This window comes from Anarhichas minor, unplaced genomic scaffold, assembly GCF_050575085.1.
Source record: "Anarhichas minor isolate MPS153535 unplaced genomic scaffold, ASM5057508v1 ptg000010l, whole genome shotgun sequence".
Taxonomy (NCBI): domain Eukaryota; kingdom Metazoa; phylum Chordata; class Actinopteri; order Perciformes; family Anarhichadidae; genus Anarhichas; species Anarhichas minor.
In genome coordinates this window covers 13170191-13297033 of record NW_027466456.1, presented here as the reverse complement: position 1 = coordinate 13297033, position 126843 = coordinate 13170191, and the positions used below count along the sequence as shown (strand labels likewise).

Here is a 126843-nt window from a genome sequence, read left to right as displayed (position 1 = left end):
GGGCCTGCAAGGTTTCCAATAACAGCCTTCAAATTTAGGAGAAAAAAAAATACCCACAGAGGAGGTATTTATTTCCAAGCATGCCTGGTTAAAAGAACCTCTATGTACCAAAAAGTGTTTGCTCATCGCATGGTTTTACAGGAATTTCCCCAGAATGACAAAATATTTTGACCTTTAATGGAATGTTATGTCTCTCAGAAGATGCATGAATGTCAAAGGAGCAAAGAGGTAAAAGTTGATAACACGGCTGGCAGGAGGGGGAAGGACTTCTCTTGCGCAACTTTGTGTCTGTGACGTTAATTCAACCTTTTTGAATGTGAGGTAACTTTAACCCACATCCGTCACAGCGAGACTCATTGTGCATGGATAGGCCTTTTGTTTGGTTAAGAGGTCAAGCTAAGCTGCTGTAAGTTGAATTACTGTTTTCTTTTAAGCCCCTGTGTATGTGTATTAGCAGAGGTTGGATCATTTTGTATAGATTTCGTTGTTGAACATCTTTAAAGAGTACAATTTAAATATCTTAACTCTAACTGTCCAGCGTCCAGTAACCAAAAGAAACATATTGCATTTATTTTGTAGATATCCTCTATATAAGTTAGATGCCAATGTTACTGTGAATTGCTACAGACTCAAATTATATGGTGTGTGTGTGTGTGCTGCTCCTTTATTGTGAAATGTATTTTTATAAAATATAAATTTGACTTGGTGACATTTTAATGTCAAAGTGTGACAAACTAAGTGCATTCATCTCATATGACCAATGAAAACGTGACCAAATCAAACTAAACAAGACTGGATCAGTTAAATGTTAGAGAGGAAACTCCTTTAGGGTTAAAAGCACACTGACTGATTGATTTTCTTTAAAACAAAAGTAAAACGTTAAAGTGAAGCATAGACAAACGTAACCTGCACTGAACAAGACGTGTTCACAAAAATATCAAGTTAGTTCGTAAGTTGTCTTTTGTGGAAACTGTTTTGTTGTACATTTAGTTAATTTAGTCTTTGAATCTTGTAAACAAAAACTAAGTGAAAGTGAAAACAAGACTTTCTGAAACATTTACAGGATGATTTGGGTCAAAGAAAAGTACAATAAAACAGTTAAAAATACTATTATCAGTAACAATAAAAGTCACAATGAAGCAGACTACAGTGATAAGTGCAGTGTGGATGAAGGATGTTGGATCATTGACCCGTCTGTCTACACATGTTTTTATCTCTGTATTTTCTGCAGCGGGCGGTTAAAACCAAAGTGCCCATGTTTGCAGCTATACTGTGTTTGTTTGTGGGCCAACAGACGCAGTGCTTTAATGTGTGAGTGTGCTCATGTGCACATGTAGCAGTCTTAGCAACATAACTGTGCAATAAAATGTGTGTTTTGTGTGTCTGAGGCAGATTGTGCATGTGCCCTTGTGCATTGTGCCTTATATATCTGTCAGTTAGTGTGTGTGTTGTGTGTTTGTGTGTGTTCTTTGCTCTTTGAACTGCAGGTCAGGAATGCAGTTGCTCTCAGCATGAAGTCGACTGTGGCGGAGTCTGTACATTCTCAACACAGTCAGGAGTCCAGAGCCACCAGAGTGAAGCAAACAAACCGTTAGTACACTCACCTGAACACTGCACACACACACACACACACAATATTCACACTGACATGCAGAGTGACATGACAACACACCTCCGATGTAATCCAAACGCTCCCTTTAAATAGCTCCCTCAGTTTATTTGAAATTAAAAACACATATTTTGTATGTGCTTGCTTCAGTGCTTCAAGAGTATATGACGCTTATATCAAATGAAAATAATCTGGATGTCACTCGAATATTTCCCCAAATATCGGCTTGATGTATTTGCTATCAACTGTTATTGGTCAATCAGTGTTTTGGCATTGTCGGTATCAAGAAGGGACTATGTGGTATTTATTATAATATTTTACATATGAGTGGTTAGATTGCTAAACAGGTGTGTTAACAAAATGTAAACAGTCTCTCATGTCATCTTGCTAAATTAGATGGAGTGGATGCTAACACTGATAGCATAGACATCGTATTACGTGAGCTTGTGTGTGGGTGACTTAGCCTATGTTAACACATTTTTATTATATGTTTTATGATATTATTTTGAAAATGTTTAGTGGTAAAGTCTGTGGGCATTTTGTGTTTCACTTGGCTGCAAGACAAATTTCCCCTTTGGGACAATAAAGCTAAAGTTGAGGCTGAAGTCATGAAAAGGCTTCTGAAGACATTGAAACACACACACGCACACACACACACACACACACACATCTGCCTTACTTACATGGTATGTACATACAGGTTTAACCAGCTGAAGCTCTGCAGGCTGTAGGAGCTGCTTCTTTAATCTCCTCATTTTAACAGAAGAGACTTGTGTCATTGTATCAGATACACATTGATAATTAAACTACACATTATATAATATACTGCTGCAATAGGTCACTTCTTCCTGTATTTGTTTTTAGCGAATGTGTTAATAGATAACAAACACAACCAATATAACTTTCACTGTCATTGACATTTTATTTTAAGTTTTACATTGGTTGGAAACAATTAAGGTGATTCTCTGCAAATGGTGGTGTGATTATTGGTCTGGAAGTGTGTTAACTGCATTAGTTAAAGTGCAGAGGAATTTGAAAACGACAGTTAAACTTTAACTCTAAAGAGTAACTGTGGGTGAACCAGCAAGAGCACATGACTCCCTGCTCCTTCCTCATTAGCCCCTGCTGCCCTTTGGCCCAGAGGCCAGAGGCAAAGAAAAAATCATCTTCTCTCCCCTTCTTTCTCTCTCTCTCTCTCTCTCTCTCTCTCTCTCTCTCTCTCTCTCTCTCTCTCTCTTTACACAACACTCTCTCCATCCTCAGGCCTTTGACCTCAAGCCAATGACGGAGCAATTTAAAATACACAGAGCAGTGGAACCTGCCAAAGAAAAACATCTGCTGCGGTGACTCCAGAGCAACACAGCGTCCAATCAATATTTGCCCTCCTCCCCGCCCAGGACCTGCTGGAGAAACTGGTGGGAAACTTCCCATTTGATGTGTGTTGTCATTCAAATCAGCTATCTTGTGTTCGCTGTGAACAAGGTATCAACCCATTGTTTGTAAAGGAGTCAATAGAACTATGTACTGTAATGGCAGTGGAGCTTTTTTCTCCATGTGTTTGCTGTTAAGATAAGAATGAGTTTAAACTGAGTTGCTCTGGCTCAACCACTTGAATTCTTTCGTTAACAATCTTCTTGTTTTATTGTTGAATAGCTTCACAGTTACGTAAAGCATTTTCCGCACTCCATTACATTCTGTTGGCCTACCTGTGTGCTCCAGATGAAGATATACCTCACTTTAGGAAAAATGGAATTTCAGTTATTCATTTGCAGAGAGTTAGATGAGACGATTAAACCCGCTTTAATGTTTGTGTACTACAGTATGGAGTTAGAGCCAGAAGGCAATTAGCTTAGCTTAGCATTAATACTAGAAGCAGGGGGAAAACACAAAATCATCTCACAGAAATACATGACATGACCACAACCTCTTAATGGCACATTGCATTGTGGTGGCAAGTAATGACCATGGAAACAATTTAATATTTAAGCTACACAAACACTAAGTTAGGTTAAGGAAAAACATCATGGTTGGGCTTAAAATAAATACATAAACAAAAGTAAAATATGTAAACACGTGACATAAGTACGGAAAATACGCAACTTCAAAATAACTCACTTTAGGACACAATCAGCGGTCTCAAAACCCGGCCTCCTGGTAGAAAGTCTTGTGTTTATGTTTATACTACGTCACCAGCTCTGGACGTTGCATATTGACATTGATACCTTTAATTTGTGTGTCCACCCAGCCCAGTATTGTGGCAAGTGGTGACACGAATCGTCTATTTTTACGCGTCACTCAGCACAAAAACAATAAGATAAGATAGACTTTATTGTCCCGAAGGAAATTTGTCTTGTACACATACAGTATCTGCTGTTAAAAAATACAAAAATAACGTAGTGTATACATACACAGGCTGTCGCCAGTCCACATGCATGCACACACTGTACCTACAGTACATGCACAGACTACCACCAGCCAACACATAAATTGCATACTGCCCATCGTACACCTGTAGTCATCGTAATAGTGCACATAATATGTACAGTAGGAGTAGAGCAGCCTCATCAACATAGAATGATCATAGAAAGTACATTGTGTACAGTTAAGATACAAATCAACGTTACAGGGGTTAGGCTCTGGCTAGCTTGCCATTTAGGGCTTTGATGGACAGGGGGACAAAGGAGTTCTTAAAGCGGTTGAGCCTGCACTGGAGGACTCTGAAGCGTCTGCCTGAGGGAAGAAGCTGGTATTTAGGGCGGGGTCAGAAATAATCTTCTGGGCCTGTCTGATGATAGTTTCAGCAAAGACAGCCTGGAGTGTGGGATGCTGTCTGACTCCCATGATTTTCATGGCTCTTTGTGTTAGCTGGGTAATCTGGGTTTGTAGCTGTACCCTGAGGTTACGAAACCAGGCTGAGATGCCAAACCGCAGGATGCTCTCAACTACGGTGTGATAGAAGAGAAGCAACACTTTCTGGTTGACACCAAAGACCCTCAGCCTACGAAGGAAGTGTAGCCGCTGTTGGAGCCTAGTGCAGACATTTTCTACCTGAACTGACACTTCAATGCCAAAGGATAGTCAATTAGGATCCTTTTTCATGGTTGATACACAAATTCACGTGCATACACAGGACTCTACAACAGTCAGAGCTCGAGACGTAGTATGGAATATCGAGAAAGACCACTTATGTTGGGAGGAAGGGAATGAACACAGGACTTTCAACCACAAGACTGGTGTTTGACGCTGCTTGTCCCAAAGTGTGTGAAGTGGCGTATGCTTGTAATGGTTTTCCTAAACCTAACTAAGTGGTTTATTTTGCCTAAATCTAACATTCATTTTGTGTCATCCCTAAAAAGAAGTTGTGCCGAGCGACACAAAAGAAATGGACATTTTGTGTCACTCAGCATGGAACCAATAGATTGCATGACGTTGTTACACACACTAACATTAGCGTTCATTTGGAGTCGTGTTTCAAGTCGTGTAAATGCTCAACCATGTTCACTATTCTCTGTGTCAGTCTGCTGTTTGGTGCTGGGCAGGAAGTGAACAAGGTTATTTTAGAGCTTTTTCGCTGCTTTAGCTGGAAATGAGTGATGATAGGGAACTACACCTCTAACCAAAACAATGATCTTAAAGATAATTCTCTGCAGCAACACCTTTCACATTAGCTCTACTCATTTGACCCATTGTTAAAAAAAGAATTGTGCAGCTATAAATTGTAGTTGTTGTAACTGATTACAATCATATAAAGTTTTAAATATTCAAATGCAGATTCTTTTTTATGGCTGGCTTTGGGGTCACTTATGTATTCACATTTTCATTGATTTGTATGAAACGCCATTATGGTCGTAATTGCTTTTATTCTTTGTCTTCTTGCCATAATGAAATGTCGTGAACAAAGCATCAAAGTAATTACACCCTTGACCAACATAGCTTTCAGTATATTCAATACGACGTATAGTTGACTTGATTTTAAAATATAACTGATGGTTTCAACTCAGACAACAGAAGTTTGTAATGATGGTGTTGAAGAGGCTGATGTGTACCAACTAGCTTTACTCAAACAACTATTTCAATGAGGAGAGACAATTTGATCGTGTTCTCAATCACCAGGTTCAATCTCTTGTATATCTGAGTCCAATCTGTTTCTCCTTGTTTGTGCCCTATAGGTCAAATACGGTGCTTGGGATGGCAGGAAATTTACCTAATCAGCTCAATGAAGATGACTCAAATGCTTTAACGGGATTACGACGAGGCCACTCCCTCGGCCAATGTTTTCCCTGAAAACACCTTATTGCTCTAATCTACTGCCCACAAGCTGGCGAGCTAATTGACCTCTTCTACCATCATCTGCTCTGGTATTGGTCTGGACACTGAACTGTGCTCAACTCGACTGTGCCTGACCTGTAATGACTTACTATGTAAATTAGGCCTACATCACAAAAACATGACAAGCTCTGTTCAGATGAGAATTCATGGATTTCCTATCTCGAGTAAGCGTCAAGTCTATTTTCACAATGCGATCAATGGAAAGGAAAAAGAAAACCAGTGGGAGCATGTAAGACGGAAAAACATATTTCTTTCTGAAACTCTCTCCCCAGTTTGATTCTAAAAAGTACAAAAAGGGTTCGCACAGTTGCACACTTCCCTCGCAGTGAGGGAAGGTTTTCAGTGAGGCAGATCTGCGGATGCCTCTGACTGCAGGTAAGCACTTGGTGCACATGTTGGTAATAAGTTGATAATAGTTAAAGGACTATTTTACACTAGAAGGCAACCGAAAGAAGCTGAAGGGGATACATTTTGACTGACTAACTGAACGCTTTTGTTCTTTAACTTTGGTTACCCACGTCTCATTTGCTTGTTTGTCCTTCTACACAGTTTGAGTCTACAAGCATCTGGATCTTGAGGGATGAAACAACATTCCTCCACAAGGTATTTGTTCATTTGGTGTTTTGTTGATGGTGGTTGAGAACATGTTGGTCCAAAACCTCTGACAGGTGATCAACTGGGTTGAGATCTGGTGACTGTTATTCACATCAGATGTTACATCTGTAAGCAAGCAACTCCATGTGTTATGTTTCTCCAGTGATTTATTGAGAATTTGTATTATTCCATTTGTTGGAATGAAGCAATCTGTTTTATTTGTCATACCATTATCTAAAAATGTCATATGGGATCACATGAACCACAATAACACCACATAAAGTTGGCATTGATGTTCCAAAGGAAAAAAAAAACATTGCCGCAAATCACATACTAAACGGGGTTCCTGAACCGAAGAACATAAAGTAAAACATGTTTTACACAGAAACACCACAGACTAGAAACACAATAAACAACAACAACACACAAACGTTTTTCTTAATGACCAGGTACTGTCCAGAAAGTATCTGGACTAATAAAGTGTTATCAGCGCAACAGGTCCTCTTCCTGGGATTCATAGGAAAAGAATACTGTGACAATAATGAAAATGATTATGTAAAGAAATCTCAAAAAGTAATCTCCTTCAGGAATTTCGTGAGAAATGATTAGTTTAAAAGATAATTTGTTCATTGCCACTTGTATTGTATTGAAATAGTACTTATTTCAAATTAAAATAATCTTTACATTGTTTTACCGTTTTCCAAAAGAAATTACATCGTATTCCACTTTACTAAATAAAGGACCAAATGAAACAAAGCCTTCCTGCAGTAAGTGTGCCAGGTGCTCCAGGATGAATTCCAGGCGCCAAACAACTCTTTTAACCTCTAGACAAGCATGCAATCCTTTGAGCTTGAGCATGTAAGTCCCCATTATTAGTCTCAGCTTCACCGGCAACAAGATTTCACTCTTTATCTGCTGGTTTTGGTGGTTGGTCTGAGCTATTTAATGTCATTATCTGAGTGGGTGAGAGCACAACACGGATGTGATCGGCCATTTGATTGAGGTCAAATCTCTTTCGTGCTTCTCCGTGCCAATTGCACCCCCATCCTCCTGACGTCTCCACGGGCTGACTGGTGTCAGAAAAATCAGGAGAGCGGTGTCAGGTCAGCGTAGCACAGACCAGAGAGATATAGAGACGAGGAGGAGATGAGAGGGGATATGGAGTGGTTGTGACAGGTGAGCTAATGGCTTTGAGAAAGAGAGGGTAAGGGGATGAAGCCGCAGGCTGTGATCTCTTTATACAGCTTACAGAGGGACAACTTATTAAAATGAGGAACGGATGCAAAGAGTAAATGAGTTGACCTAAAACCCCTAGGTCACTGCCCCTCCCTTCTTGTGGTGGTGTGTGTGTGTGTGTGTGTGTGTGTGTGTGTGTGTGTGTGTGTGTGTGTGTGTGTGTGTGTGTGTGTTTGAGATTGCGTCCACCCCCCACGCTGATTGACAGCCTCTGTCGTTGTCTAATAATGGTTTGAGTATTTTTCCCAGGCACTGAAAAACTCCCCTATCTACAGGCTTGAATGGTGGCTGTTACATGTGGGGGTTTTAAAATGTGTCCAGAGATGTAGACGTTAGAGCTTTAAAGTTACCAGATGAGAGTGTCACAGGCTCTATACCGTCCGAAAATAAATTACTATTTAAATACCTAATCAGTCCGTTCTCATGCGCTTTGTTTGCCTTTCTTATCTCACTTGTTCTTTGGTGCACTTTTACAAAACTGTATTTCAATGCATATGTTATCACACACATAAAACTACAATCATTTTATCAAGCAAGATTACAGGAGACCTTTCATGCTTTCATGGTGGGTCAAGGTCAAAACAAGGTTTTAGTCATTCAACATAGAAATGTTAAGGTATGTTTGAATAACATTTATTTAAAACCTCCAGCAGTTCAATGAGTTCCAGTGGGAGAATGTCACATACACTCAAATACTGTATTGAAGTACAATGTTTTATAAAGTTTACCTTCAGTATTTCCTTTTGATTCATATACTCCACTACATGTCTGAGAGAAATACACTAGTAGTCCACTGGCAGCCATGTATATATTTAAATTTAACTGTATTTTTTCTTTTTAAATCAAGAGAATGAGAAGTAATCATACATGACAACAGTCCTGAGGCTGTAATACTGAGATAGATGCTCAAGTACAATTGCTAGTACTTTAAAATTTTGAGGTACTTATTCATTGCTGGACTATTTTCAAGCTATGCTACTTTGTACTTCTACTCTGCTACATTTCAGAGGCAAATATTGTACTTTTCACTCCATTTATTTGACATCGTTACTGGTTACTTTGCATATTGTATACGATGAACTTATAAAACACAATACAGTGGTATAAATTAACTACTATAACAATATATAAAGTGGTCAAGTTGAGCTCCAGCATGATTTACCAAATTTATATTCTAGTATAGCGTAATGAATCAGTAGCCAGGGCCAGTTTATTGCAGAACGAGTACTTTTACTTTGATAATTGAAGTACATTCTCTGGTAATATCTGTTCTTTTACTTAAGTAAGATTCTGAATGCAGGACTTGTAATGCGGTACTTCGACATTGTTCGACAGTTTGGCATAATGTGGCCTCTTTGATATAAGAGTCACCCAAAGGTTACAACAATCATGTCTTCTAAAAAACCTTTGATGAACTCAGAAGCTTAACATAGATCTTAGAGAGACAGAACACAAAATGGAACGATAATTGTATCATCTGCTCTAATGGCAGCTATTACAACAATAAAGATGGTGACCTGGAGGTATGGGGGGAGCAGCGAGGACCGGCCCTCTGTGGTGACCTCTGCTCGGGAAAGGGCAAGCTCAGTCAAGAGTCAGGGCGTCAGGGGCTCGCCACCTCGTCTGGCACTCTGAACCCTCCATTCACGGTCTAACACAACAGCGCTGCATCGCTGTGACCCTGTGGGCGTGACACTCAACCTTTGCCTTAACCTCCTGACCGCCGGTCACAGCTGCAGCTGACCGGCTCGGGTAGCTCCGGGTAGGGGGGTCGCGGCTGGAGGGGGGAGAGGGGATGGAGATGATTGAGAGATGAGTGAGGAAAGAAGATGGAGGGAGAGGAAATGGAGGTATGAGTGAGGTAAAGAGGGAAGGGTTGGTATAAAAAGATGGCTGGGTTTTTGAAGAGGTGGTTCACCCAAAATTCATTTTGTTTCTCAATTATTGTCAGTTGTGTCTGTTTGTTTATTTGTACAGATTTTGAAATATCGGTCTTTTGCATTGGCAACATATAGGCTACAATGAAATAACCAAAACCAAAAATGTGTTAATGGAGTGAACTACTCATTTAGCTCTCAAAAAAACCAACTAATTTCAGCAATTGCCCTATTCCAAGAGGATCAGTATTACACCAATGTCTCGTCATAGCCTCTTTTTTTTTAAAGCTACTAGCAAACCATTGAAGAGAAGGGGTAATAGTGAAAGGCAGAGAGAACTATGAAAGTGCTAAGAAGACAAATGGGCTGGCCATTGTCCTGGCCCCCATCCCCCTTCTCTGGGCTCTGTGACGACAGCATGGCCGGCCGGGGAGGGGCTTTTTTACAGTCAGTCGGCTTGTATGGGAAAAAGAACATGTGCACTCTCGAGGTCAGTCCCGAGCTCCTCAGATGGCTCAGTCCTTGAATCAGCCTAAAACATTCATGAGTGCATGACAGCTGTTTCTCTGAAATAGGGAATGTGTCTTGTGATGTGTGAGTCCCATTAGACAAGTTAAGCTCTGGATTCCTTTTTCTGTTTATTGGTGACTCACACAAGGAGTGAAAAGGTGGAACTTAAACTGCTTTCCATATTCTACTGCCCTACATACGCTATATTTACCTCTCTCAGCCAATGGATGCCTGAACAAACTGCTGTAGATGTCCTTGATGGGTTGACAGATACATAGATAAAAAGGTACATATATCTTATACAAGCAAACTAAGTAACAATATAACATCCTAATAAGAACAATAAGAGTCTACAGCATGCTAGCAGCTCTGTGAGGCTGTAGGCACAGCTTTGAGCGAAATGCTAACATGCTCACAATGTCAATAACTCCACAAATTATAAAAAAAACACATATAAGCGACTTAAATTAATGATGCATTTGACTACTACAGTACAGCTGATTCTCTGACTGGAGAATCGTAGGATCACAGAACCGTCTCTTCCCTCCTCCACTCCAAGGCGTCCGTTGCAGCTTTCGTTGCTCCACTCTGTAGATGGTGACTCTCCATCACGGCCGCCACTTTCTGCTCCAGCCTCCACACCTGCTCCCGATATTTCCGGCGAATCTGCCGGTACGAACTCAAGGCTTTACTGGAACGGAAGAAACCCACCAAGCGAGATACAAGTTAATACACTCACATAAACAATGACACTACAAAACTACTTGTTTTTTTTAGCTTAAGTTGTACAAGCAGAAAGATGATGATGAACAAGGACAAAAACATGCAGTCTAAATACCTGTCTTGAGATGCTTACCTGTGAGCTTGTGTAAGCCGGGCAATCTGCTCTCCATTGTCCCTCCTGTGCGAGGTGGTGTCTGACAGAGCTGTGTTTAGTGAGTCTTGAACTAAAGCCAGTCTCTTCTTCAGGGCTTGTTCCCTGAGAACAGAAATAAGATCAGATGAAACACAAGGGAGAACATCATGTAAGTCTGTTCATTTGACTTAAGGCACTAAAGATCCTCACACAAACCATTTATAAACCCTATGTGAAATATCATAAATGTCTTCATGACGAGTCATAGCGAATGTGATGTACAGTGCTAGCAGCTGAGCTTTGTTCAGAAGTATTCACTACTCGAGCTCAGAAGAAGAATGGGAAGCTCTCTGAAGCATCTGATGCAGAGAACAAGAAGCCCTTTATGTCCAAAGTCTGCATTTCTGCGGGCAGTGTTCCTAAGCAACAGATAAAACCAGGCAACAGATGTCTGAATGATTCATTTTCTACACTGACGACATTCATCAGCTACCGTTTTGCATTTACCAATGAATACCCAGATTTTCCCAGGAGACATTACACTCAATTATTTAGTAGGTTTCCTTGTCAACACACTCTAATAGGGTAATATTTAAATATATTATAATATGTGCCTTTACCAATGGTATGTTGTAGTAAAGTATTTAATTAGAGCTCTAAATATTAGACTGCAGTGCACAGAGAAATGACCACGTCTCACCTTTGCAGGACGGCCTGCAGCTCTCTCAGAATGGGTCTGGTTCGAGGATCAGTGAGGTCCCCATCACTACCCAGTTTAGCTGCATCTTCACAGAGCCTCTGAAACACAACATTCAATTGCGATTACCTTGAAAGCTCAGAAGCCATTCCCCATTCAATTCTGTACTAATGAACACGGCATACAGTTATCTGAAACAGTGTTCGTGTTGTGAGCAGTTTAACCAAAGAAGGATTTCTGTTTTATTTGAATGGGCTTTAGAGGCCTGAAGCAGTAAACGTATTCAGTATGTTTGAATAAAAACGATTAGAGAAAAGTTTGAAAAAATATACTTTATTAGAGCAGAAATATTTGTTTTTTCTTGTTTTTCCTCCTCAGACTTATCTATCTTTAAAGGGACCCGACCCCTAGGCTGGGAACCACTGCTCTAAAGACTGAGAATGAACCGTGCAGGACAGAGTAACATTTATTATCCTGCAATCAGAAGCCATTGGGATTTTGGTCAAAATAGTGAAATAGCTAACTGCATAAAGTCTGTAAGATCAGTTATTGAGGCTGACCATGTGCATCCAGATAAAACCATTGTTCTTCTAAACCACTAAACATATTGAGGAAGAAAAGAAACCAGTTTTAGAGGGAAATTTTAACCCTTGAGGCACAAAGTCTGCGCAGCCTTTGTTTCTGAGGCCCTGTGTCTGCAGTGATAGACCGAATGCTGTGTTAACTTAAAGTAGCTGTTCAGCTCTTTCTCATTTGACAATGACAGAGGTGTGTGATGAATCTGTGCTGCCGCGACAGGACAGCCCAGCAGAAGACCTTGTGGAACTAAAATATCCCTCTCGGCCTGGAGGGATTCTGCTTTGGTAGATGTGTGATTTCCCATGTGGGACACCCAGATTTGAATCGGGTCTGCCACAGTAGACCAACGTCCTGCTCCCTCTTGCTCATTTCACCTTGACTTTGTATTATTTGATTAATTGAAAAAAAGGTCTCTGTTGCTGCTGTAAGCGTCTGACCTACCTGTTGTTCGGTCTTACAATCCTCCCTCTCCTCTCGCAGGCTTTCTGGTTCGAAGGCTCCAGCTGCTTCCTGGGCCTTCTGGGCCATTAAACCCCACTCCAGACACCTCAACTCTTTCTCCTTGAGGCGGATTAGAGCTCGCAGGTCTGACATCTCCTCCTGAAAAAGTTAAACCATAAACCGCAGTAGATACAAAGTAAGGAGAGCTGTGTATGTAGTAGTGGCAGAAGCACAAGATGTAGATATTTTATCACAATCAGCAGGTTTTACCTCCACTTCTGTGGCTGTTGTCGGAGGTTAAAGCCCCAATATGTAGAATTTGTATATGATTTTTGTATTGTCCTTTGTTGGTATGGCCCTATATAGTTTTTAAAATGTATGGTTATTTGTCTTATCCCAGGTCCCCAGCTGAAATACAGCTGTGGAAGGTGGGATTATATGCACCTTAACAATTTGACTACCAAAACTGCCAGCAGTGTCTTGTACTGTGTGTACACTCCAAACACTGTGTTTTGGATTTGTAAGTGTAGTGTTATGTAATACAATATAGACAAAACAACTATGACATTAGGACAAAGGCCACTTTTATGTCATGATCTCTTTGCATGGATGGTTTTGACTGCTTTTTAACAGTTTTAGATCTTGATTTCTAAATCATATAATAGGACACACCGCTCCTACCCTGACAGAGATGAGTTCACAGAAGAGGGAGGCCTTCTCTTTCTTGGAATCAGGAGGTTTGGCGTTATCTTTAGTCACATGTCCCCCTCTTGATCCAGCCGGGTGACCAGTTTCAGGGCTCATTTTGCCCTCAACTCCCGGGCTCAGCTTAGGTCGACAAATGGCTGCCCGGTCTCTCTTCAGGCGCTCAATTTGCTGACGGAGAACCGCCTCTCGCTCCACCAGCTGAGGTGTCCTGTGGGGTTATAGGTAGTGAGTGACCTGGCAAAAACGTGGTCCAAGAAATGGCCATTTTTTTCAATTCAAAAGTTCTTTATTATTGTTACACGTCATTGATTCATGATGCTTTTAAAACATTTAGTTCATAGCATGTAGATCTTTGGTGCTGGGACAGAATGATATATGGATACATGCAATATTTGTAAAAGGTTTATATCCTTCTATTTGCAATTTCAGTCCAGCAATAATGAGAGACAGACATTTTCCTTTCTACTCATTCCTGTGCTTGAATGTACAAGGAGCACTTTAAAACGTCACCTCTGCCTTGTGTGACTCTGTGTTTCCGTCTCCTCTGTGACTCCTGCTGTTGAGAAAGAGGTGGACAGCTCTTCAGGTCCCATGAGCTGAGCTGAGGGACTGTCGGGCTGCAGCCTGTCACCAACTGCCTCTGATGAGAGGAGAAACTGTGAGCGTGTGTGTAGGTGTGTGGGGGGGGAGTTGACATGCATACATAGTCGTTTGTAGTATTCAAACATGGTATTCAAACACCTGCTGAGTCTGTCTGCAGAGGAATGCTTTGCTGCTTCTTGGCATCATAGAGTGACAGCAGCTCGCTGTAGGCCTCTTCACACTCCTCACTGTCAATCACAACCACAAAGACAAAATACGACGTCACTACATGAGAAGAACCTACATTGATACTGTTAGATTGCAGACATGTGCACATTCATTATATTGAACATCCTTGAACGGCCTCTGTATTTGTGTGTCAGATGTTTGTACCAGTATCTGAGAGTCATCTGCAGGGCAGAGCAGTTAGCCTCAAGTCTGTTTAGTGCAAGACTGATCTGTTCTGACTCTCCCTTCCTTCGCTCCAGAGCTGCAGTCAGACGTTCATTTCTGGCCCTCAGTCTCTCAATGCACCTGAAATAATGAGGGAGAGGATGACAGAGTTGAGAGCAAAAACGGGAGGGAACACCTTTGTGTCATAAAGAGTTTTAATTACAGAAATAATGAAGCTTCTATGTAGGAAGAAACCGTTTAACCATATCGGTTGACTCAAACTAAATAATCACTGGTTTCTAGCTGCCTACTTACATTATCTAGCTTGATTACAAGATCTTGAAAGGTCATTCATATAACTTTGAGCCTAAATGTAAACAAAAAATTGAAAAGATAGTAATTTGTTCACATTCATATCTGGGAAGGTTGCTTGGACTAACTATCTAACACAAACAACTCATTCATTAAGGCCTATGCTCAGCCAGAAGACCTGTTGGCAAAAATGCTGTATCTATAGCTATTCATTAAATGTAATGTCGCCAGTGTGCTCAGGCTGATTTTTGTTACTGTGAGACATCCGGAGCAGATCCTCCTAAGGACTCACCTGTTCAGTCGTTCTGTCTCAGACTCCAGGCTGATGGGACTGGGACAGGGACTGCATGAGGTAACAGAGCCCACTGGAGAACCATCGCCACCCACAGACAGAGGTGTTACAGCTCTGGCTGTTCTTCTGTAGAGTAAAGGTGAACCCGGGAAGGGAGGAGAGGCCCAGTCAGGACTGAGAGCCCCTGCAGAGGGCCAGTAGGAAGGAGAGTGACCACCTGACCTCCAGGACTTATGAAGACCAACCAGCTGAAAGACAAAAGAAGGGGTGCTACATTTATTTATTTAACTCACGAATTGTGCTTAATTATCAAATTCTTATAGTATTTATTTATTCACAATTGTTATATTTTGCCTTACCCCTGTTACAAATAAAAGCCTCTCATCTACCTTGTTGTTGTCCTCTTCCATCTGGCTGAAGGCGCTTTGTGCTCTCTCCAGCTCCTCCTGGTGACTTTGCAAGGTGCTTCTGAGAGCAGAGTCTCGCTTCTCCGGATCTAGGATGTCCTCCTGATATTGGTCCTTTGGCAGGCCTGATGGGCATGAAATCCCAAACTCTATTTCCATCTCCTCTAATATCTGAAACCAGTGAGTCAAAATTACTAAAGGGGCTGGTGGGATTCTAAAGATAGCCCGCACAATGACATATTGTATTCCTAAATTGATCCATTAACATTCAATAGCAATGATTGACCTCTTTATGTCACTTTTGGAATTAATCAGGGGTTTTTTCAGAGTAGCTCTCATTGTGTAAATCAAGTCGGTTTAGCAAAATTTGCCAGTAAATTTTATCCAACATAATTTTTTTGTCTGCAGCTTTAATAACAGAAATTCAAAAATGTCAAGGAATCATGAGAGATTTATAGAGTTTTGATACCTGAGTGGCCTTAACCCAGCTCTCCTGGGCTGCCTGCAGATGCTCTCTGTGCTTGTCTTGGTCAGAAGCTGTGATGGGGGCGGCCCAGGACCTTTTACAGCTGATGGAGTCCTCCACTGACGATAAAACCTCCTGTAGTTTAGTCCACACTACACCACCGCCCCCTTGTGGATGTAAAGTAGAGGTGCAGTTAATCATGTTAAAATAAGAGAGTGGCAGTTTTACATCTGAACTAGAAATAATACAATAGTTTCTTTTAAACTTTTTAAGCATACTTTGTTTGTGTTGTTTGCTTTCCTCCAACTTGCTATCTTTTACGGACTACAGAGTACATGTTTAAAACAATACATTAGTTTTCCGGCCTGGTTGGAGGAAAGATCTTATAAAGTGCGGGTGGAAAGCATCCAAAAGATGCATTCTACTGATTAAAAACAGAGTAATGTTGTTTCAGTCCCAACCTCGGTCAGTCAGTGGAGGTTTAGATGTGGCAGCAGAGGCAGCGCTCCTCTCTGGGCTGCTTCTGGCCAGCCTATGGGACAGGAGGTCTGGAACCAGAGGTCCGGATGGTCTTTGTGGTCTCAGGTCCCCTGGTTCACTGCAGAATACCAGCAGGATTAACATTTTTGATTGTAAATACCCACTTTGTTTATTTTGAGACAAGCTAAGCAGACCAATATATCATTTATTGATGGGAAATATGTAACAATAAACCACCAAAATATGTATTTGGAGTAAACCCAAATGCGTTCATTCAGATCAATTGTATGGCTCGTATCAGTGCCACAGTTTCATTAATCCACACCTGATTACTCTCTTCACTAATGTTACCTTGGTGCCTTTAATGACCCCATCTTCTTGTTCAGTTCAGCAATGATGCTGAGCAGCGTCCCCACTTCAGCCTCACACTGAGCCAGTTCTGCTGGTGAAGGCTCCAGGTTTGCTGTGGGGTCAGAGCCCTCAGGGTCAAGGGTCATATGGTCGATTGGGGTCATCACATCCCTGTCACACCCTGAACCAGCATCCAGGCTGTCACATCGGACCAGGCAGGAATCCTGCAGACGCATAAAGTTGTATTTGGATTGTAAGAAAAATGATTTGCCGTATGTAAGTAATTATTTTACTGTATATTAAAGCAAATGTCTTTTTTTACCTTCAGTTGTACTCCTATGTTTGCATATACATAATGTGTATGTTCTTGCTGCCTATTAATAATCTTCCACCATTGAATAGCTACTCATAATCAAACTGAGCCGAATACGTAATGATCCGTGTTAACCAGACATTGTTGCTGCACTATTTAGCAGCTTTTGTTTTGAGCAGCGGAAAAGGAGGAAACGAAAACATCCTGAGATCCAACTTCCTGCTGAGCAAATATTTGTGGACCAAATCATCTTTTGTTGTGCACAAAGAATGTTTAATAAAATAAAATTAGAATAAATTGTTTCTATTTTATTCCATTCTCTATTTAAGGAAATAGATATGATGCCATATGAGCAAAAAATAAGAAACATCGTGGATAGGTCGCAAGCTAAACACTCACATTCCTAATTTTAGGATAACACTTACTGTACATAATGTGTATGTATAAAACATGCCACTCAGTCATCAATTTTACTAAACATTGCACTCCCATCTGGTCTGATCGGGTTTCAGGACAAAGTGCTTCATCTTACAGTAGCAGGCAGATAACAGGTTTGAAGTACTCTGCAGTCTTGTATCAGATTTACCCAGTAAACATGTAATACTCCTAGTCATGCAACACCAGCTATGATAAGTGACATATTTCAAAGACAAACACTGAAACACTACATCATAACTTACCTCCATACTTCTTGATCCTGATGTGTGCGGCAGTGATCTACTTCCTGTTATTCCTGTTCACTGCCAATTAAACATTTTATAAAATGAGAGGATGTTTCCCTCAGTCTTGCTGTTCCTGTGTTATCATATTTTCCAATAGTTAGTCAGTCACTGCTGCAGTCTGCTGTCTGCACGCCTGCCCAACAGTGTTCAGTGTGATGAGTGAAGTAAGTGGAAAACACTCAGTCATCCCCACCCATTCCCTGTGACTTTGTCTCCTTTCCTGTTTTGTCCACATTAGCTCCCATGCCTTTTTCTTGTCCACTAGCCTTAACTCTGGATATACACTGTAGACAGAAATACATACTACGATGTTGTGTAATTCGAAAAATGCATGAAGTACAATCAATTTAGACACTGACTTAAGAGACATGCCATGTGGTGTTTTTTTTATCTCTGTTTACAGTAAAGACACAGTTTCTGCTGTGTCACTATACCTAGACTGAAAGTATGAAGCCAGATTCTGCAGAATTGTGAGAACAAGTGATCCAAACATGAATGATACATGATCATATATTCAACACCAGATTCCTTTCAATGTAGGGATGTGTTTTGAATCTATTGACCACACCATATTTTTTCAGCCGGGTGTCTTTTTGCATCTCGTAATGCAGACTGCATTTTGCAGTGGAAGATGTTACAGAGAGCAAAACATATTTGGGCCACAGCATAACTATGTGTAAATGGGACTGATTCACAAAATAGATATGCATTCATGGAGGACTTTGTTTTTTTTTTTGTTTCCCAATCTCCACAAGGGAAAGAAAAAGAGAAAACGGGTAGAAAATGTAACTTTTCATTGAACTACATTACCCACAATCCTATGACATTTTTGCTCTTCCGGCTTCGATCATTTCCGGTAAGGAAGCAGTCCGATCAAAACAAACGCTAGCTCGTCGTTGAAATATTTGTGCAACTTTCAATGAGGTTACCGTTTGTTGAATCCTAGACGTTTCGCGGTTGCTTATCACGTAAGTCTACCTGCACGTTTTAACATTAAACATTTTAAGACATACATAACGGCTCACATTGCTCGTGCGCGCTCATCAACGTCACCTGTGTTAGCTTCATGGACTCACTGTCGGGCTGTCTGGACGCATTGATTGATGCATTTCTGACTAAACTATCTATTCTGTGAAGCTTAAACATCGCAGTGTTTGTTTTTCCACCGCACATCGCAGCTGTGCTGTGTTATTGTTACTGGCATGACTTTGAAAGTAGAAATACGATTCTAAAGTAAGTAGAGACGGTGGTGGTGATCCTGAGATCCATGCAGCTGTCTTGTGTCCAGTGTACGATCTGTGGTGAAAGTAGCTTTTGTTTTCTTTTGTTTTCTTTTGTACTTGCAATTGTTCCTGGTATTTTTTTGAGTGTCAGGTACATAGCCTTGGTGTATTTATGTTGTACTTGTATTTTAATATCAGTAGATGCAAACCACAGGAATGTGTATTAAGGTAAATTCTGGTTACAAATAATGATTATAGATTCTCTTCATGGCCACAGAGCCAAACTCATCATCTCCACTTCCTCAGCAACTTTGTGAGTCCATGGAGACGCCAGAGCCGGGCCCAGCGGATGGAGAGGAGCATCTGGTGGAGCTGCGACCTCGGACTCGCTCCAACCCTGAAGGTGCTGAGGACCGTCGCAGCAGCACGGGCAGCCTCGGAGGAAACAGCAACCCTAACATAGCGCAGCCCGCTGTGGGGAGTCGTGTTGAGGGTGAGGGTGAGGCTTCTACCAGCGACAGTCCTCCCAGTTCAACTACCACAACCCTTTCAGTAGCTGCAGCTCAGAATGTAGCCCCTGTTGCAGCAGTAGTAGTAGCAGCGATTGCGGCTGCAGCCAGTGCCACGGTGCCACTATCCACTGCTGCCCCTGCGGCCAAAGAGAGGCCGAAGCCCACACCGCAGCAGCAGCAGCCCACATTGACAACCCCCATCCCCCCACCAGCAGAGTACCAGCTCAGAGTTCCCCGTGTCAACTGTCCAGAGAAAGTGGTAGGCCCACATGGCAGTTCTGATTTAGGTTTCACGTGAAAATGAAGCCTTATTCTCACCTTGAGGCTTATTCTATCTGGTTTTCTTCATTTCAGATCATCTGCTTAGACCTTTCCGAAGAGATGTCTTTGCCAAAGTTGGAGTCTTTTAACGGGTAAGCTACAGCGAAGTTAACCTTCATTCCTCAGTGCTCGTATTTCATCCGTCATCACTGCCTAATTTGACCGTCTTTCCAAATAGGTCAAAAACAAATGCCCTGAACATATCCCAGAAGATGATTGAGATGTTTGTCCGAACTAAACACAAGATTGACAAACGGCATGAGTTTGCCCTGGTAGTAGTCAATGATGACGCTCTGTGGGTGAGTAAAGCAATGTCTTAATCTGAACGTTTATGCAATGTAACATGTCTTTCTTGATTATTGCCATCTTCTTCCTCCTCTTGTGTACGCTCCTCAGTTGTCAGGCTTCACGTCTGACCCCAGGGAGCTGTGCAGCTGTCTGTACGACCTTGATACCAATGTGTGCGAGTCCTTCAGTATCCTTGTATTCAAAACTAACTCCTGAACAATGATGAAAACGTATTCCAGACAATGAAGCGGTACATACAGTTGGACATTTTGAAAGAGATTTTAGCCTTAACTGTCCCTGTGTAGACCTTGAAGATCTTCTTAATGTAATGTAAGTACTGTCTGATTATAAACCTTTTTTGGTCTGTTAAATAAAATGCATGAAACTGGAGATAAAGGTGTTTACTGAAGGTCCTCCTTTTCTTTTTTCATCTTCAAAGTCGTCAGAAGATTGAGCTGCCGTCGATGGACAATGTTCAGACCGTCCCTCCTCCATATGTGGTGCGGACTGTGCTCGTCTACAGCCGTCATGCAGGACGGCTTCAGTTCAGCCCTTCAGAGGCTGTTAGTGTAAGGATGACCACTGTCTTCCACTCTTTTTCAGTTCTTTCTTTTTAATGTGAATGTGCTTTTTCTCTCTCTCTTAATATGTTGTTGGCTGCTTTGAACAGTGCATTCACTTTACATTGAAGTCAAAGTCTCGCTTGTTCTTGTGTCTTGCCACAGAAAATGCTGCAGTCTCCGTATTTTTTCTTCGATGTGGTCTACCTGCACAACGGGGTGGAGGAGCAGGGGGATGAGACCAGCTGGAGGGTGAGTGAATCAGCTAATGATCGATTTGATTGTGTGCCGGGATGTCTGCTGTAGTTTGCCTCAAGTTTGTTTGGTGTGGTGTATCATTAGTGTATTTTAGTAGCAAAGAAAACCTTAACGTCACACGATGATGTTATCTATATATTGCCCTGGTGCTGCATTTCATCCATGTTTTCATGTTTTCTTCCTCCAGGAGAACTACACCTCTTTCTGCAACCTGGACTCAAAGGGCATGTGCTATCGCTTCGAGGTTTCCCTGAGTGGACCCGCCATCGAGCTGCACAACTGCATGGCCAAACTTCTGGCTCACCCTTTACAAAGACCTTTCCAGAGCCACGCGTCTTACAGCCTGCTGGAGGGGGAAGACGTCCAGGACATTGAGGCGACAGTGTAGAACATGGCACACTCATGAAGCCCCGTTTCTCTGTGGAATGCACACACTGTAGTTTACTAGAAAAGGAGCTGGGGGTTTTCTAAGTACACCTTATTACTGACGAGGAATCATTTGTAAGAATATTTGTGAAAACAAGCTGTAGTTCTAATGAAACGTTTTAGCAGGTTACTTAACTCTTTTGTTGTGTTGCCATAAAGTCATGATTGTTCTGAGCCACGGAAGTAATAAATGATCTGTTTTTCTTGGCTGTAAAACTGCTGGAGGTTTTCGAGGAATGAGGTGATAAAGTGGATGTCAGAGAGTCCAGGAACCGGACACAAGTAGAAGATGGTGAAAGCATCAGGCTTTGTTAAACTTACTCCCTTACCATTACATCTTTATTTCAAATCATCACCACTGATCTGTCTGAGAGTCTTAAAGGGTGCAAGCATTTGTCTCAAACGGCCAGCTATCAAAAACTCTCAAACTATAATATGTCACTGTGTCACAGAGGTCACAACTTCTGTGATATTGCCTTCCCATTTAGTTCGTCATTTTCACCTTTTGTTGCCTGTTTTAATGTGTTTTCTGTTTTATAATGGGTTGTTTTTTAATTTTAAGTTCATATGTCAGCCTTGTGTGTTACTCAGATAATGAAAGGATGTACAGTAATGTAGAAGCGGCCCCTCTTTTGACAATGATCTCTGTGACATTGTGAAAAAGGCCCCACGTACTGCCAGTCTAGCTGCCCTTGAAACACATTGTACGGATGAGCTTTTTGAAGCCGTTTCTGGATATTAAAAAAAGGCACGTCGAATCAGATTTTTCATTTTAACATGTGCTTTCTGTGTTTTTGTCAGGAGATGGCAGCAGAGTCTCTAGAGGACTGAACTGAATCCAAAGGCCTCAAAGGTTCTGTGGTCCATGAGGATAGAGAGTAGTCTGATTTTCTAAGTGTCAGTTTTTTGTTGCTTTGATCAGTGTTCATCTGTCTTTTAGGTTTTACTAAACCTTTCTGCCTTAAATCTCCAGACATCTTCACTGTCGAGCTTCATCGGTGTCACTTTATATATTACAGCATGATTAAGCAGTCATCGCAGCTTTTGTTTATCTGTTATCCACCAACGGCACGAGTATTACTTCAATGGTCAAGATATATTTTCCTCTGACCCTAAATGTGTCTGCTCGGTTATCTTTAGAGGTGTTTTTATCTCAGCCTTCAACCGTTTGGTTTCCTGTTGATCCGATGTCTGTCCCGACTCCTGTTAGTCACTCATTTTCTGTCACTCTTAACATGCCTTCATAAATTAGTTTTTCTTCCGGTGAGTCAGGTTCTCAGGGAGACAATGGGGAGCAGGAAAAACCCCGGCCTCAGAGGACCTTTCCCCTTTTACACACTTCCCCAGAAGAGCTGGCTGTTCCTCACGTCATCACTGCAGATAACGGCGCGGGGGGGATCCAGTGTGTCTGTCCTGCAGGGAGAATTTGTTATTCCCTCATCCCTGAAGAATGACAGGTCTCTATTGTTACATTCTTTCACTCCTCCACTGCCATGACACCTTTCCGTGCTTGCTGGAACAGGATATGGTGGATTTTTTTTTTTGTTTGTTTGGCGTTTTCTGCTTTGACACCTCACATGGCTTACGTTGTTCCTCCACCAGGGGAATAGGATCAGGAATTCAGTAGTCGCTAAATTTAAATGTGGCACTGATGGGTGATCTTTTCTGGTTTCTTTATATATCACGTGCAGACAGTGGTGGGAAATAACTGTGCGTGTATTCAAGGTACTTGAGTATTTGTATTTGATGCTACTTTATACTTCTATTCCACTATATTTCAGACAGTAATATTGTACATTTTACTCCACTACAATTATCTGTCACTTATACTAGTTATTTTGTAGGTCAATATTTTAAATACAAAACATATAATTATCTAAAAAAATATATATATATATTTTAGGCTAAAATACCCAACAGCTTGCCTGGATTAACCTGTAAAGGTTCCTGCATTGATTTTTTATCGTGTGGAGCACATTAAAAGATTTGTTCACATTTTTTCAAGTTTACCTTAAAACAACAGTCACATGTCCACATTTGGATTGAAAGTTTTTGGTTGCTGTAATCTTTATTCCTGTTTATATTGGTTGTAAAGAGTATTCTTCTGATTTCAATGTAAATTAAGGGACAAAAGCTTCACCCTGTGTAAAAATGACCTCTAAAGTTTAGCTGAAGACAGTAACTATTTTCCTAAGTTACTGTCTTGTTAGTGTGAAATTCACTCCCATTGTTGCTATCTCTCCAAAACAGTTTAGGAGAAACACAAAGAGGAAATTTCAGGCTAAAAGGACAGTAACTTGATTTAAATTTTTGTTTTAAATGAAGGAGAAAGAGTAGATGTAAGATTAAGTTTATCAAACTTATGGTGGAAAGATCATATCTGACCCAAATTAGTAGTTGAAGCAGGATATGTCTACATGTCTGGAGGAGATCCTTAGTTAATCTTCCTGCCCCAATAATTTCCTTTTGACTCACCCACCAGAATAATGTGTAATAATTTGGGAGGTGTTGCAGCTGTAACTGTGACGGAGGTCAATGGGGGAGGAGAGGGGAGGGGAGGTGAGGGCTGGGCCAGGATGGACTCGAAGTGTGGCTCCAGCAGCATGTATAAACATGGCCCCTTTACACACCTACGGGTCACTGTTTACATCCATCATACATGCCATTTCTGCATGTATCACCCTGGCAGCGAGGCCGAGCTGTAGAAGACAGAGACACACTTCTCACCACAGTTTTTTAATTCCATTTCTGCTCGACTGTGTTCACCTTGAAGCACCTGCTCTGCAGAGAAGATCACATCTGAACGGGAAGCCTTGTGGATTTTTCCTGTTTAGTTCTTCCGAAACCAGCTGCCATCATTTCGCCTCCACCAGTCATGTATAGCTCCAGCTACTCCCGGGCCAAGTTTGGCCTGGAGACAAGGGAGCCCCTGCACAAGTCCAAAGGGAAGAGCTGCGGCTACTACATGAGGATCGTCTTCTTTTTTTCCTCTCTGATCCAGTCTCTGATCATCGTCAGCCTGGTGCTCTTCCTCATCTATGGACAGCCAGAGAAGTCTGCAGAGGAGAAGAGGGTCCAGGTCAGTGACTTCTTCTAGTATAATCTTCATTTAATAGTTTGTTTTGTCAGATATTAAAGGTCACTCTCAAAACTTTTTTTAAGACGTTGTACTTGGGTTTAAATGGTAATTTGTGGCTGATATGGTGTATATCAGACACCCATCGGACACTGCCCAAGTGTAACAATAAGCAAAACGTTTTTTTAGTGAAAGCGGGACTAATTCCTGCCACATGCTTTTGATCGAACTTAGTGTTTGTGCAGCATCAATCATCACTCGCCTGTTATGTTTCTGTCACAGTATAATATGAATGTATATAATATGTTCAGTGCTGTAAAATACAGTGATGATGATGCTGAGAGATCTCTGATTCTTATCCTGAAGGATCTCGAGCTGAACTTCAACAGGCTGAGTGAGAACAACATCCAGCTGAGAAAGGAGAAAGGCGAGGTGGGAGCTCAGCTGGCAGCTCGCACAGCTGAGAAAGCTGCTCTGGAGACAGAGCTGGCGAAGCTGAAGACTGATGCTAACAAATCAGACCTTGTGCAAAAGGAGAAGTTAGTAAGTAGATGACTTGATTAATATAATGCTAAGAGAAGCAGGTCGTTTTGTGCAAGTAGTTTTAACACATCTTGATCTTCTTTAAGAAATTCTCTACAACAAGTACAAATTAAGGTTAAAGTAATTATACAACATGACTATTTCTTTAGGCATTGTTCTAGTTTTCCTATTGGTGACCAGTGGTGGAACAAGAATCTAGATCCTTTACTTAAGGTACTAATACCACTCTGTAAAAATATTCCATTACAAGTAAAAGCCATGCATTGAAAATGTCACTTAAATAAAAGCATTTATCTTTAATTAGGAAAATATAGCTAAAGTCTTAAAAGTACTCGATGCAAAAAAATGTCCCATGTGACTATATATTATATCAGTATTTATGGGTTAATGTAAAAGCAGGATTTTTACTTGTAGTTGGTTGAGGTGCAACCAATGATTTTGTATCATTGATTAATCTTCAGAATATTTTCCCAATTAATCGATTGATTGATTGTTTGGTTTGTAAAACTTGAAATGAAAATCAGAATTACCCAGAACCCACAGTGACACCTCCACACTGATCGTTTTGACCAACTATTGAACAAGAAAAACTAGAATTTATTAAAATAATCACAAAGAAAAAGCAGCAAATACTCACATTAGTGATGCTGGAACCATGAAACGTTTTTCATTTTTACAAGAAAAATTACTTAAATGATTATCAGAGTAATTTCTTGATTGATTTTCCGTCAATCAGCTCATCGATTTATCAAATATTTTCAGCTCTTATTGTATAAACTGCTGGATAGTTTAATTTGTAACAAACATACGCTCTTCATATTTTTTGTATGTAATTTTGTTAATTTGTAAATCAACTAAAGCTGTCAGATAATTGTAATAGAGTAAAAATGTTATTATTTTCCCCTAAAATGTATTAAAAAGTATAAAACTCAAGTAAAGTACAAGTACCTCCAATTTGTGCTTAAGTACATTAGTTGAGTAAATGTATTGAGTTAAGTTCCACCACTATTAGTCGCTATCTTAATAAAATAAAACAAAAAATGAATCATCCTGTAAATAAATAAATATATATATAATACATTTTAGTTTTACATTTTTTTAATTTCGATGTACAGGCTAGCTGTGAGAGAATGAATGCACACTTCAGCATGATGGCACGTCGTCCCTCCCCTCCGATCCAGCTTCCTCCTGTGGTCACTACTAGCGGTATGCACTCCAATTCTATACTGTTGGGAGATTTCATCTAACGCTATAATACCGTTTAAATATTTAAAAAAATGACTGTTGATGAACATCAGAAATTTTGGCAATAATGAATGTATGTGTAAAATAATAAATATATAAATGTACAGTAAAATTAAAGTCCATGTGGTTCAGAAAAGACAAGATGTTGGCAAGTAAAGCAAATTGTTTTCGGATGCATTTAAGTAAAAATAATATTGGTACTAATAAGGCACCCTTTATTCAGGGTATCTAAGTTTTAATTAATGGCTTTATTTATGGTTAATAAATAATTTACTTAGGATTTATAGAGCGGTTACAAGACATTTTATTAATGTCTTGTAACTTTTGGGTGATTAATTGATTAATTGACCTCACCTTTGGTGACTAACTGACATCCTGGTAATCCAAAGGTTATCCTAACTAATGTCTAATAACCGATCTATAAAACATGAATTACTAAACATCAATGCCATTAGTTACACTTTGTAAAAGGTGACTTATTAGAAAAAGGAACCAGAATATTATGTCAGAAAAATGTCAGTGTGACTAAAAGTAAAAGTGTCTATTTAAAAGTTCCTGTGATAATACTGCTTTCCACTGAACTCTCCAGGTGAAATGAAGACTTTGCAGACCTTCAACGCTCAGCAGAAAGCGATGATAAACCTCATTGAGGCAAACTTCACCCAGACGGTTCAGTACCTAAGCCAGCAGAGAGACAACGCCCTCAAAGACCGAGACACACACCACCAGGATGCCATCACCCTGCGCAGGGAGAACACCATGCTGAAGGAGCAGCTCACCACCTACACCAGGTACTGTTTCTCCACATGCTCTGTATCTGAAAATATTAAGATTAAACACATTCAAGTTTTTTGTTTTTTGTATTGTTTTTCAACCAGGAAGTGCAAAGAGGACTTTGCTCACTCTTTGGACGGGATCAAGATCGTGACCAGCGATTTCCTGACCAAGATCAACAACCTGTTTCCCCACCAGCTGACCTTTCACCTCACCTGTGACAGCCAGAAGGAGCAGATGGAGAAGATCAGAAACAGCTGCACAAACCTGTCCAGAGAAGTAGAGAACAAGTTCCAGCTGTATTTAGACAACGTGGGCAACACGGTATGTGCAAGATATTAAGTGATTCTACATATGTGTTGATTTGATGTTATATTTAAAATTAGAGGGAGTAGGCAGTGACATCATTTTGTTTTTACATTAATAGGAACTAGAATTTACCCATACATCAACTTATATGCAGTGGTGGACGACATACTCAGATCCTCAAGTTAAAATCCTACATTCAAAATCCTGTTTGGATAAAAGTACAAAACTAGCAGAGAGAGAGATTTAGATATATTATCCCAGTGGGAAAAAATATTTCACAGCTACTACAACACATAAAGATACACATATATATATTATATATATATATATGTATATATATATATATATATATTATATATATATATATATACACCATCGCATTATCAGCAAAAGTTACTTCAATTATCAAAAGTAAAACTGCTTGTTCTGCAGAACAATGGCAACTACGGGTCTGGTCCATCATAAGGATCATGAGATGATTCATGAGGTAGAACAGACAAAAAGAAGTTCTGATAGATAGTTGCTTTTCAAAACAAATATTGGATAATTTTACCTCTTCAGGCCTCTGAAAGTAATTTAAGTGAAAGCATCTGATCAGTATAGTGGGAAAATCTTGTGTAACAAGATTATATAATACAAAATACGTTGTATTTTATTAACCCATCCTTTCTTTCTTATGTAAAGTCTTCATTGGAAAAGTAAATAGTGACTTATGTCAATTAAATGTAGTGCAGTAAAAAGTAAAAACAATTCTCTCCTCAATGTTGTGGAGTAGTATAAAGTAGCATTATCTAAAAATTATATTTTTCCGAATTTGTACTTCTTTTACACTCCGTAACTCTGATGGAATATTCCAAGTAACAAATTGAACGGGAAACCAGTTTCTCAAGGGAGGAAGTGAATCATTCACATTAAAACTACAGCTGAAGAGACAGACGTCCTCTGAGGTGACCTCGGAGTCAAAGTAAAAAAGTAAATGCGTTTGTCGCTGCTGATACAGCAGCACAGTGCAGAAAAACAACTACATACCCTAAGCAAGCTTTTTAATAAATCATCACTTCTTCATGAACTTACTGTTTTAACTTTTGTCTCCTTTGTCAGAAGACCGGTGGTAATTGTTAACTTTTGTTTTACACATTTTTTACCATTTTGTGCCTATGTAGGCACAATTCTAAACCAATTTATTTCTATTCATGATTATCTTTGTAGGGATAAGTTTATAACACGGACCAACATTACACACCAGAGCATCTATAGCCAACACCAGTTTGCAGTACCCGTCCCTACATCGGCCTTTATACACAAAACTCAAGAAGAAACACAAACAATGATACAGTAAAATGACCATACAATTTAATGACAACGGCAACAAACAATTCATAGCTACATGACCAATTTCTCTTTAAAAAATGTGTCAACTCTAAATATTATTTTCATTACCAATGAATCTGCCAAATTAGTTCTTGATTTCTTGATGGTTGGTCTTCAGAAGGTCAGAAGATGACATAAAAGATGCCCATCACATTTACCAAGAGTGCTTGTGACACTCTTTTAATGTCTTGTTTTGTCTGTGACCAACAGACTAAAACCCAACTATACTCAGTATACACGCATTACAGGCATTTGTGGTTGAGTTTAATATTATCAAATTTTATGAAATTATCAAAACTTGCTTCCTAGGGTGGTGGGCAAAACATTCTAAACACCTCTCAGTATAATGTAGTCCAGTTTAACATCACTGGAAAAAAGTTACTAGTATGAAGGAGAAATGTAATACATAAAGCCATATTGAGGAAAATGTACATTAAGAAACACTCACAATGATAGATAGAAATAGACACATTGTTAGACAATTATGTAAAGGCACCATCTGGAAACATGTGGTGCAGTCAAGTATGACACATTTTTCAACCACAGCCCATAATATGAGAGTGACTTTCAGCCTATCAAAGTATTACATTTAAAAGGAAAAACATGGCATCAGATGATTATATCACATTTATTTAGAAAAAAAATGATTTTCTTCTTTCAGGTGTCCGAGATCCAAGTGAAGTCCAGTCGTCTGGAGGTGCAAAACTCACATTTGACTTCTGAACAGCAGCAGTGTGAACGCAAACGCAGCGAGACGGTCGCCGAGGCAGCCAAGCAGCTGCAGCTCACGCAAAAGACTCATGACGACCAGGTAGATATTGTGTGTGTGTGTGTGAAAATAAAAAGTAATTTACACATACTTAAGTCTCTCTTTACAGGAGTGTGTGTGTGTGTTAAAGTGAAATGGAAACCCAGCAGGATCCATGGAACAAGCTGATTCCCTCAGTTATTGGTTATAAAAATGTGACTGCCATTGTAAAATGTATACTCTTCCACTGTTTAACAGGAACTTACAGTAGCATGAAATAAATAAAGGGATATATATATATTTTTTTTTTTACATTGTTTCCATTTAAAATAAAACATGCATATTTTGTGAAGGTGGAGAAATTACTGATTGAGCAGAATCGTCTGAGAGAACAGAAGAAGCTGCAGGAAGACAGTTTGGCCCTGAGAGACAGCGAGCTTCAGACCCTCCAGCGAATGCTCTCTGCTCAGCCCAATGTCAAGGTAAAATAAAAACAGATGACCAGCTGTTTACTCTGTACAGACATATGAAAGGAAAAGAGGGAAGGCAGCGCCCACAAGTGATTTCAAACCTCCATTCATTTATTTACGATAGTCATTTTTCGGTTTATGTAAAGCATAATCTAAGCTGCTCTCAAAAGACAATCTGGCTAAATAACTTGTATTTGGAGTGTATGCACCCCCGTGCATTTGGATAAGATAAATACTTCACTGATCACATGGACAGCAGTGCAGAGGTAAGGTGGTGCATATGTGGACTCAGCAGAAAAGAGGAATCTGAGGGCAGAAGCAGGAAGGATGGACAGGCAAGATAACAACGGAAACATTTTTAAGCAGTCATAAGTTCACAAAATGTCCCATTTCAAACCCCACAGCAACGAGTGTGCAGCGAAGGTGTCCATGCACACTCAGAAAAAGTAAAATATATGTGGTATGTGTGTTTATAATGTTAAATAATACTGAAATAATCATTTATTTTCCAGTCCGGTGTTCCTAAAGCTGCCAGCCTACAGGCCTCTATTGGAGCACCTGGCATCAGTAAAACTCCAACGGTACATCTTATATGTGAATAAAACACAATTAATAGATCATATAATATTCATATGAAGTGTAAACACTGTACAGAGCATGTGATTACATTTAGGCCTAAAAAGAAGATTAATCAAAGTTTGATCTTTCATCATTCTGGTTCTTTGGTGGTCTTCATGTGAAACTGTGCTGAAACAAGACCTCATTGCTGTCATTGATATTTGATTATACTTATCAATGTTTTGTCTTTTCAGGGGAGATGAAATGAACCGGAAGGCACAACAGGCGCCACAGTGATCAACATATTGCCTTTCAACATTTTTAAGAAGGACATGTACTGTATATATTCCTGATTCAACACAACTTGTAAATACTTTAAGTTTATATTAATTACATATTACTGTTGTTGGTCTGTGCATGCTTTTTCTTAGCTCTGTGGAATAGCTGATTCATTTGTATTTTACATTTACTGTTTGATAGTTACAATTGCTGTGAATAGCCTTGGTAGCTTCCAAGATAAATGTACAAATCTCCATGACACTGGTGTAAATATTTTCTATTGTGTCACTCCTTGTGCTTTCTACTGTTAGGAAATTCAAAACCAAATTAAATGAACCAAAGACTGACTCACTCCTGAACTGTCTTGTTCCTCTCATCCTCGTCATTAAAAGTGCAACAACTCAGACAGGACTTTGGGCAGCAGCTGCTCACTTGTCTGCTATAAACAGAATACTCTTAAAATAGCAACATTTATGTTTCCTGGTGGTTCACAAATTGAATTTCTACTGCAGCCGTATTGACAATACATACACGACCAAGTCATTAACACATCTCCAGTCGTTAGAAGTCCAAAAAACGGTTTCAGAAATCAGTAGGAAAACATTTTGGCACGAATTAGACTGGAAGTACTAGATCCTTTACGAGTTCAGTGCAGTAGCTGTTGAATTAACTGTTCTCAGGCTTTACTATTTCCTTTTCATAAGCACAAGTCGATGAGTGTATGCAGGGCTGCAGCAGTAAACTGCTGTTTTCTTTTAACTGTTTTATGATTATATTTTTAAAAACTACACACACACGACTTCTTACAGGCTGTTCTGTTCCCCATCAATTCATTTCAATGTTAACTTAACTAGAGTAGTAAATTAAACTGTTCATTAAACTGCGTAAATCAGCGTAGAAATCTAAATTTTCAAGCTTGCATCGCACATGGAAATATTAGCATTTAGACAGAACAAATAATTAAGAGTCCTGCATGTTGTATAAGACGTCCCATGAGGATAAACTCCCAGGCTGACTGCACTGATGGATGTGAGTGTTACAGGTAAGACAGTCTGCCTCCTGTCCTCAGGAAATCCTTTGTTTAACATGAAGTGTTTTCAACCCCATGTATAGACCGAAACACACCCTGACTTCTAATCAAATGGCTACAGGGTGGTACTGGACCTGGCTACGTCAAACTTGCATCTCAGGACGGCCATGAATCACAACTACAGGAAACTGACGGAGAGAAAGCTAAAAGTATAAATATATAGACTGAGATGTATCCATAGCACCAAGTAACACAAACTGTCACTGGGAAAAGCTTTGCTTCTGGCATAGAATATCCGGTTAAGTTTGTAATCAGCATTCAGTTTCGAACACATTTCACACATCACAGTTGAGATAAACATATCACACACAGACACTACTTCAAAGATGAACCAAGCTCCAGAATTGATTGCCACTAATTTGTACGACAGCAAGTCCCGCTTTCAGCTTAAACTCCGCCTGTGTGGTAATTAATCAGGGTGAACATGAAAGAGGACAAAAAAGGCTGACAGGGCAGTGCGGAAAGAGGAAAGGTCAGGTAGCAGAGACAAAGTGGAGAGAGACAAAAAGGCAGCGAGACGGGGAGTTATGATGGTGTACAGCAGGGCAACTGTCGTCAGAGACTGGGCGAGAAGAAACCAACTGGGGAAGAAGGGTGAGGAGTTCAACAAGGAAACATAAATATTTGATCGAGGCAAGATTGACAAGGGAACAAAGGGCACAAAGGGCACAGCCTCCAAAAACTGTCCCTTTCCCACAGAGCAGGAGCTGGGAAACTCTGGTTTTCTCTACATACTATACTATACTGTATGAAAGTGCTTGATGTGCCTTTATTAAAGCCGTACATTCATTTTAGTTACAGTAACAACTTAAACACGATTACAACACTGTTCCCTTTCTGGTGGATGTGTAAATAGACAACTAACTCATTAGTCGTAACAACCGTAAGATGCTGTTGATGTTGTGTTTACGGCCTGTTGCACTACCTCCTAGCTGTGAGAATAAATTAATAATGTAGGTTTAAAGGCAATCAGCCCTTATTTCTCAGATTCCTTCTGTGGTCTCTGATTCATGACGTACATTTGATTCGTTATAAAAACACACATTGTCTCAATTATTACACATAAAGGCGTACATAATACAACAAATAGTCGTTTAAAATAATACAATCTCTCTCACACACACACACACACACACACACACACACACACACACACACACACACACACACACACACACACACACACACACACACACACACACACACACACACACACACACACACACACACACACACACACACACACACACACACACACACACACACACACACACACACACACACACACACACACACGCAATGATATCTGCTCCCAAATAAAAGAAATCGTCATTGTCCTGCAGTACAAGTAAACATCCATGACCTTGCAGAGGTCTGTAGCTGGCTGTATTTGAAATGATCTTGGCTGTTATGTTGCGACCCAAGAGCCCAATGCTCAGCTATTAAAAAGGCTTTCCGAAGCTATATTTAAATTATGACTCAAGACTTGCAGAACTCTTGTCCAGCACATGGGGCCTCCGAGGCACCTGTCCTCTTCTGAAGAGCATCAACAGAAAACAAATAGTTATGTGTCTTGGGAGCAGAGTGACCCTGCAGCAAAGAACACACATTTTTATTCTTTTCACTCTTGTAGGGCCTCGAAACCAGGCATAATGACGGGGCGGTGCCCTTTCTTTACCGATACAAGAATGCAGCCTTTCCTTTCTGAGCAGGTGAGCAGACTAATATTAGTATTTCATGTTTTTGCTGATACTCAACTGACTATTTTCCAATGCAAAAGTCTTTGAAGATGATATCCAGGATCTCCTCTGCCCCGACACGTCCAGTGATCCGGCCTAGACTCGTGAGAGCCAACCGGACACCCTCGGCTGCCAGAGCGAGGTCAATGTCACGATATCGCTGGTACTGAGCCAGGGCCGCAAAACACTGCTGCAGGTGGGCCCTGTGGCGGGCCTGGGTCAGGGTGGGGGCACAACACAGAGGGTCGCCACACCTAGAGAGGAAGTTAAATAACAAAATGATTGAAATAGAGTTGTTTTTTTGTCCTTTGGAAAGGATAGAACTAACTTTAAAAGACACTGTGGAACTATGACATTGTATTATGACATACTATACTATGACTTTTTATGACATACCATACTATGACCCTTTAGGACATATTATGACATACTATAAGTTTCTTTTTTAGGACATACTACACAATTACCTTTTTATGTCTTTTTTGAGATATGCAGTCTTTGCTTTGGAACAAGAAAACATTAGTAACTGTAGAAACTCACAGAATCTTGACACTGCTGTGCAGCACTGCTAGGAAGTCCTGCAGTCCCTCATTAGTGTAGCAAGAAATCTGACAAACAGGAGGGAGTCCAGAGACCCGTCTCAGCTCCCCGTCCAGCTTCAGCCTCTGCTCCTCAGGCAACAGGTCAGTTTTATTGAGCACCAAAAGAAACCTGTCTGCAGGAAATACTGTGGTCATAAAGGAATGAAGAAAAAGTTGATCAATTACCAATGATTCAACTATTACTCTTTCAGGCACTGAAATTTCTATTTAAATGGTCTCAATGGCTATAAACTCTCTTTCAAGCCTGTACACTCTGTAGAATCCTGCTTAATTTCCACCTGCAGTAATCCAAAGTAAGTAGACGTCGAATTACTCTCTGGCACCATTTAATAATGCATGATAAGCTGAAGCTATACGTGAACAACTGGTGTCACAATAAATGTAATACTTGTGCTTAAAAGCAAAGAACTGAGGTTGTTTGATGGAGAAAAATGTAACTTTGCCAGAGTCTGTAACTATACCATGCATATCTACTTCACTGTGCTTGAAGTGACTTGAAAATATGATCCCAAACATCACTGACAGTCCAGGTGAAGCAGCGTGAGGCCAAGATATCATACCTGGCTCAGGCTGCTCCTGAGTGGGCAGGACACTGCTGAGGTGCCCCTGAAGGAAGGTTACAGCTTGCTTTGCATCAGAAGGTAGATGAGCACAATCCACAACCACCAGGGTCAGATCTGCCTGTTCCACTCTGGAATAAAGGAAATGGCCTCAACTTTTGATCTGGAATTATTCATATGATCACAACAGCATTTTGTCATATAGTTTTTGTTTTTTGTACTCTTAAATTCACATGGTTAGCAAACCGTGAGCCTCTCTGTTGTTTTGTTTCAGAAACAATACGTTGTGGCCCACAAATACTGTGAATAATGGCAGCAATATTTATCATGAATCCATCCAAATGGTATTCACTTTAAGTACTCCTGCATCTTAGTCCCACTGTGCAGTTAGCAGCACCAGCGGATGCTTGTACTGACCACATCCTTCCTATAGTGACCCAGGTCACGAGCCTCTGACCTGCTCCCTGCACAAAAAGTTCCCCGTAGAATACAAACTGCCCACCCTTCCTATAGAGCCAACAGGGCGCCCAAATAACTTAAACAAACAGCAAAGGAATTACATAATGTTTGTTTTGAAAATAGTGTTTTTGTAGTCACATCTTCATCTGTATTTTCACTGAAGTGCTTGGTGACTCATTTCCTGCGGCATGAGCCAACAAGTAATCTTTAGATTGTCATTTTGTGAATACATTTACTTAATGAAATACACTTTCAACAGAACTCTCTCAGAGTGAAAAGGTGTGGCAAGTCCCCTTAAATGTCTAACAAATTAAATTGATATTAGTCCCATGTAGTGATGTAATATCTAATAGATGTGTCAGATGCTTTATCCCCCTGCCAAGAACACAAGTACTTGTGGAAACATTGGCCTTTCTGGGGGTTAGGCCCACTCTTTTCCTCCTGCTCTCTAACGCCAAAAATCATGTCACAAAACATGTCTGCGTCTGTGAATAAGAGCTGATTTAATACTGTTAGTATGTGCTAGTATGTGCTAGCGTGCCCATACGTCTGATTGTCAGTTTGTATATGATAAAACAGCGATGACCCACGCTGCAAGTACTGCCATTCTTCCCTAGTGTAAATAGTGGAAGCAGCTGTCACGAATGGCCATATATGTCCATTCTTTACACCACACATGAAGAACCTCTTAATGGTAAATACTCTACAACACGGAAAGGAGGCTCTTCATTACGCAACCTCCTGAGAGTGTTTGTCCCATGTATTTATAACTATGGCTGAGCAATAATATAAACTCTGGAGGCTACATCCACACTACAATAATATAGCACGTTGTACAGGGGAAAAGCAATGACTTATTTCTTCCTTTCTTTGTTTTCAAGGACATATTCCATTGGTCCCATGGCTAATTAGTTTTGTGTAGTTTTATATTAGACACAAGTGACATGTACTACTACACATGATGTTCTCTATGTGTGTCACTATACTGTAGTTAAAACATTCTTAATACTATAATAATATCTTTGGTCGGCCTCATCACAATTTTAAATGCAGGAAAACTGAGCAAATTTCCTTATTTTTCTTAAATATTAATATTAAAAGGGTTTTCTCCCCCTACCTTTCCCGAGCACGGCGGACCCCCTCTCTCTCTACCAGGTCCGGGCTCTCTCTGAGGCCGGCTGTGTCACTCAACAGGACAGGGAATCCACCGATATCCAGTGCCGTCTCTACTATGTCCCTGGTGGTGCCAGCAATGGGAGACACAATGGCTGCAGGTCTCTGGCCTGGAGATAAAAAGGTTAAGGGATAAGGTTGGTATTATTGTTTATTTTCTTTTTGTCTACAAATCCCATTAAGACCGAAACTAACAATGTTAGCCTGACTTTCAACACCTTCTGACTTCCTTACTCTGTCTGTGTCAGCCCCAAGCATAATGCGTTTCTCCTAAAAGATTATAGATACAATGATAGGACAGGCTTACCAGATTACCAGATTTTTTGTCAGAGCATTTGATTTATTAATTGCTGTCCTGCCGGGATATATTGAGAATTTGCACAAATATAATACGAATTGTTGAAGAACATTTCCAACAACTAGCTTTAAGATTGTAATACCCGACAGTATAGCTGTAGTGTCTGCAATCCAGGATGAACTATTTAAACATTACATCATTTGTAAATGTTTTTTCTACATCACACTGGATTTTTCTGTAATCAAATATTTAATCAAATGTGTCGTCACATTATTTATCGGCTTCAATTAGAAAAATCTATACCTACTAAAGTTCTGCATTACGCAAACAAACCCGAAGATATTTTGTCATAATTTCTGTATTATCTTTTCAAGTACTTGGCAGACATCCCCAATGTATCCCATGTGAAATAACACTGCCAACTGGGGGGGGGGGGGGGGGGAGACTAATCACAAGAGGAAATGATAACAGGATTTTATCTGAAGTTTGATAAATATGTCTATTCTTCTGATAGGAAGCTGTGAGGAGACCCTGCCAAGCCCTCTCTTTAGATAGTTTATATAGAGTGATTGGAAATGATTAAGGATACCATATCCTAAACAAACATAACCTTAGACCATAAACAATGGATTCATTAGGTTGTGGATAAACAAGGGAAGAACTAATTTCGAGGGAGAAACTGTTTACCTTTATATATTTATAGATATTTCTTTATTAATCGTCTGGAAGCAATTAAATCTGTATCTGGAAAAGTCGGACTATTGTAATTCATGTGTGCCAGGAGCAGGAGCTACTGTTCACAGATTGTGTATTGTTCCTGGATTACATTCCTGCACTAAGAAGAGACTGTTATTCAAACTTTTGCGAGATCGTGGAAAAACAAGCATGACGAAAATAACAACTTATGAATGTTTGTAGTTATTTGAAACTGAACCCTGGTTGTTGGAGTTAAAGGCCACTTTTTTTATAACGCCAACCCCAAAATCTACTTTCATGCTGCTTTATTTCAAAGTCAGAATGCACAAAATCCCATCTTGTCAAGGAAAATGATTCTTCTCACTTTCTGTGCATGGAACACAGAATATGTGTTTGTATGAATGAAACACATTTCTCAAAACTTTGCGCGTCCATGCTGCTTATAGGATGACAGACGTTGCCTTCTTTCCCTCCCAAACCATGGCTGACAGCGGTATGATTGAACAGTAAGGTCTGTATATAGATGATAGTAAGTCATACTTTGTGTTAATCCCTTCACGCTGTGTGTATGTGCTGGTTTTCTTGGTTCTCTTACAGAGTTTGTTCAGGAGGCTACTTTTCCCTGCATTGGTGGCTCCTGCGATGACCACCTGGACTCCGCTGCGTAGCCGCTCGCCCCTCCTCTCATCCTGTAGGTGGCGCTCCATCTCTGCTTGCAGATCACACACCCATTTATCCACTGTGGGAGTTGAGGAGATAAAGACAGAGTAAGGAACAGGACGTCACAAAGGTTTCGTAAACAACTTCACTTTCATGGCCTTGTGAAGGGAATTTCTGTCCGTTGAAGGACAAAGGCCTGTCTGGTGTCTGACACCATTCGCCTGGACGAAAAATGGGTCATGGACATGTCTCTTTCCGCATGCGTCTAGAGCGGAAAAATGGTTTTGACAATCCAAAGCAATACCTACAGTACCTACTTATAATTCAAACAATTTTGATTGACTCAAGCACATTAATTCATCCAACTTGGGATGACTTGAGAAAAAACAGAAAAGAACTTCAGATATAAAGCATGTCATTTGCTGTATGTCTTCAGATGGTAAAGTACTTATGTCAGGTTTTCTATTTTTGGAAATTAGTCTATTATTATTTGCCACTCTGAGGCGCAAGTCCACATTCCGTGCCACCAAAACAAACAACCGTTCCCAGGCTTTAATTGTGTCGGAGCTTGTCAACATCCGAGGCTTTGCCAGTGCCAGATAGCAGGAGGGGGGGGGGGGGGGGGGGGGGCATCCCTTGAACACACACACACACGGACACACACACACAGTAAATTGCTGCTGACAGCACTATTCCTGTGAGATTGGCTTGTCAGGTTGGCTTTGAAGGTAAGACGAATGCCTCTACTGTCCCTCTGGCCTTCTCTCCACACTTCCTAAAAGGAAATTGTCTTTTAAGCAGTTTGAGGTCTATGCTTCTCCCTGCAGTGCAGAAACACACCTGATGGCCAGTCCAAACAGGAAATCCAGCCGGACCCCTCTCTCTTCAGACAGAAACAGACCCCTCTGAAAGCCCAAGGGGTGACTGTTCTGTAATTTGTCTCCTGTAAAGAGCAGGACAAAGTGTAGACATACCTTGGTTTAAGACCCCATCCTCAATGAGCTCATCCTCACTGAAGTCTATGAAGGCCTCGACGTGAGCCAGACACTGTGCGACGCACAAAGGAGAGAGGAGAGAAGGGAAGAGGCTGAAATCAGTGTGTGAAATGAACACCTTGATACCCTGAAAACATCAAAATCAGCAGTTGGGGGGGGGGGGGGGGGGGGCTCAAAAGTTGAGCAAATTTTTTTCCATTTATAATGTAATGATTATTTGCATGTTGAAGTTTTAAAAGTTGGGCAGGGAGCACAGACAACGTGAGTGACGGTAAACAGGGAGCTGCTTACATGAATATATTATTGTGCAATATGCTATTTTCATCCAAAGGAGAGAATCTAAACGATTCTTACATACCTAAACAAATACATTAAAATACTCTCCACATATTTAAAACGTTTTCAGTAACATTGGTAATTTTTCTCATGGCATATTTCATGAGTGTGGTGTTGTAGTATAACTATGTTGATTTAGGGAAACAATTTTAATTTAACAGTTTAATTATTTTGTGTGAAAATGTGAAAAAGAAAATCACATTTTCACAGAGCCCAAGGTGACAACAGATGCAACAAATGCAAAGATTTTTGTAACAGTGTTCAACCATACATTGATACAGTGCATGTATAGAAACAATTAGACACCAACATTAAAAATGTAAATGGCCTCCTCTGTCTTTTTCCAGGACTAGTCTTACATCAGGTGCAGTAAGTCATGTTGCTACTTCACGTCATTGCCACACATTTGAAATGTATTTGAAACTACGTAGAATACAGAGGGGGGGGGGAAGCTTCAGTGTTTCCACAACAGCGCCGATCTGTATCTTGATTGACAGGCGGAACATTAACACAATAGTAGTACAGCTGCACAAAAACAGGAAGCGTCAGATTCCCATACTTTAATACAATCACAAAAGTGGGAAGAAAAACTGCATTGTTTTGGTGTCAAATGAGGGTTTGACCCCTTTCATCATACAGATGGTATACATCTGATTAACAGGATTCCCAGAAATCTGACTCCAAACTGGAGGCTCATTCAAATTGATTCTAGGAACTGTCGACAAGCAGCTTTACAGAGTTACTAAAGGGAGATCACCTGGTTGGTCAGATCTGGTGCCAAAGTATTGACAGATCCCTCGTCTATATTCTTCGAAACAATTCACAGTAGAGGAGGGTTTGGCCCGCATCCATTAAGCTAAAGTGTTCATCTGCAGTCAATGACCTGCTGCTCTCACTCGCCTCACCCGTATCATCATTCAGTCAGGAACACTGTCGTCGTCATATATTTAACCAGTTATTGCAACACATGGAGATACAGTTATGCTTGGCCCTGATGGCTCTGCTCTGAAGATACTCCCTGGACTAGCAAGGCAGCTTGCTAAACCAAAACAGGGAGCCCAATGCAGAACCAAAGACTCATTTATATGTGTTCATGTGTCCTGGTGAAATATGACACAAGCTATACGTAGCATTCAACATCAGCAAGGTCACTAACCCCTGTTTTTACAGTTGCATTCACTCTTCCTCCGTTACTCTACCCTTATCTGTATGATTTGGTGCACAGTTCAGAATAATGCTTAGATAACAACAACAACACTGCTGCCCAGAATAAATCCATGTCTTCATTGTGTGCCTGTCTTAATACATACAGCAGCTGTGCATGGGATAATTCATATTTAATACATCCAAAACAATACAAAGCCAGATGTGCCGAGATGGGAAAACATTAAAAAAGCACTGCTTTTCAAAAACTAGTGGTAAAGTATGAATTAACAGCTCAACGAGGTCGCTCAGCGGTACTGACTCAGTTCTGGTGGCAAACAGTGATGGATTAGATCAGTAGTTCTGTGAATCAAATTGTATGGTTGTTGAAAAACTTGCTCTTATCTGCTGGGAAATATACTATTACTAAGGTTTCCTGGAAGGAAGGATTATATAATATTATTAATTATATGATCAATTATATTACCTTCCCAACTAATTTAAATGATTAGGCTGAGTGAATAGAGTATTGTACTTCACACCGGATCATATTTTGATATTGTTATGTTTCTACATTGGGGGCGGTCGTGGCTCAATGGGTAGGGAAGGTCGTCCGGCAACCGCAAGGTCCTTGACTGCTGCGAGTCCTGTGCCGAAGTGTCCCTGAGCAAGACACTGAACCCCTAACTGCTTCTCAGCAGCCCACTGCTCCCAATAAGCTAGGGATGGCTTGAATGCAGAAGTTACATTTCATGTACGAGTATACGACGACTGTAATAAAAAAAATGTTTTTTTCTTTTTTGGTTTTATGTTCATCAGATTTTTATACACAAATATCATCAGTTATCCCTATGAAACCATTAATTTATTTACCTGCGTCAATAATTTAGCAATGTGTTATCTTAAATCTATGAAGTCAAATGAAACACAATCTACTCAACTAATTATTTTGCAAGTTCTCTGTTTTTCTCTATTCCTGTTTACAATAAAAAATACATTTAGACATGTACCATACAGATAGTATTTTGATTCTCGGTATTGTGCTACATCAACATGAAAACAGGAAGTCTCAGATTCCCATTAATCCATCAATGGTGTGTTGAAAAAGCAGCTGTGGTGATACAAATAAAGAAAGCTTTGTTTGGGTGTGAAACTACTGAGGCCTGACCTACAGCACAGTACAGACAGATTTTTTCCAAAACACTGTTTTCAGAGAAATGTCAGACATGAACATGCACAATGTTCCAGGGAAGAACTCCAGGAGCTCGGCTTGTTTTTGCTGCCATGCTTACTCAGAATTAGACGGAACAACAGACTTTCTAAAGGCCCCCTGTTCACCTGCCACCTTAAATACTAGGTCTGGTTGGGTTGGTCGAGGTCCAAAGGTGGTTGAGATCAAGTCAAGTTGAAAAGCCCAGCAAATAAGAAGTCTGATTACACTATTCCAACATCCAAACTGATCTTTGTGTATAAACGAGAGGATCATTACACAAACAGGTTTTTAATAGTACAGAATAATTCAGTTCATTTTTAATCTTCTATTAGGAGAAAGGAGGAGGAGCAGGAAAAACTCAACTTCACACCTTGTAGCATCGGAGACTAAGGTGAATCCAAAAAGTAAGAAAAGTGTTCAAGACTGATTTGAGACCAGACTATACTTTCTGTTCCTGCCACACATACTAAACCGACACCTTTAAGCCCTGGGCTCTAGTCCTGATGGAAACATCCGTTTGTCATCCTGCTTATTTTGGAAACCACCATCTGTACCAGTGAGTGACCTACCCGTTTCAGTTTGTGGCTCCAGTCCTGATAAAGGCGTCCCAGCTCTCCTGACATCTGCCTGAGAGCCTGTCTCCTCTGAGCCTCTGTCTCAGCATGGATCAGATCCCCGAGCCCCTCCACCTGCAGGGAGCATTATAAAGTTATGATTGCCGCACACGTTTTATTTATCCATTTCTTGCACCAATGTTTTCATGGTGTTAACACTATGAATCAGACATGTTTCCCCATTATGCGATGCTGTGTGTAAGATGCACAGTATACTGCCACAGGACCCTGCTACTGTTAAAGACAGCGTTTGCATTATGTTGTGGTGCTGCAGCTGTGACGTCCAAATTCTTCTCAGGGACATCTTATCTCATTATCACACTACGATGAGATTGTTTTGACCGAAGGAAGTCTTTTGTTTCCTTGATGGGACTTTAAGAGGCATTTTGTGAAAAAAAACATTTGCATTGCCAATTATTAAATAAATATTTTTACTTTTACTGTATGCTGCTGAAATTTACTCAATCATAATAGACTGTAAACAGAATATCCAGAAGAGCCCCTTTCAATACTGCATATTTGGCAGCTTTTTGAAGAAAATCATCTACAGAGGCCCAGTAGCTCCACCCGTACACAAACGTTTGACAGCCCAATGAAAGATGTGTTTAAAGGGCAATATATGCAAAGACTTTCTTCACTGTTGACATTTCATGAACTTGAAATCCCTGTTCATTTCTGACCCCGTTTATTCCACATTTACCCTGTAAAGTGCTCTGAAATGCTCTTTGTATGTAAATCTGCACATATCTGTCTCAGTGTGTTTTTACATTCTCGTCTTGACCTACCTCCGTTAAACCCAGCTTCCCTGCTTGAAAGGCCCTCCGTGTGAACTCTCCAGCTTCAGCAGGTCTCATGCCAGGCACGCTTCCTGAGAGAGAAACACACACACACACAGATGAAGAAATGAATGAGGCACGAGTTGGGCATGAATCATGCACACAACTCACACACACACACACAAACAGAGGAGGATCAAACGCAAGGTCAATGTGTCACTCAGGGTTCACTTGGAATGCAACAGGCACAAGAGGGAAGGTTAAAGAGGTGACGTTTTTATGACCATTTTTCAATCTCATCATGAGGAGACAACATTGATTATAAATCATTTTGCAAATGTAGGTCATGATCTGTTAAGGAAAATATTGTTTTAAATTCTCTTTTTTCTTAACACTGTTACTATCTTTCCTGTTGTTTAAATAGGCAACATCATGTACAAGACTAATATTTTCCTCTCTCTTACTATTCCTGATCAATGATAATCTGACATAATTGGTGACAAGCTTTCATTAACATTTTTAATTTATACAATACTGCCCCCTAGTAGAACAGTAAGAGAACTGCAAGTAATATTGTAATATTACTTGTCAGTCCCAGAGGGAATGTGCCTTGCCACGCTTGCCAAGGCACATTTTATAAGTATCTTAGAAATAAGAATATTTTCCCTTTTAAGTCACAGTGATGGGCAGTCACATGACTCAACTAGTTACTGTGTTGCAGGCTTATAGCTTTGGAAGTCAAAGCTGTGGAGACACACATACCAAACATCCTGCAAAGTGACGGTGCACCACATGACACTGTATGCATGTGTGTGTGTATACTGCATTATATGAAGTTGTATGATATCGACACTCAGAAGGATATCTGTATTTTACCTAGAGCGTGTAAGACAGCAGTAATGACAGCAGGACCGCCGTGGATGTGGAACTCCACACTGTCCTCTCCTGTGAAACTGTGTGGAGCTAAGGACATGAACACAAGAGACAACAACTCAATATCAGTTAGTCAATTAATATGCACCGGACCAATATGTCAAGGAACACTTCATTAAACTTGGGCTAGTACAAGTGGCCGATTCTGATAGAACTTCAGATATTCATAAGACTAAATACTGTGATGAGTTAACAGCCAATGAGAGTGCAAGACACGGGTTAGGGGGGAAACCTTGGGAGGGGTCGCCTCGCCTGTAGCCTACCTGGGTGTGCTTTGTGTTACATTTGCAGTTGTTGTTTCTTCTCCTAGTGTGTTGGATGTTTGTATGAATAAACATAACACATAACACAGTGACTGAAATACATAGGGGAAATAGTAAAGACGCGTGGAGACGCGTTTTCAGCGCTGTGTCCCCCACTTTTCCGTAGCGTCTTCTTGGATGCGTGCTTGTACATGCGTGTGGGCTACACACCCAGTCCCCAAAGGGTGACGCCCAGAAATATCCTAAACACAGCAAAATGAAAAGAAAAGAAAAGAGAAAACACAGGCAGAGGGCAGTGTCTGTAGATAAAAGACACCGCCACACACTTCTAGGTAAGTCCCTTTTGCAGTCGCTTATCTCTGTTGGGGAATCCGTCCACCCTGGAAGACACAATTCCCTCCATCGATACTGAACGGGGCCCAGACCTCTAGTATGTTGGCAAGGAGACTGCTTGACCAACAATCGAAGTCAGCTCATGCACTATCAATCACCGACTGGCATAATCTGCTTGCCAGGGTGGCTCAATATGAACAGGTGTCATTCTCTCTGATGGGCAGTATAGAAAGGTATTGTTTGTAATGTGTCTCTACACTACATTAATGGTCCTTAAAGACAAACCCATGGCTTCGGTCCCTTCCATGTAGACAACTACAAGACAGCCACAATTAATGTCTTAGTCATCTATTTTAAATTATGTATATAACGTCTGTTAAAGAAGCCCAGTCGTGTGTCTGTAAGCTCCTGAGGTGCTCCTCCCTCGGAGTAGCCTGGTTGACGCGCTTGCGGTAGGCTATGCTAAACCATCTGTGAGGTGTGGTGCTTTTGACACATCACAGAGACCTTTGTTTGCTGATCGATAGCACATTTATTTTCGTCGTGGAACAATGTACAGAAAGCCACTCTTTCTCACGATGTGGTAAAATGTGTATAGTATCGCGGTCAAAACCTTTTGCCCTTCCGGGGTCAAACACCTGACAAACACAGTGATTTCAGGACCTATATACCCGAGCCCCGGACAGGAATACAGCGCCACCCAATGTACACACAAAGAAGTACAGTTGTATTTATAATACCATTTTTGGCTCTAACACACCGGCCCCTAATTGTTAACCCAGACAGACATAACAATTCAAACAAAATACAACAAAGGAGCCAAAATGTTAAGTTATGACCAAGTGCATTACAGACAAATCAATTTACACTCCCTGTAGCAAAGATAGTTTTGTGACTGGCCTTTCAAGAATGTTAGATTTGGTCTGTAATCTCACCGAACGCACTAGTCCCTTTTTGTCCGTAAAAACTTCCAGAACCTTGCCCAGTGGCCATGAACCACGAGGAGCTGAAGGATCCATGATTACCACGATATCTCCAGCGACCAAACTCCTTTTCCTCTGGTTCCATTTTTGTCTTTCTTGGAGCAAGGGTAAGTACTCCCTCACCCATCTCTTCCAGAAAAGATCTGAGAGGTACTGCACCTGCCTCCATCGTCTTCTTCCATATTGGTCATGAGGCTCGAACACTCCAGGTGGCAAAGCTGGTTTACCCTTCAGGAGAAGTAGATGATTAGGCGTGAGCGGTTCCAGGTCATTGAGATCATCAGAGAGCTTGGTAATTGGACGATCATTCAAAATAGCCTCCGCTTCACAGAACACTGTATGAAGCCCATCATCATCCAAGCTCTGCTGACGTATAACGGAGCTGAGAACCCTTCTCACCAGGCGGATCAACCGTTCCCACACCCCACCATGGTGTGAACCTGCTGGTGGGTTAAAACTCCAACGAATTCCAACTTGTGACAGGACTCCCTGAATCCGATCATGATTCAAAGCAGTGAGTGACTCCTTTAGCTCTCTTTCTGCCCCAATGAAGTTGGTACCATTGTCTGACCTCAAGCTCACCACTTGTCCTCTCCTGCTGATAAAGCGCCGTAAAGCATTGATGCATGCGTCTGTTTCCAGTGAAATGGCTACCTTCAAATGAATGGCCCTGCTCGCCATACAGGTAAATATAACACCATATCGCTTACAGGTTGACCTTCCCCTCTTTACTTCAATTGGTCCAAAGTAATCTACCCCCGTGTTGGTGAATGGTGGTAGATCGGGAAGAATTCTCACCGTAGGAAGATCTGCCATCTTTTGTTCCACTGCTCTTCCATTGTAGCGTTTACAAAAGCTGCATTCAGCAATGATCTTTCTGACAGCGGAATTGGCCTTGGTGATCCAAAACCGCTTCCTCACCACAGACAGTGTATGAGTCCTTCCACCATGGCCCAGATTCTGGTGTACATGCTTGAGAATGAGCATGGATACATGTTGGTCCTTGCAAAGGATTAGTGGATGTTTGGCTTCTTCAGGCATTGCTCCTCTGCTCAACCTCCCTCCAACTCTCAAGAGTCCATCCTCCAAAATTGGATCCAACTTATACACGGGACTCAGTCGACTCACGGTTGCTTTCCTGGATGACAGGGCAGAAATCTCCTCACTAAACCTCTCTCGCTGACAGTAGCAAATGATGGCAATCTCTGCTCCCATTAGATCATCCAGTGTCAAGATGTAAATCTTTGGTTTCTCTATGACACCTTGTCGTTTAGCCTGCGTCGACCTATCCTGACTGGTGTTCTCCGGATGATTAGCCACAGACGCTTCCAACTGCTTTCTCGAGCGACTCTGTGCCAACAATATGGCCTTTAACCTGAGAAACCAGGCAACTGCTTTCTTGAGCCTGATCCAGTCAGAAAAGTATGCAATGAGTTGATCAGTAGGACTAGACACGTCAAACACACAGATGACATTTGCTGTGGCCTTCTTTCTCACCTCTTGGTCATCCGAGTCCACGGACACTTCCAACACACTTTTAGGCCAGTCTTCCTCCTGCTTCCAAAGAAATGCAGGACCTTCAAGCCACCTGCTATTCTTCAGAAAGTCTGAGACCTTCATTCCCCTCGACGCATCGTCCGCTGGATTGTCCTTGGAACTGACATGTCTCCACTGTGAGGGCTCAGACGTTTCTCTGATGGTCGAGATTCTGTTGGCCACAAACGTGTGAAAGCGCCTGTCCTCATTGTTAAGGTACTTCAACACTGCAGTGCTGTCAGTCCAAAACACTGAATCCTCCAACTGGAAATTCAACTCTGCCTTTAACATCAAGTCCACTCTGACAGCAAGGACGGCTGCTGACAACTCGAGTCGAGGAATAGTTACAGCCTTCAGTGGTGTCACTCTGGCTTTGCCGAGTAAAAAGGTGACCTGGATGCGGTTTTCCTGATTTAATATCCGGATGTATGTTACAGTTCCGTACCCATCTGTGCTGGCATCAGCAAAGTGAGCTCTGTGGTCAGTTGTCTCTATAATCCCATGAGCTATGGTCCTCCATTGCTCCCTCATTTTGAATGGTAACTTTGATATAATGGCTCTCATGTGTACAGGCATATCCAGTTCTTGCATGTACTGGAGCTCCTCCATGACATTGCAGCAGCCACGCAAGAATAAAGCATAGGCTTGAAGTGCTTTGCCATCCTCAGATTTTATCGTTTGCCATGCCAAAGCCTTTTCCATGTATGCAGCTGCAATTTTATACTGATTTCCAAAGTGTTCCTGGAGAAGTCCCTTAGCCACTGCATAGCCACGCTCCGGAGCCATATGCTGGCAGCTGCGCACCAGTTCTCTTGGCTGTCCTCCTGTAAATTGTTCCAAATAGTATAAACAATCTGCTCTTCCTGCCTTTTTCTCTACTCCTTGTTCAAAGGCTTTGATAAAGGCTCTGTACTGGAGAGGGTCCCCTTCAAATGTGGGAATTTGTCGTGGTGGCAGTGATGATGAATGCTGCTGGTGCACCAGAGCTGCTGTTATGTCATTTTGCCTGTGCATGATGGCAAGTATATCTCCAGGCGGATTTAGACTGATTTGATGGTGGTTTGTAGAATACCTTTCTTCCTCTGACTGAGCCTTCGTCAATTGGTACTGAAACTGATGCGTTCCCAGTATATTATTTTCCTGCTGTTGTTCCTTGGGGCTGCATTGATGTTGCGGAGCAGCTTTAACCCATTGCTCAGTTTCCTTTGGTCGCACATCCGTTGATCGTGGGTTATCAGGTGGTAACAGCCATTCTGTCAAGTCGTTTTGTGTCTTTGATTTTCCCTCCGGTTTGTATTCCTTTGCCATAGGGTTTAAGCAGTTGACAGATTCCTTTTTCCTTTTCTCCCGTTCGAAATAGGAAGCCATACCATCTGAGGGTCCTTGAGAACAACTTTTCAGATCAGAGGCCTGATATACTGCCAACATAGCATTGAAAGCAGCTAGTTCGGCTTCCAAATCAAGCTGCTCTCTTTTCCTCCTCAGCTGTTGCTCCTGCTCCTCCAACGCATGTCTTTCTTTTAAAGCTGACGTGCGGGCGATAAGTGCGGCTCTACTTGCCTCCACCTTTATCCGTGCAGAGGACGTGGTACTGGAGTTACCACTTTTATTACTCCTTTGACTTGAACGTTTACTACCAGCATTAGAAACACTGTCATTTGGATTAATACCGTCCTCAACATTACCATTTTCATACACAGTACCTTCATTGGATGAAACCCACAGTTTTGTAGCAGCAATACATTCATCATTAGACAGCATTTTTGCTTTAAACCATGTTTCATGTTTTTCCCTCTCATCACACGGTAGTAAACCCAACAGAGATTCATGCATGCATTTTGCTTCATCACACACCTCAATCAATCCTCCAAGAACATTTGATACCTGTGTTTTATCATCCCCAGACAATAAATATTGTATTGATTTTCTTATGGTGGCTGCTTTATTTAGTTTAACTTTTCTACCATTTTGCAACGTTTCTAATTTGTTAGCAAGCGCCTTTGTAGTGAGCTTAACTACACGGGTTTGCGTTTCAACACCACCAGTCATAGTGCTGGGTTTACCCTCAGTTAGCACACCAGTCCCGGTAGTTTCGTCTAACGCCGCCTCGCGGCTCTCCATGATAAATTGTCAAAATGTCAAATGCAAAGTATATTGTTCTTGTCCGCACGCTTCGGCAACCAATGCATTGGGTTTATGCCCAGTTATGTGTGCACACAATGTAAATGGCCATAAACAGAGTAGCGCTACGCATACCTCTCTGTGTATTTGGCGCCGGGCGATGATCCGGTGGTCCGATGCTCCACGGCCGCGTTAGCATTAACCCCGTAGCTCCGTCCTCCAACCCTTGCCAGAGACCCGAACAGATCCGAGCAGCCCTCGTCGTGCTGGAATACTCCACGGCTGCCGATGTTTTCCACACAAAGTTCCAACGTTGGCACCAGGTTTTGACTAATGTTAAAGAAGCCCAGTCGTGTGTCTGTAAGCTCCTGAGGTGCTCCTCCCTCGGAGTAGCCTGGTTGACGCGCTTGCGGTAGGCTATGCTAAACTATCTGTGAGGTGTGGTGCTTTTGACACATCACAGAGACCTTTGTTTGCTGATCGATAGCACATTTATTTTCGTCGTGGAACAATGTACAGAAAGCCACTCTTTCTCACGATGTGGTAAAATGTGTATAGTATCGCGGTCAAAACCTTTTGCCCTTCCGGGGTCAAACACCTGACAAACACAGTGATTTCAGGACCTATATACCCGAGCCCCGGACAGGAATACAGCGCCACCCAATGTACACACAAAGAAGTACAGTTGTATTTATAATACCATTTTTGGCTCTAACAACGTCCTTTAATCCTTGTTTTATGTTTGTGTATATTCCTAGGTCTTTCAAAAATTCAATAAAATGTCAATGAAAAAAAAAAATAAATCTAGCAACCAAGCTGGTTTGTCATCGCTTTACACCAAAAGATACAAAATGTAAGACATGACAGAAAAAAAGACTGCAGAGATTTGACTGAAACAGGCACTCATCAGTTAGTGGGATTGGGTTTGTATTTTGCTCCTAAAGTACCATAGCGCACTTTCTGGGGGAATTCATTCCCTCTCTTGCAGACAGAATTTTTCAAGTTTTAGCCCATTTACTAATAATCAAAGATGCTTTATATTACTGTTACATTAAGAGTGGTATACAACCTGCAGACACTTTAACATTAATGTTTCCCTTAACACATAAATATCTGATGCAAGACTAATTCTAATATTTGACATGTATTTTTGCCCTCTGTATTAGCATTTTCTTTCCTTCTACTATATAATATTGTCATTTGTTGATACAACCTTTGACAGGACAGTGTGTAAAAAACGACTACATCCATATTACAAATCACAGAAACGTGAAGATGTGTGTGTGTGTGTGTGTGTGTGTGTGTGTGTGTGTGTGTGTGTGTGTGTGTGTGTGTGTGTGTGTGGGTGGTCAAAGGGAACAGACCTGGGAACCAGAGGACAAGTCCGCGGTCCAGCACTTCTTTGGATTGGGGGTCTGTGATGCTGCATAACAGGGCCTTGCGTGGAGGGGGCCGGCTGTGTGTGAGCCCGGTCATACACCTCAGAGCCGTGGACGAGGCTGGACCACTGGCTCGTACCACAGCCACTCCACACCTGCCGTGGCCCGATGATAATGCAAAGATGGTCTCAGCATCAGCCAGTCCAACTGGGACTCCATCACAGGTGGACACTAATCTGCAAGCTGGAGTTCCTCTGCAGGAGATAACTGAATTGTAAGACACCCGTATCATCTGACTTTAGTAGACTAATGAAGTCTAATAATCTAATAAGCCATTTAATTTTCTCCAAACAGACATGCTATATATTCTTTTACATCAAGACAAACTTATAGCCTATATTCTGGAGCACCACAACTGACAAAAAGTTATACAAGGTCGTTACACAAGTGCAGTAAACTGAAATTGTCAGTAAATAACACTTAATTAAAGCAAAAGAGAACGCTATATACTTGCACGGGGAAAGGGAAGAAATACATTTGTAAATGTGTGCCATGACAAAGAAAAATTAAAAACCAGAGAGTCAAAATTAGCTAATAAAATATAAACAGGAGAGAAAAATGAATTAGGTTTTCATGTATTTAATCAAGTGGTAAAGGAAAAATACAACTGATTAAAGGTATAAAGCTTTATATTCATTAGAATATATTTCTGTGTTCAGTTACATTTTTGCCTCATCTGAAAATCTTTTATTGCCTTTTGTTGGTTTCACAACATGTATTGTAACATACAATAAATAAATCCCTTTTTCAATCATTTACATAGCAAGATTCAAGGAAAAGACGCAGGTTACAGAGTGGCAGTTTCTGCCTAAATGAGTAAAATACAGAAAACGAGGTTGAACTTTGTTAACAAACCTTATCCTAAGATTGTGGACAGCAGCTCTCCATATCCCACGAATCATTGACGGCAGCATGGTCACATTATTCTGACAACAAACATTTCATGTGCGGTTTCTGGTGTGGCTGATTTTAGAGACTGACGTTGCAAAACATGCTCTATCTTTGACGAACTCATTGTGTTTACCTTATTCCACTGTTGGCTAATGTCGGAGAGACCTGTGAATGTAACGTTAACTGGCAAATGGACACATTTCATGGACAGTAACTGCTTTCAACTAAAGCTACATTAACAGGATTCTACTGCTACTACGTTTACATTTACCACGATGTCTGTCGCTCCCTTTGTCGATTGTGATTGGACGACGTTTTCCACAGCATCGACAGTTCTAAAATCCCATTTGTTCAAGACCTGTCAATCTGCAGTAAGTCCCGCCTACTGTGCGCCATTTAATTCGGTCCGTGTAGCTACCATTGCCCTCTACGGGTGCTCTTCACCGCTGATCTATCTATCTATCTATATATCTATCTATCTGAATAGACATAAACATAAAGCAACTTCCCTTCATATATCTTTACTTATGCAAACATGTATTTAAATTACAAACAAGAAATAGTTCCTTAACATAGTTGGAGATCTGTTCATTTTGTTGTCAAATCATTAAAAAATGAAAAATGGGAAAAATCCTGTGACAGATCATGACTCTCAACTGACTCTCTGGGGAAACAGTGATGAGAGTTGTGGCGCTTTCTGAAACTGACAAATAACAGGCAAATCCATTTGGATTAAGGATTAGTATTTTAGGTGGAAAAAGGCACAAGCATGGGAAAAAATATGTTTCTTCAAATACAAAATTGCTAATCTCCACACAGCAATATGTTTGTTTCATAAAATGGTTACTTTTTAGTTTGATTTATTTTTGTTATTGAAGCCCATCTTCAGTAAATACAACTGGTAGGTGTTTCTGACTGCATAACATAAAGAAAGGTAGGTTTAAGGTTTACTATATAGAGAATATTAGAAAACACCTCTGAACAATTCAACAGCACAACAGTCTCTGAAATGACCTAAAGTTTAACCAGCACCTCTCTTAAACCTAAACTAAAACTGAGCATTAATTGTAACCTCAAAGCAGGAAGGAATAGGAGTTATTGCAGGGCTGTTGTAAAAGGTTGCATTAGTTCTGGCTGGATGTAACTAATAAACTGTACAGTGTAACTCATATTCTCTGTCATCGTGATCATTTTCACATGGTTGAATTACCATGTTCTTCTGTATTTGGTAAGAAGGATTTTTTGTGTCTTATATTAAAAGATATTAGTGGTGTGGTCTAGTCCTTCATCGTCCATATCAAAAAATATAAACACAGAGTAAAGGCTATGTGTGTGTGTGTGTGTGTGTGTGTGTGTGTGTGTGTGTGTGTGTGTGTGTACATGTGTTCCACTGTAGCTCCTTGCAGCTGTCAGCCCAGAGGGTGGTGAGTAAGCAGAATTTATGCTCGAAGAGAAGGTACTTCTGAGCTGTGAGCCGTAGCTACAAGGGTGAAGGCTGCCTGCCTGCCGTCTGTACAATGAAACATGGTATCCAGGAGGGCTGGCCAAGGAAGTAGATTGTGTATATGCTGAAGAGACATGGCCTGAGGCCCCGTCTTTAATCTTTCACCTGAGAACGCAATAATTTATAGGCTGCTCTGTGTGCACAAAGCGTGACAACTGCCACCTTACAGCTGTTGTGCACCATCAATGGACAAACATCTTTGTCTCTTCTGAACAAAAGGATAAATTTTCTTAGGAACATATTTCCTCTCCTGACACACGCGGTTTAATAAGCCTTCCACTGGTTGTAAAACTGCACATGACCGTTTATGATAGAAACATACTGTATATTTTACCAGTACAGAGGATCCACCAACTGAGTCTTCGCCATCAGTTTGTTTTGAAGGATGTGTTTGGGCGTAGGCTCGCTTTGACATAGGGTGACTATTGTTTGCCCATTATAAAACACATGAGGCAAATGTGAGCACACATGACAACACTATTTGCTTTGTAAAGTAAACTTATAGTTTGTTTATGTGAATGGTGTAGAGATTAAATGATGGCTTTTACAGCTGCTGATAGAGAGTATCCAGTGGATTAAAGTGAAGATACACTTGTCCCTACCTGAGTGTCACTAAAAATTGAATCTATGAAGATATTTTTTGCATTCATGAATAAGTGATAGTCTATCAAATCTTCCAGGACAGGGTATAGTGCATTCTCACAAGACAGCAACCTGCTGGACAGCAGGAACCACCTGCCTGATAGACCTGCTGCTGAGAGGATTGTTGTATTGAAATTAAAGGTGGCAGGTACAATTTCTTAAAGAGCATGACAACTCAACAGCATTTTGGATTTCACATAAACGTTATCAATATAAGCCATGCATTTTGTTTGTCTGGGTTTTGCCTTAATGAACCAAGCAGATTATATTTCTGGCACCAATTTCAGGCCTAGCTGCTGGAAGACAGAGGTCACTGTAGGGCAATAACTATACATTTATCCTGGAGAACGGCAAGGCGAGACTGCAAGGACATGCATGTATGAAAGAAAACATTACGTTATAATAAGTTATGTTCTTAAAATATTTCTGTGGGATTTTAAAATCTTAAAGTGAGCTGTGCATGAAGTGATTTTGTAATAATATCCAGATTGCTTAACCTGACTTTATGTTGGAATTTCTCATGACGAAATTTCTTAAAATTTGCCTGCTGAGACAATCTGGGACATTACTCATATAATCATAAGGCTGCTATGGTGAATTGTTGTAAATTGTGTGTGCATGTGTCTGTGTCGCCCCCCCCCCCCCTCCGCCCTCCCTCTCTTTGTCCCTCCTCCATAGTCGTCGGAGGAGAGCTCTCCATCTAGCCGCGCATCCTGCTTCAGAGTACCCCCGCCGCTGCACCGACAACCTTCACTTCACTTTCGCACTCATTTAACCCCTTCACTCGGACACCCGCCGGTCGCTGCGCTACACCCATGCGTTGCCCTCCTCCTGAGATGCGATACTATTGTACAATTTCCCGGAGAATATCTTCATCTTCCGTTGCTCCTCGCTGATAGAGAGCATGCCCGGCACGGGGTCGGCAGCGACAGGCGCTGCAGCCGCGGCGGCCGTCGGTGGTGCGACCGCCGCCGGCGACGGCACCGAGAGCTCCCGACACCGACACCGAGCACAGCAGGGAGAAGCGGAGAGGCCGGAGCCGGGCGCTGCCCCGTCACAAGGCTCCTCTGGTGTGCTGGGTGAGTCGAGTATTGCTTATTTCGCTTTGGACGATGCGGTTTAGGAAAGCGCATAAAGGAAGAGAGGACAGGTGGCCGTGATGGGGAACGAGACGAGTACCGCACCATACACCTCGCGGCACCGTTCTTTTGTCTCCACGAGGGCGTCCCAAAAGTACCACTTTATTAGACTACAGGCCTGTAAATAATGGTTTTGACTTGTATTACATGTCTGTATGGAAGTGGCTTTTTAACATTAGCCAATGATATTATATCCTCTCTCCAGGAAAATGGCTACATTTTGTCACATCCATAGTGTCTGGTTTTGACCTTATTCTCGGTTACCTCCTGTCGTGACATGCCTATTCCCACAGTATATCGGTAGCCTAGGCTACTTGTAGTTATTTCTGCTATATATTTTTTCCCCACTGCACCTTTATTGGCTGCAGGCTACCATTGGCTACTAGTTGTTTTTATTTATGTGGTGTATGCGTCTTCCGTTTAGTTCTGTATTATGAGATCTGCCAGGTAACCAAATGTTTTTGAACTTCATGATGTCATCCAGTGATTTCTAAACTACTGTAGCCTGACTAGACGGTCGCTGTCTATTTCCCCGTTATTGCCTCACTGTCAGTTGCCATGCTATTGGATGGGGCAGGTGCATGTTTTGTCATTTGGGGGTTGAGCCATGAAGGCTCTCACAATGATATTGTCATAACTTGGTGCCGGTGTGGTTTATACCCCAGTGTCATTCCTGTATTTTTCTTTAGGGAGTTCTAAAATTGTGGTATTATCTACCTTTTAACAGTGTAAGCATAACAAACATGCTTTCTGTGTACTCTCCGTGACCCTGATAGTGTGTCAGAATAGCACAAATCATAGTTGTCTAGTTGCGAGAATTGCAAGTGAGGCTATATTTGGAACATAACACAGTATTAGCCGGTGTAGAGAGAGCCTCAGCTGCCGAGCCAGGGTTGTTTCGTGTGTGGGGTGCAGACTACCTCAGCTCCCTGCGTGTACTGCTGCAGAGTGATGCAGTGGAGCAGTGGGCTGTCAGCCGATGAGCGCCCCTTTCCACACTTGGTCAAGGTAACTTGAGCTGCCGACTGGAAGAGCAGCCTGATGCACCCAGCGGTGCCTCCTCGGGTCCCGAATAGGTTTCAGGAGGGTCAGCAAAGTGAAAACGTGTTCAATTTTACAGCTACTTCATCAGCTCGTGGCAATACTGGAGGTAAAGAGGAGGACTGGGAGTCTAAACCTGTAAGGGTAGAGGCAGATAGCAAACATCTACTCTCACGTAAGGTTCCAAACCCTTAATAAATGGGGGTCAGTGGTCTAAAATGTGTAGGGTTTAGTATCAAAACTTGATACGTTATTGATAGTAACCAAAATGTATCTGTAGCATCAAAACTGTCAAGTACTGAAAGCTGCATCGAATGCTAATCTTGTTTCCTTAATCTTTGATCAGATAGTTTCTGATCCGAAATCAAAAGTTTGCCAATTGTATTTAGACAATGGTCCGCACGTTATTCATTTAGACATTTGAATACACCTATTCTGTTTAAGGAGGAAAAGGGTTTATAAAAAAGAGACTATTTAAATGTCTTAAAATATCAGTAAGATATTGTTTGGGTATCAGTTCCGAAAAGTCAGGGATTGTTTCATTGTAGAATTTCAAATGATAGCTTAGTCAGCCCTACATACACGTTTCTTCTTGGGTTTATTTGACATCAGTAGGTTTGAGACTGTGTTTTAGCCCACCACTAAAGTTGGGGAATATTATATCCGCAAGAGAGGTAATGAATCCCCCCCTGAAAAATCAAGGCATGACTGCTTTGTTAAAGTATCCTACAACAGTTGAAAAAACTCTTATTATAGTGGCCACATTATTACAAACAAGACCAATGCACTTTGACTGCAGGGTTGAACAATCTCACGCACAAACAAGGGAATAGTGTACAAGCTTCAGTCACTCATGTGAGAATTTATTATTATACCTGTAATCATTCAATGAATGAACACTGTCACAAAGATGACAGTAAAGAACGCATTTAGGTTTTCTTAAAAGGGTACTTAACTAATACAAGTAAGAGAACCCCAACCAAAAAGCATAATTTGTATAAAAATGGGTACATAATAAAGAAAACAAAAACAAGTCTTGTAGCCACTATATTTCCTTTTTTCGTGGACAGAATTTGCCTCCCCATGCACCAGGACCACCTGCTTTGTGTTAAATTGCTGTCAAAGCCGGCCTGTTTTTGCTTTTGTTTGGTGAGAATATTATGTCTGACAGTGAATGCATGAACAACAGCCATAGGGAAAAAAGTCTCAGACAAAATGCATCTCAGACAATAAAATAAATACTTTACAGTTATGAAAAGTATCAAAGGTTGGACTGGAGGGTTTTGCCCTCTTGGAACCTCCTGCCCCCCACTTGCCTGTATATTTCCTCGCATTGGTCATGAGGCAGAAGGATTGGGTTTGGGGACTTCAGTGGGATTACCGTGATATCACATAACCGCCCTCACACGTGTCAGTGTCAGTCAGCACTCAGCGAGCACAGCCGCAAGTCAGGATGATTTCTCCAGTTGAGATTTTGGTTCCAGCCTGAAAGGATTTTCCTCGCTGGAGGCTTGGATGCTCGATTGTCTCCATGCCTCCACCACATTTTCCTAATCCCCCCCCCCCTCAGTAGACTGGAATGACTTTGATCCTCTCAGCCATCTTCCTTTGTAACTCCCAACACTCACTAGCCAGCGTTTCAAAGATTAATCAAGCGCCCATCATTAGAAAAACGCGACGTAAAAGTCGCACCAATTAGTTTGTGTTCCCTTTGAGGCCAGTGTTGATAAGATTCTGTGTTATGGAAATCAGGTCATGTAATTTGCGGTTGCCAAATCAGCCAGCGCAGTGCTTTAGGATTTAGGACATTTGTTAGGATATAAGGTGAGATTCTCGATATGGAAATATTCAGTGTCTCTGAATATGTTCCCAAAAAAGCTTTATGATTTGAACTCTCTCTATTGTACTATAAATTACATTTTTACTTGAATTCTGTTTTTAATCAGGTTTAAGTTTTTTGTCTCATTATTGCAGTCTGCATCATGTTCTAATTGTATATCTAAGCTATGCTACAACTTCTAAACTATATATCCGATAGTGAAGGTCTTTTCTGAGGCAGTCGGGGGATCTGAAGGGCTGAATGTTCGCTTGTTTAACTCCATCCTTGATGCTTGGCACGATTTATGTGCACTTTACAGTCTGCAAGACGCTTGAGAAGAATGTATTAAGCAGGGATCTGCACTCATGTATAGACCTTTAGCCAGGGCTCTCGCTCTCTCGCTCTCACTGCCTCGTAAGTCGGTAGAATACCTCAGCTTTGCTTCAGACAGATTTAGTCAGGTTCGGTGTCACACAGGTTGCTTTAAATACAGCAGTGTTGGGAGGAAAAAGCGTCACACTGAACTCCTCGAAAGAAGAGCTGTTTTTCACAGCAGCAGACAGACTGAGCCATCGGTTTTGTGCCCTCCCACAGCTTCATTAGTGATGAATGTAATGCAGTATGATATAATGACAGCAGTGTGTTGTGCCTAATGACTCTAAACGTAATGCCTATATCGCTGCATCTCTTTGCCCGTCTCACTCGTGCTCATTGCGTGCTCCACGGAAATATCTTCTCCTCTCCCACGATAGAATAAGTACTAAGCTGCACATTAGCTGCATCAGCGAGAGAGGAAAATCACCTCTATGTGGGGTGACCTTGCTGCTTGCAATGTTGGAGCTTTATTAACCTTACCTGATCGGTCAAACACACCACTGACGGATTACTCTGGTGAAGCAGCTCTTAATGGGGAAGACATTTTATGATAGAACGAAGCAGACCATCAGGCTAACTATAAAACTAAGTGGCTGGCTCCTTACTGTGATAACACTTTATATTTACTATGGGCTTGCCTTAGATGATCATTAGAAAGATCATTGCAGTGAAGTAGCTGCTGGTCAGATGAAGGTAAACATCTGTGCTTCAGTCATTTTAATAGATGTTAGTTTGTGTGACTGGTAAATTCGTTTCATGGTCTATTTCAAAGCATAGTGGCTGCTTCTGCTCAAGCAAACTACCCAAACTCATCTTTCTGCAGCAGTGAAAACCCATCACTTCTTGTTTCTGTGAGGATTAAGGATGCATCAATCCGATACTGACCTTATTAAGCAGGTCATGAATTGGCCATGATGTGACCGATCCATATCTTCATCAAGTAATTCCGCCATCAGTTGCAGTAATTCAGTCATGGTGGGCAGTTGACTCCGTTTTTTGTTGTCACAGGAATCCCTGCCTTCATATTACAAATTAGTTCCCCACTTTGTGATATTCAGATTAAAAATGTTGGAAAAGACGGCATAGTGTTCTCTGCTGGTACCCTGAGTCGAGGCATCGAAATCGGTATCTGGAGAAAACAATTCGTATTTCTTTTCCAGAAAGGCCGTCTTGAAAAGCCAGTTGGTTGATCTTTTTGTGTCCGTCTGTTTTTTCACTGAGGAGGGTATGTTTCTTGCACAGGGCCATGTGCTTATTAGCCAGTTCTGGAGATGATCAATATGCTTCAGAGTTGCCATTATGCGTTTAAAGAGTGTTTCTTGCATCAAATAAATTCTTAAACAAACTGAGAGCAGCACGATCCGTTGATTTCCATCCGTTTAGTGACAGATCAATGTGGCCGCACCATCCGACCAACAGCTCGGTGTGCTTTTTGCTATCTGAATCTTGTTTGCTTGGTTCTCCAAATGTAGAGATGATCCCACACATGTAGCCTACCACCTGCACTATGAGACACCTTCAGGTTACAGTATCCCCCTGTAACTGCTGTGTAGATACCTGTATCCAGAGCCATAGGTATGTTTTAGGAAGTCCCTGTCCCAGAGTTGTGATAAAGACTCAGTCTTGCCAGTGGTGATTCACTTGCCCTAGATTCTCAGGTTTTCAATGGCTTAATCATATCAGCCATAATGCATCTCTGCTTCTAGCCAACCAACTTCTAAATCCCCATCCATGCTCTCTGAAAATTTACACTTTTTCCATTTATAGCCGTGAAGATTATCAAACTGTAAGCAGAAAATGATAATGCACACTCCAGAGCTTAATGCACTCAGAGAGAGAGAGAGAGAGAGAGAGAGAGAGAGAGAGAGAGAGAGAGAGAGAGAGAGAGAGAGAGAGAGAGAGAGAGAGAGAGAGAGAGAGAGAGAGAGAGAGAGAGAGAGAGAGAGAGAGAGAGAGAGAGAGAGAGAGAGAGAGAGAGAGAGAGAGAGAGAGAGAGAGAGAGAGAGAGATGCTGGTGTCTCCTGTCTCCTGCCTAGTGTGGATGCAGTGACATGTCTCAGAGACCTTATCGGGGAGTTTAGGCTCCATTCTCTGGGATCAAAGCACAGTCAATAAGCAGCCTCCTCCTGAGAGTAACTGATATTGCATTCCTGAAGGGAAAAATAGTGCCTTTGGTCACCCTGTCCTTTATCCTCTCTGACTATACTGACAAGGACTGGATTTGATTTATTTTTTATTTTTTTTGGTAGTTGCTAAGCAAAGTTATGAGAAATACAATGACCATGGTGAAGAATGCTGATTTTAGCCTCAGTTGTAGTAATTGCTCCACATTAGCCACTTTGCAGCCTCTAGACAATGCTAAAGGGCCATGAAAGTGTAACATACAACACACGGGGGAGAAAAGCTCTTTCTCCTGCAGTCCATGTTCAGGTCAGAGCCAGTCAATGAGAAGCAAGGGAATCTTTAAGCACGCTCAGTCTGTAATGCAGCTCTTCATCATCTCTATCGTTCTTGTTTCTCTCTTAACTCTTTCCTGGGACTTGTTTTGTTTACCAGCTATATTTCTACATTGGTTTACCTTTTTTCCTGTGTGGCTCTGTATGTTTACCTTGTTTAGTAAAGGGTGAGGGGCAGGAAGGGAGCTTGTTGAAGGCATATGAGGAACAGAATCAGTGCTCATCGGCCTCTACCGTTAATCTCCGACTGAAGTGTTCAGAGAGAGTAACTCATGCGCTGCTCTGCAATGGTGGAAACAACACTTTCTGCTCATATATTAGCATAGAGCCCACAGCTGTAGATGACAGATAAGAGCTTAGCAGAGGGTTCTCACCTCAATATTGTTCTTTTTCTGTCCTTCCTTTTAATCAGTTTTCCTTGTTGATGTTGGAAGATATATTTAAGAGAATCATTTCATTTGTATTCTTGCCAGAGGCAACATCTGTCACCAAGGCACTGCATTGAGCCAGGGACCAAGCATCCTATAGTTTGAACAATTACATCAAGTAACAATGTCAAATAAAGACCATGTCAAATGTATATCTTCTGTATATCCTTCGGTTTCTTTTAGAGCTTTTTCAGCAGTGACAGTGAACCCAAAACAACAGATTTAGGTGAAAGTTCTCTGTAAATTCATCACTATGAGCGACACCTGGCATATTGTCAAGTTGTTTTCACAATGTCATTTGATTGTTGAATGAAAATATCTATTGTTTAAAACACACATTTTAAACCTACATTAATAAGTGATGTTGCTAAATGATGAAATGAGTCCGTTAGATTTAGGATTATCCCTAAACTACAGCTTTTAATTATAATAATAATAATACAATAATACATTTTATTTATATAGTGCTTTTCAAAATTCTCAAAGACACTTTACAAACATTAAAATCATCATAAAAAAGCTAAACATTAACTTTCAGGTTGGAAAAGGTATGAAGTTATGTAACAGTATGACATATATATTCTGTATCAGCTCTTCATTGAAGCCTCTTCATATTTACACTGAATTATGTATTTAAACACAAGACTCCATGTTTTAATGACGTGGAGAGTGGAAATATAATTCAAGTCTTGTGCATCATTTTATGTTTCCCATTATTCACCCTGGCATCTTTGGGAGTTTTGGGGTTGTCACTAGAATTTAATAAATAAAGTTCTGTCGGTTCAAACAAAGCTTTCCTGCTCAGATTGAGTTTGCACAGACTGGTCCAATGACGTGTCAGTAGGGTAGAAGAAGTTGGAGTGTGTGATTATTAGTACGGAGGTAGTTTTCACTCTTCTCCTTTTTGTTTAGTATGAATTTGCATCATTTGTTCCTCATCTGAAAAGTCCAGTCAGATTCTAAGAATTTGAATGTGGTGAAAGCCTTTTCACAACCAACATGCTGTTCCTGCTCATATGTTTGCACACTGTCAATGTTGACTGATGACTTCAATAGTAAAGTACAGACTTTCATTTAGCTTCCCTCTGCCTTTACCACTCCTTTCTCCTTATCTTTTTGTTTACTGTTCAGTCCACACCATATAAAGTAACATATACTTTATGTGCCGTCTGCAGCAACACGGCCGTTTTGTTGGCTACATACCTCATGTGCTTGCTGCAGCTTTTACTCCTGTCATTTCACTTAGAGAATTGCTATGAGAAGGCTGAGATTGTGCAGTGTTGATGAAGAAATTGGTTGTCAAGGAACATCGACAGCATTGCCACATCCTTATTTGCATTTGAGAACGTAATATCTCTAGTTTTTCACTTTTCTCCAGTATTTTTATGGAAGCATACGAGTCAACAGCTCGTTGTTTGTTGTTTGTATGAAGGTTTCTGAGTATAACTGTCTCTATTCACATATAGAAGAGTAATTCATTTGCCTCTCTTTAAAGAAAAACTGGTCCGGCTTCGCCTTAAAGATGTAGCGAATTTTTAAAACTGTAAGATTAGTTGAATGTGCTCAATCCCGCACTAGTTTTTGATGAACCAGTTATTGTAGATTTTAATAAAACAACCATGTTACACTTCCTATGCTGCTCCTTCAACAGCACTACTCGTGTTACATTCCTCCAGCGCTAAATAAATTAGAATGAAATGCTGCCTCGATCTTCCTCAAGCTCTTTTTTTGAAAGGCACAAGAAGTCAAAGCATCATTCAAGATATCTTCCTCTGCTTGTCATTGAGAGGGAAAGGAAATGGGAGGAATGGTTTAATGTACAATAATCACTGGTTCCTCTGGGTATTGATTGGACTCGGAGCCTCCCTCCCATCTTTCCTGTCCAGGAATAGAATATCGTACCATCATAAAGATCAGTTAATCCACAGCCATCCGACTGACTGACTCACTCCGACAGTATCTTTTCTCTAAATTCACTTGTTATTATCCTTTCCTCTTCTATTGCCATAGTACCCAGCATCATTTCTGGCATGAATAGAAATACTTAGTTTGCCTGATGCTTATTGGATTGTGTCACCACACTAGAGTGGCTGATTATCTAACGTTTGTAATTATGAATGACCTCCTGAAAACTAGATCCTCCTCAATTTTAAAGAAAGCAATCTAATTTATATATTTATTTCCCATAATTCAATTAACTTTCACAAGATAGATGTACTACAACTTTCCTAGACAACAGGTTGCTAGGTTTGAGTCCGCTACAGTCAGTCAGATGCACAGTAACAGGGCTACATCAGACGCTAATGCCCATTGTTAAAGCTCTTAAAAATGTAAAAAACCCTGTTTCCCATCTTTATCTTAAGCTAAGCCAACCAGGTGATGGCTCCAGCTCTATATTGAACCCACAGATATGAGAGCATTATTGATCTTCACATCTAACTCTCTGCAAGAAAACTATTTCTTAAAGACTATAATATCAATTCCATCTTAATTGTATTTTTTTTCCAGGTATTTGGCCATGTTGTTGTGCTGCAGGGATCCTTAACCCGCTCCACACAACACAGAAATGACCACTAGGACATGTTTGCATTGTTGCTGTGTGTGTAATCCTCGTCCCTTCGTTCTGTGTGTTAATCAGAAAACTCTTCCTTCACTTTGGCAGTTGTCCACTACTCAACAAGGAGGTCTTTTTGCTCCACAAAGGCTGCTATTCACCCCAACTATATTCATCATCACCACTCGCTTATTCATAATTCGTAATCCCCCCCTTGACAATGCTCAATTCAGCCAGTTAGATAACCAGCCTGTGGTTGTCTGAGGGAGAAGTCTGCATCAACTGGGCAGTGTTGAATCCCTATTCAACACTGGCTTCTGTTCATGATTGTTACCCGACTGAATATTAGACTACATCAATTTGCTCATTTAACACTACCTTCACAGCAGATATGACAGCTCGTTCCCTGCTTCTTCACTGAGGTGCTGTAGCTCACCCAAATTAACCAGCTAACCCAGAAAGACCCACCACAGAGAGTAGGAAATGAAGGCAGCAAATTAAGAGAAAGAGAGAAAGATGATGGGATGGGGGAAAAGTGATACTTCAACTATTCTGCTGTGTGAGCACTGTGGCTCTTTCCTGGTCTTCTCTTGTCCTTCTCTTGGCCTGCAGCCACGGGCGGCTCCAGTATCACATGTAATCATTGTTATTTTGAGGCCAAGGACAAGTCCCTATTATCCTCCATGCGCCTGTTAATGAGGAAACCAGAGTTCTGACATCCACCAGCATTGACATCTTCATCCCATTTGTCACAAAGGTGGAACAGACACCTCCTATCGCCCTCTGAAGAAAGACGGCCCTAATCTCAATTACATCATATACAAGTTATTTTGTCTAAGAGCAGGTTTCTCTGGTGATGGTAGCAGCGTGGTTCTGGGAATGACTGAAATTATCTCATCAATGAATGGATTGCCATTCATGAGGCCTACTGACCTTTTGTCTTTTCGTAAACCATAAGATTAACATTTTAGTTTTTTAGTGAAATGTCTCGACAACTATTATTTGGCACAAGACATTTATGTTCTCAGGATGAATTGTAATAATTTGATGATCCCTTTGACTTTTCATCTAATGCCAACATCACTTTTAATTTCTCCAATACTTTGGTCGATCTCAGCTATAATTTGTGTTTATGCATCTGAGCATCCGAGTGATAAAAAATCATTATACCATCCTCCGTCTTGTCTTTCTGAGTCGGAGATATAAGGACAGCTATGATATCTCCTACTTGGTGACTATAGAACTACAGAATCATTAATAAACCACTGGCAACATGGCTACAAAGCCCCCATAGTCTTGTATCTAATAAGATCATTCAGCTAATAAGAGCTAAAGACCGTTTTGTATTTGGTTTCACTTGTTAACAGAAATTAAGCTTTTGTAAAAAACACTGTTGTGTTAGTGCTTTACCACTGAGGCATCTGCACTTCGTTAACTCAGGTTTATTTCTATCACCATCAAGCATCACCCATCTTCTTTCCCTCTGCCCAGTTTGAAGGCATCATCCACAGGAGCTACATGTCCACGATGATGACAAATACCTCTTAAGACAGCCTGGGTGAGAGGAAAGGCAGGAGAGCTGAGAGAGAGATAAAAAGAAAGCATGGAGAGAAGGAGGGACTCTGCCCAGTGGGGCTAAGCAAGAGGATTTGGATGAGAGAAAGAGGCAGGGATGATAGCAACAAAAAGATATAGAGAGTAGGGAGAGAGAGTGAGAGGTCCACGGTGTAGAAGAGGGGAGCAGACTTAGGTGAAAGAAAGCAAAAAAAGACATGTGGAGTGCTCTGCTGCAAAGGGAAGAGGGGGCTTTCATATATTCTAAAACACATCTGTGTGTGCAGCTGCCAGTGAAAATGAGAGATGCAATGTGGAATTGGGAGTGTTTGTCTATTTGGTGCCAAAATGTATGCAGACTGTGTACCTTGCATTGGGAGGGTGCAGGTGGCCGTTGCGACAAGCTAGAGAGCGATTCAGTGTTTGGAAGTTGGAGAAAGCAGGAGGGAGGGAAAAGTGGGAGAAGGAGACAGGGACAGATACAAGGAAAGGTGGGTTATGGTTTGCTTTTTTTCTCTCAAGACATGTCGGCTGCAGTTGCAGAATCCACATAATCTTCACAGGTGGAACGGTCTGATTTGATATTTATTTCACACATTTTAGCTGCATGATTTGATGACTCAGTATGCATGTCGTCGTTGAACCTTTATATGTACAGTGATGTGATGTTTTCTGTTTGATTTTTATGTGTGTGTGTGTGTGTTTTACTGTCTGTATTTTCCTCTCTGTGTGCTGTGTGTGTGTTTTGGGAGTTAGGAACCGGTTTAAAAGGGCACTCTCTGTCGTCTGTCGGTGGCTGTATGACTGGGTGTGGACTCTGTACAGGATGGCGATATACAGAGTCAAGGCTGGAAATTATTCTAATTAGGGAAATTGTTGGGTGATTGAACTTGATTAGGCTCTCTGTCCCACTTACTGATGTAATCGTTCTAATAGGGTCTTTTGTTGCATTCACACACTCAGTAGTTGTGATAATGGAAATGTTTTCTTGCCGACTTGTTTTTTACAGCTACATTCCCTCCTTGTCTGCGGAGTTCAGTCAGTATGTCTGGCTTTTATTACATTACGTCTGTTTGCGTCTCTATCTGCCTCTCTGTTAGACTGGCTCGATAAGAGTCCAAATGACTCGCTGCTGAAAAGATAGAAATCCTGTTCTAGTCTCCAGCCTTCCAGGAAATACACACTGTTGCCAGGCATATTTAGAAAAGGCATTCTTTTCTAGAGGTGCATTTGAAAGTACAAATCCTCCGCATCACGACAGTGCGGTAAATTTACACTGCAGGCCTCAGAAACTGAGAAAGGGGGAATGTTTTGTCTCTTAAATGATTCCAGCTGTTTGTATGCAATAAGGTGCCACTGTTAACAGCTGGCCCATGATAGGCAGCAAAGCGAAAGTATTTTAGTTTATTTTTATATGATGTCAACCCAAATTAAAGTACAAATCTATTCCACATACTGCTTTTGTGTTCTCTTTTTTTGTTTCACGTTAATGCTATGTGTACAATTACTAAGAAAGGCTTTTCTCAGGTAAAGTGATCACCTGATTACTCCTGTAATTATACACCATCGGTGGTGACTCAGCAAATATCTTGCATACTTGGTTAAACAAACAAGCGACCTTTATGCCCAGTCTAAATCCAGACAGTGATAATAGAGTGGCTCTCAAGTATAATATTTCATAAAGAACTAGATGCATATAATACATTCCAATATCTTACTGTTATTATCCTATTACTGCTAATACCATGTGTGGTTCCCGGGGGAAAAAATCCTCTAATCTGTTGAAAGTAATGTGTTTTAAATCTACAACAGCAGCGTGTTAGGAACAAATGTACAGTGTGAGGAAGCTGCAGTAATATATGAGTGGCCCCTATGCAAAACACTAAAGCAATTACTGCTTATCGCTGAAGTGATTTTCAGAAAAAACAAGAAGCTTGCAGGTCCATATGTCTGCTGCTCCTCCCAGAGCATCACTGCTTTTTCTATATGAAGTGGGAAGTTTTATATAAAATATTTATATGATCATGTTTACAAATAAATGCATCATCTTCTTCGTACCTTTATCAAAAAGTCAAATTTATTTTGATATTCAAGTTATTGCTCAAACACCTGATGCTTTATATATATATATATATATATCCCCACAGTCAAGGCCACATACAGTTCACCATTTTATTTAAGCTAATACAGGGGGACAAAGCATGTTGACTGAAATTACTTCATAAATAATCTAATAAACTATAACATTCTTTTGACCAGACCCAAAGATTTGTTCCAGCTGCTTAAAGATTGACCCCCTAACTTAACCCCCATTGAGTGAGTAAAATCTTCCATGTTGACCTCGTTGCACAAAACACCTATAATTAAGATTTTCCTTAAAGTCTGAGTTTCCTTGATTTTAAATCGTTGAACAAAACACCCTTAGGTTTTTGCCTTAAGATTCCCTTAAAATGTCTAAGTATTGAAGTAATTAATGTCTTATACTTAATTAAGGAGTCCCTTAAACTTTGTTAAATTGTTGCACAAAAAACCTTAGAAACCAAAATAAGAAAAACAAATCTTAAGGTAGGCCTAAATCTGAATATCTAAACGAAATATGATTCATGGTGATACATGAAAAAAAATGAACGCATCCCAAGAAGAGTGTTTCACGGCCGGTAGAACCCAATGGATACGCTTAACAATGTTGACTTCACACCACAGATTTGATTTACAGTTAATTCAGGGTTTTTTCGGCCGTCTTGGATCACTCGGCTATTCCACAGCTGTGCTCTTCCTGCCCGTTTGCAATTAATGATTGCTCTACTATGGTTCTATGCTAGGGCGTCTTTCCAGTCAGTAGGCTGGTATTTCATGTCAACGGTGTGCCGCGTCATTCAGCTAGTTGCAAACGCCCGTAACCGTCTGCTGAACAACAGTTTCCATCAAAACAAGAGGAGGATGAGATAACGGCCCCACATTCGTTGTTCTCTGTTTATTTGTGGATCAAACTAACTCTTTGATATATGCTTTCATTTATTGTATTCCTCCAGAAGGATCATATTTCCTTAATCTGACCAATTTGGTTTTCTTGTTTTCTTTCCTCATGCCATTTTTTTTAAACTATCTATAGTAAAACGGTCTCCATGGAAACTGTTGACTATTATCACTATAAAATCTCAATGCAGTGAATTCCTTAACTCAGGAAATCTTTTAAGGGGTTCTGTGCAACACCCTTAAGTAAGAAATTAAGCCTTTAGCGTCATATTTATGGATAAAACATAAGGTGTTTTGTGCTACCAGCCGCTGAGAGTTATCAGAAAAGTCACAAAAGCAGCGAGGACAGAGTATGCATCATAAAGTCTTTCCTTTAGTGTCTGTGACCTTCACTTCTTAGTGCTTCACCTGAGTTTCTAATAATCTAGCACTTTATATCTCCGGCTCACACACATGCAAATCGACAAATACCTGTGTGCACACACTGACAGATAAACACCCCACAGAAATGCTTCAGAGAGCAACGCAGACCACAGAAAGACACCCTGCTTGTTATTACTGCCTGGCTGCTGTCTGATAAGTGCCAGCCCCGAAACAGTCGTCGCGCTGTGAAGGCCGTGAGTAATACAAGCTTTATATGTATCACTGCTCGTTCTGGGCCAACGTGCTCAACGGTGCCCTGCCCTGGTTTCTGTTACGGGGCCAAAAGGGGTTTTGAAACTCAGAAATTATTTCATTTTGCTATAACTGCTATATTATATACAGATTCCCCTACTCGGCTGTAATAAAAATATTTAGAAAACTTGGTGCAATTTTTAATGATTTTAAACTTTGTACTCCGCATTAACTCTAACCATTTGAACGCAAATGTTTTTCAGTGTAAACTCTGCAGGTGCACATTATCTGTAGCACTCAGTCTATTCCAGAACACTGATGAGGTAAAACTAGGGTAACAGCCATCAATGCTAATTGATTACCTGCGTTAAATCAATGGTAGAAGGGGGAGATGGGGATAATGAGAAGCAAATGAGTTGCAAAAAAAACGATTCTTAATAATGGGCTGTGACTCAAAATCAAGACGGTGAGGATATTTTGTGTATTCAGTGAACTGCATGTAGTTAAATCAATATTTTATTATCGACAATGTATCACATCACTATATTTATGTGAAAGGGGTCTCTCGCAGTTACTAACTACATATTATCACCTGACTGCAGTTTCCCTTGGCTCTACAAAGCTATATAGCTTCTTTCAGCTCATTGTTTTGGTTTCCGGGCCCACAGTTTACATTACTGTTTTGGTTCAGTCCTTCTATTCTCATCAGCATCATTTTCAGCTTCCTGCTCAGAACCAAACTGACAGAAGAAATACATTTCCCTCAGGAGCTGGTGGAGACCAAAAACAGAGCTAAAAAGCAGAGTGAATATCTCACTTTTATTAATCAGGTGGCCACAAACACATCATTGATTGCCAATGTTTTACTTAACAGTGACCCTGAAAACCCTTTCTGATCTTGCTAATAAACAGCCTAATGCTCTGCTCAACTGGCCATCGTTTTATGTGTGACAACAACCTTTTCCATGGCAGCTGAGAGGTGGTTTGTTTGCGTGGTGCAAAAACACACTTTTACACAGGCAGACATGTATCTGTCAGACTGGCCTGGACTGAGCAGTGAAGCCTTGGTGGCTGTGTAAGAATCAATGTCTATCTTCAACCAAATACAAACACACAAATGCATGCAAACCATCTGAACACATGCTCAGTATTGGGGCTTGTAAACTGAAGCATTGTTGAAGTGGTGAAAACCAATCTGTTGGCTGTACCAGGAGTGTGTGTGTGTGTGTGTGTGTGCTGTGTGCGTTGCCCTCAGCGATGAATACAGGACTCGATTAGAATTGCTGTCATGTCGCACCACTGCCTGCAGCATTTCATCTAAAGCGCAGCGGAGCGGGCAGTCAGATTTCAGTATCTAGGAGTACCACTCGAGATTAAATAGTCAGAAATACCTTGCGCTGTTTGCTTTTCAGCCCGTTGCGATGTTTGAAAATGTTCTTCAGAGGGGAAGAGCGTTGTGGAACCAGATTAAGTTGTCACAACCTCTTTGTAAGTACTGAAGAAGGATCCTTTAAATAGTAATGCTGTCTTTAAGTCTAGGTCTGTTCAAGTATGTAAGACTAACGTGTTTTGATTTATCTAGACAGAAAATATCATTTTCTGCCAAATGTGTTTTTCATGGCATCCTCTCTGTATCTCTAATGACCTTAATTTCTTTTTTACTTTATTTTATGGAAATAAAACATGTTAGGTGACAACCAAGGTGCTTTAAGAGAAGACATGGCGAACAAAAAGAGCGTCAAGATGAAGAGATAGGACAGTTAGAACAGTATTATAGCTAAGCCATGATACTGGGCTTATAAATAAAATCTGAGTTAAAGCTACAATAATAGCAAACAGTTGACTATCAGCAGACACAGAGCAACATTTCTCTCCTTTTACTGTAGTTCTGGTTTGGTCTCCACAAACCCCTGAGGGAAATGTATTACTCCTAAGCTGCTAAATCCTTCATTTTATTCACCAGCTAGTTGCTAAATGTGTGTGTCTGGTTTGTAATGGACAGGTAGCTTACAGTGGGTTTATTACAGCTTTTTACCTGATAACAGCTGCGTACATTGGCTGGAAATGAGGTGGAGATTACGGGCCAGAAAACCGAATCATTGATCCGAAATGGATTAAAGGCTCTGTTGGAATGAAGGCTACTGCAGAGTTGCGTGATAATTGGTTCTTCGATACTAGTAGTGACCCCTTTCAATTAATTATACTTAGTAAGTTGCAAAAAAAATTGATAGGGACTATGCAAGTCGACCGCATGTTGGTGCAGTGCTTGTGTGCATCCAGTACAGCAAACATGGAGAGAGTATATTCCCTGGATAAAGAAGCAGAGGGACACACTGAGCCGCAGCACAGTGATGTTTTTATGTGACAGGTGTTTATGTGTGTGTGATTTACAGCATCATGCTAGCAGCGGTGATATCATGGTTACATTTACAGCCTGCCATGACCCCGACCTTTGTGAGGCTGTATGTCTTTGCATTCACTTTTGTAACCATGTAAGCAAAACGTGAAGCAGTTCTAGGACGTACATTGACTTCGTGGTAAAGTAAGACGAGATGTAGATTTTATATTTTGGTCTCTTTTTACTGCTTTCAAATACATAAGAATAAACAAACAGTATATTATTGGATGAATTATGTGATACTTAATATGTTTGTGTGTGATCTCTGGAAAGTGCCCCACTTTCCAGCTCTTCTGCTGCTCCATGCCTCAGTGATCACAGTGCTGTTGTGGGACAGGCATTCTCTCCAGGCTGCTGTCGTTATTATTCAGGACCCGGGAAATGGTTTTCACAAACTGTCCTCTGCCAGCTGAGCAGGGTCTGGTGTTAAACTGGTTACAGAATCACTTGCCGCTATTTTCATTGAGACTGCTGCATTAAGGGCGACTGTGTCATAATGTGACACTGCTGGGTGGCTACAGTGGAGCAGGTTTTGGTGTACTGTTGACCACAGGAATAGAGACAAGGTAATTCCACACAGGAGGCTGCATATTCATAGTCAAACCTTCTACGTATTGTGTTCTTTTACTATTCAAGGCTTATATCTGGGCGTTCCTGAGACTCACAACATATGACAACACTGAGAATTAGCTTCACTTGCATGTGTTGAGTTGAGTTGAGTGTCCGTGTGTGGATGTGACAATTCAGAGAGTGTGGACAATGTGTGGCCTCTGGTCTTGGCAGGGCAGAATTAGCTCCGTCAGTCTCATGTTGTGAGGCGAAGGGGCGTGACATCTAAATCTGTCCCGTCGAGAGGGACCATTTTGTGTGCGTCTATGTGTTTCTTTCTGTGTGTGTGTGTGTCTTTCTGTGTGTGTCGGGGCAGCATGGGTAAGAGTTTTGGAGGAGGGGTTGCAGAAAATGTAAGAAATGTTATTTGCTCCTTACACTTTAAAAAGATGACTCTCTCTCTTTCTCTCCCCCTCTCCCACTCGGTCTTTCTCTCTGTCTTTCTCTCTGTCTGTCTCTCTGTCTCCCTCTTCCTCAGATAAGTTGTTTGGAAAGCGGCTGCTGCAGGCCGGGAGACACATCATGTCTCATAAGTCTTGGATGAAAACGGTGCCCACGGAGAACTGTGATGTCCTCATGACATTTGCAGGTCAATCACTTACACACACTCACATGTTTGTATTTATATACTTGTGAGGACTCTCGTTGACATAATGCAACCCTTACCTAAACCTTAACCACCACAAAAGATGTCTAAGGTCAACCCTTACCCTCACCTAAACCTATGTGCTATTAACGTATATTTTCATTGTTTCCCTGAGCCCAAAGTACTATATTCACAACAGAGTCTTAAACCTAAAACGGCCCTTTGAAAAAGTGAGGACCGGCCTTAATGTCCTAACTTTCCAGTGTCTTCGCTCTTTAGGCTAAATATTGGTCCCCACAAATATAGAAGTAAAGACAAGCAGACACATTGCATTATGCATACAGTTATATACTGTTGATAATGACATTGATCACTTGACTTCACTAAGCCATAGCCTGAAGGTCAGAGAAGCCATTGTATGACTGGTTTGAATCTCTGAACCAGCTAAGAAAGCAGAGAAGAAGAGTCATTCTTGAGTGTTTGTTAGTACGACTCTTAAACTCCAGCTGCTGCTCAGGAATAAATAGCACAAGACTGTGGGAGTACTCCCGGCAGCTCCCGTGTACAGTAATGCGTGGGTATAGTTGAAAATGTATTTTTGTTTTTCATTTCCTGTCACAGACACTACAGATGACCACACGTTGCTATGGCTACTGAACCACATCCGGCTGGGAATCCCAGAGCTCATCATCCAAATACGACACCACAAGTACACGCGGGTCTACGCTTTCTTCGTCACCGCTACATATGAAAAGTAAGGCCTCGCTCCAAAGGTTGCAAACACATTTTAGCAAGGGTGTATTTAGTCATCCATTTATATATTTGCTTATTATTGAATGTACGGCTTCAACTGAGTCGTAATTGCATTGTTGATGAATCTGTCAAGTATAGTTTTTTTGATTAATCAAGTATTTGTTTTTGTCAATTGAATGTCAGAACAAAAGAGAAAGTGTTCATAACAGTGACATCTTTAGATATCTGGTTTTGTCTGATCAACAGTTCAAAACCCAAAGATGTTCAATTAACAATTACATAAAACAGAAAAGCAACAAATCCTCACATTGGGAAAGTTAGAACAAGTAAATGTTTGTAATTTGTATTGATTAATGACCCCAAACAATGATTAATAAATCAAAACATGTCTCAGTTAATTTTCTGTCGACTGATTAATCGATAAATGATTTGACTTCTATTTGACAGCCAGGGTAGGTAGACATATACTTACAGTTATTTATTGTTTTCAAATCAGAATAACTATGTGATATGATACAATAAAGATGTAAGTGTATGAAAAATAGTGCCAATATCTCGAGTTATATATGCTTTTATCATTAGATAGATAAAGTAGATATAGTTGTTCTCAATGATTTAACATCCTTAAAGGAACAGTTTGACATTTTGGAAGTGTGATTAATCTCTTTCTTGCAGAGAGTTAGATAAGAAAATTGATACCACGCTAATGTTTGTAATCTGAAGATACAGTCAGTAGACAGTTCGTGTAGCTTAGCTTAGCATAAAGGCTGGAAACAGAGGGATGCAGCTAGCCTGACTCTGTCTGCAGGTAACATACTCAGCCTACCAGAAGCTTCAAAGTTAAGTCGCTTTTTGTATTCTGCACAAAAACTTCTAGTTTAGCTTCCAGTTTATGCTTTATGCCAAACTATCTGTCTACCGGCTCTACCTTCATATCTAGCTTACAGATTTAAAGTGGTACGTTAGTCCTCTCATCTAACTCTTGGCAAGAAAGTAAATAAATGTCAAAGTATTCCTTCAAACTGATTAAAATATTTCCAGATTTGTAAACACTTTCTTTTGATAGCCCAACACTGTTAGCATTAGCTGAACAATATTTCATCCTTGCTTACACAACCTGCTACATGTGCACACAGTAGTGTTATTGTTTGAACTGTAGCTGTGCCAATTAGTCACCTTGTCACCCTCGAGACAATACAGGGAAAAAAAGCTAAAGCAGCAACTTTTATGAACAGAGACAGAAATGGCAAATGAATAATATGGTATACATCACTGCTTCCTGTAGTAGTTTGAGGTTTAGTTATTTTTAAATGTTCTGTCTGTTCTTTGCTGGTGTAAAATTGTACCTTTGTTTATTGTGGTATTATATTTAGCTGCAGCTATAGGAGGCACAGTAGCTCGTACACAGTGAATCGTTAGTGAGGCTGCCGTGATGCCTGGTTTACTGTATCAGCACCGCTGCTCTGGCTCTGGCTGCAGGTTATTTAAAGTTTTGCAAAAGGTTAGAGTCAGGCCAAACAGTATGGATTGCGTTTGCTCTGATTACACTGCCCAGACACGGTCTCTTGTTTTGAAAACATCTCCAGGGAAATCGGAGATGAACCCAGGGTCATTTTAATCTAAGCATTGACTTTGATGTATAAATACTGAGATATACAATCCAGGGGATCAGGGTGGCACTTGCTGTTCCATACTGCATTTCACCTCTTGACAAATGTAGAGTCAATTTGTTGCCTGTGCATGTAATAACGGGCCTCTTGAAAAACCCGGAGCGTCTCAACCAAACCTTTTACCAATGAATGGAATAGAAATAGACAGATGGCCCGAAGGAACGAGGAAAGAGAGCCAGATAGAAACAGATGCAAAGAGAGAATAAGAGAGAAAGAGAAGGAGTGAAGCAGAAAGACAAAGAGAAGACAACAGGGAGGGTAACGTGGTAGGAGGATGGAGAGAGTGCTTTCTGAAAGTGTGCCAGTGGGTTTTAGATGAAATGCTCAAGTAAAATGATTGCTGTGTGACTAGAAGACCCCTCTCCTCTCTCTCTCTCTCTACGCACACAAACCTGCTGTCAGATAGGTTGACCTACATTTCATGTGATAGAAGAGATAACCCAGAAAGTATTTCATCCTCCCAAACTCACCTTGAATAGTCATTCCTTTTGCATACTGAAGCGGTGAGAATTCTCTATTCAAGCCTTCCTGTGTGAGGATACCAGCGGAGGACTCTAGGCTTGTTTTTAATATTATCCTATCAACTGACATGGCTTTGTTTTTTCTCCCAGTGTTTATTTTGAAAGAGAGATCAGTGTAGATGATCTTGGTATGAGATCAAAACAGCTAGGGTCACAGATTCAGTGCTGTTATGCGTATTATTTTCCAGTTATTGCCTTGAAAACAACTATTAGCAGACAGTACAATTGTAGCAATTAACATACTTAAGTGTGTTATACAGTTAATGTCCTCCTCCTTCTCTTTTCATAGCTCACATACCATCCGCTACTCATTTCTCAGCTCTGACTAGGCAATTTACAGCACGCCGTCCTGTTCTGCTGAGTTTCCATATTACGTCTGTTGCTAAATTAGCATAAACCTTACGTGCAGTGCTTTCCCTCGGCAGTGTTCTGCTCTTTTACAAGGTTAGGGCTTCGTCCACACATTCCCTTTGACTGTGTCTCCAAAATAAGACTCCTTTTATTTGGGGAGAGAAATTGTAAAAGGCGACAAAGTTTTAGATTAAATAAGAAAGGGGAAATCTTATCCAAATTCATGGCAGCAGCAGAAGCTGCGCACCTCTCAAAGCCCTCGCAGTTATTGGCTTAGACTACTAAGCAGTTGGGTTAAATAGATACAGACAGTTTTTTTTTCTCAGACAAGGACCTTTGTTGTGATGGTGCTGCGCACTAAGCAGTATTCAGAAGCTTACACCTCACATTTCTGTTGTAATCCATCATGGTGCTGATCGTACTTCACTGTGCTGCTCCTCCAAGAGCCCGGAGCTGATGTTACTGTGATTACAATCCTGCATGTGTGTGCATAAACTTTATATAGATTATGTATATGTACATGTGACAGAGAGAGGTGAGCTGACGGCCTGGAGGGTACAGAGGGTGTGGTGTTGCATTATTACTGCGATTTCAGCACAAAGCCGCTGGGAAGGATAGAAGGGGAGGAGGGGACGATGGGATAAAGGAGGAGGAGGAGGAGGAGGGGGAGAAGGAGACAAAGGAGAGGACCGTGCATGGGAGATAGAAAAGGATGAAAAGAGGAAGGTGGATTGAGAGAGGTGGGGAGAGTAGACAGGGTTGCTGTAGAAAGGAGGAGGGAGGATGAGAGGAGACATGGAGGAGGGGCTGATGGGAAATGAGATGATGAGAGAGACTGATGAGGTTAAAGCATTAGAGGAGAGATCAGGTGACTTTAACACTATGACAATCCTTCTCTGCTAATGTCATTGTTTGCTGCATTGATTTTCATAGACATTTGTCCAGCTATCCACTGGATTGCAACTGTTCTCCTTGTTATTAATAAGCTGATGTTTTTTTTTAAGCAAATTTATTAGTAGTTAATGTGGAAAAAATGTCAATTGTCAACAATTTTCCAGAGCACAAAGTGAAACCTTCAAATTGTATCATCCAACCAACAGTCCAAAGGCCAAAATGATAACATTTACAATGATATAAAACAGAGAAAAGCAGATCCTCATATTTGCGTAGTTGGAATGAGAAAACGTTTGATATTTCTGCTTAATAAATTACTTAATCAATTATCAAAATTGTTATCAATGAATGCCAACATTAAACAGGAAATGAGTCAGAGTCAAAGACCATTTTTCACAAGTGTTCAACAATCGCACCGGGAGAAGACATCTGACGCTCTATAACACTATCGGTCTCGCATTGTTGTCCCCCAGTTTGTTGCGAGGTGCTGAGGAGATGGGATTGAGGAAAGCGGTGAAGCACGAGTTTGGCGGAGGAACACGAAACTTCTCCTGTGAGGAGGATTACATCTACGAGAACATCGAGAGCGAGCTGTGTTTCTTTACTTCACAGGTCAGTGTCAAAACACGCAAACTCACACACGCATATGCAAGTAAATATGCTGTCAAGGCATTGCCTGAATTTACTCTCGCGTCCTCTCGCTCACTGCAGGAGAGGCAGATCATCATTAAATACTGGCTCGACAATCTACGGGCCAAACATGGGGAGGTGCTTCATAATATCAACTTCCTGGAGGGCCAGCCAATTAGTAAGTTGCATCCTTTTACACTATGTGATATTTGTCTTAAACAGATGGAACTTCTTTGGCAGCTTTTGGTAATAATCCCTCAGTTGGTTTGGTATTAAAACTATTAGAAGCATAATTGTCATGGATTTGATGGTTTACTGTATCCGATAGTTTTATCTTTAGATATCTAATCTTCTTCTGTAAATGGCAAATAGACTGTATTTATATAGCGCTTTAGTAGTCTTAGCGACAACTCAAAACTATATAGCATAAACCAGCATTCACCCATTCATGCACTGGTGGCAGAGGCTAACCATACAAGGTGTCCCCCTGCTCATCAGGAGTGATACACATTCACACGCACACTTAGAAGCATTTTCGGGTTTAGTATCTTTTTAACTTACTTGATGCTGTGCTTTATTCCTATCTGCAGTCCCGGAGCTGAGTGCACGAGGTGTGATCCAGCAGGTATTTCCTCTCCATGAGCAGAGGATCCTCAGTCAGCTGATGAAGTCCTGGGTCCAGGCTGTTTGTGAGAAACAGCCTTTAGGTCAGCAGAACAAAATACTCACGAACACGAACATATACATAACACTCTAGTAATACCACAAGACAGAAGAAAGTACTTTTGGCGTACTGTGAATTACCTTCGCCGCTCATGGTTCCTTGTTCTATCCTTTAACTATTATAATAACTGTCATATCATCCTTTTAATTGGTCATACTGGTGTTTACAGATGATATCTGTGACTACTTTGGTGTGAAGATTGCCATGTATTTTGCCTGGCTGGGATTTTACACCACTTCTATGTTATATCCTGCTGTGATCGGCTTCGTGCTGTGGATGCTCACTGAGTCAGATCAGGTGAGGAGAGACGCTATCGTAGCATAAAGCAACTTAAATCCCCTACTGAAAAATGATCACCATCCTAGTCCAAGTCTGCGTTTTTGTGTTGTTTCAGACGAGCCGTGACATCTGCTGTGTGGTGTTTGCACTGTTCAACGTGGTGTGGGCCACTCTGTTTCTGGAGCGGTGGAAGAGGAGGGGGGCTGAGCTGGCATTCAAGTGGGGAACGCTGGATACGCCATCTGAATCCCTGGAGGAACCACGGCCTCAGTTCCGGGTGAGAGAAACTACAACTCTGACTCCTATCTGCATATCTTCTCTTCTCTTTCAGGCCCTTTCATACTTTCTCTCTCTCTCGGTAGGGAGTGAAGCGCTGCAGTCCCATAACAGGTTGTGAGGAATTCCACTATCCTCCGTGGCGGCGGCGTGTATTCAGGTGGCTGGTCAGCCTGCCCATCTGTATCCTCTGTCTCTGCTTTGTCTTCCTGGTCATGCTCATCTGCTTTGAGCTGCAGGTCAGTCAGCTGTCAACATCGGTTTTCTACGTGCCCTGCTTGTATAAATTCAGCAATAATAGTTTCAATGGTAAAAAATCTTCTAACCCTGCATCTGTCCTTCTTTAGTTTCATCAAATTTATTTTAAGGGTGGATGTACTGATGCAGCAAGCCTGTTAAACATCAAAGTTTTACATGCTATGGGTAGAGCTTGATACGAATAAAGCAGGAGTAAATACCTTCTCCTTCAGAATGTTGGTCCAAGAGTGAACACAAGTGCTTTAAACGCCCCTTGATGTTTTGTGACAAGTACAAACCTGTGATTGTGTCTCTGCAGGAGTTTGTGATGGGGATCAAGGAAATGCCTCGGCTGGCTCGCTTCATCCCAAAAATCATGCTAGCTATCACTGTGACTGCATGTGACGAGGTGTACAGGAAAATCGCCTGCTGGCTCAACGACATGGGTGAGAGTCAAGCTTCTAGATTCAGATCCACATAAATAAGATAATAAAAATAATCTTAATAAGATTGGCTTCATCAGAGATCTTCAGTAATCTCTTGTAAACACTAATCAGTGATTCGTTTAAATTGTACCGTATATTACATTTATGAGTGGTAAGTGATGATTTATTTTGTTTTTCCACAGAAAACTATAGACTCCAGAGTGCCTATGAGAAAAATCTCATCATCAAAATGGTTCTTGTGAGTGGCTTTCCTGCATAATATCTTAAGTACCCATGTGATTTGGAAACGTTTTAAAACTGTCCCTTTCACACACCTTTCTTCTTAATGACACCTGGCATTTCTTTCTTTCACAGTTTCAGTTTGTAAATTCTTATCTCAGCCTTTTTTACATTGGATTCTACCTCAAAGACATGGAGCGTCTGAAAGAGGTAAGAAACATTCCAGTTTTAATGTTCCTCTGTCACACATTAGCTTCAGTAATTCATTTGGCCTCCAACACCTGTCGTTCTGCCATCCTTAAATGCTTTGCTCTCTCTGCTTTCATGCACTGATTTCCATAACCATCCATCCGCACATCTCATCCATTTGTCCATCCGTGGAAGATGCTGCTGGTGTTGTCTCTGTTAAGGAGTCTGCAGCGGCAGGTCCGGGTCAATGTGCTGCCTTACCTCTTCCTCAAGATCCAGATGCATGTGGTCTCTGTTCCCTGGTTCTTCAGGGCTTTACTCGGGTCCAAAGTATGCTCCCCGTGCATGACCCGTGCATGACCGTCTGGGCGAGAGGTCTAAGGTTAATTTCTGACCACCTCGTTCTTAACCTCATGACATGAACTTGAACTACCAACCTACTTTGTTTAAAATGATCGTGTGTGTTTTGATCGTATTTGTCTAGTGAAAACCTTACAACTTGAAAATGATTCAAAACCAAATTGATAATTTCAAAATGTCATCAGGACAAATATATTTAGTTTTTTCTTACTTTGAAAATAAATTTGAATAGCTCAACAGCAATCTATTTCCAGAAATCATGACCCGGTTACTTAAGATAATCCACGGACCTTGTTGTCAAAACAATCTAGATTGAATAATAGAACTGCAAGTAAGAGGAAGAATATGTATTTTTGATTTTGGGGTGGACTGTCCCTTTAAAATGCCATATTTTAGAGACGTGTGGCTTTCACCAGACAGAGATGATAGAGTGGTTTACGGCGGTGGAGAATTTAAAATGTAGCTGTCCAACGATGATGTTTGATTGTTTAAATTATTGCATTTTATTTCTGACTGATCGAGTCACAAATTGTGCCTCCTCACGCACATTTATGAGCAACATTACTAGATTTTGTCATTTCTTTTCCTTTGACATGGAGATGTGGTGTCAATGTGGATTTTTTTATTGACATTTTCCTTCCGTGCAGTTTGTGTGAATTGTTTTCCTGTTACAACTCTCACCACTCATACCTCAATTCTCACTCTGTCAGTTTCTGTTACACTCTCAGCCAGAGTGCCGCCTCATTGAGCTTGTCATATTCTGTTAACATCGCCTGACTTCCATGTCTGATTCCCAACCAGTACAGCCCAGCTTCAGCAAATATTTGTCACAGTGTATTTACTTTTCTGCTTAACAATCATTCCACTTAAGACTGCATTACAACACAAGAGTGAAATAACATTTCAAATATATGCAGACAGAATTGTTCTTACTTGATTTTCATTCTGAAGTTAAATGAATAGAAACCAATAGTTGCCTCAAAGGTAAGAAAAACCTGGCAAAGCATGCACTGAAAAAAAAACACTGGTGTAGTCCTTTAAGTGTCTGAAATGAAAACCATCTGGTGTTGTCAGCTTGAGTGAGCCAATGTCCGACTCTGTGCCGACTGTTCCAGTAGGTAACAGTGGGAGACCAGTGTCTCCTTTTCTCTGAGGTCTCCCATCATTGACTGAAAGTAACTTTCTCTCTGTTTGGGTTACAATAATTATACCAATTTCTTTCTAAATAAAGTAAGTTTTGCCATCCTGGGGGTTTGTTTAAGACCTGTATGAAGGTCTGACTGCTTAGGTTACTTCTCTTGTCAGACTTCTCTTTTGTGATGTCGCTTTGATCTCATATCTCTGCAATTAACTTGAGTACACTGTTAGTATACTGTACATAGTAATGAAGCTCCAAACCAGGAAATATACTCAAGTTGTAATAAACCTGAATTATCCTTGAGGCTAAGCTTATTTGTACTTCCTGTTGTGTGTGATTTGGATTTGTTCAGCAAGCTATGAGTATTACTGAAAGGCCTTGAGTGTCCATGTTCATCAGTGATACACCTCAATACATCATCAGCCATTGAGATGTTGTTTCAGTGGTGTTAAAGGGCACCTCCACAGTCAATCACATTCTCCAGAAAACTGCGGCTGCACTGCTCCCTTTTGGTTCTTTCAAACATATGGCACTTCTGGGCCCCAATTAGTGACAGATGACATTTCTAATTTATAGGGAACCGTCCAGCAGCAGTTTTCTGCTTTATATGATTTTTTTGTGGATTGAGTCTGCATACAAAATTGTGTTTTGATTGATTTGTCGAATTTGTTCCATGTTTATCCTACTGCTTTATCAGCCGGTTAACATGTCCTCTCTTCTGTCCTCTTTTTCTCTAACCACACATTTCCTAACCCCTGCATCCTACGCGTCTCTTTTAAATGCTCTGATTAGTTAGACAGTATGTTCACTTAGTGTAGCAGCTAATTTTTTCAGAATGTTTCTCTCTCTGTCCTTGTCAGATGCTGGCCACTCTACTCATTATACGCCAGTTCCTTCAAAATGTGAAGGAGGTGCTGCAGCCTTACCTGTATGAGCGTCACAAGCTGGGCGAGCTCACGCTGAGAGCTGTGTGGGACCTCCTGGTCTCAGTGCTGCTGAAATACGGCCGGCTGGCAGCTGGAAAAGCCCAGGCCTCTCCCACCGATCAGGCCATGCCAGGACCTGGACTGAGGGGAACCAGGCCTGGATTGGGGCAGCTAGATAGAAGGTCAAACTCATTATTTTAACTCTCATTCAATTATTATATGCAGTAAATATACACTTCAATACTATGTACAATGTAGGGTTTTCACATTTTGATAACAGATCAGACACCTGAGGAAATGGACGCTGTGAGCGGTTAACACACATACACACGTTGTCTGATGTCTATCTGTTCTTTCAACTTCTCTCAGGGAAAAGAAGTGTTTGAACGGAGGATGCGGGGTGCCTGATGAGGAGGAGGGAGGTGAGAAGGACGAGGCTGACAGCGGGAGGTTCAGTGAAGGAGAGACGGAGGAGGAAAGTCAGATTGACTGCGGTTTGAAGCTGAGGAAAGTCAGCTTCATAGAGAAGGTATAAGCTGTGTGGTAACACACATTTATGAAGTGTTACTATGCTTGTGCTGTGGCACTTTCATGTTTAATGCAAATATAGTAACAACAGTTTGTATTTGCATTAATAGTGTTGTTTGGTGTTGCTAATCTGTTGTTGTTAAGGTGGACAGAAGACCAGTCTGCAGTGGGCCCCACATGGACACCACTTTCCTGGAGGAAGGGAGCCCCACTATGGTGGAAAAAGGAATGGACCCTGCCTCTATATTTGAGATGTGTGACGACGACGACGATAATGGCATCCATGATGTGAAGGAGTCAGGTGGGGGAGCAACAGGTGTGGCTGAGGGAATTAATGCTGCTGCTGCCAGCGCTGCACCGCTGCCTTCTGGGTCTGAGAACAGCACATCACTGCGCCACAGAAGAAGAGGCAAGAGCACAGAGAGACTTGAGCCGAAGACAAAAAGGGAATCATGGATTGACCCCCCTGTTGTGAGAGAGAACAACGCGCTCGCTCAGGCTGAGATGGAGAGCTGCATGCAGACTTATGCTGTAAGAAGGACTATATACTGAATATATATACTATATACTATATACTTATTCTATAAACTCTGCACAGAGTGTTAAAGGATGACAATTTGTATCCTTTGAAATATTTAAAGGCAAATTTTAGAATGTATCACTCTGGGTGTTATTATTCTCATATTGTGACCAAAAACGTTAAAAGTTCAACCAAGAGCCTTATCCTGAATAGTAGCAGTACAGTGGCAGCAGGCAAAGAAACCTGCATGTGTACCATATCATTTTAATTCAGCAATCCAAAAACTACTACCTCTCTTATGTGCACAAAAGCTACACTGAAAGTGAGCAACAACCTTGCACTGCTGTAAGAACAACTGGCGCTTGTGCATGAAGCTCACTGTAACAGCTGGAGGGATTTCCAGGGGACTACTTACGGTGATTAATGATGGTTGGATTCAAAAACGTATTTGAGATGATTTCTGTGATGTGGAAAGCTCCAGGTGACTCATGCTCCTTCCCCCGACTGATACAGTTATTGCAGGAATACTTTTTTCCCCCAAATCTCTACAATGGTTGAGTAGAAGGTTATCGTTACAATGAGAATAACAAACTTAGTTCCATGGTTTTCCATGAAACCATGGAACTAAGATTTCCTCCGTGGAATCTGCCGCATAACATAACCTGATAGCGCTCCTACACTATCATCATTTATGACCTTATGACTATATGACAGCTAAACAAAGCAAACAATGTCTTTTTATATTTGGTACCATGGCGCACTGGTTTAGTCTACAGTCTAGGTGTCTAGTTGCATTGAGAGTTTACTTACTTGGTAGAGTTGTGGTCTAATCCAGTCCACTCTGCCCCTCTCAGGACACCTTCCAGGACTACCAAGAGATGTTTGTCCAGTTTGGCTACGTGGTGCTCTTCTCCTCGGCCTTCCCTCTGGCTGCCATGTGCGCTCTCATCAACAACATCATTGAGATCCGCAGTGATGCCTTTAAGCTCTGCACCGGTCTGCAGAGGCCCTTTGGAATGAGAGTGGAGAGCATCGGCCAGTGGCAGGTCAGAAAGACACTCTGTGAACGTTGAAAAAGGCTCATGAGAGTTTTCTGCCATTGTTGTAAATTGAGTCAATTCACTTTCACCATTTCATACGTGACAAACTCTGGCTCTATTTTGAAAGTCATGCAAGTGCAACTGTGTAGATTGATTGAATTGTATAGCACAAATGATCTGCCATGTTAAGCTTCCTCCTTTTTCTCCTTCACAGACTGCGATGGAAGCCATGGGCTTGATTGCTATCATAGTGAATTGTTACCTGATTGGTCAGTGTGGTCAGCTACAGCGTCTCTTCCCGTGGCTCAGCCCCGAGATGGCCATCATCTCCATCGTCATCCTCGAGGTACCGCAGCTCCTTCCTGCGTCTGCGTCTTCAGAGTCTGTCTGAAGTGCTTAGAGCAGTGCTTTTTTGAACTTTTTCTCAGGGCGCCAGCATTTTGTGACCCAGAACAAAATGTTTAGTAGTCAGAAAATGTGCCAGGTATTTAGGCTACAAACAAGTTTACAACTGTCTGTATTGTTCTACCTGCAGAGACTTGTAAGGCAGGGCTGCATTTGGCAGAAGATACCCAAATGGCTTCACCAAATGCTACAGATGTTAACTTACACAGAGACATGCTTCTCCCTGATAATAACAGAACACATTGTAATCGTCTAGTGACCCAGGGTGGGAAAATAATTTAGAGGAAGATGTGGTGTTGTCATGTGCATATATCATAAATCACATGCTGCGTCGTGTCTTTGTTCTACCTTGTATACTCACAAAAAGATGTCTAGCAACAGCTATCTCTTATTCTATCCAAGTGACTGACAGAAGCACAACATTAACGCTTTTTACACTGATGGATGATAATGTATGAAATGGGTTTCCAGCGTGCCGATCTTTACGAAAAGCACAAATAGATGAATTGGAGCTCTCGTCATGTTTCCCCTCTTACTTGTAACATATTCAGATACGGGTTTTTGTTAGCGCTGCACTCTGTGCCTGCCTATAATTGGGAAATGGGTAAACAGCCTGCAGCTCTGTTTTGGCCTGATAAAGAAGTTGGCCTATCAGGAGGAACATACGCTTAAAGAATATTTTGAAGCATTGTGCATCTGATCGGCATTGTTCTTTCAATTAATCCTTTTTTTTTTGTTTCATCCCAAACTTTCCATTTCTACCTGCACGTATATATCTGCAGCACTTTGCCGTCCTCCTGAAGTACGTCATCCATGTGGCCATCCCTGACATTCCTACATGGGTTCGAGAGGAGATAGCTAAACTGGATTATCAGCGCAGGGAGGCCTTTAAGGTAAATAAAGTGACAGCAAGAGAAAAACACATTTATATTTGTCTGGGATACGTTTTAAGAGTGGGATGAAGTTCAATAATTATTCAGGTGGTTCGAACAAGCCTTCAAAAGACAACCTCATTATGTGCAGAGTTCTGTACTGTAAGAAAAATCTATAGTAGTAGCTATCAGAGGTGCCAAACTTTCTGCTGCAAACAAGCTGTACTGCGACACTGCAGCTTTCTTTTTGGAACTAAATTGCTTATTTTAAACTTGTGGTGATATTTTAGTGATGATGCTTTTGAGAAAGACAATTGGTAGAAGGTAGAAAAAAGACTGGGCTGTTGTAGTGGCCCCTGCAGTGGTAATGCGGGATTCTTGGCGAGGGATTTGTTCGATGGGTAGCACTGCAGTATTGTAATGGTTAGCTGGGTTGCTGATTCTAGTAAATACATTGTGGGAATGTTTCTCTTCCTCTGCAGAAGCATGAGCGGCAGGCGCAGCAGCATTACCAGCAGCTGCAGAGGAGGAAGAGGGAGGAGGAGGAGAGGCAGAGGCAGGCGGAGCATATGGCCCGCAGGGAAAGGGAGCGGGACGACAGCAAGGGCGACTCCTCTGGGGATCACCACCATGACAAAAGTCACAGCAGCAAATCACGTGCTGGGGGTGGAGGAGGAGGAGGGGGCAGCGGGTCGGACAAACCCAAGAGGCCCAGCTCTCTGTTGGCCAGCAATAACGTGATGAAGCTGAAACAGATCATCCCGCTGCAGAGTAAGTTCTCCTCGAGTGGCGCCCGCTCTCCTCAGTCTCCCACTGGAAATGAGCCCAAGCTGCCCGGGTTCCTGAGCTTCAAATTCCTCAAGTCACCTGAGAATAAGAAGGAGGGTGCTGCGGCTTCTGGGGCTGCCACCACAGCCGCTAACGCCACAGCTACAGCATCATCATCATCAGGTAGCAGCTCTCAGGAGCGTTCTCAGTCACCCAGCAAAGCCTTCAACCCTGGGAAACTATTCAACTTTGGGAAATCTGAGGGCGGGACGTGTGTAAACGGGGCTGCGCTGCCCAGACCCGGGGAAGGATCATCATCACAGACGTCAGACAGACAACCATCCAGGTCTGACTTGAACGGTGTTCCAGACGAGATCCCCTCGCCTGGAGGGGAAGGGTCAGAGAACGGACACGCAACAGACTCGGACCCGGCCGGCTCTAAAGTCTAGTAGCTCCATAAAGAACAAACTTGCCGTTGGTTACATCTCAACAGAGGAAGTGATGTGTTTCCTGTGAGGAGAGGCATGACCTACCTTCTGTGCTATCACAGGCTATGTGTAGAAGTACTTGAAGAAGAGAGAGGAGAAGATGAAACTGATGAGAGGTGACTGTTGTTTTGGTTAGCTTTTTGGATGAGAGACAAAAAAAAACAGGCTCCATAAGAAAGACGTAAGCCCTCTTATCATGACCGAATAAACACACACACGCACACACACACAAATCCTTCCTTGTCTGCAATACATAAAGAAATGCATGAGCTGCGTTTCTAATATTTTCAAGCCTTTAAAGCAGAGAGCTGTTTCTTGATTTCTTCTAGTCATAAATTGTAAGCATCTCGTTGGTCTCCAACTAGGACATAACAGCCTGTTGTGGAGGAAAAAGATAAAAAAGCTTAAACAGTATGAAAGGATCACAGATTGTACATCAAATACCTTCGGAGAATGTTTTTAGCCATCACAACACAAGCGATCAATAGATATTGTCTAATTTGAACTGTGAGGAATTCTTGGGCCCTTCACTTATACATTGAAGTGGAAAAAAATGGAAAAGCAATATCAATCAGTTTGAATTATTCTCATCAATCATCACACAAACCCTCCCTTAATAAGCATCCCTGATGTATCACCAGCTTTATTTTCAAAGCAGAGGTGATGTCTGAGCTTTGATCCCTTCTTCCCATCCTGTGAAAGTAGCAGATTTGCTCGAAAAGGAAGTAAAGAGCTTAGTAAGTTGAGCTTTCATGTACCAGTATTTTTTCCAAGACAGACAAAAAAAAAAAAAGCAAAAAAAAAAATAAATAAGCAGAAGTCGATGAAGGTGATCTTGAGCATGGAAAGCTGCTGTCCTCCATCCAACCCTGTAGAGCGCCTTGTAAACACAGATGGTGCTTCATTTCACAAACTCTAACCAGACTTGGCAAACGAGCGCAGAGTTAAAGAAGTAACATTTGCACTACACCCTTACGCCCTGCATAGAAACCTATCTCGCTCTGCAGGAGAGAGGACCGACACCAGCCTGCCTCATACCATTATGCAAACGCTGGGTTGTTTAGCTTTTCTCCTTTCACACAGTACATGCTATCTACTCACCTGCCCCTGCTCTCAGCAACTATGGCATTCCCTAAATATTGAGATGTTTTTTTTTGTCATTTTACAATACTTGCTCTTATCTGTGTTGCGCTCCATATCTTTTGTATACGCACCATTTGCTGCACTGCTTTATCACAGTGCTGCTGATGGGAATTTACTTTTTTTAACCAGAGCGGTATTTTTTGGATTATACTGTTCATCCAAGATGTACTTGTACTCTATGTTCTGTTGATCATGTACAACTCTGTTTATGGTATGCATTACGCAACTCTAGTAAGCAAACCCACCATCGAACATTAACAGGTATTTCATTTCTGCAGGGTCTCCAGAAGGTGGCGCCAGAGTATATTTGCATAGCAAAATGTGTCGCTGAACAGCTTGTTGTGAATCGATGTTGACCCATCACACCAGTGTCTAGTCATCAGTGTGCAGCAGGGACCGCAACAGTAGGGCGTCAGGCTGCAGTGTGAGAACACTTTGAAGGGAAAATGTATTATGGTGACATTAGATGAGGCCATCACACTGTAGGTTGAGAGTCAGAAACATTAACTATGCATTTCCATCACCTTTGGCAAGGATTTTGGCAATAACACTGAGTTGTTGTAGACTTACATGTATTACTATATACTGTAAGTCTACACTAACTCCCCCACTCGCAGCACACGTCCTACTGCATTATCACCACCCACTCTATGCATCTTTTATTTGTGTCCCTTCAATTTCCGTTGTCAGCTCTCTCAGCTCCCACCTGTCTCACGTTTAATGTGAGGAATCCCCTCCTGACTCACAATTGATATAATAACAATTATCTCATCCATCTACCGCTTTGTGCTTACAGAATTTGTCTAATCGAGGAGTGACGATGGCATTGAACTTCAAACTGCTTTTTAAATTTCGTTGCTGCTTTCATGTGTCTGTAACAACTTCATAATAAGTAAAGTCCAGTCACATGCCTAAAGAAAACACAAAAATGTACTTCCGCTGACAGGCAAAAAGATCTTAGTGACATTAAATGCAATAAGGAAATAGACAGGACATCAATTTGTATGGTCACAGTATAATTTTACTGTCAATCTAAACTATGTTCTTTTTTTATATTTGGAACACATTGTCCATTACAGAAGTGCAAGGCTGAGCGAAATGTAATATCTTCAGTGTCTTTGTGCATCGCAGGCTGGTCATTGTTAAAGGGACACTTGATAGAGAACAGGATGGTAAGCGTAGCTGAGCATCGTCTCATCGAATCCTTTATTCCTGCAGCAATTGGATTTGAGGGATGAGTAACACCATGATGCAATAGAGCCCAGGTATTAAAGTAGAGGTGGCAAGAGCAACGGTTTAGGTCAAACCTTCATGTACGTAGTTCCTTCTTATTCAGGGACAACTTACACTTCAACTTTAGCCAACTTATCCCTTCTTTCATCCTTGCACTCTTTGCAGCAACATCTGCATGTTGTTAATATGAAGGTCTTTAAAGACGTAATGGTTGAAGTAAATGACCAGATCTTGGGCATCACTGAACGCTTCAAGAGATGAGACAGCACCGGGCCATGCACAGGCGTCCCTCGCTAAAGGACAGCAGCTCAGACAGCTGAGACCCATCAGCCGTCTGTAATTCACTATCAAAGCAACAGCAGTTCTTTAACAGATTTGGGCTAATCTAGACGGTACTAGAAAACCCAGAATTTAGTCCATTTTCTTCTGGATGTTAACAGTTGAGGTTCCCACCACAGCTACATTCAAACCTGACCCTAACCTCAACAGTTTAAGATAAGACATCTTAATGGAAGCCTCACTGACTGAACATCATATGCTCTTCCAATGTACAGCCGTACAAAATACTGAGAAATGGGATTATTTATTTATTTTAATTTATTTTGTCATATTTTTGTAAGACCTGAAAAATAGTTAATAAAACTATTTCAAATGCATTTCATGTGTTGTGATAACTTGCTCCTGACTGCACATTTCTTTCTTGACTCTCAAATGCTGATTTCAACACTGGGTATAACAATCAAGTCGGTAAAATAATCTATTAGAAGTACCACATGACAAAACCCCAGTTTCAATCCAGTTTTATTTCAGCAAAGCTAAAAAGAACATGTCTGATCTAACACACATGAGATGGGGCAAGGCTTAGGGTGTTATAGAACAGTCTATCTGAGCAGAAGCATAATGTGGTTTTACACTTCAGACACAGACAGCATTTACACTGCAAGTAGGAAGATGACTGACCACAATGTCAACCCACATTACAGCATCCACTGAAAAAAAAAAAAGGACAGGAAGAACAGGAGGCTTTGATGCGACTCTGCTGGGCAGTGATATTATTAAAAAAAAAAAAAAAAAAAAAAAAGCTTTATTCAGTATTGTACAGTATATGACACCAATACAAACTGAAGCTCAGGAACAAGGCAGGATGGCGACTGCACTTTGCTGTGCATGCTTATTTTGTGCATTCTATGGCTGAAAATATAACACCTCTTTCAACCGCCCTGTGTACATCTAAGCCAGCTCTCAGACAAAAACCATCCAGGGCTGTCGCAAGGACAGGACCAACTGCACAGCTATCCCGGGCCCTGAGCTGGGGGCGCTAAAAGGTCCGAACCATGATGACAGGTTGTAAGGCCTCTAGGCTGATACCTTCCACAGTCACACAAGAGAACGCCACAACCTCAACACCCCTCGAGTTGTATTACTGTATTACAGAAGTATAATACCCAGCTGTGAAAACATCAACATGCAAGGGAAGGTAACTTCCACTGGGCACCGGGGCTCTTTTCTTCCTTTCTATTGTATCCATAAGCATGTATTATTTTACAAAAAAAAAAAAAAAAGGCAGACACAAAGATACTCAATTAGATAAACTAATTCTGGTCCTGGAAATTATTTACACACATCATAATGTATTATTTTCTCCCTTTTCCAGACATTTGAGATTTTTTTTTCTCTCCAATATCTTTGCTGTTACCGTGTTGCACAACTGAAAATCCAATGTCACAAATCCATATTTGAGCCCTACTTTTTCCTTCAAATCTTTTGATGAAAGAACAGCTAAAACTCACAGAAAGTCCCATTCTTACTAGCCTCAATTAGCCAGAAGTTGGTGCTGGGTGTAAAACATTTCTCAGAAACACCAACACGACATTTATCCTACGAGCACAAGTCCCAGACTAGAATGAAGATATGCATATTCACCATAAACACACATCTACGGGGGATTCTGGAAGAGTTGCTTCTACTTGGTGCTGTTCTGTTCACAGTGCAGTCTTGGTTCTGTTGATTCAAACAGTGTGAAGAAATGTCGAATTGCCCCCGTGTGGCCGCAGAGTGGGCAGTGAAATCGAGAGGGTGGGCACTGTGGCTGGCAGGAAGCTCATTGCCATACATAAACAATAATAGTAATAATAAAATTAAAACAGTAACAAAAAGTTATCTTTGCACAAATCAGGACAGACTCTCCAGGTGACAGATGGCTACAAGTCATGTGCCAGTAATGAGACTGTTTTTAAGGATAGTGTGACTCCTGTCAAGTCCCTCTCTGATCTTAAAATCTACTCTGACATTTGTTTCAACTGGTCATTCACATCACACATACAGTACAATACACACTCACAGCTCAGCATGCATACGAACATGTACTACTACACAGAGAATAGCCAGCAAAGATTTAAACAAAAAAACATCAGTATAAAGTTCCCTCCCTAACAGCGGCACTGTTCTGTCAGTGACCCACAGTGACTTTCAGATCTTTTCTGGTCACATTATTTTCACTCACACACTCTTTACACTATGAATGGCTGCTTTGTTGACTTGAATTGTCCCCAATTCTCTGAGAGTGACTCTTAATTTAATACCAGTAAAGGCATCCTGCCATAGTGCAGAATGGCCAGAAATATTTACACTGGTGGGATTATCCTTTGTTATCGTTAGTTTGGACTGGCTACACTCTGCATACACACACACTCTCTCTCATGCACGCACACACACACACACACACTTATGAGTCCTCGTTCATCTCTTGGCTATCTGTCCTGGCGATCTTCCTTGGGGGTGCCGGACTGTCACCCTCACCTTGCTCCTGTTCCCTTTTCTTTGCTGCATTCTGTGAGACACAAATGATTAAATCACACAGTTTATAATTAACAATCCAACGACCAAAGATGAATCAATAAGAGAAGCCAGATTAATAAAACGATCTCCAAAGGAATGCACACGCTCACCTTTTTGTCCCACTGCTGATGGAGGTAACGCAGGAGGATGTTGGTTTTCTCTGTTACAATAACTGTAGAACAAACACAGTCAGCACATTACTTGAAAAAATATGTTGAAAATATATTACAAAAAAAAAACAACTATGCTCTTAGTGAAAACAAATCATTGACCAACTACTGTACAGAAAGCTTCTGTTAATACAGCCTTACTTAAAATAAGTAATAGTTTAAAGTATTTTTCCTCCCGTTTTGCTATGAGTTTAGTACTTACTCTGTTCAGAGGGGTAATCTCGTGTTGGAAGGTACACAGAGGGCCTCCGATTCTGAAAAACAGGACAGAAAAAGGTTACAAATTACAGATTATATGATGTTTTGTGTGCAATTAAGCTTCTTGATTGTTTCTAATTGATTTATCTCGAGAATGAGCAAATATTTTAGACAATAGTCAAGCATTTCATCCATAGCAAATATTCCTTAGGATTAAAAATGACAGTCTGGTGATATAAATATTATCAGAGGCTACTTACAGATGCTTTACAAACAGAGTCTGCATGAAATCTGCTGAAGTTGCTCTTATTGTAGACAGGAAGTCCTTTCAAGAAATCCGCCTGTAGGAAGAGGGGGGGGGGGGGGGGGGGGGGATATTAATATACAACCCAGCGCTGGTTTCTTTCATTTAGCATTTAATCTGACCCTAAAAACTACAAATCCCATCCCAAATCATCAGTCTATCTGCTCTACACAAATATTATACTACTTCAGCAAACATGCTAATTCTCCTGTGGCATTTTATAACAGCAGTCCAAATTATCGCTTGGCATCCGGATCAATAGTTTTCTACTACAGCTCATGTTAGATAAAGACACAGTTGAGGACTCCATGCAAATGACTAACGTTACAGACAATAACATACCAGTCACTGAGTCAGTGCTGGGCGTTCCCTCTTCTAGCAGCCCATGCACGCTACCGGGCCTGCTACTCTCCCTGTAACGTCCCCAGTAACCCCCCAACTGGACATGATATCGGATACAGTGTACACAACGTGGTTTCAAATGAGCAAGTCACAGCTGAGCAGCTCAGAGCACAAACCGATGCCCCGGCTTGGCCTCGGTGAGTGAATGCCGACAGGAGAAGCAGGTGTGGCTAGCAGCTATCTGTTACCCTCAGTCGGCTAGCTCAGTATTACCATATGCCCTCGGTGTACTGTGGGATTAAGCTAACGTTACACGCCTGGTGTATGTGGACTACATACCTTCTCCATGATGATGGTAGAAATTCCCAACGTCGCAACTCCGACTTGGCTTGGTGTCCGATGTGCTGGTCGTGATGGCAGGCAATATGTTAAGGTTAGCCGCGCTAGCTTACAAGCTAGTTAACCGAAACAACTGTCCTATCGGACCCTCTTGTCAAAGAAAACAAGGATCTTCACACACGAGTAGCTGTTTCCATTCTATATCCCAGTGTCCATGAAAAACAATGATGTACACGCAGAGAAATGAACCCAGTATGTCATTGCATGAGTTAGCAAAGCTAGTTGCCCAGGAGTTCTTCAACTAGCATGATGGCTGAAAGGTAGCGGTGCTACACTGACCACGCCCCGAAAGCGCCCATTGGTCTAGACTTGCTCCCACGTGCTAGTAGCTTCACCCGACAGCCAATCATTAAACACGACATATCATTATATCATCATAAATATTGACTGGGGAATCTTGTTCTCCCACATGATGAGCATCATTATGAAAAAATAAAAACAGCATCACCAGCTACTCACCACACAAAGTTCACCCAATTAAGAGATGTTTTAACTGTGAATTGGTGCTGGGCATCTTGTGAGGGAGTTGTGGAAGAATCAAAAGCTTGATATTACTTGAACCCAAATATTTACTGATATTTAAAACGTTTATTATAATCTTTTTTTATACCCAGGTATAGGTGTATGCTATTTTCAGCTATCTCACTCTCTATGATACTTATCAATACCAACATATCCTGTGTTATGTTCATATCTGTATAAAGAGATACACTTTGAATTAACCTTAATGTGTTACAGCTGGAGGGAGAGCTTTAACTATCTCAGTGGGTTTGCTACGTCTTCATTTCTGTGCTCTTCCTCACACCTCACTGGCACCTGCAACTGGACTTTTTACAAATAGTTACTTAGCAACAACTGCCATGGCAACTGCCACAGCACAAGCTCCTTATGGTGCTGGAGAATGGGATGCTGATGAGATGGAGCAGCTACTGTGGAACATATATTTCAATGGTATCTTAAGGAAATGTGTGTAACAGATATGACAACATGTACAAAATTAACATTTAAAATAGTGACATATTACTAGGAGAGGAAACTCAAAACAGCAACATTTGTAAATGTACAGTTGAAGGAACTTTGAAGCATTCAAGTAATGAAATGTGTTATTTAATTAACAAACCAACACATTCTAAAGGATTTTAAGATATGATTTACTGTTCGCCACCTCAAGTAACAGTTATGATGGCAAGAGGTGTGCAAACAATGTGGCTTTATTTGCATGAAAGTTTCAGGAAAAACAATGTTGCATTAAAATTAAAAAGTACACAATAATATGAATATGAATATTAACGTCACAATAATGCCTCTATAGGGAAAGATGATCTTTTTACATGTGGCTTGTTGTTGCTTTCACGTTGTTTACGTATTTGAAAAAATCAATTAATTAAAAATTCAATGAGGCTATTATTTGGTAATAATACTTGTATTTACTTTGTATACTAAATAGAGACGTTTTTATGTTTCAAAAAAATATCCATTAGTTGTCTCGCGTCAGATAGCAGCAGGGGGCAGCTCTTCACATCCTTTAACTGATCACGGATGTTTCACTTTGATGGATTAAATAAACGCGAAGCCATCAAACCGGCGGAGCTCCGGCGCATCTCCAAGCGCATTCACAAGCATTCCAACATGGAAGTGGGGTGCTGGCACACGCATATATTTTGGATCTACCTCTGAACCGCACAGAGAGATCTGCTGTCAGTAGGCTAGTGCTGGCAGCCATGTGGAGGCTACCTACAGGACAACAGAATCCAGATAAATTAGATTATTGGATTGCCTGCAACAGATTATAGCTCGTCTACTTCTTCGATGCTTCGTAAGAAAACCACATTAATCTGATCATATTTCAACCGGAGTTGTTGGAAATATACAGGTAAGCATTTTTTCTTTCATGCCACCTCTTTTTACTTGCCTTGTGTTGTTTTGTTTTGTTATAGTAGGCTATCCTGTAGATTATTGGCAACAGATAAGAGGTCGCTACATATCAAGTTGCGTTGCAGTTGAAGGAGACAGACGGGTTATTGAGTGATATAAAAATGTGAAATTCAATTGAATGTATCAACAGAGTAGACTTAAAGGGAAAACATTCTAGCACTTGCCTCATTTTCTGCATCAGACGGCAGTGAGTGGCATTCTAACTGGCTTTATTGTTATCAGTGAATAGATGTGGACCACTAGCTTCACCAGATCAACAAGTTGTATTCTACTAAAATCAGCAACACACTTTATTTAGTATGCAATGAAACCCTCACGTTGTTTCCTGTGTAAACAGTTCTTTTTCTTTTTGCTCGAATTGGTATCTAATTATAATATGAATCTGCTTAACGTTGTTGTTTAAGGGCCACAATAACTGTCCAATTTGAAAATGCACAAATTACTCAAAATCTGTTTATTTTTGAATGAATTCCTTTTTGCTGAACATTGTAAACGGTTGTGTTTGGAGCATTTGTCTACATACAAAGCAGCATGCAGATAGTGATGGTATATTTGCACAATACTATAATGCAGTCCATAACAAAAGATATATTTCAAAGATAAGCAGCATTATTCATTTATTTGATTTAAATTGTGGCGTACAACAGCAAGCAAGTGCAATACACGATCAGGATTCAATGTTTAGTGACACATTATTTAGCACGCCAGTAAACCTAGTTACTGTAGTTGTTTTTAATCCCCGTGACAGCGTCTACTCTTTTCTGGGCATCAGTCCCCACTGTGATTGTGTCTGACCTGCGGGAATCGTTATATAACAGCCTCTTGCAGTCACTGTCAACAGAAGCTATAACGTTAGAGTTGTAACCACAAGACGAATCAAACTTACTGCAGTGCTTCAGCACAATGTCCAAATGTAAAAACATCAAGCACAAGGAAGCAGACTCACACAATAATGAGACACAGCACTGGGATATTATTGAAGAGAACATTCAGTTAGGGAAGCAGCGTTGTGACTGTGAGGTGGACAGTTCAATCCTTGGACCAGCTTGATAATTGGGGTGTAGAAATTGAAATTGGGGTCCTTGCCTTTACCTCATTACCGTCCGTCATCATTTGCCCTTTATTACAGCAGTTAACACCTGACATGCTTCACTACAGTGGTAGTACTGGGCAGGTATTTGCAGGTCTGATTCTGCTTAAAAAAGGAGCACAGAAGCAGTGTTCTCCTGTCCTCTGGTTTGTAATGGTGAGGGCTAATCATTTGTATCACAGATATATTTAAAGATTGTGTATTCTACCAAACGGAATTAATTAAGATATGCAATACATGTGAGAGTTGAATCAACATGCACATGCATCATGCACCATGCAGGATATTCTCACAGCATCAATTAGGAGAAAGATTGGACCCCTGCAATCCCTTCTTATGTTGGTGTCAGTCCTGGGGTTTCCTTGTGAAATAATCTATGCTCTACCCATTGATTAATACGTTTTGATTAGATCACAGTGACTGCGATGAAAAAGAGTCTAGGGAATACATGGAAGGACAGGATTTTACCACACAACAGCACCTCTATATTTGGTTTCTACCTCAAAGCAGCAGTCTGTCTTAAAGTTGCGATTCTAATATCTGAGTTGGATGAGTGGAACAATTTTAAAGGGAGGCATGGAGGATAAATGGGAGTTTGTTATGTCTGTAAGGGTAGAAAAGGACTGTAAAAGATATGTCTATTCTAGTGTCAATGTTGAATGGACACTTAGAAACAGAACAGAGGTTGCAGAACAGAAGAAAACGTCACACCTTGTGTCTGGATAATGGACGCCTTTTGATATGAGAATAATATTAGAGGTAAACATGTCACCCACAGTGATATCAAACTGGCCTGCTTTGTCAGTTTGCACACAGCACTGTACAACACTGCTGTTTGGATAAAAAGTATGTGCAAGTGTAAGCAGAAAGGGTCTAAGAATCGCCAGCGAAGCAGGAATGCTGTATTACATTGTGTCCATAATCCCCAAATGAAAGTGGCTGATGGGGTTGCAAGTGCAGAAAAAGATGCAACAAATCCCGCAGAAGGTAAAACTGTTGTCGCAGTGTCACTGTTTTCATCGAGAGAGGAGATAAACAGATTGTGGACTTAGACAGAGCGTATAATCCCCTCTAGCAGGGAGGGGAGTGACAGGAAGGTAGGATAATGACACCAGCAGAGAGACTTGCAGACCCTGCTCGGCTGCTGTACTGTTGCCATGGTTGATAATCAACTGACAACCTAACAGATACTGTATACTGTACCTGAAGTCTGTATGAGTATGTATTATACAGTCTCATCCATTCTTCAGATATTTACCTCTCTTTTCACGTTTTTTCAAAATTAGCAGTTTGGAGCTCATCAAGAAGCCGATCTGGTATTGTGGGTGGGTGTAACAAGTAAATATGAAATCCTTATCTTCAACGTGAGCCTACAGTTTTTCCAAATCATCATGTGAAGACTGCCACGACTTAGATCAACTGAATGTGCGTGTGATTCTTCAAATGTGTGTGTTCTCTATATGAGCCTAATTTTACACATTTAAGTAATCTAACTCTCCTTTATTTTCTAGTATGATTGACTTACTAAGCCATATTAAAGTACCATTAGTTACGATTGGTTGTTTGGTGGTTTTGACAGACAATATGTGCCACTGCAGAGTGATCACATGTCGGACAGCTTTAACTCAAGGAGCTATTACTGGTCCCGTCTATTTATACCCTCAAAGTCTGCGCTGAGGGAAGATGCTGCTCAGTTACGTCTGACAGAAAGTCTCAAGGGTGTGAGTTGTAGTTAGATGCTAGATTGTAAAGGCAAAATAACTTGTTTGCTTCGTTGAATGGTACATTTAAGGTTTCCAAATGCTCATTTATTAAAAATGGCATGACAAAACAATGCAAAACAGTAGTAATAGAGCGATATTGGGGCAGATGCTTAGACTGATGTTTGGGAGTAAGTAGAGCATATTATTGTAATGATATGATGAATGATGTTTTGTACACATAAATGTGCAATTTCTAGAGCTTAGATAGAGATATAAACATGGTTCATTTATTATAATTCATGTGCCTTAGGTTTTCTGTGATATTCCTGTTTCATTTACGTGTGTTGATTTATGTGTGTTTTTACATGACTGTGTTCCCTACAGACTGGCAGCCATGCTGACCAGCTTTATGGAGGGTCTTCTCTGCTGCCTCACCTCAAAGTCGGCTAACGTTGTGGTTCCTGCAGAAACCTCAGAATCCACGGATGGCTATGAGTTTGTGGAGGTGAAACCAGGCCGCGTCCTGCGGGTTCGACATATCATCCCCGACCGGCCGGTGGTGGAGGAGCCCACTGGGCCCGGTGGGACTGTCAGCTGCAAACGAAAGATCACAGTATATCGTAATGGACAGCTTTTCATTGAGAACTTGGGTGACAGGGCGAGTGCAGAGCTGAAAAACTGCCAGAATGGAGAGGCAGAACCAAACAACACTGTAGAGGTTGAACTGACTGACTGCGGTAAGTCCTCGGCACCCGTCAACATCCCTGAGGCCGGGTCTGAGCCTGTCACAGCTGGAATAGATGGGACAGCTGAAACAGCAGCAGGAGGAGGAGAGACACCTGCTGCTGGGCAGACTGACCAGTCGCAGCAACCCAGGAAGCGCAGGAGGAAGCCCAAGCGCACTGTGGTGATCGACTGTGAGAGGAAGATATCGGCCTGTAAAGGGACACATGCAGACGTGGCTCTGTTCTTCATCCATGGAGTGGGAGGCTCACTGGACATCTGGAAAAGCCAAGTGGACTTCTTTTCCAGGCTGGGCTATGAGGTGATCTCGCCGGACCTGGCAGGTCACGGAGCCAGCTCAGCACCGCAGATAGCTGCTGCATACACTTTCTATGCCCTAGCTGAGGATATGAGACTTATCTTCAAGAGATATGCACGCAAGAGGAATATTCTCATAGGACATTCTTACGGGTAAATTTAAGATCACAAAATTCATGTAGCACATAGTATTGACAGAGAGGATTTGGAAGACTTCAGGATATGCCGAAAAATAGTTAAACATCACAATTAAAGTGAGAAAGCGAAAGACACTTAACTGCATATTTATTAGTTTTGTTGCCATTAATATTAAGCCCAAACAGGCAATGTAAGAATGTTTCTCATTTACATATTGTATAATTATATCAACTTAGTTTGAGTTTACACTTTTATAATTGCTTAATCATTTCATTAATTTCTGAAAAATGTCACACATTTGCCAGTTCCAGCTTCTCTTTCTTAAAATCAGATCACGGTTTTGAAGGAGAAATAACTAAATCTCCCTCTTACAAATGAAAAGTTTGAATTCATAAGCATAAGATGCACCATTGCGCAATTCGTTACGTGCAGCTGCACTTGGTACCTTATGGTGGTTAATATTAGCGCGTGTTAGAAAACTTTAGATAGATATTGCAGTGTAACAGATACACTACGCTGTGTTGTAAGTGCCACTTGCAGCCACATTGATTATAATTTAGCAGAAATTACAGAGTTGCTTTAGGTTTTGGACAGTTGGTCACATAAAACAAGGAATTTGGAGAAGTTGCTTTGGGCTCTGGGAGATAGTGTATTTTCCACTATGTTCTGACAAAATTGTGAGAAGTAACTGACACTGTCCCTTCCTACATTACTCACTGTTTATTTTACTGCTGCAGCTATCCAATATTATAATGTTACAGAGCTTTCATTTCTTATTCAGTATTTGCTTCATATTCTCCAAATACTTAAATCCAAACACTTTCCAGATATGCACAATCAAAAAAGGGTAACTACCACAAAGGGAAAAGCATGGTTACCTTGATTCTTCTATCCTGTCCTGTAACCAGTCTTCTGCTTTGCTCTCCTAGAGTATCGTTCTGTACCTTCCTGGCCCACGAGTATCCGGAGCAGATCCACAAGATGGTGATGATCAACGGAGGTGGTCCCACAGCTCTGGAGCCCAGCCTCTGCTCCATCTTCAACCTGCCCACCTGTGTGCTTCACTGCCTCTCGCCGCTGCTAGCGTGGAGCTTTCTCAAGTAAGACGCAACAGCAACAGTAACAGTAACAGTAACAATTTTACCAGCCAAAACGGTTACCATGCATCAACATATAATCGCTCTCCTATAACTGATTGTTATAAGGTATTGTGAATAAAATGAGGGTTAAAGCTGCAGCAGGTAGCTCAAATTGATTAACATTTGTTTAGAAGTAATGAAAATTACTAATCACATTTGGACGACAAAAATAAACAAAAACAATGAGCATCGAAAACATTCTCTATTGTGATCATGTCAAGGTAAAATATGAGAAAGCTCATCTAATGAGCAGAGGTCGAAGGCTGTCCATCAGTCCAAAGATCTGATCTTTAATCACCGAAACTTGTAAAAGCTGTAACCAAGTGAACAACAACTGTTCCAACTGAGATACTCAAACATTGATGTTGCTGGCTACGGGCAAGTGCCATATTTATGCAAATTTTACCTTAATGTGGCACTGTGTTGTGTTCATTTCACCCACAGTTTATTGTCTTCAGAATCCTGATTTTTGTCTTTTAAGCCATTTGTAATTCAGGTAAATCTCCTCCGCTCTGCCCCCGACAGGGCTGGCTTTGCTCGGCAGGGTGCCAAGGAGAAGCAGCTGCTGAAAGACAACAATGCCTTTAACGTGTCGTCTTTTGTGCTACGCGCCATGATGAGTGGGCAGTACTGGCCTGAGGGGGATGAGGTCTACCACGCTGAACTCACGGTGCCCATCCTGCTGGTTCACGGCATGCATGACAAGTTTGTCCCCATTGAAGAGGACCAGCGCATGGCGGAGGTGAATGCACTTCTTCAACCCCCAAAGCACGAGATTTAAACTGCAGGGATACCGATGCTACTAAAGACACTGCTGTCATATTGTGAACCAAATGTTTAGTTAGAGTGAACTGAGAGAACTACATTAGTCATGTCTTTCGTCCGGATCACAATAATTAAAAATGGATTTGTTTTTGGCATTTTGATAATTACACTGAACTGTCCTTTTGTTTCATTTTGTTATACTATTCTAATGACTGAAAAACCAGCTGTGATTCAGAGGTCTGGAAGCAGGACAGCGCCACAAAACATCTTGATGATTCTAAAAATCTGACCTGTTCTTTTGCTTTAAACTGTCTGTCAGATCCTCCTAATGGCCTTCCTGAAAGTCCTGGAGGACGGCAGTCACATGGTCATGATGGAGTGTCCTGAGGCTGTCAACACACTGCTGCATGAGTTCATCCTGTGGGAGCCGACCACCCCTCCACCGCAGAAGAAAGAGTCCAAAACACGTCCAGAGACTGCCAAAGCACAATCTGACAACATCAAGGCTGACCCTTCCGAGGTCCGACCTGCGACTGCAAGTCAGACCTCATCAAACATCAACACAGAGGAGAAGCCAAACAGCAAGGCCAAGAAATGATTAAAGATTAAAGCTGAATCTTCAAACGGTTGTTACACCATATCATGGCTCTTCGCAGGTCCCGATAAATCTGAGCTGGTTTTAGCTGGTGAACCTGATGCTGAGCCAAAAGAGTCAGTTTATCTGAAATGGTCCAGCTGTATGCGACACAATGCAGGGAATTCGAGTTTGGGTCCAGTTATGTCAGCTGCTGAGCTGAAGGAAAGAGGATGCTGGTGGTCCATTCTCCAGCTGACAGCTGTCTGTCCTCGACATACATCAGGGAAGATGGAGCTGTGCCTTGAAGTGGAGGGTGGTGATGACGCCAGGGTAATTAGAGACAGAAACAGTAGCCTAACATACTGCCATGAGGCCGTGGGTGGAAATTAACAGTTGTCAAGCGGCAAAAGTGATGCAATTTGACTTTTTTTGGACAAATCAAAAAGTGTCCCCTGCCACACTGACAGCTACATTTTAGAAAGGATAACACTTGATGGCCGGGTCTGACTAAGTAAAGCAAAATCAAGGATTTGTATGAAACGTGCTCCTGGTTGAGTACCTGTTACGCTGCCCTACGACTGCAAAGCTGCAGCAAAGCCATAAACCTTATGGAAAAGTTGGGCGCTAAACTAGCCTCATGTATTTGCCTACTTGACGTGTAATATCAAATCGTGACATGTTGAGCTAGCTGTTAAATGTCTTTGAGTGTGTGTGTGTGTGTGTGTGTATGTGTGTATGTGTGTGTGTGTAGCTCAATTATTCCATCACATATAATGATAGATTTCAAACCTAACTTCCTGTAGAGATGAGAGTTTTAAGTGGACACACAGTGTTTTACACAAAATGGCACTGAAAATAAATCGGAAGGCACTTCTCATTTAGAAATGTACATTTAGTATTTTGGGAATTTGTTTTTGTTATTCGGCATCTAAGGTGAACCAGAATAATATGTGTGCACAACACAATAGAAGGTCAAAGATTAGAAGCAGCCTTACCTACATACTCACACGACCTATGGGATTCAGCTGCCTCTGGTTCTATTTTGTGTGACTAAATTGTGACGTGTGAAGCTGAACAAATGAAGAATGATAAAGACAGAAGTGAAAGTAAATTTGATGCTTCCAATAATTCTGAGAAATGTGTGTTCAGTCAAGTGTTTCCTGCTTAATGTAGCAACAGTTGAGGCTCAGCAATGAATCATAACATTATATGCACAGAATGGGCCAGAAGATTTAGCACAAATCTCCTGTATCAGAAGACTTGGGAGGCATCAGGGGAAGTGAGACAGCAGGGTTTAGCAGACAACAGATATACACCCCAAACTGTAGCACACTACAGTTTGTTCAAAATATTGAATTATGTAGCCATGTGCTGTTACTGTAGCAGCTTTGATCATTAATACACTGTAAAAATAAGTGAACCAAAGTTGCTGACATAATTATCAACTTCTACGTGGTATAAGATGGTTCCTCTATTTCCTGCAAAAAAAACATTGTGTAGGCAGTTGTTTGATATATTATACTTATTTCAAAAAAACATTTTTTTACTGTAACGGCCTGTCAGCGCTAGAAGATTTGAATGAATTCATTTATTGTTATAAATAAATATTAAGCATTTATTTCTCCCCAAAACTGCTATTCTACAATTTTTTGTTACTTGGAGAAATAAAGTTAAGCTGCAATAAATTAGAATTAAATTTTTGCAAAAACTGTTTTATTGTTGAGTCTGATGTATGGACAGTACATTGAACTCCACAGGGCAGACAGCTATTAAATCCTCTGTGACTGTTTCGTGACCACTGCAATAATGTGTGTATGTCTTAACATTAGACGAAATGTTCTCAGTGCTGCGATAGTTGTAGAATTTATAATGTTCACGAACTTCTGAGCCTCTAACAGAGAATCAGATGTTTCATTTGGAAAAAGTGTGAATGAAGCAAAGATCTTCTTTCTGATTCAACAGTGTTGATGGTTTTTATTTAGATTATTATTTTTATACATTGTATTTCTATTCATGTTTGGTATTTAGAGATTGAAAGGACATTGTAGGGATTCCAATGAATCAATTGAAATGTATTTCTTATGTCAGAGAAATGTGACAGATTTGTATTTAGACTCGAGCTAACAAAAGATCATCATTTCCTGGAATATATGGATACTTTGTTTATATGATTGTGCTGAATTTGAGGAAACTGTTCATTTTGTATCTTGTGCGTCTTAAAATTTTGTAACTGATTGCCTTTGAAAATGATTACACAAACAGCTGATTTAAAATTGTATCAAGGTAAAGTATTGTGAGTTTTCCAGTTTATCCTCTGTCTTTTATATTATATTTTATAATCTTTCAACTTGTATTTTAGTGACTTTTGTGCCCTTTATGTTGTAATTTAACTAAAGAACTGAACACCTATCCACAGTCTATTAAGCAGTTGGGTGTTAAGTGCCTTGCTCAAAGGCAACCCAGCGGTGAGTTTTTGGGAGCGTTATTCACTAATAAACCTTCAGTCAGAAGCCCTCCTTTTTAATCTTTAGGGCACTGTTTCCTGTCACGTCTTTTGATGAGCACTAGCTAGCTAACAACTCCACAACTGTCATCAGATTTTGATGTCAATATTGCTTCATCATGATTGGTGAACGTAAATATGTGACATTGTCTTTCCAACCGAGCCCTGCCAACGTGAGAAGAGCACTGACATCTCTCACGTGAGATCATCAAAACTGTTTTAACTTTTGCAGAAAATGTTCACGTAGATCAGGGGTGTCAAACTCATCTTCACTCCGGGCCACATCAGCGTCATGGTTTCCCTCAAAGGGCCGGTTGTAACTGTAAGACTGTATAACTGTAACTACTCCGAACATATTGTTAAATAACTCTCTCTGCATTTGATTATTGTTTATTCAAGTGTAAAAATATTGTACATGCAGTTATATAAATGTAAAATGATATTTAAGCACATTTCTGTTATTATAACATAAATCATTTTAATTTAGGGTTAAGAAACCCACATTACTCTATCAAAGATCAAACTATTAAAGAAAATAACAAAGACAAATATCATCAAACACAAGTTATTACATTCACTTTGTTCAAAGCTATTTTTGTCACCTCTCTGCATCACTAATGTCCCTCCCTGCCATCGTCCTGCGCATGGCAGCTACATTCAAGTCTGCCTTGAGCCTCTTACAAACATTGATAGATGACGTATCTCGTCTCTTAGCTAGCTGTGTTGTTAGATTGCTGCTAGTTCCTGAACTCAGTCTGCGATGGTGTCAAAATGCCGACGTGAATTGTATCCTTCATCACCGACACGCATCATAACACAGAAGACAGACCCGTTTTTCTCCTTGAAGCACAAACATGTATTCGCTTTCCCATCTTAAATTACATTTTCTTCCTTCTGCATCAATTTTTCTCTTTGTGGACATTTTTGGATTATTTGTCGATCTTTTTCAACTCAATCACTTGTTGGAAAACCTCTTTACGGGCTGTTCCCTCTCCTGTCCACCTGTTGTGATAGTTTTAATGTCGGTACACAGACAACACGCTGTCTCATAATTTCAACTTTCTATCTCATAATTTCGACCATGGGGATATTTTTATTTTCAAGTCTAACTTTTAATTTTTTTCCAAAATTTAAAAAAAAATGGTGGATTCGCGGGCCACATAAAATGACGTGGCGGGCCGGATTCGGCCCGCGGGCCTTGAGTTTGACACGTGTGACGTAGATGATTGATTATAGTAAGAAGCTGATTTACTTGGGGAAACCAACAAAATAAAGTTAATCTATACAGAAAATTGAAACTTTATTGTTAATATGCATATACTCAACATAAAAAGCACTTTTTTGTGTCTTTTTTATACAGTGTCATATGACAAATTTTGAACTGAACAACTATATGTGTGTGTGTGTGTGTGTGTGTGTGTGTGTGTGTGTGTGTGTGTGTGTGTGTGTGTGTGTGTTTATAACTGTAGATGTTAAAATCTGTTTATTCAGGGAGGGAAAAAATACAGAAACTAACTCAAACTCAACATGCACTTATATACTGTAGGTATAATTTAAAATCTCCCACGAAGGTCCCTAGTTTGATGACAGCATTTCTGGTTAACATTGCTCACAGAAGTTATTATTTGCATCCTTACACTTTTCTGCTAAAAATATTTATAACTTAAAAAAATTATATTTTTGGAAATTGACATAATTTTGATCAAATTCTTTAACAAATGTCAACACAACAAGCTTTACAATGTTTATACATTCATACTGTTAAGTAATTAAAAGAAAGCATTCAACTAAAGCGCTTATTCCCAAAAGTAAAAGGCACAACCACCAGCCAGCCCTCTCAGACCTCCACAGTGACAGTGGCAGCGTTGCTGGTGTCCTCTAGTGGTACTGTCTCTGTTGCAGGTTCCTCTCTTTTGTCTTCCTTCCCTCCATCAGCCACAAGAGGAGTGCTCTCTGCTGCCGCCTGCTGGTTGTTGCTGGTAGTGCTGGTTGGCTGCTCAACCTTCTCCTCCGCTGGCGGCTCTGCTGCTTTGGTTTCATTGACAACCTGGACGGAGTCGCCTGCAGAGGCCTGTACTGCTTTCACTTCCCCGTTCTGGACAGGGAAGACCCCCTCCAGGGCCTCGTACAAGAACTGGTACTGCTCCTGTAAGAGACGCAGACAGAGTTTAGCAGAAGCATAATCATGCAGTGCTGTGCTGAAAAGTAAACCTTTTTTACTTTTCTTTACAATACACAAATAAGAGCACCAGAAAACAGCTTTGTATGACTCATCTTGCGATATTCTATATCTTTTTGTTATTGTCAAAAAAATGCCAGAAAAGACCAAAACCAACAATTCATTTATCCTTCTAACAAGTGTGTCTGAATCCTCTGAGCTATAAACCTCTATTGTTGAACATGAACATGGGCACCGTAGTTTATTGTGAGTCAATCACACACCGTCCTGCTGCCGTAAACACTCACTAAAGCTCACATTTCCTATAATTCTTCTTCTTTAAATTAAATTAAAAGCAAAGAAACTGAAGGGGAGAGATTATTTGGTTTTCTGGTGAAGTTAAATACATAAACAATACATTAAACCTTTAGTAAAACCTACCACAGTATGTAAGAAGTACACAAAAACTCATCTACCTTGGCAGAACATCATCTGTTAATTATTGACATTATTGAGTCACTGACCAGCCAAGTGCTGTAATACTTTACACTCTCTACACTGTTTGAAGTTAAAGCTGTGACACTGTGTGCTGACGGTTATTGGGTTCCTCTTCCTTACCAGGTGGGAGAGCATGCCTTGTCTCTCCTTGCGTAGGGTTTTGACCACCTGGAAAACATCCACCAGCTTCTCAGTCTCAGCGCTGTCCAGCAGGTTCCACAGAGCGCAGAAAATCCCTGAACGGGACGAGCCATCACTGACACACACACACACACACACACACACACACACACACACACACACACACACAAACACACACACACGACCACAGAAGGTTTATTATTTGTTCCTATTAATCCTTTCAAATTAATTGCTACATGGCTATATTAAGGATTTCAGACAAATAAAATAGACTTGAATAAACGATGTTTTTGCAGAAAAACACATAACTGATTGATATGTTGATTGGTTATTCCTGTTCTGTTCATACATGTGATTAATCATGAGAGCTGTTCATAAATGTTGCTCTTCCATTTTATTGTACGTAGCTTAATGAAAATATATTTTTCACGCCAGACTGCTAAATTGTCTCTTTAGAGCATCCTTAATTGTAATTATTAGAAGCTTGAGAAATATGGGCCCAATTATACGATCATATTCAAACCTATGGCTGATTTAATTTCTCTAGTCTATTTCTACTGGAGACAAGAAACTCCACAGAGAAGAGAATTATAAACACGTCTTCCTTGTAATAAGGTGACACTCCAACTCTGATTAACTGCCTCTCTGATTAAACACATTCGAGTATGATATATACCATTCATTTATAAAGAAAACGATTCTTAAATGATTGGTGATTTGTTAAAATGTAACAAACCTAGTGTCCCCGAAAATGTTCTGACAAATTTTAGGTGCTAAAATTAGAATCTGCTGATATTGTTCTACAAATACCTAAGGTCTGTAACTGTATACTTTAATTTGGTGTCAAATGATCTGTGACCTTTATCAAGCTCTATAAGCTGACTTCGTAGAAGTCACAACTTGGATCTGCCCAGAAGCTAAAGTCGGTGGGGAGGATTTGTCTTCCAAAAGAGATTAAAGGCCTGAAATTGAGCTTTGAAAGCTCCTTGTAAAAGTTGTGGCTATATACACACACTGTCCCCTTTAAGATTCCAGGGGACATTTTCTGTGAGGTTGTCTTACTTGCAGTGGACCACAATGGGCATGCTCTTCTGTGATTTGCTGCCGCCACAGCTGTGCTTGATCTCCTTGATCATGTCCGTGAGATCTTGAGCTTTCTCCGGCAGCTCGCCGCTCGCCCACTTCAGCAACTGGAACTGTTTCACTGGCCGACTCTCTTTCCTCTGTTGACAGAAGTGTGGGGTTTAAAACAGCTTGTTACATTGAAATGACCGGTCGGATCACAGGCTGATGCTGATAAATATGGGAATACGGCCGGGCAGACCTTGTTAGTAGGTTGCTGTTGTGTGTTACCTTGACGTGACGCATCAGCATGTTGCGGCTGATGAAAGCTGGGGAGGTGTCCGTGCTTGCCAGTTCCACCTCAATGTCCCCGAATGTTTTCTTGTCTTTATTCCAGTAGGCACAGTCCGACTCCTGTAAACAAGAAGACGCATAAGAAAACAATTGTACCTCCAATACAGTATATGCACCAAGAGCATAGAGTATTCCGTATTCAAGGTACATACAACATTATATATCATGATATGTGCATGATACTATACCTTATCTCCCTCACTGCAGTCTGAGAACATGACAATAGTAGATGCTTTCTTCTGGTAAACCATCGACCAGAAGTCAGCCATGGTGTCTGGCAGGGGAGTCTGCGCTGCGATGAAGGCACGTGGACCCCAGTATCCCTGTGTGGGCAAGAAAACACATCACACATCTATTGTTGTACGCACTCATGACAAATAGGATGTGGGAAATTCAATTAGCTTTGTCTTGAAATTCAACTGGCTGCATGTAAGATGGGAATTCATTCAGAGTTAATGAGATAACACCTGCTACAACAGGAAAGATGGTAACAGGAGAACAGTTTGTCTTGCTGCAGTTAAACAAAACGCTGTTATTTTTTTGTCCTGGCATCCAGGTCCATGTCGGAGGTACAGTGTGCCGAAACATGTTAGTAAATAATCTGAAAGTGCCAGTAAAAAGACATACATCTATGTGGGAGGCATTGATGTATATAGTGGACTCCTCATTCTCCTCATCTGATGAGTCTTCTTCATCTTGCTCACTGGGGTCACTATCATGACTGCGTCCTTCATCGAGCTTCAGCAGCACTCGGTTGTAGTCATCTGAGTGAAGGTGAAATTGAAGATAATTACTCTGGTATATGATTGCATGCACATTATAAACATAGTGCATATACACAGATATGTTACGGTTGTTATTCTATAGTTTAACTTGTCATTTCTCCCTGTGCTGAGCTGATACTTACATGGGATGACAGATGAAGAGCGATTCTTCTTCTTGTTCTCTTCTGCGGTCCCTGTGTTGATTGTCCTCCAGTTTTTATAGACGGGGAGTCTCTGAATTACAAGACAAAGACAAAGATATTCACCAGTGATATATGAAGGTCTGTAATTTCTTCCATATTAAATAATAAGAAAGGGTAGGACTACATTTTTTGCATCGTTTTTAAAGGGATCAGAAACACTAATGTTGTGGAGTGCCATACCTCAAACTCGTCCTCCATTAAGGTGGGTTCATTTCCTGAGCTGCTTTGTTTTAGCGTGCTCACTGTGCTGTGGAGCTCAGACACAGTGATCTCAGTCTCTCCAAACTGATTGTGCTCCAGCAGCGCCTGGTGAATCAGGATGTACTGGGCCTGCGTGCAGACAAATGCATTTAAAAAACAAAGGACATACACTTTGGGGTCACAAACTGCTATTGAGCTACACAATCCCCCATCTGTATAACCACACGGTTACAAATCAATGGCTAACAACTTGTTACCCATGCCTCCTTCTCTGTGACGTTTTAGATTGAATAAACAGACCCTCCTCCTCATCTACAAGGCTTTGAATAGTCTTGCTCCAGAGTACAATAAATTACTAATGCTGCATACCTCTGCTCGGCCACTCAAGTCCTCTGAACAACACCTGCTAGTTTAAGACTGAAAACGTGCCGGGTCACAGATGAAGATCTTTTTTGCTGCAGTTCTTGACTCATGTACCTTATTTGTGATGCTTCAATTGGTTTGCTGTTATTGTGCTATATTCTGCTGTTAACATAAGTTTTGAAAGGTGCAACAAAAAAATAATTTTACGTACTTAATTACTGTGCACAACTATCTTTTAGCTTCTGCCCACTGGTGGGCGCTAGAGAGCACTGTTTCACTCCACAGCACCATCACACTCATCAGGCATGCATAGTGTTACACATTCAAACTCTACATTGACAAAAGATAAAGCCGAGATCCTGAAGTGAGCCACAAAAATTATTATAGACTTTCAACAGTGTGCCATTATAAACAAAGAATAAATAAAAGGTATTGGAAATGAATTAATGATATATACCTGCTTTTAAATAATGCATTAATAAACTCAGAATAAAAAGCTCTGGATAGTGTAGTTACTAACCAGACCATAATCTTGTACAGCAGTGTAAAGTAACACTGTATTAACCTCTATGCATACAGTGTATGTTTGTTTGTACATACCGGCTGTATCTATGCTTGTGTATACCTTTTTGCTTAATTATCTTTGTTTAGCTGTTTGTTCATGTGGCTTTACTTCCTGTACGTTTGGTCTTTGATCTGTGAGTACATACACTGAGACCTGGAGTCACATTCTTTATATGTGTCAACAAACTCAGCCAATTAACGTATAACTCTAATGAGACACACGCTGTGCCTAAAATATGAGCTAAATTGATATCTCACCTCGACTTGAACCATGAGACATCTCTGTCTGCGGAGTCTAACTACGTAGCCGTAGATGTCCACTCTGCCCTCCGCCTCCAGACCCTCCATCATGGCATCGATGCCGATGTAGGTGCCTGTCCTGCCGACTCCCGCGCTACACATGAATAGCATCGTGTTAATACATGTTGGTACACATGTCTATCAGTGGCAAGTAAAGATGAAGTCAAGCATCAGTTTGAAAGCAAATAGACGGGAAACGGCCTGATGAGACCCCCTGAAACCCAACGACAGCTATTTATATGCAATGAAGCAAGTTCAGCGGTGTGCCTGAAAAGACTCTTGAAGATATCTACCGTGTGCAAAACACTGTCTAAGGACTGGTCATTAGTACAGAGAATGTGAATTAGGAGTCCAGTTTGTAGTTACTTGGCTATGAACACGGACTTTCACTCAGTCAGTATAGGTACTACTAAATGCAGCACACGTTTATAAAGACTTATACTGTATATAAAGATAAACAATAACTCTATAAGGGGGTGAATAGGAAGGTATATGACTGTGATATATACAAATTGAACAAAAGACGATACAGAATGTAATGTACAAATGAGTGCAGCTGAGTCAGTAATGCACTAAAAACTGGAAAAATCCAGCGTAGCAAAAGCACAGCTACGATTAGCAAATTAAAATGTTGCTCGTGTCGATATTTGGAATAAACAGAAGTGAATGTTAGCTGATCTAAAATGGGAGCTTGAACTTACCTGCAGTGAACGATGATGGGGCCGCTGAAGAAATTCTTGAAAGCATTGACACGCCTTCTCAGTTTCAGGAGGAGATGTGGCTCCCCGGGGACGCCGTGGTCCGGCCAGCTCATGAACTGGATGTGGGTCACCTCCCTCTCTGAGTTCTTCTCCCTCCTCTGCAGACACACGCGGTTATGCAAATATGCACAAAGACATATGATAACACTGAATAATAAATATTCAATCAAGTGTACTAAGATAAAGATGGACAGAAATACTGGCCTTTTCTTCTACACACACACACATGCGTACACACACAATTGAAAAAGCGAGAACATACATTTCCATATTAAACGTTTGATGGAGACTCACATTAGATAGGCTGAGATGGCGAATGGTGTAATCCGGACAATGGTCCTCTGAGTTCAGCTTCACGATAAACTCCTCAAAGATCTCTGTCTCCCGGTGTGGAGACGGCCAGTACTGCGCACACTTGACCTGCAGCACAACATGTGAGAGGTGAGAAAGAGAGTGACCAACTAATTTTACACATCAGTAACACATCAGTAACACATCAGTAACACTGTTGCACTTTAACCCAAATGTCAAATATGCAGTTGATGCATGTTAAAAGCAGATAAGTACAAACAGTCTCCAAGAAATAAGAACAATGTGCGCATGAGTGTGAATTTTGGGCTTGTCTATATCTGATACAGTAGCCTACATGTGGCCGAGGAGCTATGGTGTGAGTGTGTTACAAGCAGACTCAAGTCAGTCAGTTAGAGGAAAATTATACTTTTTTTAGTGATTGCCTCCACACTAAAAGTGAATACCTAAGCATCAACACATTAACTTTTGTAACCATGCCTTAAACAAAGGCACTACAAATACAAACACACTTTGCTTTGCACTGTGTTTGCAATTCTGCAACACACGTCTTACAAAACTCTATACACTGTTTCATGCATTAGATACAAAAATGCAAAACTGGAACTGGCAACACACACACACACACACACACACACACACACACGAACATACTAATTGAACACAACTGTCTGAGCCATACAATATAGGTGAGCGTACCTGAGGTCTTTTAGTGGACCAGTACAAACAGACCTTTGATAAGCTCACCTCTTTTTGGGAACTTTTGAAACACGGAGGAAGTGTGAGCGCGGGGACAAGAGGAGGAGGAGGAGAGGAGGAGGCAGGACAATATTCAAAGTCAACAAAAAGTTTAAACTCCTGTTCTTACCCTGTTTCCCTCTTCACAGCGTGTTACCATGACAATGATGGAGGACTGCTGCTCCCAGACCATCCTCCAGAAGTCACTCACAGTCTCATCCTTCGGCCCTGCGGCACATACAGAATATCTTCAGAGTCTCATCCAGAAACATAGCGCTGACTGAGTGTGTGAAGAATATGAGAACTTTACTTTACCTTGAGCTGCAATGTACTTTTTGGATTCCTTGTACCCCTGCAGGAGGAAAACAAATGATGCTTAATAAGGTGTGTAATATCAGAAAAGTGTATATTTAGCTCCCTAAAGCTGTGCCGTTAGGCCAAAAGGTAGTCCTTTAAATGGCTATTCTGGCTATTATTTTTCTATGTTTAAATGTGTATGTTGTTTGATCATTCTTATGACTGCAGCAGTGGTTGTAAAAGCTGTAGTAGTGAGATGTGGGTGTTTTTCATACATCAATGAAGCTGGCATTGATGTAGTCACATCCTGTCTCTCCATTTCCGGTGGTCAGCTGGACACGGTTATAGTCATCTGGTTCAAAACAGGAAATGAATAAATAGATCTTTTTTTTTTTATCACAGAAGACACCTTAACAACCCTTAATGAACGAGGAGTGTGTGTACATTTTCTGGAACTGAAGAAGCTGTTTATGGAGACATAACATGAAATGTAATAGGTATATCTCACATTGATTCACATATTGGAAAAAAAACAACCTGCTCACTTATTTGAAACATTTCCCAAAATAGTTGAATTCACATAAGAAATAGCTGCCACATTATATACATTAAGCAAAATCTATGAGTGTAGACAATCCTAGCTGCAACCGATGGTGTGATTTACTGTTTTGTTGGTGAAGTTTAAAAACAGCAAATAATAAAACACATTACACATCTGGCGAGTCTCATCTCATCTCTTTTATCTAAAAAGCCTCAGGTGTTGTTGGACAGACTCACATGGCAGGATGTCCACGTAGCGGTTCTTGGAGACATTACAGGGTTTCTTGGCCTCTTTCACGGTGTACCTCGAGAAGATTCTGGGGATGCTCTGAAAGCAGAAACAAGTTACGTCAACACCAAGCAGCAATTCTAAAGTACCATCCACACTTCTAATCTACAAGTGGGCAAGGCCCTTAGCATGCACAACTTCATTAGTTCAAGTCCAGCCTTGGACTTTTACTAGGCAATTGACCATCTCCCTCTTTGCCACTCTGTTACATCCAATAAAGACCAATAAATACCAAAAGCAATGCTCCAAAAATAACAAAGATATAAAATGAACCTGAAACTCTGCCAGGAAAAGTCTGCCCTCATCAGCGAGCTTCCTCTTGTAAGCTTCCAGCAGGACCTCGGCTGCAATTGGCTCGATAGGCATTAGGTTCTCCTCGTCATCTACAACAGCAAACCAGCCAGCAGATAAGATACAGAAACAACGTAGTGCTAAAAGTAATGTATTACGAGCCATTACTCTAAATTACAGTACAGTAACTATTTGAATATATTTCTGTGTTTTTATGAATTATTTCTCTTGAAACATCTAACAAGGAATAAAGGAACACTTCTGTATACTCCGATTTTTACAAACATCATAAATCATCTGAAAACAGTAGCTGCTACACGTGAGTGCCATTTATCCGCTTCAATCATCTGGTTCAAGAGAAAATCCAGGATCCTAAAACAAATCTAAAATCCACTCACTTGCTGTAGAAATAAGCATCATGTTTTCAACCAGGTCACTGCAAATTACAAAAAGAAATAGTGATGATTGGCCCCAAATAATTGTAATTATACAGGCATTATATATAGAGAATGGAAAAAGAAGGCATACATAAAGAGCTTTATAACAGTGATGCTGTTTATGTCTGCAATGCAGTGATAGTTCTCTTTGTGTACTGTAAAGGAAAACATATGTATTGGATATGTGTATATGTGTAAAACCAAACAATCACAGTCAAACTGAGAGAATAACCCTTACTGGGACTTTCTGCGCTTCAGAATGTAAATCTTGTAGATGACCAGAAGCAGAGCCACAGACGTAAGGATGATGAGGAAGACCAGAAACCCAATGACAGCTTTGTCATTATCTGTAAAATGATGGAGAACTAATGTCAAAGTGGTGGCATAAAGGTGCAATGTATAGAAATGGATGTGTGTACCGTCTGTCAAAGCAAAACATGTTTCAACTGAACAATGTGAGACAATTTTTGGCATTAATTAGAACAGCGCATACAGGAAGTGGTAGCAGATGTTGTCCAGGGCACGCTGCAAAGATCTCCATTGCAAGCCATCACCTGGAAACACAAAAAAATCCCTCAATCAGGAATTATAGCATTTGAACAAAACGATGAATAAAGATATAATAATCTTGTGAAACCAAAAATTTGGATTATGCAAACCTTCACTGTATATCTCGTTGAGTAATACAGGTTTTTGAATTCAAATTCACACTTCTTATTGGAAACCCAGTCACCATCAAGATGTGCCTTGAAGACTTGCTCCTTCTTAGGCCCATTCCATGGTTTAACAATAGCACAAGTTACTGTTATCACGTTATGCTCTGGAACGCCCACCTTCAGTTGAGTAATTCCTGATGGTACTAAGAGAGTGAAGAAAAACAAGATATTTTCCTTTAGCTACAACACTTACTCACAGTGAGCTTTAACAGCCGTTTTAACACTGATAAGCATCATTATGTGTCGCTGTATTGGTTGTCCTGGTTGACAGTAGTGATATAAAGACAAAACGTGCAAAGAAAGATAATCCAATTTACTTTAAAAACAATAATCATAAACGCAAAGTAAAAAAATACTAATTAGAAAATGTATTATTATTTAGTTATTATTCTGTATTCTTGTACGTCTCTAAATGATGAGCGATGACGGCTTCTAAACTTGTTGTCCCTCACAGCTGTTATGTTCAGGAAGTTGTGTGAAGGATCTGTAGGTCTGACTTTACAGGCGTCGTATTTTTTAAATAAAGCTGTGCTGAAATGTAAACTGTAGATGTTAAAGCAGGAAACAAATACATTAAGAGATGGTATATGATTGGCAGACACATACATTACATAAAAGAAGATGGATTCCACTTCAAAGTTGTAGTTTGTTTAAAAATGTATTTCTTAAAGACAGGATTTACAGTGAATGCAAATGTAATGAAGTAATGTTAATGCTTTTAGTTTGTTATATTTGTACTAATTAATTGGAATGTATCTATAATTCTAGTCAATAATTACTCCGGTACCCGACTCCAGACTCTACTCACCACCTGTGATAAATAAACAGGTCAGGACTGACTGAAGCTGGTAGATTTCTAGTCCAGTAACAGAGAGTAACACGCAGAGTAACCGCTGCACTTCACTAATGATTGGAGCTGCATTGTTATGTTCATTGTAATGGAAGCGTGGTGTTCTTATACTCTAGGCCTACATACTGTTATGTGTATCGGTATCAGGGATTGATTTGCTGTCTGGTTATCATCATTTAATGCCACATGTTTAAAAAGACAGACAGGATAAGGAATCAGATAAATGACATAAAGTCATTTATAATAATGGATAGAACAATTTGCTTTCAGAAATAGTATTACTAAAACCGTAATGAATAAATTGTCAGTCTTTTTTTAGACACTTACTTCCAGCCTTAGTTGTGTATGTTGTTTTGTTAGTTGGTTCGATCAAATTCATGTTGTATTTGGTTTGGACTTCACAGGAATAGTCGGTGTATGGTTTCAGTCCTGAAATAGTACACGTTCCTCCTGATGGATTTGCGTCAACTGAATCTGCAACATAGTTTCATTAGTTTGTTTGTGTTTGACTTAACAACAAGGCGACAAAAACAGAATAACAGAAAAATACAACAGCAGATTGTTTTGTTGGTCAAGTTACATTTGAGTATACATTTAGTACTATTAGAAAACAACATTGAGCTAAGTTGTTTTTTTATGTGTCAATGTTATTTCTGTATCAAACTTCATGTCCATCTGTGAATCTTCACCAAACTGTGATTTGTTTTATCATCTCAGGTTATTTCACTACGATCACTCAGCATGCTGAATTGTTAGCACGAAGCACTGATTCAAATGTCCACAGTATGTTTCACTATTTAGGTTAACTGACAAGTAAAGTGATCTCCAAAGACTTCCAAAAGTGCATTCCTGTAAAATAAATCAAATGATAATATAGTTACTCTAAATACTTTGACTTACTACGGTGTTTGTGATTGTCGGGAGGTTGTTCATGACAACTGCAGTCATAAGAAAGCTTCTTAAGACCATGAAGGACACCTCCACACTCCTTACTGGTTGTGACCCAACTCAACTGAATGGAGTTATCGGAGGCATTTCTATATGTGAAGACTATGTTGAGATCTGTTGGAACACATCAGACATCTGTAACACTGAACTGAACATTTGGAGCGGTTCTTTACCCCAAAGTCATCTTAGGATACAAGTTCTTGCACGGAGGAGAAGTGATTATTAACATACCACACTCAATCCTGAACTTGACAATAGTCGTGTTTTTTATGGTAACATCGTTGTCCTTAATCTGACCAGTACAGCTGTAGTCTGTGAAGGGCTCCAGCTCAGACCGTTCCTTTGTCTCATTGAGTTCATCTGTGGAGACACAAGGATGACGGCTTTTCTTCAACTGCTGGTATTTGTATCTTGGTGCCAATGAGCGCTTGGACTCAAATGTGAACACATTCACAGCAAATGAATAAATATTCTATTTACAGAGTGCACAAAGCAATACCTCGACTCTCTCTTACCCCAAAAGACAATTTAGACTCTGTTTTAAGTAAAACTGTTACTACAGTGTGAGCATCTACTGTGGCAAATGGTATCTATTGATTTCCATATGAATCCATTGATAATGTTGCTGACAGACAAAGTCTCTTCACCTCCAGTCTTTCCACTTACCCTGACAGGTGTAATCAATGGTGAGAGTTTCGCAGTTTGGAGGTAATTGTGGTTCTATTTTTCCAGGAAGTGTAGTTGGAACCGTGTGAATTATTTGACTTGGATCTAAGAACTCTGTAGAAAAAAAAGGAAACAGCACACTAAACATGATGACACAAGGTCTACACCACATGCAATTCAAAACACACGAGGACTCTACTGTACATACCAACAATGATGCTTTTGTTGAATTGAAATTTCTCCCCACACTTTTCCATAGTGAAGGTTAAATTTGTGCATATGTCATTGTAACGAGGTTTGAAGCAGGAGGTCTTATTGACACTTTCCCATGGCTCAAATGAAGTATTATATGATGTTGACAGTGAAGAACCGATGTCCCAGTCACTCTGGTAACAAACATATCCATGCTTCGAGGTGTCCTCTTTAACGTTATCTTGACCTGAAATACACAAGTGAAATGATCTGCACACATCCGTCTGTTCGTCTCATTTCATAGATTAAAAGAAGATACAATTAAATTCAGCCATATGAATTATTTTTACTCACTCATTTTCATTGTCTTAGTTATATTTTTAGTTCCACAAAGTGTTCCTTTGTCGGTAAACGTCACATTTAGCTCATATTCAGTACAGGGCTTCAGGTGTTTGATTTCATGAGGGCTTTGGTTGAAGGACTGAACGATAGGGATGCCCGATGTGCCGTCTTCTCTAAAGTTGATGGTGTATTTGGCAGCGGTAGAGTTCATTGACACCTGGAAGCCAGTCTCCATGGGTTTGACTGTGTAAGAACCTGAACACAAAAATCAACAGAGTTATAAAATCTCCTACTGTGGTGAATACAAACCACCTGATGACACCTTTTAATCTCAGACCGCTTCCTCATGTCGATGTTGGAAAAACGATATAATTAGTGGTTTGTTAAGTGTGTTTGTTAAAATGAGTGTAAAGATGAAAAATAATACTGATACTCACACTCAACTTTGTCTTGTGTGGGGGCTGGAGAACGCATTCAAAAGAGATTAGAAAAGGAAACAAATTTTAATATATGATTAGAAAACTTTGAAACCTCCGAAGCAACTTTCAAGTGAAGCAAGTTTAAGTATTTCATGAACTTCTAGTAATCCATTCCTTAGCAGTGCTAGTGTTAGTAACTGTTGTCTATACTTGTATAAATAACTGTCTTATCACAGTCCTCGACAAGACAAATGGAGGGCATGAAAGGAGAAAAATCCAACCTTTGCTTGTAGAAGTGACTGTGGTGTTGGGCGTGGTGATTGCAGGTGAAGTCTGGTTTTGAGTGGTGTTTGTCGGAGAGTTTGTTTGCGTGCTTGGTTTGGGTGAGGGAGTGATGCTTGCAGGAGAAGCAATGGCTGTAAGATGGAGAGCATGCTGGAGGTCACCTTCAAGTAGAAATACTAACAGTCCAACAGTCTCACCTGATATAATGCAGATACCAGCAATATCATGCTGAACGCAACACACATTTTCCCAATAAAACTGAGGGGGAATACATTACCGGTCGTGTGGGTTAAATTGGGCGTTGGACTTAAGGAGTTTGAGGTGGTGGCTGGTGAGGTGGGTGAAGGTTTGCGGGTAGTAGTTGAGGTGTTTGAGAGCGTGACAGTATCTCTTGTCACGGTGAGTGGAGTTGAGGTGATGGCAGATAAGCTCGTCATTGTAGATACAGTGGAATTTGTGGTGGTGCGTGCAAGTAAGGTGGTTGAAACATCTGTGTTCCAAGAAAACCAAGATCAGGTCAAACACAGTATCTTAATGCTCGCTCCTACATTCATCAGAAGGTGCTACAATTTTCCCTCCAATGATGATGACCACATAAATCCTGTTGCCTCTTGTTACAAATATGGTGTTGCTACGTGTCTATCCTTCACTCACATTTGTTTTAACACGAAGAGAAGAGGTGAAACAAACAAACATAGTAGCACTGGGCAAGAGCAAATTTATATTCAGAGAAGGAAAGGCAGTGTTCAGCTGGATGTGCTCAGTTAGAATTGCAGAAATGGAATCGGCATGGCTGTAGCTGTAGCTGTGAGATCAAATACTTCCTGTTTTTGGACTTAATGCTGTCTTTCTTTGATAAAACATTCACCAGGTTGCCTAAAAGTTGCCAACCTCAACAGGATTGTGTCAACAGAGGTACAGTGATGGCATAACGTTGCATCAATAGCTACCTAAATAAGCTTCTTTTCAGAGTCAATAAACGTACTAGTATTAAACCAGACATGATGAGACTCAGCCTGATTTAAAAGACAAGTTTGACGTCAACTTTTTCTCAGAGAAACTGTAGAATAAACTCTAAGTATATTTCCATGAAGAGGATCAGTGGATAAGATGGAAGTTTTTCGAATTTTCCAGAAAATGTCATATTCATACAGATTTATTTTCCTATTCCTGTTTCAGAAGCGATCTGGCTTTTTCTTATATTACAGTAGACTCACTTTGCAGGCACTTTAGACAGGGAAGCAAAAACCATAAATGCATTTAATGGGGTGAGCAAGCATGGGATCATTACTGTATATAACTTAATTAACATAATAAGCACAAACACTATGTACCCTCACTGGAGTACTTTTCCATTATAAGGGTCTAAATGTACACTCTACTATATATATATACGTTGCAGTCAGTCATTGTTAGTTTGCTTTAGCACAGTTAAAAGCAGGCCAGTTAAGGAGACACAGCAGGTGAAAAGGCTAAAAATAATGAACTACTAGATACCACCTTGGAATTTCTCTATTTGATTACTTACATTAAGACAATTATTTTGTAATACAGCTTTTCTGAAATGTTACGTTTGAATATGCAAATGCTGCATTGTGTTATTAAATTATATGATAATTTGCATACATTTCCAGAACAGTGATCTGAACATTGGATAAAGCCAGGCTAAAGATTCTTGTTTCATTCTTTCAACATGTTAGAGTCAAAAGTTTTTACAAGGGGAATTTTGGATATATCTTTTTATCACCCCATATCAAGTTTTCTAAAATTATGCAATGGGGCATTATCTAATGATACATTTGGATAAATGTAGAAGACATCTACAGACAAAAATAGACAGATTGTAGTAAAATAAACACCTCAATGTGTATTTTGGCTGTTTTCTTTCCACTAGTCTGAAAGAGAACATGAAAGCAAAATAGCCCAGAATGTAAAAATTAAAGAGTGCATAAAAAACAATGTGAAGGACACCTTAAGACAAATGAGACCTGAAGAGAGACTTTTCTTTCCAGTGCACCACTGTAAGCATTCTGAATGTCACACTACTTCCTGCACTGGGTTTAATCGAAAATCGCCATTGCAGATTAGTTGCACACGGTATTAACATAAGCGTTTCATACTGCTTTGGCAAAGCAAAATGTTCTCAGACAAACACAAACTGGAAGATATTTACATGTTTTGTACATAAATAACTGTCTCGGTAACTGTGGCCTCGCATTCCTCCAATAAGAGGTTGCTCTCTGATACTGATACTTTACTTTGGAACTGTTTATTGGTGTCTGCCATTGAAACCTTGGGTGAGTCAGGTCACTTAAACTGAGGCGAATGTCAAGCAAACTACTTAAAAACCAGTGAGAAGATATATTTCGGCCACACATTATGCATAGAGCACATTATTGTGCTGAAGAGACAAGACGGACTTAAATAGAGTGTGAGGTGAAGGTCTCGCACAAGGTAAAGCACAGCTGTTGGCATAATTAGAATTAAACATTTTTATTAATTATAATAATAATTGAATGTTATATATTTTTGTGTTCCCCTCTCACCTGTTGATGTTGTTGTATTTTGACCTGCAAAGAGAAAAAATGTAAATGATAAGAGCTTTTTTTGTCGTGAAAGAGTAGAGTGTAGTGCATAGAATATGCAGAAAATGAAAGAGACAAATAACATCAAAAAGTGTGATTTGTTCTTTATGTTGAGTCTTATTAAAGTGTCCACTTTATCAGACGGATAAAACTCTTCCTGCAGGGCCAAAAGCATTGTCAGGTCAAACAGAGGAAAGCAACCATTTTCCTCTGAAGTTCTGCATGAGGTTGCTATAACAATGCTGCAAGGAGCCACACTTGCTATTTCGAAAAGAAAAAAAAAGCAAACCACAATTTCCTGCTTTGCACTGAAACCTAGAACCTCTCCATACTTGTACAATTGCTTTCAGTTTGCACAGATCACAAGCTCAAAGCTTAAAGCACAAATGGACTTTCTCTCTTGTACCCTCGTTCTTAGTTATTAGAAATGACAGCGTCACCTGATATTATTTCTAATAATATTTCTGCATTTCTATCAAACTCTGTATTCTGATATTACATTTGTGTTGAATAAGTATTATAACATGGAATAAAAAAGGCTTGTAAATATACTTTGGCTGTTTGCTCACTACGTCCCTGATTTTAAGACTAGATACTAGATACTTCTTGGCTGTTTGGTCCATTTGTTCTTTATAATAATCGCAATGAGTGTGAGGTGTCAGTTAAAAAATGAGTCTCAGGATGTGGGTTTGTGCGCTCTTGCTCCACTATATCGAGCAGAGATGCTTGCTCTCTGCAGTGACATTTCCCACTTCATACTTTGTAGTGACTCATTTGAATTGTTTCAGTGAAAGGTTTGAGAGACGCACTCGTGCCTTGTGAATATTTCAAGCTATCCAAACATGCGTTTTTTATCATAACTGAGTTCTTAAAAATAGTTTTAAGTGAAGCCTACTTGGTCCAATGTTTCTCGTTCAGTGTCTTCATGGCCAAGTGTGAAACAAAACTGTGATACTGTAACTTCAGCCTGTTCAAGGTCCTGAGCAGTTTTGTCCAAGTTTGAGAAAGAAGCAGAAGTAGAAAAAGGGAGACAGGGCGACCATGGAGAAGGTATTCAATAATCACAATTTAGTGACAGTAAAAGACCAAATGGCTGATTTGCTTGACATTTAGCAAAGGATGTCTGGATCTGTCTGTCATGCTTCAGTTTTCTCTCGATCAGTTACCACCATCAGGTACTTTTTATCTGCCTCCACTTTCTTCTCATATTTTGCATTAACAAGCACGCACATGTTTAACATTTCTGACCTCACTTCTTCATTTTATGCACTGCAGTTCCCTTTTTTTCACAAATTCTCAAGTAATTTTCTTGCACTCTGTCTCAGCCTGCTTGCTGCTCTGCTCTGCTCTGCTCTGCTCTGCTCTGCTCTGCTCTGCCAGGAAATTAAGAAAACTCAGAATGGAACACGGAAGTGGTCAACATTTTGACAACTCTGTCCTGCTACAGCTAAATAAAGCTTGCAGCTATTTTGCATCTAGACCAGTTTCTGTGAACAGAGAAAGCGCTTCTCATATTTTAACATCATGGTAAAACACCATAATATGCATATGCATACTTGTGATACATGTACACATTGCATGACAGAAGTATTTACTGCTTAATAATTATCTCCCTTCACAGGGGAACTTTTCTTCAAAAACAGCATGACCTGATTTTGATACTTTTAAGTAGATTTACCTGATAATACTTCTATACTTTTAATTAAGTAGGATTTAGAATGTAGGACTTGTAATAAAGTATTTTCACACTGAGGCATGCAGTATATCACACCGTTGGGGCTGATTCTAGTTTTTTTTATTTACTGGTAATACATGTTGTATTTACTGTATATCTATGCATTGTTGTTTTTGCATATTCTCATTCTCAAACCATAGAAAATGTGCAAATTTCCCCTCTGAAATGTAGCGGCATATAGTATAAAATACCACAAAGAAAACTACATCATACTGATGTACAGTATTTGAGTAATACTAAGTTAATATTACCCAATACTTATACAGTATGATATTCATGTTAGGATAACTAAATTGAAACAAAATGAATAAAACACAGCGTCATTGCTATTATGAAATATTGCTACTTCACTGTACAGTGTTTTAATTATTTAAAAAAAGATGCTCGATCAATGGAAAAGAGAAGACATATATAAATAAAAATGTCTGTTGATGCGGTGTACCATGATGACTCACCTCGCTAACTAAGCTGAGAAATACTGTATGTTAGACATAAACAACACATGCTGACCCTGATTGACATTAAAGACAGCAGAGTGAAACAAATAGATTGAAGGGTTCATTCAGCTCATGAATACAGACGTCTCCGCTGAAGATAGCAGAAATTATTTGATGTGCTGAAAAGTAGCAGAACTCTGAGTGATGCAAGAGGCAGCAAGGTGGGTCTGACTTAACACACGCACATATGCACACGCACACACGCACACACGCACACAGATATGTATCATATACAACACCTACAGCCACTAGGGTTGAAGTGAAGAGCTTGCAGGGACACACCCAGAAAACAAATCCTCTCATCTCTGACAGACAGACAGACACACACACACACACACACACACACACACACACACACACACACACACACACACACACACACACACACACACACACACACAAAGCAGAACAGAAACATGATTGCAAAAATTCCCACAGCTTTGTACCAAATGAAAGAACACGTTTTAAAGAGTCTTCTTATTAACAGCTCTCTTTGAATGAACACAACTGTTTATTCTTTTGCCAAAGGGGCTCACAAAGCTGTCACTTATCAGCTTCTCACATCACAACTGTGTGCTGTAATGTCTTGTGTTCCTGGGTTTGGAAAGTTAAAGAAACGTGAAGTAGCACAAACGGAGGCGCAACTCAAAGAGATGATATACTGTAGCTTGTCATTTCCGCCCTCGGTTTTTACTTAAAATGATTACATTTTGTGCAGGGATGTTTTCCAGTTTAACAAAAAAGAAAGAGCAAATTGTCAAGCGTTTGCGCTGACTGATTCATCTCTCTATCTGAGGCATGGAAAGTGTTTCACCTTTTCTCATGAACACAATCAACAATATGCTACAATTTCAAAAGCAACTAAATTAGGAGTTTAGAATAAGAGCCCTCATCACCTCAAGCTGGATTTTGTATTCTTCCAGAAGACTTTCAGACGACAGACACAAGGACACAACATATTAAAACACCAATGCTTTTCCTTTCCTTCGTGAAGAAGATGAAGACGGATACTTACAGTTGGCTAAACTGATGATCCCAGCCCAGAGCAGCAGGATCTTGAGACCACAGAGACCTGCCATGTCCAGGACTTAGGGCGTGTACGGCTTGACACCATACAGTACAGTCCTAGAGGGGACCAACGGGCAGATATTCACGAGCCAAACCGAAGCCCTATTTCCAATTCTTAAGTAAATTCTAACAGAAAATAAGCGAAATTACGTTATTTTAAAGCTACATACGTTTTCTGTGTTATCAGTGGACGCAGCTTCCTGGACTTGTTCCCCTAACCCTAAACCTCGCCTCTGGTTTCCAGTCAAGCAAGACGAAGTGATGTCACACCAAAAGAGCCTGCTTTTACCTTAACGTTTGGTGGCAGGAAGTCTCATTTCAGCTACGCCACCAAGAACAGGAAGTCTTCTCTCATCTAATCTTCACTTGCTTCTGCTCATGTGAAATCCCTCTGACTTATGAAAAGACAGAGGGAAGTTTAGCTTTATGTTAAAGCCTTTCTTTTACTCAAATATTGTGTTTTTGACATATTAGGCTTTTAGCTTCATGCTTAATACATGGCTGTTATTAAATTCACAGTTTAACTCCCGATCAACAGACAGAGAAATGAAAGGAAATGTTGATGTTAACACACATTGAGGCTTTCAGGTTACAGTTTATTTGACTGTTTGAAATCGGACTTGATGAGAACATTTTACTTCTGAGACACGAGACGTACACTAGTGAAACTTCTCCGAGCTCCTCTTCTTTCTCGCTGACTCCTCCCTGATCTTAAGCTTACAGGCCTACAGTCGCTCAGCCATGTAATCAAAAACTCACGAGGAGCTAGCACTGCAATGTGCAAGGAAAAAGATGGCGTCTTTCCTTTCTTCAACTTTGCGCTCCGTTTTTTTTTCTTTTTCCTCTCTCAGTCCAAACAGAGAAAACATGTGGCCATTGGCTCCAGAAGTGAATTTCCTCATTTCTGCTGTTCCTTCTGTGTGAAATACATTTATAAGGGATGTTAGATCTCTTCAAAGTCATTGATCGTGCATGGTGTTTGATCATCATGCTCTGCCTTGGAGCCCAAAATGCTTACTTCTGTTTACATACACAAGAAAATGGGGGATAAAAGAGGAAGGAGAGGAGTAGAGAAACTCTCCGGGGAGCGAGACTCACACACTGGGTGGTGAGTTGATATGAATCTGGATGAAACACAGTCAGTTATTTCATGCAGTATATGAAAATAATACATGCAACCAAGCAGACCCATTTTTGAGTTTAGACAGTTAGATGCTGAGCTGGTAGAGGCTTTCACTTGAACCTGCAGTTATACAGTGGATGAAGCTCAGCGAGGATGATATGAATCTCTATCGTATATACAGACTACAAAGTACAGACCAGAACACAACAGATCGCGTCAAACCTCTGAATAATATTTGTGTTTATTCTGAAGAGATTCAAGTGTTTACACGACAGTTGCTTTCGTCATGGCATATTTCTGTGGAAATAAGTGTGAACCTGAAACCAAATAGGCACGTCTTGAGTTTCCAACAATGAGCCCGCATTTTGAGTATGAAGATCTAAATATGGATTTCCTCCTACACCACTGAAACACATGGTATTTGGTTATTTCCAAGTCTGAGAGTATAGATTCTTGTAATCAGGAAGTGGCTCTTAAGCAAGCAGCATCAAGTTAATGCAATCTAAATGAAACTGTTGTCACTGTGTTTTAGGTTTGATGTGTGTGAGTCCTTAGATGCAGACAAGTCACGCAACCATGTAACTTGTCTTTTAATGATGCTAAGTTACCAGATCTGACATCATTGTAATCATTTTAGATCAACATTACCAATATACTTCCTTACTGCAAAAACCTATGGAATATATTGACATTCGTGACAAGAAATGACAGAGTCTTAATTAACCTCAAGAACCACACAGATATTGAACCAACAGTGGAGCACAGAGCACGTTTTCCTTGGAAGGACAACCTGCTGTTGACCAATCAGTGACACGGCTCCTTACTCATAGTCGCGTCTTTTCTCTTTCACTACATTTCAGATATATATATATATCTATATATCAATATATAGGAGTATACAGTGTATATATGTATATACATATATATATATATATATATATATATATATATATATATATTGTATATACTACTGCAGACTGATTACTGACTACTCCCTTGGACTTGATTTGCAAACACATATAGTAATCATATTTTCATATATATTATACTACATTTATTATTATTAATTTTGATGATAATGTTATTATTATTATTATTGTTGTTGTTATTATTATTTATATAACATATTAT

At 40.7% G+C, this 126843-nt stretch overlaps 8 protein-coding genes across 12 annotated transcripts; 4 read left to right on the top strand and 4 right to left on the bottom strand.

Annotated features, from left to right (window-relative positions):
• Positions 1-8426: 8426 nt before the first annotated feature.
• On the bottom strand, positions 8427-17949 carry ushbp1 (Usher syndrome 1C binding protein 1). The gene is made up of 14 exons (XM_076088657.1): positions 17713-17949; positions 16720-16943; positions 16350-16486; positions 15892-16055; positions 15405-15593; positions 15016-15263; positions 14412-14552; positions 14178-14266; positions 13947-14076; positions 13410-13644; positions 12729-12887; positions 11712-11809; positions 11012-11134; positions 8427-10846 (listed from the first exon to the last, which is right to left on the bottom strand). Exons 1-14 carry the CDS (start codon positions 17716-17718, stop codon positions 10681-10683), a joined length of 2109 nt encoding a protein of 702 aa, XP_075944772.1. The 5' UTR covers positions 17719-17949; the 3' UTR covers positions 8427-10680.
• A 625-nt stretch (positions 17950-18574) lies between these two features.
• babam1 (BRISC and BRCA1 A complex member 1) lies at positions 18575-22100 on the top strand. 2 transcript variants are annotated; one of them, XM_076088264.1, is made up of 9 exons: positions 18575-18722; positions 19284-19748; positions 19844-19902; positions 19989-20109; positions 20207-20285; positions 20404-20428; positions 20538-20667; positions 20824-20910; positions 21104-22100. In XM_076088264.1, exons 2-9 carry the CDS (start codon positions 19299-19301, stop codon positions 21302-21304), a joined length of 1152 nt encoding a protein of 383 aa, XP_075944379.1. In that variant the 5' UTR covers positions 18575-18722; positions 19284-19298; the 3' UTR covers positions 21305-22100. The 2 variants fall into 2 exon arrangements, with proteins under 2 accessions (XP_075944379.1, XP_075944380.1); XM_076088265.1 differs by having other exon boundaries at positions 18580-18722; positions 19255-19748.
• A 138-nt stretch (positions 22101-22238) lies between these two features.
• On the top strand, positions 22239-31062 carry plvapb (plasmalemma vesicle associated protein b). Of its 2 annotated transcripts, XM_076088263.1 has the most exons (9): positions 22239-24421; positions 24785-24961; positions 26077-26167; positions 26796-26997; positions 27085-27304; positions 29322-29471; positions 29762-29890; positions 30391-30459; positions 30691-31062. In XM_076088263.1, the coding sequence occupies exons 1-9, from the start codon at positions 24218-24220 to the stop codon at positions 30697-30699; spliced, it is 1251 nt and encodes a 416-aa protein (XP_075944378.1). In that variant the 5' UTR covers positions 22239-24217; the 3' UTR covers positions 30700-31062. The 2 variants fall into 2 exon arrangements, with proteins under 2 accessions (XP_075944378.1, XP_075944377.1); XM_076088262.1 differs by lacking the exon at positions 30691-31062 and having other exon boundaries at positions 30391-30522.
• On the bottom strand, positions 29969-51852 carry gtpbp3 (GTP binding protein 3, mitochondrial). Of its 2 annotated transcripts, none has more exons than XM_076088259.1 (12): positions 51702-51852; positions 51533-51603; positions 50603-50871; positions 43946-44032; positions 43079-43161; positions 42249-42368; positions 38967-39039; positions 37928-38071; positions 36283-36448; positions 34707-34837; positions 34085-34271; positions 29969-33798 (listed from the first exon to the last, which is right to left on the bottom strand). In XM_076088259.1, the coding sequence occupies exons 1-12, from the start codon at positions 51771-51773 to the stop codon at positions 33567-33569; spliced, it is 1635 nt and encodes a 544-aa protein (XP_075944374.1). In that variant the 5' UTR covers positions 51774-51852; the 3' UTR covers positions 29969-33566. The 2 variants fall into 2 exon arrangements, with proteins under 2 accessions (XP_075944374.1, XP_075944375.1); XM_076088260.1 differs by having other exon boundaries at positions 34085-34259.
• A 2766-nt stretch (positions 51853-54618) lies between these two features.
• Positions 54619-86459, top strand: ano8b (anoctamin 8b). The gene is made up of 20 exons (XM_076088656.1): positions 54619-54793; positions 72157-72267; positions 72886-73018; positions 76927-77065; positions 77165-77261; positions 77674-77790; positions 77977-78104; positions 78202-78363; positions 78449-78601; positions 78919-79045; positions 79228-79283; positions 79400-79474; positions 79649-79783; positions 81812-82059; positions 82247-82406; positions 82550-82936; positions 83780-83971; positions 84180-84311; positions 85153-85263; positions 85725-86459. The coding sequence occupies exons 1-20, from the start codon at positions 54619-54621 to the stop codon at positions 86457-86459; spliced, it is 3573 nt and encodes a 1190-aa protein (XP_075944771.1).
• Positions 86460-89658: 3199 nt separating this feature from the next.
• dda1 (DET1 and DDB1 associated 1) lies at positions 89659-93410 on the bottom strand. The gene is made up of 5 exons (XM_076088258.1): positions 93066-93410; positions 92341-92421; positions 92085-92136; positions 91823-91884; positions 89659-91704 (listed from the first exon to the last, which is right to left on the bottom strand). The coding sequence occupies exons 1-5, from the start codon at positions 93072-93074 to the stop codon at positions 91600-91602; spliced, it is 309 nt and encodes a 102-aa protein (XP_075944373.1). The 5' UTR covers positions 93075-93410; the 3' UTR covers positions 89659-91599.
• Positions 93411-98247: 4837 nt separating this feature from the next.
• On the top strand, positions 98248-102799 carry abhd8b (abhydrolase domain containing 8b). The gene is made up of 5 exons (XM_076088655.1): positions 98248-98590; positions 98645-99047; positions 99962-100132; positions 100697-100913; positions 101256-102799. The coding sequence occupies exons 1-5, from the start codon at positions 98248-98250 to the stop codon at positions 101532-101534; spliced, it is 1413 nt and encodes a 470-aa protein (XP_075944770.1). The 3' UTR covers positions 101535-102799.
• Positions 102800-105297: 2498 nt separating this feature from the next.
• Positions 105298-124903, bottom strand: ptprc (protein tyrosine phosphatase receptor type C). Of its 2 annotated transcripts, XM_076088255.1 has the most exons (32): positions 124760-124903; positions 124537-124646; positions 121251-121274; positions 118982-119194; positions 118701-118835; positions 118438-118461; positions 118013-118255; positions 117675-117905; positions 117467-117580; positions 117032-117160; positions 116753-116914; positions 116180-116326; positions 114946-115145; positions 114780-114840; positions 114525-114633; positions 114248-114285; positions 113832-113941; positions 113507-113597; positions 113005-113081; positions 112748-112784; positions 112563-112660; positions 111680-111805; positions 111326-111483; positions 110583-110718; positions 109377-109526; positions 109137-109227; positions 108857-108993; positions 108418-108552; positions 108167-108289; positions 107876-108036; positions 106793-106928; positions 105298-106162 (listed from the first exon to the last, which is right to left on the bottom strand). In XM_076088255.1, the coding sequence occupies exons 2-32, from the start codon at positions 124598-124600 to the stop codon at positions 105854-105856; spliced, it is 3969 nt and encodes a 1322-aa protein (XP_075944370.1). In that variant the 5' UTR covers positions 124601-124646; positions 124760-124903; the 3' UTR covers positions 105298-105853. The 2 variants fall into 2 exon arrangements, with proteins under 2 accessions (XP_075944370.1, XP_075944372.1); XM_076088257.1 differs by lacking the exon at positions 118982-119194 and having other exon boundaries at positions 124760-124902.
• Between the last annotated feature and the right edge of the window lie 1940 nt (positions 124904-126843).

What these genes read in the sequence shown, in the direction of transcription:
- abhd8b (XM_076088655.1), top strand. Translation starts at nt 98,248, where the DNA reads ATGCTGACCAGCTTTATGGAGGGTCTTCTCTGCTGCCTCACCTCAAAG. An exon ending in GGTTGAACTGACTGACTGCG is followed by an intron (nt 98,591 to 98,644) that starts GTAAGTCCTCGG and finishes AGCCTGTCACAG; the next exon opens with CTGGAATAGATGGGACAGCT. An exon ending in CTCATAGGACATTCTTACGG is followed by an intron (nt 99,048 to 99,961) that starts GTAAATTTAAGA and finishes TTGCTCTCCTAG; the next exon opens with AGTATCGTTCTGTACCTTCC.
- ushbp1 (XM_076088657.1), bottom strand. An exon ending in CAGATGACTCTCAGATACTG is followed by an intron (nt 14,267 to 14,411) that starts GTACAAACATCT and finishes TGTGATTGACAG; the next exon opens with TGAGGAGTGTGAAGAGGCCT. An exon ending in CTGCAGGCCGTCCTGCAAAG is followed by an intron (nt 11,135 to 11,711) that starts GTGAGACGTGGT and finishes TTCTGTTCTCAG; the next exon opens with GGAACAAGCCCTGAAGAAGA.
- plvapb (XM_076088262.1), top strand. Translation starts at nt 24,218, where the DNA reads ATGTATAGCTCCAGCTACTCCCGGGCCAAGTTTGGCCTGGAGACAAGG. An exon ending in CAGCTCACCACCTACACCAG is followed by an intron (nt 26,998 to 27,084) that starts GTACTGTTTCTC and finishes TTTTTCAACCAG; the next exon opens with GAAGTGCAAAGAGGACTTTG. An exon ending in TAGACAACGTGGGCAACACG is followed by an intron (nt 27,305 to 29,321) that starts GTATGTGCAAGA and finishes TTCTTCTTTCAG; the next exon opens with GTGTCCGAGATCCAAGTGAA.
- ptprc (XM_076088255.1), bottom strand. Translation starts at nt 124,600, where the DNA reads ATGGCAGGTCTCTGTGGTCTCAAGATCCTGCTGCTCTGGGCTGGGATC. An exon ending in CAATTTAACCCACACGACCG is followed by an intron (nt 118,836 to 118,981) that starts GTAATGTATTCC and finishes TCCATCTTACAG; the next exon opens with CCATTGCTTCTCCTGCAAGC. An exon ending in CAACAAAAGCATCATTGTTG is followed by an intron (nt 117,581 to 117,674) that starts GTATGTACAGTA and finishes TTTTTTCTACAG; the next exon opens with AGTTCTTAGATCCAAGTCAA.
- gtpbp3 (XM_076088259.1), bottom strand. Translation starts at nt 51,773, where the DNA reads ATGAAATGTGTCCATTTGCCAGTTAACGTTACATTCACAGGTCTCTCC. An exon ending in GTCCACAATCTTAGGATAAG is followed by an intron (nt 50,872 to 51,532) that starts GTTTGTTAACAA and finishes TATCTCCTGCAG; the next exon opens with AGGAACTCCAGCTTGCAGAT. An exon ending in TGCTGTCTTACACGCTCTAG is followed by an intron (nt 43,162 to 43,945) that starts GTAAAATACAGA and finishes TTTCTCTCTCAG; the next exon opens with GAAGCGTGCCTGGCATGAGA.
- dda1 (XM_076088258.1), bottom strand. An exon ending in AGATTACCCCTCTGAACAGA is followed by an intron (nt 91,885 to 92,084) that starts GTAAGTACTAAA and finishes TTTGTTCTACAG; the next exon opens with TTATTGTAACAGAGAAAACC. An exon ending in ATCAGCAGTGGGACAAAAAG is followed by an intron (nt 91,705 to 91,822) that starts GTGAGCGTGTGC and finishes TGTGTCTCACAG; the next exon opens with AATGCAGCAAAGAAAAGGGA.
- babam1 (XM_076088264.1), top strand. Translation starts at nt 19,299, where the DNA reads ATGGAGACGCCAGAGCCGGGCCCAGCGGATGGAGAGGAGCATCTGGTG. An exon ending in TCAATGATGACGCTCTGTGG is followed by an intron (nt 20,110 to 20,206) that starts GTGAGTAAAGCA and finishes TACGCTCCTCAG; the next exon opens with TTGTCAGGCTTCACGTCTGA. An exon ending in CAATGTGTGCGAGTCCTTCA is followed by an intron (nt 20,286 to 20,403) that starts GTATCCTTGTAT and finishes GTCCCTGTGTAG; the next exon opens with ACCTTGAAGATCTTCTTAAT.
- ano8b (XM_076088656.1), top strand. Translation starts at nt 54,619, where the DNA reads ATGCCCGGCACGGGGTCGGCAGCGACAGGCGCTGCAGCCGCGGCGGCC. An exon ending in AACCACGGCCTCAGTTCCGG is followed by an intron (nt 78,364 to 78,448) that starts GTGAGAGAAACT and finishes CTCTCTCGGTAG; the next exon opens with GGAGTGAAGCGCTGCAGTCC. An exon ending in TTGGGGCAGCTAGATAGAAG is followed by an intron (nt 82,060 to 82,246) that starts GTCAAACTCATT and finishes AACTTCTCTCAG; the next exon opens with GGAAAAGAAGTGTTTGAACG.